Raw genomic sequence first — 144,179 nt, forward strand, 5'->3', positions numbered from 1 at the left:
ATGAATAAACATTGGACATGGGGATTTCTACTTTGAAACCAGATCAAGTTGGTCACCTAACCCATTCTGGCATCAAAGCCTAAGATCCACTTTTTCATCAAGCCCAAAATTGTAGAGAAACTTCCACTAAGAAAGAGGTTCTAGCCAGGCGCAGTTCTAGCTGCTCAGGGGGCTGAGGCAGGAGGATCATGCCTAGCCTCAGCAAAAGCGAAATGCTAAGCAACTCAATGAGACCCTGTCTCTAAATAAAATATAAAATAGGGCTGGGGATGTGGCTCAGTGGTTGAGTGCCCCTGAGTTCAATCCCCAGTACAGAAAGAAAGAAAGAAAGAAAGAAAGAAAGAAAGAAAGAAAGAAAGAAAGAGGTTCTAACCAGGCACAAAAGTGGTGCATACCTATAATCTCAGCATCTTGGGAGGCTGAGGTAAGAGGATCCCAAGTTCAAAGCCAGCCTCAGCAACTAAGTAAGTAAGGCTCTAAGCAACTTAGCAAGACCCTGTTTCTAAATAAAACATTTTTTAAAGGGCTAGGGATACGGCTCAGTGATTAAGCACCCCTGAGTTCAATGCCTGGCACCAAAAAACAAGAAAAGAAAAGAAAAAAGGAAAGAGGGTTTAGAGACAAACATACATACTTCGGGCTGGATTCTGGTGTGTGTGTGTGTGTGTGTGTGTGTGTGTGTGTATAAAATGCTTATATAATATGCCTATATATGTCTATATATCTGCATATATAGGCATATATATTATTGCCTATATATTTTATATGCCTATATATGCCCTCTAAAGTTCATGTAACAGCAATTAATACTCACTATGTCCTTATCTGGAACCAGGCTCTCAGATAAACACCTTGATTATATTATCTTTTTTATTCCACTTTATACCTGTATAGGAGATAGCAGAATTTTTCTTCATTTGAAAGCAGTTCAGAGAGTAACTTGACTAAAGTCCCTCAGAAAGTCAGTAATAGATCAGTCAATATTGTACACACCCAGGACTTTGAAGTCCAACTTGTCAATTCCATCTTCAAAGAAATTATTTCAGATTCTGACACTTAGTAAGCCCTCAGAATGTAGTTCTAATTATTACCAGCTTCTATTTGCTCAGTTAACAGAGGAGGTGAAATACCTCTGAGTATTTTAAGCACGGCCAACTTTAAAGAATAATCATGAATCAGAAATTTCCCTGTAATGTATATGAAGAACAAACTACATTTAAAGTCACACCTTATTTTAGTGACATCTGCAAGATGGCATATTAGGGAGTGCCAGACTTTGTTCCCCGACAGAGATACTGACTTAACAACAATATATAGGCAGAAACATCTTTATGAGCAATCCAGGAACCAAATAAGAATCACAGTACCCCAGCAAACTCAAACTACAGAAAAGTACAATCAAAATGGGTAAGGAAAGCCTTTCCCCCATTTTAGCACTTCTTAGCACAATTGGTAGAGAAAGCCCAGTTTATGGCTTTTCCCTTGATGGGCATCCAACATTCTGGCTTTTTAAGGATGCATTTTAAAAACTGGTTTCTGGCTCACCGCATTCAATGCTAGTGGGGAACTAGTGTACTTGGGTGACAGGGGACCACTGAGAACAAAGCAGGGTCCAGTGGCTTGTTGCAGCATCAGAGAACCTTCAGTATCACAGACCTTATAAGCATCTCAAATAGAAACCCATGAGATTCTATTCACCTGCACAGAGAAGATGCATATCAAAAGAGGTTGTGAGGCCACTGGGCTGATGAGTGAAGGTCTCTCCCTCTACAAAGCCAGTCCACAAAAATGTGGAGAGATGACTTTTCTCAAGTGCACAAATCACAGTGAAAAATAACAAGGCACATGAAGAAACAGGGAAACAAGGCTTAATCAAAAGAAGTTGACCCTAAATAATTACCTGATAATTAATTCAAAATAAACATCTTAAAAAGCTTCAAGAGAACACAGACAACAAAGCAAAATCAGAACAACGAACTCTGAACAAAATGAGAGTATAAGCGAGGAGAGAGAACCAACGGAAATTCTGGAGTTGAGCCAGACAATAACAGAATCGAAAAATTCCACAAGTGTGGTTTGATGGCACACTTGGTCAAGCAAAGAAAGAATCGGCTAATTCAACCAGCTCACTTGAAATTATAGAGTGAGAATAACAACAATAAAAAAAAAGAAGAAGAAAAATGTTACTTACGGATGGATCTTCATCCCATGGACCAATTATAGGCATTACAGAAGTCTCAGAAGAATAGAGTTTATCTGAAGAAATAGTAGCCAAAAGCTTCCCGAATCTGAAAAAAGAAATTAAAAACTCAAATTCAAAAAGTTCAAAGGAATCCAACTAGGATGAACCCAATGAGGCCTAACACCTACCAGGAGATATGTTATGACCATACTGTCAAACGTTAAAGACAAAGAAAGAATCTCTAAAATGCAAGAGAAAAGCAACTCAGCAAATACCCTGGAGCTCCCCAAAGATTACGAGTGGATTTCTCAGAAGAAATCTTGCAAAACAGGAGAGAGAGAGAGAGAGAGAGAGAGAGAGAGAGAGAGAGAGAGAGAGATGATGATGATGATGATGACGATCTTTCCAAAGTGCTGAAATTGGGAAATATATCAATACTTTTAACCAAGAACACAATACCCACTAAACTGTCCTTCAAAAGTTGTGGGGTGGGGATACAAGATATTCCCAGATAAAAGCTGATGAAATTCATGACCACTAGACCTACCTTAAAAGGTTTGCTAAAGGAAGTCCTTCAACCTGGTATGAAAAAATGCTAAACAGCAACACAAAACATATGAAAATATAAAACTCACTGGTACAGGTAAATATATAGACAATTACATACTCCTGAAATACTATAATGGTATCATGTAAATCACTTCTAATTCTGGTATTGAATTTAAAAGATAAAAGCATAAAATAATTACAACTAGGAGGGTGCTAGGGAATAAGATTGACCAAAATATGTTACATACATATACAAATATGTCATAATGAATCCCGTTATCATGTAAAACTATAATGCATCAATAAAAAATAACTAACTCTAGAACTATATTAATATACACAAAATACAAAAAGGATGTAATTGGTACATCAGTGACATAAATTGGGTGTGGGGGGAGATATAGAGTTTGTATATGTAATTGAATTTGAATTGCTGTAAGTTTAAAATAGATAGTTAAAACTATAAGATGTTTTATGTAATTCCCATGGAAACCACAAAGAAAATAACTATCAAAGATAGACAAAATAAACCGAGAAAAGAATCAAAGTATATCACTAGAAAAAGAATTTAAAATACACAAAGGAAAGGAACAAGAGAGGGAAAGAGGAACAAAATAACAAGACACACAAAAAAACAATTTAAAGCACAGCAGTAATAAGTCCTAACCTATCAGAATTTTTTGTTAGTTTTGTTTTATTTTTTGTGGGCCTTATTCATACTAGGCAAGTGCTCTACCCTCATCCCAGTAACTTCTTTAAGTGCAAATAATTTGAGCTCCCGAATCAAAAAGACGTCAAATGGCCAAATAGATTCAAAAAAATTTTTAAAAATATTTAAGATCCAAGTGTATCATCTGTGAGACACTCACTCTAGATATGAGAACATACCAGGCTGAGAGGGAAACGATGGGGGGAAAGGTACTCCATTCAAATGCAAACCCAGAGCAAGAGCCGCCACACTTCCACAAGACAATGTGGACTTTAAGTCAGAAACTGACCTAAAGACAAGAACTTTCCATAAGGGTTAATTTACCAGGAAGAGGTAATAATTACAAGAACATGTGCACCTAACAGCAGAGCCTCCAGATATATGAAGAAGATGTGGACAGAATGGAAGGGAGAAATACAGAGCGACACAACTATCCCAATACCTCGCTTTCACCAACACAGAGATCAACAGACAGAAGATCAACAACTTGAACAACCTCCCAGACCCACCAGACCTCACAGAGGGGTAAAAAGACTTCACCTAACAGCAGCACACATTCCTCTCAAGCACAGTAGATCCATGTGAGACCACAAAACAGTCCTAACAGGTTCAAGAAGAATGAAGTCACAAGTATGCGTCCAACCACGATGAAGGAAACTAGAAATCAATAGCAAACGGAAAACTGGAAAATGAACAATATGTGGAAATTAAACAGTGTACCCTTTAATGGATGGGTTAAAGAAGAAATACAAGGGGAAATTTTTAAAATCTTGATGCAAATGAATCAGAACAACAAACCCAAACTTATCAACTGCCGCAAAAGCCATACCAACAGGAAGCTGGGGGGCGGGGGGGGGGGCACCTACATCTAAAATCAGGAAGATTTCAAATCAACAGACTAATTTCACACCTGGGGAAGGAGGAGGGAAAACAAACTGTACCCAAAGTTAGCAGTAGGAAGGAAATAAGGAGGATTCGAGTAGAAATAAACAAAATAAAGGATAAGAACAAGATCAATGAAAATAGGAGTTGATTTTTCTTAAAAAAGCCTAACAAAATCAACAAACCATTAGTCTATGAAAAAAGGGAGGAGATTTAAATAACCAAAATCAGAAAGAGGAGACATTACAACTGAGGCCACAGGAATGAAAAAGGATCCTAAGACATTACTGGGAACAATGACATACCAAGAAGTTGGATGACCTAGACAAAACTGAGAAATTACTGGAAACGTACAACTTACTCATTCTGTCTTCCATTTCCTGAGTGTGACACAAATGAAGGGTGCACTGGAGTCAACAAAGGAGTTCATTGAAAATGCACAATCTGGGGGTCTCCCTCTCACACTTTCCACACAACATTTAGGGTTCTCTAGAGGAAGGGAACAAATAGAATATGTAAGTGTATATAGTTGTGACAGGTAGACATATGCTTATGTATATCCACCTAGTGTAACGTGGATGTGTTTAAATATAAAGGAGAATTTATTAGGTTGGCTTACGTGATCAGAGGTGGCATGGTCCCACAATGGCGGTCTACCAACTATAGAGCCTGGGAAACCAGTGGCTGCTCAATCCAAGACGTTGGAGCCTCAGAACAAAAGAGACCAACGATGTAGCCCCAGCCACGACAGAAAACCTGGGAGCTCCTGGTGTGAGCCCGCACTGAAGGTGTCTCAAGTCCATGGGCAAAGGCCTTAGCGAGACACACCCACTCAAGGAGCATCCAGTTTGCTCTGGAGCTGGCTAGATTCCACCGTTTTCTGCTTTGTTCCACAGGGGTCCCCAGACTATGGGACAGTGACACCCGCACTCAGGGCAAGTTACCCCCTCAGTTTGGAGTCCCATGTGGTGCTCGTCTCTGGAGATACCCTCACCAGAAGTGTGCTTTTCGAATTGCCTAGACATCTCTCAGTCCAATCAGGTGGACAATCAAGATTAACCATCACAAATATTCCGTGACCCCAACTCTGCATTTTCACCAAGTGGCACCACCTGAGCTGATGTTGGGCAGGCAGTGTGCCGCCACACAGAGGTGGCCTATGTGTTCAAGCACAGTCCCCTGAAGTCCTTCTGTGGGGGTCAAGGGGACCAACACAGAACCTAAGTCCGGCCATTCTACAGGGGAGAAACTTGCCAGGGAAACACAGAACTTGAACACGTCCTAGGGAATGAAGAGTTCACAAAGAGCGGTCAGCAGCTAGAGGTGTTTTATTTGTCCAAAGACTCCATTATTTCACCTCAGTTATTTCAATGGACGAGAGATTTTTAATCTATAAATCACTGGTTCTCAACCAGGGGTAATTTTGCCCCACGGGAGACATTTGACAATGTCCAAAGATATTTTTGGTTGACCCCAGTGTGGGGCCAGGCGTTCCTCCTGGTATCCATTGGTAGAGACCAGAGATGTAACCAAACATCCCACAATGTGCTGAATAGCCTCCAGGACAAAAAGCTACCCAGCCCCAAGTGTCATGGTGCCCAGATGGAGAAACCAAGAGTTTCCTAAGGCTGCTGTGACCAAGTCCCCTCTCTGGGAAGCTCTAAACAACAGAAGTGAGTCCAGGGTCACAGTGCCTGCAGGGTTGTGCTCCCTCTGAAGGCTGGACAGGTTAGTCTGTGCCCTTTTTCTTAGCTCCTGCTGTAGTTGACGCCTTTGACTGGCTCACAGTGACATCACCCAGATTTTTGCTTCTCCTTACAACTTTCTCCTTGTGTGTCTGTCTCTTTTCTCCTTCTTGCAAGGACACAAATCATACTGGATTAAGGGTCCACCCTCCCCCAGTATGACCTCAAGGTAACTTACATCTCTATTACATGTTGAAAAGCCCTATTTTCAAATAAGATCACATTCATAGCTATGAAATTTTGGAAATGCAACATATCATTTTTGCAGGTGGGGCAGAGGGTGGTAAGTGCACAATTCAACCCACAGCAGAAACTATACCCTAAACTAAGTTATTTGTGTGTCTTGCATTTCCTAGGTAGTGGACAAGAAGAAGGGGGGGGGGGGTGAAGAATAAATACATGGAACTTAGACCAGCCATGACATGTCGTGAGACCTAACTGGGATCTTCTACTCCTCAACTGCTTTCTTTTTTCCCTTTCCATTCCAGACCTGATCAAGCACCCCATAGACTAAATCCATCTTTTTTTAAAAGAAATACTTGAGCCAAATATACTAGGACACAAGACTAAAGAATAATGGCACCTTGGAGTGGTGCTAGATTTGTTTTCTGGGGGGAGAAAAGTTGCATATCTTTGAACCAAAACAAAAGTGAACAGCGAAATTGCTGGAAAAATCAAAAGGAGACTCGGTCGTGAGGTTTCAACCAGGGAATTCATCTTTGCAGCCCAGGGAGGGAGACTGGAGTCAGTTGCTGTCCTGCAGGACTTTGTTCCACCTTTGACACCGGCTGGACGTGGCTCATTAACATGGACTTTCTCTGTGGCTGCAGGAGCCTGCACAGCCGTTGATGTCTTATCGTCAGACATAAATGCTGACCCAACAAGATTGTTGTTTCTCACACTCTGAGTGGATTTCTGTTACATTAACAGGAGTTTGGGGACTTGAATACATTTCAAAAACCATATAAGTGATCCCGATACAATAAAAGCTTACTTTAATTCAGGCCATGGGCTTCACCCTGAGTTATTTATTAAGTTAGTGAGTTACTCAAGCCCTTCTCCACATGAGCCATTTTATTTCTCTTTGTGTCCCAAAGCAGAGGGAGGGATATTACTTTCCTCTGGCTGTTGCAACAAATTACCACAAACTTAGTGACTTGAAGCAACACAAATTTATTATCATACAGTCCTGGAGTCAAAAGTCCTAAATCAGTCTCAAAGTGTGAGCAGGGCTGGTTCCCCGTGGAGATGTTAGGACCAGCCCAGAGGAGAATCTAAAGAACAGAAACATTCATCCATCAGGAATATTGAAGCAAATGCACAAATAGGTGTGCATGTCTACCTTGCAGCTGCTGTAACAAATTATTACAAACCCAGTGGTTTAAGTCTCTGAGAGGTTAATTATCTTCCAATGATGGAGATCATGAGTTCTAAAACCAAGCCTGGGCAGGGCAGCATCTTTCTTTCCTGGGGCTCCAGAGGAAATCTGTCTTTGCCTTTGCAACTTCTAGAGACTGCCTGGCTTCCTTGGTTCTCGGTCCCTTTCTCTACCTTTACATGCAGAAAGGCAGCCTCTCCGAATCTCTGTCTGCCTTCCCCCTCCCTCCTTGTCCTCGGCTTCAGGCTTGTCATCACTCTGTGACTCTGACTCTCCTGTCTCCCTCTTTTACTTACAAGGACACTCTTGATGACATTGGGTCCTCCTGGATAATCCAAGATGACCTCCCCATCCCAAGGTCCTGAGCTTAACCACATCTGCTTGGGCCATTTGCATAGAAGATAACATATTCCTTGGATCCGGGAATTAGGGCCTGGACATCTTTGAGAGGCAGGGCATTTTTCCAACAATCACAAGAGAGAAGATGGGAAAGGGGAAACCAACATGCCTCTAACAAGCGTCAGATGGGAGGTGAGTGTAGATCTCCACGGACACGCTTCCTCCCTGTCGGACCCCACCGCTCACCTTCACAGAGACAGCTCTGGGGGTTCCATTGATACAGCTTCCCCCGGGGGAACTCTTTTTAATTATTTCAACTGTTTTCTTAGTTTCTTTTAACTTTATTTTTCAATTTAAAATACAAATAACTTGCCCCCTTTGTCTCTGGGCACACAGTGCTATGAGTTTCCATGCACCCAGAGATGTGGGCCACCACCATCACGATCAGGACACACAAAACAGTTCATCATCCCAGGAAGCTCTCACAGGCCACCCTCCCTCACCCTGCATTGGAGCCACCTTCCATCTGTTCTCGGTCGCTGTGGTCTAGTCATTTTGAGAATGTCAATATAAAACCTCTGGAAGTCAGACATGGAAGACACGCGTCATAGGCTAGGTTTCCTACAGGTAGGGCCTGAAGTGGGAGTGACTTGCTGAGGGAGAGCTGCCAATGGGGGTGGGGCTGGGGGGGAGGGGGACCAGATGGCACAGCAGTGAAAGGCTGGGTGATGCTGTGGCCTTGGCCAGACTCTGGCTGCAGCTGATGCCCAGGAGCGGCAGAACACAAATTGGCCAGTCATTCCTGAACCCAGGGAGTCCTGCACCTGTGTAGCACAGGCTTTGACTGCTGCTACGTGGCTGGAAAGGACTGTGGCAGGGTCCCTTCCATATGACAGGATACAGCGGGGGGAAGAAGCTTTAGTCTGTCTGGGGTTTGGGGAGGCACCAACAGGCAGCAGCAGTGCAGCTCGGACTCCAGCCAGCGTGAGTCCCTGGAAGCTCTCAAACTCACCCTGCTGTGTGCTTCAGCGGATGGGAAGTGAAGGTGTCTATTCTTTGGATTCTCTTTTGCTCTGGTCCTAACACCTGACTAGTTCTTATTACTGAGTTCAATAGAGTCTTTAATGTATGGTCGATTTTTTATCTGAAGGTAATGATTTTACCTTTTCTTTTTTTCTTTTTAATTTTCTTTGACACTGGAAAGCAGAGTAACAAGTGATAAATGAAGCAGCAGACCCAACCGAGATGAATCCTAAGCTGCCAAAAAGGAGTCCATGCTTCCTGCAGAACCTTGGAAATATCTGGAATGACTGTCCCCAGAGAACTCTCAAATAAAGGTAAAAGTGAGGCAAGAAATGGAGGGTTTAAAAATCTGAAGAGTTAGATGCCAGATTCCCTCCCTCCTCTGCCTTTTAGACACCCAACTCTGACCTGCCCAATGACCGCACTTTATTCTTTGGTTTCTAGACAGTGTGTCAGGTTGAGGGTCTCAGCAGAGAGATGGGGAAAGTTACATTCCAAGCCTAAAACCCCTATACTTTCTCCCCTACTGTTATGTTTTGGATGTGAGGTGTCCTCCAAAAGCTCGTGTGTGAGATAATACAAGAAGTTCAGAGGAGAAATGATTGGGTCGTGAGAGTTCTACCCAATCAGTGACAGTGAATCAGTCCCCTGATAGGGATTAATGGGTGGTCACTGAAGGCTGGAGGAGGGGGGTTCCTGGAGAAGTGGCTTTGAGGCATGGACTTTCTCTCTCTCTCTCTCTCTCTCTGCCCCCCTCTCCCTCTCTCTCTCTTTCTCCTTCCTGATCATTATGTGAGCTGCTTCCCTCCACTAAACCCTTCCACCATGATAGTCTGCCTCTGCTCAAGCCCCAAGGAATGGAGCCAGCTGTCTGTGGATCCAGACCTCTGAAACCATGAGCCCCCAAATAAACTTTTCCTCCTCTGATTGTTCTGCTCAGATCTTTTAGTCACAGCAGTGAAACAGCTGACTGAAACACCTTCTCTGTTCCAAGGGAACCTGCAGGAAAGACAGTACCCTCCACGCAGGTAAGTGGACAAGTGTTCTCTGGGAAGTTTGCCCAGTGTAGGAAAAGGAAATATACCCATGTCTGGGGGTGGTCAGGACACAGCCAGGTAGGTCAGTCTCCACTGAGGCCCAGGTTTGCTCTATGTTCTCAGAGCTGTCCATCAGCCCTTTAATACCTCTTCCTAAAGACTGGGCAGCCAACAGGCACAAGACCATTAAGAAAATCTAAAAGGCAAAGGCCAAAACAACCCGACAGACACAAGGCAGGTCACAGGGTGGGAACTAAAACCCAGCAGGAGGAAGAAACTCCTTCCTCCAAAACATTAACAACCTCAGACAGATAAAATGCTGTCCCCCCTCCCCACAAAACAGGAACAAGACACTGATTTCTAAAACTGCAAATAGTAGAATGAGTTCTGGGGAATTAAACATATGAGAGCTGAAATGTAAAACTGCAACTCTTGAAAGATCCAGTTGAGGAAGCTTTCCATAAATAGCAAGAAAGAAAGAAAAAAAAACATGAAAATTAAAGAGAAATAAACGATCCATTGAAAAAATGAGGAGACCACCGGGGGAGATTCTAAACACCAGGAGATTCAGAAAGAGCACAGATAAGCCAGAGGTGGAGAAAAAATCCAGCAAATTCCTCAAAATCTGAGAACCCGAGGTGGCAGGCTCCTCTGAGCACCCCATGCAACAAGGGAGTAGATCCAACAAAAATCATCATTAAACTTCAGATTCCTAAGGGACAAGGAAACGCAGCTAAAAGCTGGCAAAGGACAAAGTGACCAGAAGGACACTGCGCTAACACCAGCAACACAAGGGACTCAGTGGTAGCAGAGCAACATCTCAGGGAAAGTCTCAGTCGGTTCTCATTATTCACTGGATTCGGTATTTGTGAATTTGCCTATCCACTAAAATTTATTGGCAACCCCAAAAATAATACTCTTGACCTTTTTGTGGACAAGTGTGAGCAGCAAACGTTTTGAATTTCCCAAAGCGCATATAACCAGGTCAGGCCGATCCTCCGGCCTCTTGTTCAGGCTCACTCTGGAAGCAAGGGTCCTCTTTGGGGTCTGTTTAGTGCCTTTTTTTTTTTTTTTTTTTTGCATTTCTGTGTTTTTCTATGCTTTCGTTGGTGAGCTCACTGTTTAAAAGGACTCCCAAGCTTAACCTGAAGTGGCATCTGGTGTTCCTAAGTGCAAGGATCCTGCCATGTGCTGAGGAAGAAACTGGTCTTGGGGTTAGCCTGGTTCAGGTGTGAGTTAGTGTGGCTAAGCATGAGTCTCATGTTAAAGGATAATCAATACACATTACACACGACGTCTTTAAACAGAAGCACACATAAAGCAAGGTTCTATAATGATTGTTTGTTGAAAATGTTTTGGCCAGGATGCATAGGACCCTAATTCTATATTTTCCTAAGGGAACTCTGGTCCAATATTTGTTAATTCAGTGTTATGGTGACTTTTGGAACTTGAGAATCAACTGTGAGTCTACCCTAGATGTTTTTGGTTATGTTAATAGTCTGTAATATAAGAAGCTTTTTCTTTCAAGGTGCAGTCCTGTGAATTTTAACACAGGCACAGATTGCATAACCACCCCTGCAATCAGCAGAGAGAACATTCATCACTCCCAAAAGCCCCTCCAGCCGTCCCTTTACAGTCAAGCCCCCCCTTCACCTTGAACCCTGGCAACCACTGACCTGTTCTCCGTCACTGTCATTCCGGTCTTTAGAGAATGTCATATAAATGCATAGAGTACGCAACCTTTGGAAACTGGCTCTTTTTATCAACATAATGTCTTTGAGATTCATCCAAGTTTGGACATGTGTCAATAGTCCATGGCTCTCAACAGCCTAGAATTTTAAATGCAGATTATCAACAAAGTATGAGGCTATACATGTGAAATCTTAAAACGTGCTTCACTTGTACTTTATCACAAGAATCAACTACATCAGGAAAGGAATAGCCCAAGAAAGTGAAAACACAGGGACTATAAAACCAGGAATCCGACATGAGGGAGAAACTAAGAAGTCCCAGAATGACATTCCAGAACAATCGCTGCTCAGCTGCCCCAGTCCAGACTGAAGGATCTTCTTTGGTTGATAGAAAATCAGCTGAGATGGCTGTCTCTGAATACATTGAGAGAGGATTTACACAACCAGTGGTGAATAATTCAGATTTGTTCATATATAGAAAAGTAAGCAAGCAAACAAAAGGAAATGTTTTTAACGCTAATGAAAACAAAAAGTTGTGCAGAAAAGCAAAAGTAATCGGAATACACTATGGCTCAGCTGTGGATAGTGTTTACATAATGTAAACACGGAGTATTTGCTCAAACATCATTACCCTGTGATTCGTTTTGTAGTGGGAGAAAGAGGGAAGGAGACCTCTGCTTTTCATAACAAGCCTTGTAGATTAATTCTCTGAACTGTGTGCCTTTAATATGTAGGTAAAAATCGAAACTAAATTTGAAATTTTAACAGGATGAACTATTTTTTTTCCTAAATCAGAGCTAAGAAAGACATAAAAAGCCATTTCTGATGGTATCCTGCTTAAAGTCATCTCTGAGATGAGAACCATATATTCCCTTCTTGATAAGAAGCCAGTTTGAATTTGGGATCCTCTCCTTAGCAACCAAAAGAATCGTGACAAATACAGTAACTATGGACCCTCCATAACAAAAACTAGTATCAGTCCTCACTCAGGTCCTCCACTGAACAACGCTGATCTCCATTGCTGCATCCACTGCTCTGTTGAACAGTATCGAACTTCACGTGTTGAGTGTCAAAGTGCTCCTCTGGCTGCCTGTGCATCTCAGCAGGGCTCGCTGCTAGGTGCAGGGGCCAAGGGGCAGTAGGGCCGCTGGAGGGTTTATGCTCCAGTTGCCCAGGGAACATGGCCCCATACCAACGTGGCCTGGATTGGGGGTCTGGACAGAATTCCTGATAATTGTCCCAGTTTGCAGACGTTTCTGTGCTTTCTCATGGAAGCCCTTTTAGTGGCTTTAAGCTTCAGGGAATTGACCTAACCATGCCTGTGTGTCCTACCAGTGAGAGTTTCATCATTATGGTGAAATATGTGATATTCCATCAGTAAGTCAGATTGGTCTTGCGAGCCATCCACATTATCATAAGAGATTTCAATATTTGTCAATGAAAGACAAGAAGATGCTTGCTCAGAGAGCTCTAATATAAAATGATAGTGTTGAAATTTTCTGAAAAGTTGTCTTCATAATTAGTTTAATATTTTTATAGAGCCTCCTTGTACTGATATGCCTTTCATGAATAGTGCTTATCAAATATGTGACAAGAACATCAGTTTTAAAAAAGCCTAAACAGGAAGTACGTGTAGCTACTTTAATCATATAATCTGACACAAGAAATTTGCATCCATGGAAGCCAGTTCAAGTTTCTCATGTAAAAGTCTTTGGCAATTTGTAACTGTATTGTCAATTGCCATATGTGCTGTATGATCATTATCATTTTATTATTTGCCCAATTGTGAAAACTGTTGGGGAGAACCAGCTTAAATCATAAGGACATTTCTTTAATGCTATTTAATGAAATCCAGGAGTCAGACAGGACCAATTTGGCTCAATGGCTCAGCAAGAACCAGGTTCTCTGCGTCCTTGCTCTCTACCCCAAGCTTGCCACAGGAGGTCCCTAAGATGGCAGCAGCAGCCCTGAAACTAGGTCCACTCCTGGAAAAGGCCAGAGCAGAGAGAATGGAAGTAGGAAAGAAAGTAGAACAGGGCTTTCTTCTCACCACGTGCCTCTTTCTTCTCAGGAAGGAATTTTTTTTTTTTCCTCAGAAGCCTCCAAGAGATTTCCTCTGTCTCATTAAACAGAACTTGGTCACGTGACTGTCCACTGGTAGAACAATCCCTGACAACAGAAAATGAGATTTTCCTATAAAGACCAAGACTGGGCACAGCCTCAGACAAAAAAATTAGTCTTGACCAATGTAACCAGTCGAGGGTCCCCAGTAACCAGGCCTGTCCAGCTACCAGAAGGACAGATGGCATTGGTGCCTGCAAGCATCCCTGAGAAAAGCTCTCGTGTATCCAAAGGTGTCTTCGCTGAGTCAGGCTGACAAGTCAACTGTGAAGATACACTGTGGAAAGCCCTAGAATATGGCCATACCTGGGCATGGGAGCGGGGATCCTAGAGCAACCTAGGAGTGCCTGAAAGAGGTCTTCATCAGGGAGTTCTGGAGCACAAAAGGAAAAAGCAGACATGGTCCTGGGTCATCAGGTAGGAAACTGAATTTTAGTTGGGAAACAAGGACGGAATACACATGGTACAGAAGCTGAGAGGAGGAGTTCCGTACGGTAGGAGATGTCTGCTATGACTGGATCACATCACCACCTTTGAGACCACTGGGGTGGAGTCTTTGATTAACATGATGTGGAATATGGGGGAACCATATTCCCCACAGGAAGTCCTGGGGAAGAAAGTTGCCCTGTCCACTAAGGTTAGCTGAGGAAAAGCTTAGATTCACAGATCTCCTTATGATATATCATCTGCGGTAGAGAGCCCTTTCCATGACAGAGACAACCATCAGAACCACCTGTCCATCAAAATGTCCCCCACCCCACTATAGAGTTGTTTCCCAGCCTCACCCCCTTGCATTCAGCAGGACCTCCTGACTGGACTCTGCCAGGCGCTGGAAGTCAATGCAGAAGCCCAGCCTAGGGGAAAGGCAGAGGCACACGCAAAGGGGGTCCAGGCCCTTGAGGGAGACCCACCTGCTGACAGAAACACAGATCTCAGACTACTGAGAATAAGATAAAAGATTCTAGACTTTCAGCCCCCCTATTTGGATACTTTTGATTTTAGTAGCCAGCTTGGCCCTGACTAAAATACTTCCCAGGACATTTTAATGAAAATCAGGATTATCAAAACAATTGCAATAGGGATACTTTTGGAATGGACTGGGAATTTGGATGAATAAAGAGCCTCTAAGAATAAATCACCAAGATTTGACCAGCCATCCTTCTTTAGGAAATTAGTATGCAGATATACTCTCATGTACAGATTTGATTTAGATATAAATCTAGATATTAATTGCACCTGGATTTGTAGTAATAAAAAACTAGAAACTGAGTGTTCCCTCGTGAGGGTTGCCTAAGTAAACATTGATGTATGTTTTATATATAGCAGAAAGCTAGACCCTTCCTAAATCCAGGAGGCAAATCTAGATGGTCTTGTAAGGAGTATTTTCCTAAATACATTCGTATGCAAGAAAGCAAGGTGTGGAAGGCTGATTGCATCCTAGGGAAGTGTTTAAGAAGAAGGGAAGAATATGCATCTGCCATTTTTATATGGGTAAGAATTTTTTTTTAGAGAACACCCAGTAAACTGGTTGTAGTGGTTGTTTTCTGAAAGGGAAAGGTTGGGGAGGCACCCACTCTTCACTGAACACCCTTTATATCACTTGGGTGTTTCCATGCTTATTCATTAATTATATAAAAGAAAAAAATCAGGCCTGTGCATGCTGGTTCATATGAAGTTAAATGAGCGAGTATAATATTAAATCACAGGTGTGCCACCTCAGTGAGGAGCCAGGCCAGATTCCAAGTCAACTCTCATTCAAATAATTAGTTGTGTACCCTCCATTTATTGCCCAACAGGTTCAGTCTTGATCATATCCCATTACAGAGGGTTTGGTGTTTATTTTTAGTGTTTCTTTATGGACATTTATTAAAGGATTACGGGCAGTTGCTAAACATTGTTAGTGAATCCATTTTGCAAAAGAAATTCCCCCTGGTCCCCTTCCAAGACTTCAGATCAGGATTCAATAAAGTCAGGAGCCCGTAGAGTCACCTGAGGTGTGTCTCCACCCTGCAGGCCTGGACCACAGTATATCTGGGTGTTCCAGCACATCTGAGTGGTGCCCCAGCACGTGGGCTTCAACAAATTCCCTCAGAGCGTCTGAAGCGCTCTCTAGGTTAGAGCACCTACAGAGAGGTCAAAAAAGCAAGAACAAAATTACATACTCCATACAGCTTAATCCAACTGTGTCAGTCAGGGTCTGAACAGAGCAAAAGAAGCAACTTTGGGGATTTCAGCAAATGTAACACAGGGAACTTGATACCAGGTGGTAAAAGCTGAGAAGCCAAGTGGGATGATTAGAACACCTGGAAGCCACTGTCTTCCCTCACCCTGGGGTAGGATACGGAGAACAAAGGGAAGGGTGATGTTCTCAGACATAGATATCAGGGGCCAGTCACTGGCAGAAGTTGAGGCCATTAGGTCCCTTCTATGGGATCTGGAGCTAGGGAAGAGATAGAGCCACTGCCACTAAAATACGGAGGGGACAGTGGGAAATATTTGGCTTCTTACTTCTATCCATTAACCAGAACTAAAAGGAAGCTAGACGTCCCAGAAGCCTGGAAAAGAAACAAGGTTAGTCTTCCTCAGTATGTCGAGCTGAGCAGAGGGCCAACAAACCTGGGACCTGTCAGCCTTGATTATCATTTCCCATAATATGTTTTGAGTAGAGAGGCTGTTGACACCTGTACTTTTGCAAATGTAAAGCCCTGAGTTAGTCATCATTGCTAATCTTTGTCTAGAAAAATAAGGGAAGTTTAAAAATAACAGTTTCATCAAAGTTAAATGGAATCTATAATTTTTCTATATTCTGACATCATATCACATTTTCGTCTGTGTTTTTACTGAAAAGGGAAACACTTTCCTGAACAAAGATTTGCATTTTTAGTATCTTCCAAAGCAACCTCAGTTTTCCATCTTCCATTCACCCATCCCTGCCTTCCTACACACCAGGCAAGGTTGTAGATGCTGTACCCAAGCAAGAAAATAAGCAAGATTTCTTGCCGTGAGAACTTTTTTAGTGAACAATGAATGATTGCTGCGGGAAAGTGCATTTGTTAACATGTTTATCATGGAAAAAAACATTGGTCCCTTGATAGACTATTTTATTAAGGATATCTTTGCTCATAAAACTTATGATAGTTAACTCAGTCAATATGTCCTCATTATTTTTGTTACTATAGACATTGCTAGGGGAAAAAATGCTGTATTCTCTTCATAATTTAAGAAAACATCTGGAAGTCTCCTGCCAGACATTATTTAAGCAAGGAAATAATTTAATAGATTGGCCATCTTAGTTAGATACTGTAAGAAAGGCTCCACAGAGCCTTCAGAGAGTCCCTCTCCACAGAGAGTCCCAGGAAAGAACATCTTCAGATAAGGGAAAGAACTCTTCAAGATGGCGGGCCAGATCAGGGAAAGCAACATTGCCTTTGACTCTGCCCCTTGCTGTGGCCTAGTTTAGGAAGACCTGGGCTTACCCAAGCAATAGCAAGGAGGCCGAGCTGCCTGAGCAATGCAGGGCGGGGCAGAGGTAAGTTTCACCCCATAGGCACCGAGTTACATCCGGTTCTTGCCAGCCTCAGGGACTCACCCCCACAGTTCCTGGGGCTAGAATTGCCTCACCCATCCTCACTTGCTGCCTCCTTCCCAGCTCTTTATGCAAACAGGTCCTGCTGTGGGAGGCCGTCCTCACCGGGCTTCAGTTATATGATCTTTGGAGATCTTATCACAATCAAGAAATGGCACTGCTGACTGGATAACAATCACGTGTTACTTAAGAACAGGGATGTGTCCTGAAAAGGATTTGATTAGACAATTTTGTCATCGCTTGACTGTCATAGAGTATTCTCACACACACTTAGGTGGTGGAAGTCAACCACGGGATGCAGCCCTACCAGGACAGTGAGGCTGCACACACACGGCGGACTGTCTTGCAGTAAACTTTATTTAAGAAGTAGAAAGAGTACACTCTAAAATGACAGTAAAAAGAATAATACACAAACCGTTAACATAACTTTTCTTATTTTTATCAAGTATTAGATACTGTATATAATTGTATGTGTGAGGCTGGAGTGTAGCTCAGTGATAGACTGTTTGCCTGGCATGTGCAAGACTCTGGTTTGATCCCGGCACTGAAAAAAAAAAAAACCTGTTTAATTTCCACAATTGTATGTGTAATATTTTGATACAACTGTCAGCCAGTAGGTTTATTTACACAGGACACATGAGGATGAGCAGTTTTGAAGTCCCTGGGCAGTAGGAATTTTTCTGTCAATGACCAAAATGCTACAGGAGTGGACTTCAGTAGACTGCCACCCTGACCTTCAGACAGGCAGTACATCTGTCTGGAGAGCTGATGTACCTCCAGGCCTAGCACAGGGCCTGGCACACTGTGAGCACAAGAATAAGTCATTGCTGAAGGGATAAGCACACTCTTAGAGGAGCAGCAGGGGAAGTTCCAGTGGTGACACAAGACATATCTATTGAAGGCCAACTATGTATCAAGCACTAGGCCAAGTCAGTCATTGGGGGGTACCTCAAACAAAGAGATTTTTTTAAATCCTTAGTTCCATGGGGACTTATTAAAAGTAAGGGGGTGGAGGAAAGATATCTATTTGAATGTCTTTCTGAACACATAGGAAGACAGAGATACTAAGACACAGACACACAATACGTGACAAGTGGCAAGTTCTAAGAGGAAAGATAAAGTACACAGGGGCGAGGGGGGTGAGACGGGGAGCACCGGCGCGAGGAGGAGGGGGCTTGCTGTACTAGCAAGGGCCAGACAAGGCAGAGTCCCTAAGGCTGCGGATTGGAATCAAGACCCGCAGGGGTCAGGGCGGTGGCAGGTGGGTGCAGAACGAAGAGAAAGCACCAGCGCTCCGGGCTGGAGGGAATGGGCTGCAGGAGGAGAAAGTAGGAAAAGAGGAGGCCGGGCGGGTGAGGACACATCAGGGAGCGCAGTGTCCTCAGAGTGTGGACACCACCCACATCGGGGACCTCACCTGGGAACTTAGAAATGCTCGTTCTCGGGCCTAACCTCAGACCTACTGAATCAGAAACGCTTTGGAAGGACAAGCCTCCTAGCGACTGTGGAGCGCGATAAAGTTGGAGGGCCCTGGACTAGGATCTTCCGCGTTACGACCCGAGTTACCATTCCTCTCATCATCCACCTGGCCACGGTCCTCTTGATTGTACCAGCCGGGCAGGGGCCCCACCCAGCGCTCTGAGGATTTGCCCAGCGCCACGTCCCGCCAGGTCCTCCAAGGCCCGCCACCCCGCGCCCCCACCCCATCTGCAGCCTGCAGCGGTCTCCCGCAAGCCACCCGGGCGTCCCGGGACAGTGCCACCGCACCGCAGCCTAGGGGCCAGACGCCCGGGGCGGCAGGTGCAAAGGCGGAGGGTGGCGGCGTCCGGCGAGAACCGCAGGGGTGCGACCTGTCCTCCTGGGGCCGCCTGCCCACACCGGACGCGCTCGGCCACCCAGAACCCGGGGGGTTTCCGCGGCCTGGGATCGGGATGGGCCGCCGCTTCCCCGGGGAGCGCTGATGCAGAGCCAGGTTGGGGCGGCCGGCCCGGCCAGCGCCCTCTAGGCAGCGGAAGTGGAGCTTGCTTTACATCCGTCCTCCCCGCCTCGCAGAGTTGGGAGAAGGAAGGTTGGGGGGTGTGGAAAAAAATAAAAGGAAAAGTCCTTGCACCATGTAGAGCAGCGCCCCCCGCCCTGGCACCGCAGCCGGCCGGGGACCTCCCAGTCTGCGGCCATGAACGCGAGCGGCGAAGGCGAGAGCTTCCCCGGCTCGGTGCAAAGTAAGTGCTTTTCCGGGCGCAGTGCGCGCTCCAGGGCCCAGTGCGCGCTCCGGGGCCCGGGCCCAAGCACGTCTGCGACGCAGCCACCAGGCCCGGGGCCCCGAAATCGGGGTGACGGCGGCGAGCCGCGTCTCGGGGAGCCGGCGGGCGCGGTGCAGGGGGCGCCCGAGTGGGCTTGGGGTGGGGGCGCGCCCGAGCTGGAGCCAGACTGGGGGAGCCCTCCAGCGCTGCGAGACCCCCGGGAAGGGAGCGTGGGGGAGGGCGTGCGGTCAGACAATCGCACCTCTCGGTGCATTCCCGCCCCGCCAGGCAGAGTTTGGGACTCGGGGAAGGAAGAGGGGAACCCGGGTAACCAGGGCAACCCTGATGGGGAAACTTCTGCCTCGGTGGCTCAAATTTGGATTCTAGGAATTGGAGAGTCTCACGAGGTCTTGACGGCGCATTGCAAAGCCTTTTCCACATTAAAGGTGGGGATTTGAATGGGAAACGGGCTGGGGTCGCTGTTTTTGAGTTTGGGGTTCCTTTTTATTATCCTGTTGAGGACGTCAACCTTTTTAAGTCCCCAGTATCGCCCGATGCTTTGTTTCCCAAAGTGTGGTTCGGGGGCTGAACTCAAACCAACCACCTGGGAGCGAGAGTGCGTATTTAAAAGGAGCTTTCTGCGCCCCACCCAGCTGATCTCGGGGTGGGGCCAGTGATCTGTACCAGCTGTCTGGGTGATTCTGAAGCACAGGAAGTTTTGAGAACCCTGGCCTGGCGCAAGGGTTTGCAGACACCTGGCACATAGTAAGTGCTCAACTTGTTAGCCGTTACAGTTTGGGAGACATTGACTCTCAAACTTGGCTGGGTATTTCTGCATAATTTATGAAAAGAACAGATTTTCCTAAACCCCAGCCCCTCACTCCCAGACCATTATAACTCAGTATCTCCTAAGTGGGGTTCAGTTATGTCCTTGTTTGAAGAGTAATGACCCCACCAGGTCACAGGCTTGGGGAGAAGGGGTGCTGGCCTTTTACCAGCACCATCTCATTTAATCTTCCCAACAACCCTAGTAAGTGGAAAGATCTCCTCTCTCCATTTTGTAGAAAAGCCAAGTCCAAAGTCACTTTGGTAAGTGAGAGTGTCAAGATTCTAATGCGGTCTAGTTTGTTCCTTGTGCGCTTCCACATGCCAGCAACATTGTTTGGTATTCAAACTCCTTTATCTTGGGGATCAGCCCTGCTCCATCATTAAGGAATCCTCAGCAGTGCAGGTCACTGTATTTCCCAGTCCTTGTTCACCTGTTAGTCCCATGCAGGTGATTCAGTAGCTGCAGGGAGACTGTTTCCTTCCTTCCAGCCACGAATTTCAAAGGACTTCAGTGCATAGGGCCCTCTGCAAGATGACTGATGTCACCGTGCTCAGCAGTCTCTCTCCTGAGCAAGTCAGCCAAATTGTGTTTCTGCACAGAGACTTGTTGTCTTAGACATGGAGAAAATTAGACATCATGTAAATATCTTATTTTCAGAAAATTATAGTGCATGGATACCAATCATCTATGCACAAAGGTAGTCTTGTACTCTTTAACTTGGGGAAAGTGAAAATAATGTAAATACCTTATTTTTGCAGAGATTATATACTGCACAGGCACCGTGGAATAATGTGTTGCCATTAAGTAATTATACCTATAAAGAGATTATTATGGTATAGCACCATGTTAATGTAATATCATGTAGGAAGTTCTGTAAACATTAGTTCTATAATATATCATGATCATGTGCAATTTTTAATTGTAAAGAAAATATATTTGTAATGTTCATGGGAGATACAGATGGAAAAAATATACTTCTTTATGTTTCTTCCAAATCTTCTTTTATAAACATGAGTTTTCTCATAATAATGCAAAGAAAATTTTTAAACAAAAATTGAGATTCTCATATTAGGGACATTAATTATATACCTTATTTAACAAATATTTAGATAGTACTTTCTAATATAGGGCCATATAATACTGTATTAATATTTGCTAAATGCTTTGCAAATATTAACACAGTATTAACTCTTGGTTTTTACTATGGTAAAGAAGCAATGCCCCTGTCATTTAGGAATGAATTTTGGCTACAAGTAACAGAAACTTGAAGTACCCTGGCCTAACAAGAAGTCTGGGATTAGTTGATTCTAGAACCAAATTAGGGGATCAGTGAAGTAAGAGCCAAAATCAATAAGAATCTTAGCATTGTCCTCATATTTACAAGATGGCTGCAGAAGCCCCAACTGCACATCTTCATTGAAAGCCAAAAGAAGGGGCTGGGGATGTGGCTCAAGCGGTAGCGCGCTTGCCTGGCATGCGTGCGGCCCGGGTTCGATCCTCAGCACCACATACAAACAAAGATGTTGTGTCTGCCGATAAGTAAAAAATAAATATTAAAATTCTCTCTCTATCTCTATCTCTCTCCCTCTCTCACTCTCTCTTTAAAAAAAAAAAAAAGAAAGAAAGCCAAAAGAAGAGGGAACAGTGCCAATTTTTTCTGCACCCTTTTTATCATGAATGCTAACTGTTCCCCAGAAACTCTTCCAGCTGTGTGCTGGAAGGGCTCAACAAATATGTAGGGGACCAAGATTATTTTGGCTAATGGTTCTTATGGTGGTGGTTGTTTGGGTATGTGGGGGGACTGGTTTTCATAATAACCATTTAGTTGGGATAGGAGGTGGCTGCTGCTTCCTGCAAAGTGACAGAAAGCCCTGCACATCAAAGAACTTCCTTGTAGAAAGGCACCCGGGGCAACAGGTCATCCTGAGCCATCCCTTGGATCTGGGTAACTGTGGCTAGGACAGCTGGGATTCTATCTGCAAGAAAGAAGAAGGGTTTGAGGGTTTTGGCCTGGCAAGTGGCCAGGTCTGCCACGCTGCCCCTTTTCCTACCAGGAATCAGGTTTGCAATGTAATTTAAAGCTGTTTGGAATTAATCGGTGACTCTCCCTTTGTCCCATGGAGTTCCCGGCAGCACAACCGTGCTGGTTGAACTGACCCCGGACATCCACATCTGCGGCATCTGCAAGCAGCAGTTTAACAACCTAGATGCCTTTGTAGCTCACAAGCAGAGCGGCTGCCAGCTGACCAGCACGACGGGAACGGCCCCCGGCACAGTCCAGTTTGTATCGGAGGAAACGGTGCCTGCCACCCAGACTCAGACCACCACCAGAACCATCACTTCAGAGACCCAGACGATCACAGGTACAGCTGGGGGTCTCTGGGCTAGGGGTGGCCTGGCTACCTCCCAAACACCTTCCTGGAACTTGTTAAAAATACCTTGCTGGGGCCCAACCCCTGGGGTTGTAGATTCATTATTTTTAACAAGCTCCACTGGGAAGCCAGCTGCCCAGCCAGGTTTGGGAGCTGCTAGGTTAAAGCAGTAAGTGTTAGCAGTTAGAAATGTTGTCACATGTTAAGCAAGACAGACAAAAAACAGGTTTCAAAACCAAAACTAAATATACTAAGAAAAAGGTACTTGCAGAAAATATGTCACAGCGAAATAAGTGGTTTTCTTTGACCGTGGGTGTACATGTATGAGCCGTGAGCTTGCATTACTCGAGTGAAGGAAGGAAAAACATATTGTTTTTGTTTTTTTGCATTTTAATATACAAACCGGCATCAGTGTTTCCCTTTCTTGTGCTACAGACTAAGAAAACAGAAAAGCCCATCCCTGCCCTCCATTGCGTCCACTCTGCCAAAACAAACTACAGACAGGTCAAAAATTTAAATGTACAAAGTGAAGCCGGGCACAGTGGCACGTGCCTGTAATCCCAGTGGCCCAGGAGGCTGAGGCAGGAAGATCCCAAGTTCAAAGCCAGCCTCAGCAACTTAGCAAGGCCCTAAGCAACTCAGCAAGACCCTATCTCAAAATAAAATATAAAAAGGGCTGGGATATGACTCTGTGGTTATATGTCTCTGGGTTCAATACCTGGTACCAAAATAAACAAACAAACAACCAACATGAAACTACTAAAATAAATATAATACACACAGAGATGCACGTACACACCCGCACATGGACCTATAATCCCGTACTTAGATTTATTATCTATCTAATCTGTCTTAAGGAACCAGACAGAAAGAGTTTAAAGCAAGCCATTAATGAGAAACTTACAAACAACTCTAGGTCCTATAGGGAAATGGAGAAGGCATGAGTTAAAGGCATTCAAATACAAATTGAAAAAATATATTAATGGGCTTAACCAAGAAGGCAGGTTGTGGACCACCCCCCCCCATGAAGAAAGAGTCATAAATGTGATTAGAAATGAGGTCACAGCTTTCCCAAAGTAAAAAACAAGTCTAAAGATGAACAAACAACCTGGAAAAAAAAAAATTTATAGCATGTGTGACTAAGACCCAGCATCCTTTCTAGACAAAGAGCCCCGGAGACGCGGTCACCTCAGAGTCAAAGGACAAATAGATGAGGGAGGGAGGGGCAGCAGTGTGTGCTCTGGGGAGGTAAATTCATAAAACCTGGGCAGTTTTGATATCCTTGGGATTTTCAACCTTAAATCTCTCAGTTTGATGATCTACCTAAACGCATTGACTCGTGAGCCTAGGACAGGTATTGGTCCTGTAAGAGGGTGCCCGGGTACAATAGGTTCCACTGAGAAAGGGTGGAGCTTTGGCGCGGATGTGAGAGTCAGAGTAGAGGTCGCAGTGCAGTGTGACTTAGCCTGGGAAAGGGGAGCCAGGCCTGTGTGCAGACGTAAAAAGATTCTTGAGGTTAGTGCAAAAAAAAAAACAACTCTGCATTTGTGTCGGGTCGCACTGTACTCAAGGGAAGCTTCTGGAATGGGGATGAGACAGGTGCCGTAAATGAGATCGCAAGGCTGCGTGGGAGGCACTGGAATGTCGCGGGGACTGTAGTCTCGGGGACTGTGGTCATGGGGGAAGGAGATCACACAGGGCTCCTCCCCAAGTGCAGCAGCTCTTTGAATCCAGGTGGTTAAATATCTAGATTTTTCAGAAAAATCGAAAAGTGTGAAATTTCTCAATTTTAAAACTCTGTTGGCCAAACAGATTACATCAACAAGGCTAAGTCAGCCCACAGGCTATTCTAGCTTTTTCTAAATGTTTACCAAAGAGATCACCTGGAGTCAAGGGGGGGGAGCATTTGAAAGTAGGGGAACCAACTTTCACTGATGAGCTGTATGATGTGTGATGTTCAAAGCTTTTGGCAATCAGCAATATTTTGTGAATCCAAAATAATGTTTCTTGGTTTGGGGCTTTTTTTTTTTTGAAACTAGGGATTGAACCCAGGAGTGCTTGACCACTGAGCAACATCCCACCCTTTTTTTATATTTTACTTAGAGATGGTCTCACTGAGTTGCTTAGGGCCTCACTAACTTGGTAAGGCTGGCTTTGAACTTGGAGTCCTCCTGCCTCGGCCTCCCAAGCCTCTGGGATTACAGGCCTGCACTAACACACCAGGCCCAAAATAATGCTTCTACTGAGTTTTTAAGACATCAAAATAATCACTTCACAAACCTTCATTAAAGAAACTTGAGGTCACCCCACTCTCTCCAGAGTTTCTTAATTCTCATTCTCAAGGAAGTGACCAAGAAAATGTGAAAGCTAGAGTATGGTGTGGTGGTGTACACCTGTCATCCCAGCAGCTTGGGAGGCTGAGGCAGGAGAATCATGAGTTCAAAGCCAGCCTCAGCAAAGATGAGGCCCTAAGCAACTCAGTGAGACCCTTTCTCTAAATAAAATACACAATAGGGCTGGGGATGTGGCTCAGTGGTCAGGTGCCCTGAGTTCAATCTCCAGTATCAAAACAAAAAAAGAAAATGTGAAAGCTAGAAATCACCTTGGGGATGAGCCAGGTGCTTCTTATTTTTACAGCGGGGGGAGGGAAATCAAGCAACTGTGCGTGTGGGGGAAGAGGCAGGGCCACTGTCCCCCACTGTCTCAGTCCTGGGATGTGAGTGTGTTCCCCTTCCTCTAGTGTTCTACTTCTTGAAGAGTCAGTGCTTTTCCTATCCTCAAAAGCTCAGTCCCAGTAACGCACATGCTGTGAACCCAGTCAGCCACTCGATGGCCCTTACCTGTGGGCCGGTCACTTCCTGTCTCGCTCACTGCCATCTGTCAGAAGAGGGGCAAGACCTGATGGGCCACTGTGAGGCTTCTGTAATGGTTCACATAAGGGCCAGGACCAAGTCCGTGGGTTCAGTGACCACTCTGTCACTCCTGCAGGCATCAGTGAAGGGACAGTGCCACCCACCCTGCGTCTCTTCTCCACCTGGCTCAGCGGCTCCTCCCATTGTGTCTGCTCCAGGGCCCGCTACTCAAGCAGCATGCTGCTGTCTTTTCCCTAGAAGGTTTTCTGGGTTCCACTCCCTCAAGTTTGGGCTTCAGGGTTCTATTATCTAGCAGTTCCCAGCCCCTACCTGTGGACCAGGATCCCCCAGGGAGCTTGTTAGAGGTGCCAGTGCCTGGGCGTCACTCCTGAATGAGACACTCAGGCATCTGTATTCTTAACAAGCTCCCCGAGCCAGGTCTCAGCCAGGTTGCAGGGTTACTCACTGCCCAAGGCCACAGTCTGACCCCTGCACAGCCATTGCTGGTAATCCTCATCTGCTCCCAGACTGCTCTGTCCTTGATTGAGCCAAACTCCTCCTCCCTTGGCTCCCACTTCTCCCTGTGTAATAGTTGAATATGAAGTAAAATTGATTCTCTGCCTTCTAGCTTCGAAAGCTGTCTGTTGTTTCACATATGATTTAATAACTTTCACCTAGGAGAAATAAAAATATATGTTGATGCCGGTGAACAAAAAACTACCAACCCACTTGCATTTTCTAAGTTCACTGCTTAAAATCGTGGGGCTCTGTAATCAGATCCCTGAGTGTTGGGGGTTTTGTTTTGGAGGGAGGGGGTTGTTTTTTGTGTCTTTTTTGCAGAGTTGGGGGTGGAACCCAGGGCCTTGCACATGCTAGGCAAGTGCTCTCCCACTGAGCCAGGCTTCCAGCCCAGGTTCCTGAGTTTGGATCTTGACTGCCTAGATCCTTAGGAGCCTTCTAACCAGGGCAAATCCCAAGAGTCCTCAGTGTCTCATTTTAAATGTCCATAATAAATGGAAAGACAACAGGGTTTGTTAGTTTAAGAGTCTGGAGTTCTGAGACAGACTGCCTCAGCACAAATCCTGGCTGTACCACTTGCCAACCATGTCACCTTGGGCAGGGACTTTACAGGACTATGCCTCCATTTCCCCCCCTCTCAGGCTGCAGGGGTCCTACGTGGAAGACACTTCTAGCTGTCAGTGCCTCTTTTACTCACCAATCAGGGGGCTAGGAGATTTAACTGAAAAATGTTAGCACAGACAGAGGAACGGTCTTTCCCTCTTCTTCTGCCTAATTTCTTCTCTTCAGGTCCAAGTTTAAAAATTTCCTCCATATAGAAGCCAGCCCTGGTTTCCCGTCTTCGTACACCTGAGGTTAGGTTTCTCACCTGTTTTCTCGCTGTGCATTCATCACAGGTGTGATTAATTAGTTACTTGATGACAAGTAGTCTTTAATTAGCCAGAGAGGTGAAATAAAAGCTGAAGGGGTCAGGCAATGGCAAGGTGTGCAGCAGCCCAGCAGCTGATCAAGAGGGAAGAGCAGCCGGCACCAGCCAGCAGCCAGTCCCTGCAAGGTCCAGGTGTGGCCAGGAGCTGGCCTGGTTCTCACTGGTCCACCATGTCCTTTTCCTGTTGAACATAAACAGTTTCACAGAACATCAGCATCAGACCAGGACATGTTGTGACTATTTTGGAGCAGGACCAGAACAAGACCACTCTGCCACCGTGGCTGAGTTCAGAAAAAAAAAAAACAGGGACATTGTCTGAGCCTCCCTTCTTTACCTATTACGAGTTTTAGCTGTAGTCTAGTCGTTTCTCCCTCTCAATCCTGTTCATTAAGATGCACATCACAGAGTCACCCTTGCTTCCTCACAGCTTCCAGTGCAGGCTTTCCCCATACATACATCTAACATGGTGGAGGTTTCCTCGATGCAACCAGGGGTGTGTCCCTTGTGATCTTTAGCCAGAGGATATCAACATAAGGAAGGCCCAGCCACATAATTGATTTTGAAAGCCTTAGGACAAAATCTGAAGGCCCAACTTGGCTTGTGAGCCCCAAATTAGTGGTTCTAGGCTTAAATCTCCCTGCAAGCAGCGACCTAGTCAGTCTTGTTTTCCTGTCCCCAGCAGCAGGCCTGGCATCTTCGGCACTTAATAGAATAGCCCTTGCATAAGGGCAGGAGGGGGCAGAGGGAAGGATCCAAGCCTGTTAATGTGCATGAAGCACAGGACATAGCCTGGGCCCATCAGGAGGGTTCCAGGAGGGGAGCTTCAGCACGGTCTTGTGCCAGGTGCTTCCGCTGAGATCCTAGGGTGCACCTTGCCCCTGGAGAGGCCAAGCCCCTTGGAGAAGGGAGGAAGACTTAGTCATAGGACATACAACCCCAGTAAGTGCTGCCTTAAAGGTGCAAAGAAATAATAGTACATCAGTCCCAAGCAGGAAGTGAGGGGGTGGAGGGGGGTGTGAATAAGATCAAATGGGTAACAGACCTTTGGGAGGAAGGTGATGAGAAGGTAACACTTCTTCATGGTCTGCTGGTGGAGAAACTTGGAGTAAGATCTGGGAGCAGGAGCAAGAGAGAAATAACTCAGGGCATAGGTATGTAGCAAAAGCCATGCTTTCACTCTGGCCTTATTTCTGAAAGTTGCTGAGCATATGAGTAATTTAATAAGACAAACTATGCAGGGATTGCCTGGAGGACCTGGCAATAATAATAATTCTTATGCAGTGCTAGTTTGTGTGCCATGTACTTTTCTAAGTACTTCAAATGAAGTAATTTTTCACAACCATAAATTAGGTACTACTAATGATTACCACCCATTAATGAACCTGAGGCACAGGGCATTATATAACTTATCCAAGAAGGGTGTGGTGGTGCATGCCTCTAATCCCAGCAACATAGGAGACTGAAGCAGGAGGATTGAAAGTTTGAGGCCAGCCTGGGCAATTTAGCAAAACTCTCTCATTTTTTTTTTTTAAGGGCTGGGTTGTAGCTCAGTGGTGGCATGCCTCCTGGGTTCAGTCCCCAATACTGTAAGTAAATAAGTAAATCACTTGTCCAAAATGACGGGGACAGAAAATGATAGGACTGGGTCTCAGACCCATGGTATCTGGCTGTCTAACCTGTGCTTTCAACCTAGACTCAGGTTAAGGGAAGCCCTCACTGCAGTGTTGCTCAGACTAATTTGTTACAGCGACCACTGGAGGTTTTGATGAAATGCAGATTCCCGATCCTCAGTGGGTTTAGGGGATTCTTGAGATGCTGAACCAGCTCAGGAGTTCACATGCTTTCTGTTGCTCTTCAACCCACCAAACTAAAAGCAGGATGAACAGTGGAGACGTTTCCCACATCCAGAAGAACAGGAAAGGCCTATCCAAGGTGGGCCCTGGGGCTCATTGGTGGCACGTTCTTTTCATTTTCTTGTCCTTGGCAATGGGCTTTATCCTGTCCTTGCCCCTTGTGGCCACAAGATGGCTGTTCCTGCTTTAGACTTCCTATCTCCTCCCAGCCACTTCCACTGACAAGAGAGAAGCAGCTTACCTTTATCAGGGAGGAAACTCCTCATACCACCCACCAACATTGGGACATGTGGAAATGCCCAGTCACACTGTAATGGAGGTAGCAAGGGGCAAAGAAGAGGGGCCCAGCAAGGAATTCCAAACCCAGGGCCCCTCGGCAGAGCCTCACTCCCACCGCAGCCCCGTTAAATAGGTTAGAGCAGGAGTTCTGAAAGAGCAGTGTGCCAGAGAATTACCTGGAAAACTTGTGAAAAATACATCGATAGGTATCTCTCCCTACAGACTTCACCCTAGGTCTCTGCATGGGCATCTCTGGTGTGTGATCAGGTTGAGAACCACTGGACCAGGAGAGGGGGGAGTAGGGAGGGATACCCACCGGCGGCAGCAGCCAGCACCTCCAAGTGCCCCACAGATCTGAGGAATAAAGAAATGGAACACAAGGAGGAAAAGGAAGAATGGGGGATGGAAGGAATCATTATTAGCATTTTTTGTTTGTTTTTGATTTGTGTTTTTCCTGTTTGGTGAGTTCCTATCCTAGTGCAGGTTAATTTTCTGTACCTGGAACTCTTTGCCCAGCACAGCCCCCTGCCTTGGTACAATGTAAGCCAAAGGGGAAACCATATAGAAGGTTGGGAAATGATGGAGAATTGAGAGCAGAGATGCAGCTGGGTCTCAAAAATGAGATTGAACTAGAAGCTAGACGTGTGTTAGGGCTTCCTAGACCCTCACAGTTTAGAGGCTGGATCTCAGGGCCCGTCCAGAACTACTGAATCTGACTTTGCTGTAGTGAGATCCCCAGATGGTATGTGCGCACATGGCCTCTGGCGGGTGCCCTGTGTCAGTTCCCGAGCTTTACGCCTTCAAGCCGGGTGCTGGATTCCAGGGCAGCAAGTCTGATTGGCCCAGCTGCCATCAGGTGTCTGCAGCTGAGCCAATCAGCAATGGCCAGGGGGTGTGGTCAGGGGCCCCACCCAGAGGCAGAGGCTCACTCCTGGGATCCACACAGACCCAGAGACGCCCAGCTGCGCCAGGACTTGGAAATGCTTTGGAAGAGAAAGAAGCACATTTTCTCTTGGAGTTCACCACCTGGTGATCCTCCTGCCGAGTTCACCACCACACCACCCCATCTCATCAGATTTCCTCTCGGAAAGGGAATTCTGCGTTGGCAGTTGGGATGCCAACCCCGAGGTGAATCCTATCCAGGATGCACTTGGGAAGAAACAACTGGAGAGAGGATCAAGAGATTAGAATAGATGACAATGAAGTAAGGATCCACAAAGAACTTTTGCAAATCAATGAGAAGAAAAGTAGAAATTCTAATAGAAATAACAGGCAGAGCAGTTCACCAAAGAAAGTATGTGACTGGCTGAAGATGTTGAAAGGGTCACTAGTTATCAAAGAAATTCAAATTTAGCAAAAATGGCCCCACTTCAGTCCTGTCAAATAATGTCATTGATAACCAAGGAAAAAGAGAACACAAATAACTTCAGTTTTCTGAAAGGATCTTATAATTATGCAATAAACATTCATACTATTTTGACCCAGTTCTTCAACTTAAAGGGATATATCCAAAGAAGCTAGGGTTACCTTAAAAATCCTAGAGAAGTGCTATTTATAAAAATAGATAACTAGATGCCCAGCATTTTGGTACATTCCTGTAATCCCAGGCTGAGGCAGGAGGATCGCAAGTTCAAAGCCAGCCTCAGCAATTTAGTGAGGCCCTAAGCAACTTATCGAGGCCCTGTCTTAAAATAAAAATACTTTTTAAAAGGGCTGGGGATGTGGCCCGGTGGTTAAGTGCCCCCATACACTATTTCAATCCCTAATGCCAAATAAATAGATAAATACCTAGAAGCCTCTTCAGTGTCCAAGAAAGAAAAATCAATCTATACAACAACCAAAATAATGGAATATTATGTTGCCATGAGAAATTGTATGTTGGATAAATGATAACATGGCAAATGCTTTGGTGACAAACTTGTATAATTGTTTAGCAAAAAAAAAAAAAGACGAAGAAGAATATAAAGTAATTTAAGCCATGATTCCAGTTTTATACTTCTAAAATCTGCATGCAAAGAATACGGTAGCCATTTAGTTGATCCTTAATTCAACAAAGGTTCTTTGAGACCCTGCCTTTCACCAAGTTCTGTGTAAGTCAGGGAGAGGGAGGGGGCAAGGTTGTGTGTCTCATCCTGCCAAATGGAGGGAAGGATGGTCATTAAATAGTTTCTCTGATTTTTTTTTTTTGAAGGGTTACTGAGGCACTTAAACACTGAGCCACATTCCCAGCCTTTTCTTTGTGTGTATGTGGGGGGGGGGGGGTGGGGGGGGTGGGGGGGGTTGTAACCAGGGATTCAACTCAAAGCCTTACTGAACCACATCCCCAGCCCTGTTTTGTATTTTATTTAAAGACAGGATCTCACTGAGTTGCTTAGCACCTCACTTTTGCTGAAGCTGGCTTTGAACTCTCGATCCTCCTGTCTCAGCCTCCCAAACAGCTGGGATTACAGGCATATGCCACTGCACCCAGTTTAGATAATAATTGAATTGCAGTAGAGCTAAGTGGTTTGGAGAGGCCACACAATCCGCAGTGAACACACAGAATGTGTGTCACATGTGATGACAACAATCAGGCAATTTTTACTTACTTCTCTACATTTTCCTGTACTTTCCAGATTTGCTAACAATTAGTGTTCATTTATATTTTGCAAAAATAATAAGACTTATAATTTTTAAAAAGAGAAAAGGATTTTGAATGGAGTTTTCTTTTTTAAATATTTTTAGTTGTAGATGGACACAATACATTTATTTATTGACCTTTATGTGGTGCTGAGGATCAAACCTAGGGCCTCATATATGCTAGGTGAGCCACAACTCCAGCCCCTTTAATGGAGTTTTTTAATTGAAGAAGCGGGTTGACTTGGGAGATGTGAGAGCGATCTTCAGACAGTTGAAGGGTGACGTGTAGAAAAGGAGGTGGGCACATGAGCCCATCCACTGAGGGCACTAGTGAGAAGGAGCTAAGGATTTCGGTTCCCTGTGGAATCCACGGGGCAGGCTTACATTTTAAGCAAATGTATGACCAAATAACTAAAGGCCCAGGACTTCCCTGCTACAAACCAGGACTAAATGTGACAGTCTCTCAGACTCACCTGACCACACAGGAAAGCCAGGGACATCCCAGGAGGCAACAATCAAACCAAAAGCCACTGCAGGTGTGTGAGACGGAGCTGCTGGGCCAGGGGATCTTCTCTCACTAAGCAGGGACTTGATTTTAAGGGCCATGCTAGAGTGGGGGGTGAGTCCTAGTGGTCCTTGCTATTCCGCCTTGGCAGATCTGGGACTGTCCCTGCTGCCTTCACTGCTGCTTGGTGCCCTGAGATTCCCTGAGGCTAATGCCACTCAGTCTATAAAACCTAAATGCAGACCAATGAATGATGATCTGTTATTGCATCAAATTCCAGCAATATCAGCTGATAACTGAGTGTTCCCACTCAGTACTTCTTAACCTCCTTGAGACTTTACTAGAACAGTAAGCTCTCAGCTCTGTGGTCTCCACTAACTTTACAATTTGACTGACCAAAAGTAACCCTGACGAGCAGAGAAGTGACTTGGTCAAGGCCCCAGAACTGGTGAATGTGGAGAAGTTGGTTCCAGGTCAGTCTTACTTCTGACCACCCACCACCCACACACACACACACTCACACCTCGGAATGGGTGGTGACTCCAGCATCAGATCACATGTAAACACCCAAAGGGACCAAGGGAGGCAGTTGGTCACCAGCAGTCCCTTGGTGTTCAAGGCCACAGGAAGGGTTTCCTGGGGTACTTCGGCAACATGCGCTGTCCCCAGAGGACCCTAGAGAGAAGCCAGGTTTGGAGGCACGACCCTGAGGATGAAGCCAGTTAGGCAAGCTGCCTATCTGTGTGACACTTACTGTCACCCACTGCCTCTGGGTTGCTGTTAAATTCCAGATGCCTTCAACAGAAGACCATTTTATTTATTTTTTATGTGGTGCTAAGAATTGAACCCAGTACCTCACCCATGCTAGGCAAGCACTCTGCCACTGAGCCACAACCCCAGCCCCCAGAAAACTATTACCACAGTAATCATATGCTTCCCTGTTTTGTGTACAAATGGCCCCCAATGAGGCCTTCCTGGACCTCCCTGCCTAACATTGCATGTCCCCGCACCCCTGAGAGCGCCCTGCTTTGCATTTCTCCATGGCATTTAGCACCTGACATGCTGTGTATTTCAGTTAGTTATGGCCTGCACCAGTCCCAACTAGAATGTCACCTCCGTGAAGGCAGGCTTGTGTCCCTTTAGATCACTATTGTTTCTAGTACCTAGGACACTGCGTGGTGCACAGGAGGTACTTTATGAAACTGAGATGAATAAATGAATGACTAGTAACGAGATCCCAGCAGCTGCGGATGCCAACCCTGACCCTCACAGCAGCCCTAGGAGGGCTGGCCCCATCCTCCAGGTGAAGACACTAAGGGAAGGTGAAACTCGGCAGCCCCTGCTCCTGAGCAAAGACTTTCTGGTCTAGTGACTGTCTTCTTAGGGTGACACATGTTACACCTGACTGGCCACACACCCAAAATGATCCCTGCAGGTGGGTGCTGATGCCCTTTGCTCTGTTACCTTCCCACGCATGATGCCTCCTGTGGCCCCGCGACAACAGAAGCGGAAACAGACAAATGAGACCACATGGAAATGTCAAGCTCCCGAGCAGCACGGGGAACAACAGAGTGACACGGCAGCCTGGGGAAAACCTATGCCTGGGAGGGACTTCAGATCCTCGGGAGCCCCTGCTGCCCCTGCTGGGACTTGTCCAGAGAGCGAAGCTGAGGCTGGTGGCAGGGCAGCTCGGAGAGAGCGCCACCTGTTTCCAGAAACAGAAAGGGGCAGGCTGGGCAGGTGTAGAGCCAGCACCTGTCCTCCAGGAGGGTTTTGAGGCCCCTGTGAGGTAGCCTGCCAGGAGGGCCTGCCCCACTCTGGGTGCCTCCCGCCTGGGAGCCACCTGTTCAGAAAGTCCAGAGGTCACATCAGCACAACACGCCAGCCTGGTTGCAGCACCAGAGGTCCAGTACCTTTGGAAACACCTCAGTCCAAGTTTGGGACAGTGGGCCACCTAGGTCATGACCACTCGAGGGGAGAGTTTGGTGCACTGGGCCCAAGTCTAGATCTGTTCAACTAGAGTAGCTGGTGCTTGTTGTAATTTAGCCGTGGCCACATCCTGTTATCAAATTCTCTCATTAAGCTTTACATCCACCTCCTCAGGGGGAAATGGGGATTATCCCTATTTATAGGTGAGGAAACTGAGGCTCAAAGGGAATTCATAACTGGCCTGAGGTCACACAGCAGCAGGTTGCTGTACAGGACCTGTATCAATTCGAGGCACCTTGGCACCCACCTGAGGCAGTGGCGGCCAGTAGTCATTGGCCAGAAAGTATCCTTCTGTGCATGGGAACAAACTTGATCACAGTTGATCCCATTCTTGTCACCTCAGGCTTTTGCAACTGCTTATCTTCAGTTTATCCACTGCATAAAATCTCTCCATGATGATTCGGTTGTGGTGAGAAGCGCTGTACCCATCTGTGAACCCAGAAATGCCTGGAGACAGTAACAGGGTTGATTTGATAGTAATGAAGCAAATGCTCCTGGGAAGAATGACTGATGTTCCAGTTCTCCCAAAGCAGCATCCAGGGGAGGCAGACTCCCTTTGTGTGTGTGTGTGAGGGGTGGGGGGGGGGCATATTGGGGGTTGAACCCCAGGACGCTTAGCCACTGAGCCATGTGCACATCCCTTTTTATTTTTTATTTTGAGACAGGGTCTCACTAAGTTGTTGAGGCTGGCTTTGAACCCGCGATCCTCTTGCCTCAGCCTTCCGAGCTGCTGGGATTACAGGTGTGCACCACTGTACCCAGCAATATTCCCTCTAGACAAGGCCAGGTTAGAGTTTACTCTGAGATACTGGAATAGGATGGTCTGTGCGGTGGCTTTCAATCTCAGGCATGTGACCAGAATCAACCAGACAGCTGGTTAGAACACTAGGCACCTGTCACCCCCAGAGGGTCTGATTCAATGCCTCTGAGATGCAGGCTGAGAATTTACCTTTGAAGCAAGTTCCCAGATAGCTCCAGTGCTGCTAGCTTGGGACCACACTTTGAGAACCAAGCAGGGCACTTGAAAGCAGGCATGACGGACAATAAATCCCATGCTGTAAGTGAAAACCTCTCAGCCAGAGGCGGGTGCTGGCACGTGCCTCAGAGAGACTCAGCGTGGACACGGGGATGGCAGCTTGTCAGGCTCTGTGGGCTGACTTTAACCCCCCACGACATATTCCCAGAGAAGAATGGGAACCCTGGGTTTGCTCAGAGAGCAGGTGCTGTCAGAACCCAGGTGTTATTTGACAGGAACCAGCCTGTCAAATGGAGGAGTCAGGAACCGGGGTTTCCTGTCAGATGTCAGAAGACTAAAGAATGCATTTAATATGAAATAAAATTCCTAAGGAATGAGAAAGCATTGGGTCATAATGCATTTTATTGGCAGCATTTTCATTGTTTATAAAATAAGAACATCAGGGCCAGGGCTGGGCCTCAGTGGTAGAGCGCTTGCCTAGCATGAATGAGGCACTGGGTTCCATCCCCAGCACCACATTAAAAAAGAAAAAAATTAAATAAAATAAGAATATCATCTAATCGAACATCTTAGATTCAAAGAAATACCGTGTTTGTGTAAAGAGAAAATGCAGTTAGCACCTTCAGCCTGTATCAGGGAAGTTACTGCTTTGGGCAAGGCTAAAATCAATAGTGACGTTGGATCTACATGGAATTAAATAAGTATATTCTGTACATAAAACTGCAAAATTTTGAAGATGGTTCCTGGGTGCCTGGGGTTTGGAAAACCGTATGACAGTAGCTCTTAGAATCACCATTAGGGCTTCTCAGCTTGATAATGTCCACCCACTGAGAAAACCACTATTATTCCTCTTTGAGGCCATATCTTCATGTGACAGATTATAGTCTAATAAAGAAAAAATATATATATATTATGACATTGCCTATTTGTGCTCACTCTCTTGCTCTCCCTCCTTTTGCCTAAAAACTTCAGCAAGAGTACAGGAATACTGTATGTGGAAAACGTATGCTAAGAAGAATGTTATCAGAATAGTCTTACCCAGAAGTCTTTCCATCAGTACTTCTCTGGTAGTTTGTTAGGATTTTGTGATAAAGCTTACCAGAGTGCCTAGGGCATCTGCTGCATTTAACATGAAACCTTCCTGGTGTAAATTGTAGGAACACTTTTCCTTCACTCGAGGGGTCTGGATCTGTTGATTCAGAGCTCTCTCCCAGCGTCTGATTCACTTACTTTCTCCTTCTGGTTACTGAATGGCTGCCACCTATCCAGGCATCCATCAGAAGCCCTGCAACAAATGTCCTCTAGTGTCTCATCCATCGGCTTGAACTGGGTCCTGGAATCACTCTTAAACATCAAGGGAGACTGGGATGTTCGTTCTCTACAAAGGAAAGGGTCAGCAGAGAGAATGGCTGGCGGATATTTATATTATGAAAATTAGTAACTACCATGTCTTTTAGTTTCAGCTCCAGAATTTGTGTTTGAACATGGCTATCAAACTTATCTGCCCACGGAAAGCAACGAAAACCAAACGGCCACTGTCATCTCTCTCCCCACCAAGTCATCACGCACCAAAAAGCCTTCGGCCCCACCTGCTCAGAAAAGGCTTAACTGTTGCTATCCAGGTATGGCCCCCATATGTTCTGCATGTGTAGAGGATGCGACATTCATTCGGGGTCCAGGGCTCTTGACAGCTGGGTATGGACATGACACATACTGTCTGGCCTGAAAATCAGAGCCTCACAGCATGGACGTCACCACAGGTCCCTTCTCTCTCTGTCACTGGTATTGTGCCCAGGGGCACTAAGGCTTATAGCCACAGGCCTTTCGAAGGGAACTTGTGAGACTATACGATACTATGAATATTTCTTCCTGTACTAATGCTTAAGAAAACATCCAGGAAAAAAAAAATGTTCTTTCTTTACTTTTGCTTAATTTTTTATTTGGGAATAATTTCAGACTTACAGAAAAGTTACAAAAATAGTACAAAAATGTCCCTGTGTATACCTTTTATCTAGATTCCCCAGGATGCTAACATCTTCCACATTCATTTTGCCATTCTTTCTAGATCTGTATCTATATATTTTTCCCCAAAGTCTCTTGAGAGTAAATTGTGACCTGATGGTCCCTTTCCCTGAATACCTCTGTGTTTTCTAGAAGTAGGGCCTCCTTATATATAACCACAAGACAATCATCAAAAGCAGGAAACTAATATATATATATATACACACACACACACACACACACAGAGAGAGAGAGAGAGAGAGAATAATCAAATTTTCTGAACTTATTCAGATTTCACTGTCCCACACATGTCCTCCTTCAAAAGAAAAACACTTCCCCTGCCTGGTCCGGTGTCTAACCCATGACCACACGTTACATTTGGTTCTTATGTGTCTTTAATTTCCTCTAATCAGGAACAGTCAAACTTTTGTCTCTGAGGGGCTTGATATTTTTTGAACAGTACAGGCCTGTCAGTTTGCAAAATGTGCCTGGACTTAGGTTTGTGTGGTGTCTCCTCAGGATTAGACTTAAGGCTCCACGGTTTGGGCAGGGGCCCCGGAAGTGATGCCGTGCCCCTGGTGCGTCACCTAAGGGGCGAATGACATCCCTTTGTGCCTTTACTGTGGCTGCTAACTCATGTGGCTTGCAGTAGGAAGTTTCTGCCAGTGTTCTCCACTCGAAAGTAACTGTGTTTTCCTTTGTAATTAATATTTCCTTGTTTGTTTGTTTGTTTTTAGGTTGCCAATTCAAGACTGCCTATGGTATGAAGGATATGGAGCGGCATTTAAAAATTCACACAGGTAAGTAACACGTCTTTGGCGTCTGTGTCCTAAACCCCTTTTTCTAGAGAGGAGAAAAAGGTGAACGTATAGAAAGAGAAAAATGAGCCGGATGAAGTGGTGCACACCTATAATCCCGGCTGCTTAGGAGGCACAGGCAGGAGATCTCAAGTTCAAGGCCTTGGCAACTTAGCGAAATCCTGCTACAAAATTTTAAAAAGTTTTTTAAAGGGGCTGGTGGTGTAGCTCAGTGATAGAGTGACCCTGGGTCACACAAAAAGAAAGAGAGAAAGCAGGCCGGCAAGCAGGGAAGAGTAAAGTGGCTATTTCTGATCATTTTAATGTTCTTTAATACAGTTTGTCCTTCAGGATCTTCAGGGGAGCTTACCAGAATTTGAGAAGGTTCAAGTCCTTTATAAAAATGAAACTTGTTAAAATAGTAGTTTTATAGATGCCACAGGTGTGTCTTTTCTTTTTTTCTTTTTGGTACTGGGGATTGAACTCAGGGGCACTCGACCACTGAGCCACATCCCCAGCTCTATTTTGTATTTTATTTAGAGACAGGGTCTCACTGAATTGCTTAGCATTTCACTTTTGCTGAGGCTGGCTTTGAACTCGAGATCCTCCTGTCTCGGCCTCCCAAACCGCTGGAATTACAGGCATGTGCCACTGTGCCTGGCCACACGGGCACATCTTACATATACTTTGGATCACTATAGATGACTCTCAACACTCAGTGCAATGTAAGTCCTATATAAATAGTTGTTTGCTGTATTTTTATTTGTACTTGTTTGTTGTTATGGTTTATTTTTCGAATATTTTGGATTGACAGTTGCTTGAATCCACAGATGCATCACCAGTAGAGACAGAAGCCAACTGTGTGTTATTTTTGTGTTTCCCAGATGTTTTGCATGGAGAAAGAATGGCTTCTAGGCAATTTTAAACGAAGTGTTAGATGTTCATGTTCAAATGATGGTATTATACAGATTCAAAGAGTGTCAGTGTATCTAGGTGAGGGATGCAGTGAATTTGACTTTATTTCCACTAATTGTCCAAAGTCTGCAGTCGAGCCCAGCCTTTGGAAGATGAAGCATCCAACAGTTATTTTTTATATTCCTTGGCCGGGACGACTGAGGGCCTTATTGCACTGGGGTCACCATCCTATCCCATCTGCCTCCCTGTGTCATGTCATTTAGATTTATTCTAATTATCCAGACCTTAATTTCATGTATTGGCAAGCATTTTCATGTGAGAAGCAATAAATCTTTCCATGTGGCCTTCAGAGGGTGAAGCTTCTGTCATCAAGCACAGCATATTTATCCTTGAAAGAGTTAAGGACCGTGATTCCTGGTGGCGACTGGGAGACCATTGTAAAAACAAACGAGAATGACTTAATTTCTGCAGATCTGCAGAGAACACCCACATGCAGCCAGCCACAACTGTGTTTGTAGGGTGGTTCCTGATTAACTGAACCCCTCCATCATCATCTTTAGCTCCAAGAATTGACTAGACAGCGACCTTGCTAGTTTCCTCAGAGACAAGGGTGTGCTTAATAACCCCTGGGGACTGGTGGACAGCAACAGTCACAGGGCTCTTGCCCATAAAGCTGACCAGAAGCCACCCAGATGCACCAACAAGTATCTCCACCTGTTGCACACAGACAGAGCAGTAGCCACAGGAACTGCTGAGCAGCTGATATTGCTGAGCAATTACTATTCCTGGATTTTTAAATTTGACTGCTAAGGTTTTTAATAACAAAAATGATAATCTATAAGAAAATTTTAGGTGTATTTTTAAATCCCAAACGTTTTTTCTAAGATGATAGTGATCAGCTTTGGCTAACAATGTAGTTCAGCACTTGGCTGTGTGTGACTTGGCAAAGTATATATTTGATACATATAGTAAAAAGTTTGAAAAATCCCAACTCTCATACTCTTCTAATCTTTTGACTCAACTGAACGAAATGGTTTACTATACCATTCTAAAGAATTGGCATGCCTAGCTGGGCGCGGTGACACATGCCTGTAATCTCAGCAGCTCAGGAGGCTGAGACAGGAAGATCACAAATTCAAAGCCAGTGTCAGCAAAAGCAAGGTGCTGAGCAACTCAGTGAGACCCTGTCTCTCAATAAAATACGAAATAGGGCTGGGGATGTGGCTCAGTGGCCAAGTGCTCCTGGGTTCAGTCCCTGGTACCCCCCCAAAAAAAAGATTTGGCATGCTTATGTGAAACTAAAAACATTCATAATTTAAGTAGCACTCTACAACTTGCTTCTTCGTTTGCTACTGGACCTCTTCCTACATCAGCGTGTGAACATCTACTTCATTCTCTTCAGTGGCAACGTAGGGAGTTGATTTCAGTCACTGATGGCACATGTATAAAATACATATTTCTGGGCTGAGGTTGTGGCTCAGAGGTAGAGTGCTCGCCTAGATTGTGTAAGGCAGTGGGTTCAATCCTCAGCACCACATAAAAATAAAATAAAGGTATTGTGTCTGCCTATAACTAAAAAATAAATGTTAAAAAAATAAAATAAATATTTCAGGTTCAAAATCATGTTGTGAATATTTAATGAGGTGAAAAAAAGATGACTAAAATTACTTTAGGTACAAGAAAGTAGGCAACTGGGCATCACTGTAGCATGAGGCTAAATAAACAAGATGGTCCTGGGTTCTAGTTCCAATTGTTAAGAGGATTAAATAAAATAATTCAGAGCTACAATGCTGTTCAACAGTTTAAGCATTTAAATTAACGTCAGCCAAGAGAATTTTTTGTGCCAAAAAAAGCACACATGCACCAACCAACAATAATGATTAATCATCATAAAAAAATACACATCAAAAATGAGCAGTTGTTCACGACTGACATGTGTCAGGTTCAGATTAAGCTGCTGTGACAGAGAAACCCAAACACCAGCTCAAGCAGGACAGGGGTTTGTGTGTCTGTCACATAACCACCCACAGATAAGCGGGTAGGGTGGCCTCTCTGTCCCAGAAGGTCATGCAGGAACGAAGTCCTTCTGTCCTTAGCTGCATTCTCCCACCATCTATAGGGGCCCTGCCCGCATCTGCCTGAACCTGCTGACTCTGCAGGTGTCCCAGTTACAGTCGGTGATAAGGAGGAAAGTGCTTCCTTTCACAAAAGGGACACACAACTTTCCCAACATTGCCTTCACAGAAACTTAGACACAGAGCTGGGAAATCTCCCTGGCTCGCCAGCCATGACCTCTGCTAAACCTTGGGGGTTTCAAATTTTAGGGTTTGTCTAGTGTGAAAAGAGACAAGAGAATAAATACAGGGAACCGTCAGCTGTCCTTGGTTCCACACAGCTGGACTTGAATTTTTATTTTGTTTGCCTCCTGTTATTAATTAATTGGGAATTCTCACTCATCATAGGAAGAAGTTTCCAATAAGCAAATAGAAGAAGAAACTGCCCCTCCCCGCCACGGCAGCTCTTTGGGCACCCTCTAAGTGGCTTTGGGGTTTTCCAGATTTCCTTTGGGGGTTGCATAATTCCTCTTTTCTAAGGTGGCAGGAAATAAGCTGTTTCTTCTTTAATCTTCTTTCCTGCTGCCCTTGGCGTGTGTGTGAAGGAGACAAACCCCACAAGTGTGAAACGTGTGGCAAGTGCTTCAGCCGGAAGGACAAGCTGAAGACGCACACGCGGTGCCACACGGGCGTGAAGCCCTACAAGTGCAAGACGTGTGACTACGCGGCAGCCGACAGCAGCAGCCTCAACAAGCACTTGCGCATCCACTCCGACGAGCGGCCCTTCAAATGCCAGATCTGCCCCTACGCCAGCCGCAACTCGAGCCAGCTCACCGTCCACCTGCGCTCCCACACCGGTAAGTCCCGCCGCCACCACGCTGCGCCTCGCCTCCCTGGCTGGCAGCGTTGGGCACTACAGAGCCTTTGGTCACAGAGGAGAGGGGAGGTGTCCGATCACTTCCACTGTTGCAATTTTGCTTTTCTTCTGCCTAGAAGGGCCTTTCACAGTTAAATCAGGGAAATCGTCAAGTTTGCAACTTTACAAATATTTTTCTATAACATGACGTATTTGCAAGTAAAATATAATAATGAGGAGGTATGCTAAATGAAATAGAAATATAAGCAATGGATATCTATAAACTTCTGGTTTATGGCCAGACATTTTGATAATGTTTAAATTTTCCTCTGAATAGTTCAGCACAAGGCAGCTGGATCAGCAAGCACACAGGGGTGGGGTGTAGCTCAGTGCAATGTGAGAGGCCCTGGGTTCCATCCCCAGCACTGCAAACACTCGCGCGCACATACACATACACACACACACACACACACACACACAAACACCAGCACAGAAAAGTCAACAGTAGATGACTCAACAAATTATTTTTCTTTCAGGGTGTGTATAAGCTAGCTGTTGATATACAATGATGCTGCATAACACCACCCGATCTCAGTGGCTTCATATAGCAAATACTCATTACTCAGGTCCTTCAGGTCAGCAGGGGGCTGCCGTGGATGTTGGCTCAGCTTAAACATGTATATAGAGAAGGCTGTGTCCACAGACCTTGGCTGGGATCTGCTGGCTGCAGGCTACTGGCTGTCCTCTGGCCTTGGCTGGAGTGACCTGACTCTGCTCCATGCATCTCTGATCCTCCTCCTGGGACAGTGGCTGACCTAGGCTTGTCCTCACAGTGATGGTAGAGGGACTAGCAAGCAATCCTTGCTGGGTGAGGCTTTTTCAGGCCTCTGATTACACAAGTCTACTTACGTCACATTGGCTACAGGAAGCAAGCTACATGGTTGGTTCTGGTGTCTGATGAGCTCACCCACAGTGAGAGGTCACCATAAGGTCACATGGCAAAGGTCAGGGATGTGAGGAGGGTGAGGACTTGGGACCCTTGTGCAAACACATTCCACTTCATCCCCATCATCATTCACATCTCTCTCACAGGTAAAATGCATCCATACCCACCCCCAAAGACCCCACAAGTCTCATCCTGTCTTAGGGTCAGACTTGAAGGCCAGGGTTGTGTGGTCTCCAGCAGATCAGGATATGGCTCCACTTCATCTGGAAAGAGCCAGAATAAAGAGACTCCAGGTCCAGTACCACACACCCAGCATTCAGGGGTCAGACAGCCAGGACAGCCACAGTCATCCTGCTGTTTGGGAGAGGGTAAATGGAGACCCCCCCCCATCCACTTGGTCCAGAGCACTTCTGAAACCCTCTGGGCAGAGGCTCCCAGGTTCCCCCATTCAGGAGACAGGACAAGTTTCAAGATTAGGCCTTGGGTTAGCTGCCTGGTTCTTCCCTCTGCCTACTGAATCATCCTTCCCACTTTGATAAGGGTTGGAAAATATCCTCCGAGGAGCTTCTCAGCCCGCTTCCTGCCCACCAGAATTGGGGGGTCTTTTTTGCATATTATGCTGGCCTAGGCTGGTGACGGTTTTGCTGGTAGAGCCATCTTAAAAACGTGGTGGATTTCCTGTGTGCCTGTATGCCCGAAGCCACACACCTTTTCTGGAGTCTTGCCTCTTCACGTGCCTCAGAGACTTCCTTCTTTAATGTTCCCAGGTGCCGGAAAGCCTTCCGTCCATCTAAGGGAACCACTTGGAGAATTTAACAGAATCCTGCATCCAGACCCTTCGTTTCTCATTTGTCTTTTCTCTAAGATCAGTTCCCCAAACAGGATCTTCATCTTACTTTGAAAATCTGGTTGGAGATGAAAAACCATATCCAGCAAATCTTTAACTTATTCTATATTTCCTCTAAATTCTGCTTTAGACAGTGCTCAGCTCTTTTTCAAGCTTTTCCTCCTCACAATACTTAATCATAGGCAGCTTCTGAAACACTCTATTCTGTCTAGAATTTCTCTCTCTCAGAAAGCTCAAACTCACGTGCCTTCTGCCTTCTAAGTTATCTCAGGTGGCAGTTTCACCAAATATTTTTCATGAAATGCTTGCCATTTAATGGGAATTGTCATCTTTCCAGCCTCCACCTGCAAATCAGTCCCCAAACCAGTGCTACATGTTTTGGTCCTCTGCTTTGGCAGTACCTCATTTCTAGATACTAAGATCTACATCGTGTTTGTCACAATGACGCAACATAATAATAAAAAAAAAAGAAACAAAGAAAAAACCTCCACCAAACCTATGTAGATACAACAATATGCCTTTTCTGTTGACATCTTTGGGATCAGCTGGGGACCACCAGGTAACTACTGGGCTCACAAGTCTGAGAATCTGCTGGCCATCGGCTGGTTGGCCACGACCCTTGGTTGGGGTAATTCATCTCTGTACTACTTGTCTGTTGTCGTCTTGGGATGAGAGGGCTAGGCCAGGACTGACCACCTCGTGGTAAAGACTGAGATACAAGCAAGCAAGCCCCATAAGGCCATGTCAAGCCACTCCTTCTATCAAGTGTACTTAGGATACCATTGGCCGAATGCAGTGACATGGTTGAGCCCACTACTGTGGGTGATGGCAAGCCACCCTGCCCCCAGTGGGAAAGTGCACAGAATCACATACACAGCAGAGGCCATGGCCACAGGGGTGGGGGCTGGGGGGGGGAGACTTAGGGACACTTGTGTAAGCTATTAAGCAAGCTATGACATTAGCATAACTGATGCCCAACTGATTCTTCAGTATTCTCCCTCAGACTAAGCTAGAGAAACTCAAGGATTTGTTTATGAAAGTGATTCCCTGCAACCTATAAAGATGAATTTACCACTCAGAGCAGTATGTTTTCTAAAAATTTAGGTGTATGCCATTTCTGCATTGTCTCCATGGAATGTTAATTTTTCTATTGTATAAATTGGTGACACTCATAAAATTGTAAATTAATAGGATTCTATTTTTACCTTTGAGTCAATTCAGTATACTAAATCGTCAGTCATTTCAGTACCAACTTAAACTCAAGAAAGATTTTTCAGCTTGAACGTATCAGTGCCTTCTTCATTCAGCAACATTCCTTAAGCCCACTGGATGCCAGAGCCCGAGGGGATTCCGGTAGTAGGTAGGAACAGTCAGTGGCTTTGAAGAACAGTTCAGTGGGCCTGTCTGATCAGTACACTTCATTTAAGAAATAAGTTTGTTCTTCTAGAACAAGATACAATAACAGAAGAGTTTAGACCCTTTGCTTTTCAGGTCAGAAAGTGCTATTACACTCTGCAACTTAGCTCTGAGATTTGCTCATCTGGTTTTTCTGGGTTTCGGTTCTTTTGATTGTTCAAGAAATGAAATGACTATCACAGTAATATGAGCAGGGAGGTATCTAGAAAACCCTTGTAGAACATCCTGAGCAGGCGTTATTCCTCATGATTCTTTGTAGGAACCCATGAATAGAATTTAGGAAGTAGGCCCTTGAACTTGAATGTGAAAAACTTACTACTTCATTTTCGGAACATTTACTGGAAATAACTGTGTCCTTCAGTTATGAAAACAGGCAACCAGTCTGGTAACACAGCACATGAACTTGTTGCCAGCAAAAATCACAGATGCTTTCATCACACTCGTGCATCTAGATGGAAATATCTTTAGCACACTTTTCTATTTAGAAGTTACTGTTGTTACAAGACCCGCCGCTAGATCTTGTTATTTAATACACTGATAAAGCGTACACATTGCCACATCACAGAATTTTTTCTTTTTTCTTTTAACATTTTCAGTAACTATTTCAGTCTAGTTGGCCTCTTTTGTCTTCTTGTTGTTTTTTAGTCTATTTTGTGCATGTAAAACATATTGTTAGAGGGGTTGTAAAGGGAGTGATGACATAAAAAAAGTTAAGAACAACACTCTAAGGCAGAAAAAAGGAAATTTTTTCAGAAAGGGTAAATACCTTAGGCTTTGAAGGCCTTACGGGCTCTGTCACAGCTGTTTCCCTCTGCCATGAGACTGTGAAAACAACTGTGGGATAACAAATGGCTGTTTCCAATAAAACTTTATTTACAAAAACAGGCTGTGGGCAGCATTTGGCCCACCGGCTGTGGCTGGTCATTTTTGTTCTAAGGTCAGTATGCATGATCTTGCTGGTATTTGGTCATGCAGTATATTGTGAAGACTTAGGCTTCCCAATTTTCAAGAAGCATGTTAAATTGCTCCCTGTCACCTCTAATTGAATTCATCAAGCAGCTCATGGTTATGTTGTAGGTTTTATACCAAAAAAAAAAAAAAAAAAAAAACTGGAACATAATCCCAATCTTTTGAGTATATGGCCTTAGAAAGCAAACATTCATTAAATAAACAATTACTTATTTGGCTCCAGAATCAGTCTGGGTTGGAATCCAAGCCCTGCCACAGACCACTGGGTGACCATGAACAAATTATGTAGTCTCTCTGGGTCTCAGCCCTTCTGTACAATAGTATTAGGACTGATATTAATAATACTGTCCAAAAGAATAAAATAAAATATAATAAATACTAGCCCTCATGCCATGGGATATTGCCATTGAAAGGAGACCACCTCGGTGGAGAGCTCAGCACAGTGTCCCCAAAAGCAATGGAAGACTGTTAGCTGCTGCTATTTCCTTTGGTTAAGCAATATTGAAATGAAGGGTCACCAATTTGCTTGAATTATCAGTGCCTTAGATAATTTGGACTTGGCATTCATTGAGTAAATAAATTTTACAAATCGTGTCCATCCAGATGTTTGCAATTTCACTTTCCCTGCTCATCTTTCAGCAAATATGATTTTTTTTGAAAAATCAAGCAGCTGGATTCTATAACTTCACAAGTAAAGAACGCAGCTGGCCATGTGGGATAAATAAACTTTGTGCAATAAACTTGTCTCTATTAATAAAAATCTGCATGAAATATAAGCTGGTGTTTCTGTCACTGTAAAAAGAGTCCTCGGATGAATGCAGCGTGGAGCTAACCCATTTGGAAATGTGTTGTTGACTCAATTACAACATGTAACTCAATCAAAATCGACGGATTATACAAAGTTATGCAACTGTGAGCCATTAACTAGCAAAGTGGGTGCATTAACTGTATGAAGATAGTTTGATTGTGTTAAATATAAACGAGTATGTTTGCAGAACTTTTTTGGGACTATTATATAGCTCTTTTCCAACTCCCATTTTTCTTCTGGGCTTCCTAAGGGCGGTAGTGTGCAAAAGCACGTGGTGGTGGTTCAGGTGTTGGGGAAGAAGAGAAGTCCTTCCCTCCTCCCTCCTCCCAGGGCCTGCTGGGAGCTGCAGTTAGAAGGTCGCCTCCCGCTCGCCTTGGTATAAGCAGTTTTCTGGTGTGTGCTGCGGGGGGATCCTCTGTGGTTGTTGCTGCCTGTTCTTATGGAAACTCACCTTGTGTTGACAGGGGACGCCCCCTTCCAGTGCTGGCTCTGTAGCGCCAAGTTCAAAATCAGCTCGGACTTGAAAAGGCACATGCGCGTGCACTCGGGGGAGAAGCCTTTCAAGTGCGAGTTCTGCAATGTCCGCTGCACCATGAAGGGGAACCTCAAGTCGCACATCCGCATCAAACACAGCGGGAATAACTTCAAGTGTCCACATTGCGACTTCCTGGGTGACAGCAAAGCCACCCTCCGGAAGCACAGCCGTGTGCACCAATCGGAGCACCCGGAGAAGTGCTCAGAGTGCAGCTACTCGTGCTCCAGCAAGGCGGCCCTGCGCGTCCACGAGCGCATCCACTGCACGGAGCGCCCCTTCAAGTGCAGCTACTGCAGCTTCGACACCAAGCAGCCCAGCAACTTGAGCAAGCACATGAAGAAGTTCCACGGGGACATGGTCAAGACCGAGGCCTTGGAGAGGAAGGAAACCGGCAGGCAGAGCAGCCGGCAGGTGGCCAAGCTGGACGCCAAGAAGACTTTTCACTGTGACATATGCGACGCCTCATTCATGCGGGAGGATTCGCTCCGGAGCCACAAGAGGCAGCACAGTGAGTACAACGAGAATAAGAACTCCGACGTGACCGTGCTCCAGTTTCAGATCGACCCCAGCAAGCAGCCCGCCACGCCCCTCACGGTCGGCCACCTGCAGGTGCCCCTCCAGCCCAGCCAGGTGCCCCAGTTCAGCGAGGGAAGGGTCAAAATCATCGTGGGGCATCAGGTGCCCCAGACAAACACCATCGTCCAGGCCACTGCTGCCGCAGTCAACATCGTCCCACCTGCCCTGGTGGCCCAGAGCCCAGAGGAGCTCCCGGGGAACAGCCGGCTGCAGATCCTGCGCCAGGTCAGTCTGATCGCCCCTCCTCAGACCTCGGGATGTCCGAGCGAGGCAGGCGCCATGAGCCAGCCGACTGTCCTGCTGACCACCCATGACCAGACCGACGGGGCCACGCTGCACCAGACTCTCATCCCCACGGCCGCCGCCGGGCCCCAGGAAGCGTCCGGCAACCAGACGTTCATCGCCAGCTCGGGTATCACGTGCACTGACTTTGAAGGCCTTAATGCTTTGATTCAGGAGGGGACAGCTGAAGTGACAGTGGTGAGCGATGGGGGGCAGAGCATCGCGGTGGCCACCACGGCTCCACCTATATTCTCCTCCTCTTCACAGCAAGAACTGCCCAAGCAGACGTACTCCATCATCCAAGGGGCGGCGCACCCCGCTCTGCTGTGTCCCGCCGATTCCATACCAGATTAGTACTGAGAAAAGGGGGACAAGAAATGAGGAGTAGTGTTCTGTAAAAGGTTTGCTCTTGATGTTTTTAAGGATTGCCGTGCCCCCCCCCCCCCCCCCCGTAATAAATCATGTTTTGTACTTCTTACTGTAATTTTTTTTAACACTGTAACTACTTTGAGACCACCTCTGAATCACCGCGTTCTATGGTAGAATCTTAAATGTTACCAAGATGATTCCAATTAGGAGTTGGGATTAAATAGGTTAAGTAGTGAATACATTTGTTTGTTTCCAGTTTGATTTTTCAACTGTAATAAAGGTTCTTTTCCATCCCATTCAATTTGTGTAGTAGATGGTACTTCCTAGCCTCTCTTAAGCCCCATTCTGAAATACCTCCCAGAATTTGGGGTATTACTGTATTGCGTAGATACAGATCTATTGGCTTGGAGAACCATTTTCTACATAATGTGACATGAATACTTGAAAAAAAAAATGTTTAATGATAATGAACAAACAGTTCCCTAATAAATTGATACCTGGTTAAAAGATCCCAAATGTTAATGCTTCTTGAGATATGGTTTGGGTCTGAGGGAGTGTAAATCATTGTATAATTAAACGGAACAGAAAGTAACAGAGGCTTTTAGTTCTCTCATGAATATTGCACAAACACTTTACCACCTTCACACTTATATGGAAAAAGTGCAGTACCTAAAGTGACCCCCACTCTTTTTTTTTTAAACTTCAGACTGAAGATCCTGACATTTCTATTTAAACACAAATATGATGCAAGTTTCTACTAAAATTTGAGAGGACTTTTCTAGGACTTTTTTGGTTGTTGATATCTGTGCAGATCCAGGATCCAGATGAATGGTTTTGGAAAAGCACCTAGCACAGGTTATATTGAGAGGGAAATTCAAATTGTATTCTGTTTTGAATTGAAATGCTATTTGATCGGTAGGTGGCGCCAGAGAGAAACTGGAATTACTCCTATTTATACCTATAAATATCCTCCAGGGGTTTAATATCTCTGATTTTCCATGTAGACAAGGATTGATAAAGAGGGGTGGTCACTATTCTGAAAGAAGCATGATTAGATTGTTATGAGCATACTTAGATGCATTTTTGCCTAAGTTGTCACTTTTACTTTTTCATAATATATGAACTTATATATATGCAGCTCGGTGGCAGGGTCCATGCATGAGGCCCTGGGTTCTATCCCTAGGAATAGGAAAAAAAAATTTTGTTATGTAGATCATCTCACCTTCATATGAAGATGTTATTTGTGCTTTGGGTAAAAACAAGCTAGGGAAATAAAAAACGATGATGTTAGAAATCTTGAGGGTTTGCCTATTAGACATGCAGATCCAGTACCAAAAGAAAGAGCCAAAGAGTTAGAGCTGGATTTTGTCTCCCTTCTTTCTTGGATTCTTAGTATTTGGATATAGTTCTGAAGCCTTATTGCATAGCTTTGCCAGACTTTCTCTATTTTCATGTCAGTATTGGTAGTAGTGAATTATTAACTGGTTTTGGTTTGAAACAGGAATTCCTGCAGTGCACAATGCTAGAAATTTTTAGTAATTTTATCATATTGGAATTACAGTGCCTCCCGATCTACAGTTTTTCTTTCTTGCTTTCAGTTACCTATAGTCAAACTGTAGTGAGAAAATATTAAATGGAAAATTCCAGAAATAAGTTCATAAGTTTTAAATGCCTTTAATATAGTATGTTGTTGTAATTGTTCTTTTTGTTGGTTATTGTTAATCTCTTCCTGTGCCTAATTTATAAATTAAACTTTGTTGTAGGTTTATGTGTATAGAAAAGAACATAGTGTATATAGGGTTTGCAACCATCGGCAATTCAGGCATTCAAGAAATGTCTTGGAATATGGACCCAGAGAGTGGGGGACACTACTGTATTACTTGAAGCTCTTTAGAAAATTACTCAGCCACCTTTTAACTATGAAACCTCCATTACAAAACTGTTTTCTACATTGTTCTTCTGTCCCCAAGAGTGTCCCTTTTTTCATCTTTTAAAAGAGTTTTTTCCTGATTGTAAATATGATGTGTATTCAAGATAGGACACATCACAAATGGAATAGTATGGGGAAAATGAAGCTACTGATAACCTTCCAGGCCACGTGTAAACATCGTCACCAGCTTGGTGGACATCTTCCGGTCTTATTTCTCTATGCTTCCACATGTATGTTTCCTAATCCAGTGATGAAGCTGGGCTTGAGTTTACTCTTTTCTTCTTGCATTCTGTATTTCTTTCCATATTCTCATATGTTCACCTGGCAGCCACCACATGTACAGACACACAGGCATACCTATACATACACAGCATACTCTGATATTATAAATGACAACAGGAAAATTTGTTCCCTGCAATAAACTGTGCACAAAATTGTACAAAAACCAAGCTAACAACCCCAAACCTAACCCTCCCAACCCAAGGTTGACGTTCTCTGTGTTCATGTGTGCATGCATGGACTCAGATGAAGGTAACATAGAAAAGGGTTTTCCTGTTTCTAGAGTAATTGGATCATGCAATGATTATTCCATTTATTGACAGTCCTGTGGGTCAACACAGCTAACCCTAGTTTATTTGGTTTTTGGCTTCTTTCAGCCAAGGGTAGTAGTGTGAATGTCCGGTGCTCTCGCCAGCCATCCCCTATGCGTGGATATTTCGGTTATTTAGGGATTTTCCATCACAAACTGCCACAGTCAACATCCTACATAATTCTTCAGATTCAGTGCCTTTTTTTTTCTTTCTCCGAAGACTAGAAAGTGTGTTTAAAACTGTGTTTCAATGAGTTTCTGTGGCTTATATTTGCATAGATCCCAATTGACTTTCAGAATGGTAGTCTCCTACAGAGTGGCCCAGCCACCTGCAGTCCTGCCAGTTAACAGTCTCTTGAAGTGGCCTGGTGAGTGAACCAGTTATCTGCTCTTTGTGCTTCCCAGCTGGTGTCTGCATCTGCACGTCCTGTGACATCTCCAGGCCTGCTGACCACCTGGCCTTGGAACTTACACTTGCCCTCCCTCATTTGTCTCAGCTTATTGGGGAATTGGGGATCTAAACCCCACATCTGTGGCCCAGTGCTCAGTTTTCTCTCCTTCTATCACTTGTCCTTTGACCTTGCTTGTGGCACTGTGGCCAAATAGAAGTGACTGCTTTTATGTAGTCTGCATTCCATTCTTCATTTGTGGCTCTTATATTTCTTTAAAGCCCCCCTCCCCCTGAGATGAAGAGGTTCTTTTTCTTTAATATTTTTTTATTTGCTTCTGTGGTTTTAGTCAGCACCCTATGGCAGCCAAAATTCATATTTATATTTTTTGGTATATGGGTTTGGCTATCCACTGTGCCACAACCACAAGTTAAATAAAATAAGATTTTCCTTAGAACTGAAATCCTGATTTTTGCCTTTGGTGTAGATCGAGTTCCCAAATATACTTGAATCTCTATTCTGTCCCATCGATCTTTACATCTTCTCTGGCTTGCCAACATCAACTATTTGATTGTTAGTGTTAAGGAATACCTTAATCCTATAGACTTACAAAGTCTTCCTGTTGCTGTCTAGTCCCAAAATATTCTTAGCGATTCTTAGATATTCTTCCAAATGAAGCCATTTTATCCAATAACTACCCCCTGACACACAAACACGCCAAAAAACAAAACAAAAAATCTTTGGGGGACTTGGATTATGTGTAAAAGGAATGACTTATGAGGCTGCAGTTATATCTCAGTGATAGAGCGCTTGTCTTGCACGGGTGAGGCACTGGGATCAATCCTCAGACCACATATACATACATAAATAAATAAGTAAACAAACAAACAATAAATAGAAGTATTGTGTCCATCTACAACTCTCCTACCCAAAAAATTTTGATTCCTGTTGTAAACATTATGTAATAAAATGATATCTAATTTTCTTCATTCACAGTCTATTACCATATAAGACTTTAGTTTCTCTATGATTATTGTAATTATGAATGGAAATATTTTCTATTTCAAAATAATTGCTGTAAGCATAAAGAAAAGCTATTTTTATATATTTGTCAAACACCATTAGGAAAAGTTCACATTCATCAACATGAAGTAATGGAAACCCCTAATCTCTGATAAATATGATTTATGATGATTATAAAATAGTCATCTCATTTCAAATTGTGTTTTCTCTTTCTGCCCCATGTATTTACTGTTTATTTTGTTTCCTTGTCCCATTGCCTTGGGACTGTTGATATCCCTGTTGTGTTCTTAATTTTAACATGATTGGCATTAACATTTCCCAATTTGATGGGCGGGGGTGGTGGCTCAGTGGTAGAGCACTTGCCCAGCATGTGCAAAGCACTGGGTTTGGTTCTCAGCACCACATATAAAGAAATGAAATAAAGGTCCATTGACAACTAAAAAAAAAAAAAATTTCCCGCGCTGGGGATGTGGCTCAAGCGGTAGCACGCTCACCTGGCATGCGTGGGGCCTGGGTTCGATCCTCAGCACCACATACAAACAAAGATGTTGTGTCCGCCAAAATCTAAAAAATAAATCTTAAAAAATTCTCTCTCTCTCCCTCCCTCCCCACCCCTCTCTCTTTAAAAAAAATTTTCCAATTTGATATAATGTATATTCCTACGAGTAATGGTTTTTTATAGTTCTCAAGTCATTTTCTTCAAGTAAACATTTCACGTAAGAATTTTTATCAGGGTAGGTTGCTGAATTTTATCAATATCTTTTCAATTTTTTACCATATGGGTTTGCACTTGAGTATGTTGATAGAGTGAATTAGTATACCACACGTCCTGTATTATTGAGTCATCTTCCATTCCTGGGGCAAACCCTCTTGGCCATGTTGGATTATTCTTCTGATACCTTGCTGGATTCCATTTCCTAATTTTTTTTTAATTTTTACAACCATATGCATAAGTGTCATTGATCTCAGTTTTCTTTTGGTCCTATCTCTATCTGGCTTTTGCTTGTTTTTGTTTTAGGTCGTGCTACTCTGAAGATAAATTGGAGTCTTTTCCTTCTTGTTCAATGACTTGCAATAGTTTGACTATCTCAGAAATTCTCTGCTCTGTTCTCTGGGCTGATTCTCTATTTCATGTTCATTTTTGACAAAGTTTCCCATTTTTTTCTGTGATTACTGGTCTGTTCATGTTGTTTACCTCATCTGAATCAATTTCATAATTGATATTTTGCAAAAGGAAAAAAATCATTGATTTGTTCTAAGTTTTCATGTCTGTTATCTTATACTTCCATTTAATATTCTCTTAAAAACATATATGTATATATGTATATATGTATATATATCTCATATAGTGTATATAGTATGTATATTATATATATATAAGTATTAAGTATTATTTATATATATTATATGTATAATATATATACTCATATATAGTATTTTCATCTCAATTTGCAAAGGATTTATTATGCATTTGTATTAAAATGAAAGTAGAGTTTTTACTTTTGTTCTTTCTCTGCCCCTCCTCCATTTAATTTCAGATTTCAACTTCAACAGAGATTGTCCCCAAATCTTTAATAATGTTTTCATCTGCTTTTATTTCAATTTATTTTGTTATTCTCACTTCCTATCTTAAATTCACTTATTCCTCCTTGAATAACAAAAACATTTAAAGCTGTACCTTTTTCCATTATGATCCACTTATGTTAAAAAAGTAATTTTTTTAAAGTTAAAATCACGGCTTATACAAATAGAGAAAGAACATCTGTCAAAGATTTTATTTCAGTCATTAATTCAAAGGGAGTCAGTAAGATATCACATCAGGTTCAAAGAAGAATTCGACAAATGCACTTAGACAATCAGGAATGCTGGAATAAATTTACAAAGGGGGCAGACTGGATCAGTATCTCCAGGTGACAATCAGCTGACTCCACCAGATTAAATCTGTTTAATGTTTACTTTTTACAAATTACATGCATTATTATATATTTCAATAACTGACAAAGTTGTAAAAAACTCAAAACCACAGGGCTGGAGATGAAGCTCAGTAAGTAGAGTGCTTGCCTAGCACCCTGAGGCCCTAGGTTCACTCTCCAACACCGCAGAACAACAAAAATAAAATAAAAGGCACCAACCCCTACAGAATAGATCACCAGGGTTGGGGACTGGCGATGCCCTCAATCATCTTCATTGTCTACTTCAAACTCTTTCAGAATTTTCCCTTACATCTGTATGCCTATAAATTTTATAAGGAATGTCCTTTCTTTTCCTGAATTTCAAGATATTTTTTTATTTCAGTTGTAAGGTTGATTGGGAGGTGCAGAATCCAAGAGATGGGTAAAGACATGTTTCCTATTTTTTAAATAGTTACAATCTATTTTGATTTTTTTTTTGTTTGTTTGTTTCTGATGTTATTAAGTTTGGTCTCATAATGTGACCTTTAAAATACATGCTTTTTGTAATTTTTCAATTTCTGTGTGCTGTTTATGGGACAAATTTCTGTAAGTATTTGGCGGTTATCAGAGAAGAATGTATATGTAGTCTCTGTAAAGTTCACATTTTTATGAATCAAATCATCTTTGTTATTCAAATCTTCAAACCCTCTCTGGTAAACTGAGAGAAGGATTCCAAAACCTTGTTGGAATCGCCTTGTGTGGGCATGCTGGGATGGAGCGCAGGGCCGCACTGGGGCCAGGCCAGCGCAGCCCTGGACTTAGCTTTTGACCAAGCTTCTCTTGCATTACGGGGGATTTCATTCCATTGTGTTTTTTCGTTCGTTCGTGGTACCTGTGGGACCACGGCTGTTGCGTGTTCTTTGTCATCTTCATCTTAGATAATGATCCTTCCATTTAATAGCTTCAGCCTTAACTCATGCTTTATCTCATGGTGATATTCTAAGTCTTAGCTTATACCTTACTACCTTTGCCTGATTTATCTTCACCCATCCCACTGATTAAAAACCATCACCTTCTCCTTGCCTATGACAGGGAAATTCAGATATTTTATCTTTATCATCCTATTAGTCACTTCCATCTTATGTAATTTCACTATTTATAAACTTTGTGGTTTTCTCCTTTTCTCTAAGTTTCCCTGTTCCTACAGATGGTGTTTGGTCACATCTCTCTTCTGCTAATGGCTATTTTCCAATCTTCAACAATCATTTGTAAACTTATATTTTTTCCATTGCTGTATAAAAAGCAAAGTTAACCGTGACTCTTTCTTCCATCCTGAAGTCCTCTTCCCAGTGAGAGGAGGCTTTGGGGCCTCATTTTTTCCTAGAATGCCCTGTCCCCAAATCTTTAGTGTTGCCGAGATAGCTTTCAAGTTTATTTCCAGGCTTTGCTTAAGTCCTGCCTTCTAGAGTGTCTCTTATATTAAAATACTGTCTGCACTTAGATTCAACCAAAATCTGCAACACACGGGGCTCAACACAGTTCTTGGACTCTTCTTCCCCATTCCACGCCTTTGGTTTCATTTTGCTTGGTTTGAGTAATTCCTGGAGTATATGCTTCAGAAAGGACACAGGGGGTTCTTCTTTTGACCCGTTTGAACATAGGATCTTCTCTGCAGTCACCCTTAAACTCTGTTCTGGTCGGGATGGGGAGTTCATCCTGCTCTGATCCAAGTCACGACAAAATGCTGTGTTGCCAGGAGAGAAGTGGGCAGTGCCCCACCTTAGCAAATCAGGTTGAAAGAGCCAGCCCGGGAAGTTTCTAGAATCTTGAGAGTGGCTTGACATCAAGACACAGTGTTGATCTTATCAGCCATGAAATTGTAATTATATAAATTGAAGATCATATTTTTCAAATTTCTCATGCCCACGGGGCTCCAAGCTTTAAACATTTCATCTACATAAAATTATCCTTAGAAAAAAATTGATCAAAACAATATAAAATTATGATACATTATGGTAATTATTAAATATAAACAAAATATTTACTGAGACTATGAGTCTTAATGAGGCAGTCAGCCTTGGTTTGGCATCAGCTTATGTATCTTTACTAAATATTAATTTTTTTAAAAAACTGGATTTTTTTAAAAGTTGCCACCATGAGATATAATTCATTTTCATTTATATTCCAAATATTCTTTTTTATTGATGTAAACTTTCATTCAAACAAATAAGCATATAAAAAAATTGTATTGTGATAGCAATGCCTCTCGATTATTTTAACTCCTTTTAAATTATATATTCCCCCCCCAAAAAAAACAATCACATGTTGGTCAATCATAATTAACTGGGTCAATATTATCAAAAGCAAAGAACTGAATGCTGACTGGGGTTTCTTTTCCAATCCTGGAGTCACTAGATTTTGTAACATCGACATCTTGATGTTCCAGAGTTTTCTCAGCTCTGTGCATTGATTACATCTGGATTTTTCTCAACTACCCACTTTTCACAGCTGGGTGTGTTCTCACCTTCTCGACTTTAAGAAAAAGTACCCATGGGAGTTGAGATTTGACAAGTGATTTCCTTTCTCGGGCCTGTGTACCTCTTGAAATATCTTGGTATATTCCCAAGCTCTAGAACCCGGTTGGAAGACCTTTGTCCTAGATTCAGCAAAAGCCAGGTGACAAGGATGTCCAGTATTATGGACTATGCAACTCTCAACTCTGCCATGGTAGTATGAAAATATCTGTAAATAACTGGAAAGAAGCCGGTATGGCTGATTTCCAATCAAACTTTGTTTATAGACATTGACGTTTGAATTTCATATAATCATCATGTTGCAAAATATTATTTATTGTTTGACCTTATTCTCAACCATTTAAAAATGTGAACACATTCTTGGCATCAAGACCATACAAAAACAGGTGGTGGTCACAGCTTGCCAACCCCTCACTGGGCACCGCCTCTACCTGAGATTAGAGTTAACATGAAAAGTTAAATGAGTCTCAAGAAAGTGAGGCACACAGGAGTCTTTTAGATTTAAATTACATATTATGGCATATTTTTTACTGAATGTAGAATTCTGCTTAAGTAATTTGACCACCTTTTAAGGCTTTTTATAATTGTTATTGTTATTTTCAGCACCAGGTTTAACAAACATATGAATCTACTTCCTGAAATAGTAAAATCACCCTGCATTCTGTTGTGGGATTAGTCTATAAACTCCTAAAAAGCCACAGGGCTATTTGTGATCCTTGATGCCACCCTTCCTGAAAGTGTCACAGAGAAGCACCTTTAGACTAAAAAGTTGTAAATGCCTAACCGGTCCTGGCTTGTGTCATGATGACACTTGGTTAAATAAAATCACAGACTCCTCACCACCAAACTGAAGCCTCTTAACCTCCCTTTATAAGTGAGAGACTTCACCATAAAACTGAGCCTCAAATCTGAATTCAACTTTTGAGTGGTTCCTGCAGAAGATTTGGCTTCCAGAAAGGGAAAAGGCAGTTTCTCTGCTAGATAAGGAAGTTAGCAAGGAGGCAGCCTGGACAAAATCTGACTCTATCCAGCAATCACAGTGCCTGAAGTTTATACAAATTAGGGGACCCTCTCTAAGAAAAAGAACGTGCCGGGCTGGGGGTGCAGCTCAGCTCAGCTCAGCGGCTTAGCATGTGTGAGTCCCTGGGTTTCAGCCTCAGCACTACAAAGAGAAAAAAGAAAAACTGCAAAATCATGAATACAAAATGGCAAATAAAGATTCTTTCAAAGGGCTGAAAGAGGTAAGGAATTTTAATTTCAGCATCTTCACAGTAAATCTGCCTCAGCATTTAGTTCTCAGCAGGAAGGAAGAGGGATTTCCTGCAATCAGGAAAATTCCTGTCTGAAGAAGAGAGAAACCCCTGTTTTTTCATTTAAGGTTAGCTGGACCCTAGACCGTGGGGAGGTGGCCACCTGAGGAGTCCTTCAGACAGCCAAGTCTCACTTCTCTTATGGAGAGAATGTTGTCCCAGAAAAAATAGACTGTCCCTACCCTTGGTAGGGCAGCAACACAGTTTTTATGACAAAGACCAAGCCCTCAGGTATCGCCTTAAAAATTGTCATTGGAAGTTAAAAGAAAATGACTTCACCCCTCCATTCCCCATCATTTTAGAGCGTACTTTTTTCTCTAACTGCATTTTTGTCAATAGAATTGAATCTTTTCTACTTGTAAGTCAAACAAGTCCATTAAACGGTCGATTGTGCCCGGGGTCTGCTCTGTGTTGGCTGCTAAGTTAGGTCGTCTGTGGTTCTCGATTCACGTTTTCCAAATGTCCAACCAGTCTTCTTTACAATTCCCCTGTCTCTGGTCCGTTTTTCACAGTAAAGCCCAACTTCAGTTCACCCTGGTGACTACACTTGGGTTGATCCTATAGCTGGAGTTGCTTTGTGGCTGGGCAGGTGTTTTACATAATGAAAATCTAAACTTGAATTTGAAGTGGAGCTAAGTCTCCTTAGAATCGAGTGCCAGTGATTTCATTAACTCCTTTCAGGGGATTTTGTTCTTTACAATCGCTCTGAAACTCGGAATCGTCACGTAAAATGAAGTTGTTTTTGAGCCCAGTTTCTCAAATACACTCCTGAGGAGGAGGGGTGGGGGAGCAGTCTTTGGGTGTGATCTTAGGAGGGGTGCTAAAAGCTTATTTTCTTTTACTTTGGAGCTTTCATTTTAACCAGAATGCTTTTTAAAAATTAGCACGAAAGCACACCTGTCATCCCAGCAGCTCAGGAGGCCGAGGCAGAAGGATTGTGAGTTCAAAGCCAGCCTCAACAACTTTTCAAGGCCATGAGCATCTCAGTGATACCCTGATTCTAAATAAAATACAAAGTAGGGATGGGGGTGTGGCTCAGTAGCTAAATGCCCCTGGGTTCAATCTCCAGGACCCAAAAAAAAAAAAATTAGCACAAGTGTCCTGATTCATCGAAATAACTGACTTACAACAAAACCACCAAATACTCTTGGAGGGATTGCAATAAATAATTGGCTTGAAAATCAAGCAGAAGCATCCTTACAAAGAAAGTTTAGAGATAGAATGTTGCCACTCATGGAAAAATAAGCAGTCTTGTGTTTGAAATGTGTCTGGCCTCTCAGAGACAAACCAATGAAGCACATAATTTAGATTGGCCCAGACAGTCAGCAGCGCAGCTGAGGTTGAGAAGCCCTGAGTCAGCTCCGTGTCTAGCAGGGAGACCGATATTAAATAAAAGAAATAAGCCTCCATCCAATTCTCAAATGCACCTGTAGCTCCTTTCTGTATTGTCTCTATTGATCTAGAACTTTCTTTCCTCTCCTCCATGGCAGCCCCTAATCCAGCTGATTCTAAGAGCAAGACAGCGCCCCCTGCTGGAGCAGTGATTAAGCCCATGCTTCCCTAGGACCCTGGATTGATTGGCAGTGTCCACATTGTACCAAAGTCTTACTGTGCACCGATTGCTTATCACACAGGCTCCCAGGAGCCAAGCATGCTCCATGAGGGCAGGAACAATGCTTCTAGCCCACCATTACCCCCTGATTTGTGGCATAGAACCTGGCAGGTAGTAGGTGCATAATATTTATTAAATAACAGTGATTGTGATTTTTCAGTGATAAAAGCTAAGATTTATTGTGTCATGTTTGTGCTAAACTCATCAAATCATACTGTAGTCCCCGAGGGAGATACTGTTAAGACATTGTGCAGGAAAAAGAGGTGGAGCCCAACAGCCTGGTGTAAGAATCACCTGGAAAACTGGTTTTGAATAGCTACCTTCAGCCCCAGGGCAGCTCAGTAAGTTCTAATAAAGCAGATGGGGGGGGGGGGGCGGGGGCGTTGCTGGGAACGTGCGTTTAAAATCCAGCCTCTGTGGAGATTGTGGTGATCCAGGCATCCTGGGAAATACTAGGATAAAGAAGCACAGTCTTAGAGACTAAGTAAGAGACGTGCGGATGTTGCAGAGCTATTAGCCCAAGAGGTCCAAACCTGGAGCCCGCCCACCCCTCAGCAAGTTCCCACTGGCTACCACCTTCTTCCAGCTTCCTCAGTCAGGGAACCTTTTGTTCACAGGAATCTGCTTTCCCTCTACTTCCCCGTTCATGGGTCTCTCTCTTGCCAATTTGGCAGGAGGGAATAAGAAGCAGACCTGGGAGGCCTTTGGTGTGTGGTCACTGCACCTGTCCCCCAGTCATGAGCATCTGATTCACAGCTGTGATTTGGGAAATTGAAGTGTCTTTGCTGGGAGCCTCTTACACCACCGATGTTTCAGCATTGTGTAAACAAACATCCTTCTGTGCTCCATCCAGTGAGCTGTCTAAGCCTCTGGCATCTGGCTTTACATGAGTTTTCTCAGAGTTTCCAGAATTCAAAGGTTGTCCTGGAACACCCTTGCTATAGGGATCCTAGCTGCTTAGTGTCCTGAGGGAATGTGTGTCATTCGCTCTTTGTATTCTGCTTTTCTTTGTGTTGGCATCAGAAGAATTCTCCTTGGAGTAAAAAACAAGGCTTGCAACTGAAATTCCCCTTGAAGTCATTAGCCAGAGTTGAATCTTCTGGGAAGATTTCAACTGAGGAATACGGGAACGCAGGCGGTGATCGCTTCCTCCCCAGCAGTCCTGCTGCTCTTGCTGCAGGTCCAGGGTTTCTGAGGTCCCTGCTCTCAGGCGTGTCCTGCAAGCTGCATGAACACAGCCTGAAAGAAGGCAGACACGTGCTTGAGCCAACCCTGACTCTCAGGTGCCCTCGCTGACCTGTCTGTCCTCCCAGTGAGATGGGGAAACAGAGCCACAGAAACAGAGGTCGTGTGGCTTGCCCAGAATTGCTCTGCTGGTCACTGGTCTCACTGCACTGGAGCCCAGGTCCATTCCTAGTGCAGATGCCTCGTGACCCCCTGCACACCTCCTGCCCTAGGGTCTGGCTCGAGCAACAGCCAGAGGCAAGAGGGTGTGTTCATGTTGTTTGGTTTCATTTTCCAGTTTTCTTGCTGCTTTAAATGCCATCCTGGTGTGGTGGAAGCAAAGAGGGGTCCCCACAAGATCCCAAACCTGAGGACATTGATATTGGGAGTTGTCAGGGCCACGTTATGATTGTCCAGTGCCCTGAGTCCTTTTGCCTGTGTAGGTCCCTTCCTAAACACACACATGCATGCACATATACACACATGTGCATACACACATGCACAGACACATACACACATGAGTGTGCACATACACACAAGTGTGCATGCACACGTACATGAGCATGCATGCACATGTGTGCATACATGAATCACAAATATGCACTGCATACAAGCATGCACATGCACATATACACAGGCAAACTCATGCATACACACATGTGCATAGATGCAAGCATACAAACATACATGTTCAGACACAAACAGGCACATTCATGCACATGCATAAAGATACACATGCATATACATGCCTTAATATACTCACACATGCACACACAAATACACATGCATGCATATGCACGTACACGTCTGCATAAACTTTCACATATACCTACACACATGCATACATGCACAAATTTACATGCAAGCATACATACGGGTATATTTGCATACACATACATGTCTCACATGCATGCACATGTACACACATTCATGTACACACACATAAGTGTGTGTGCATACACAGGTGCACAAGTGTTCCCAAACGTGCAAGTATACATGTGCATATAAACCCACATATGCATGCACACTCATTCATGGACATATGCTATGTGTGCACACATGTGCAAGCATGCATTCAACACTCTCATACACACACATACATGAACATATGCAGACATGCAAGCACACACATACACTCACACATGCCCCATACATGTGTATGCACATACACACACATCTCTATATATTGAGAGATTTTAAATTATATTTCACACTACATGGCTATAGAGATGTATAAATCCAGGCTGCATTACATTAAATTATTTTCCTCTGATTTTAGAAGAATTTAAAGCATTTGTAGGCCCTGAGGCCCATGGGCACTGTGCAGAATGGAGAAGTCAGCCCGGGAGGGTGGAGATCATCACCAAGACATGAAAAATGTAGGAGAATTTTACAGTCTACAGAGAGAAGAAATGGGTTGAGCGGAAGGATAATTACTTATCTTTGTTTTGGCCAGTTTTTCCTATAACAGCTTTACAGAGATAAATTCACAGGCCATAAAATTCACTCTTAAAGTGTACAATTCACTGGTTTTCACTGTCTTCAGATTTATACAACCATTAACAGCATCTAGTTGCAGAACATTTCCATCACTCCAAAAGGACACCCTGCACCCCTCAGCAGCCACTCCTCAGCCCGCACCCTGACTCCCAGGAACCACCCATCCTGTGCTCTGGGTGTGCCCCTTCTGGGCATCTACATAAACAGACTCAGCTACAGCTGGGCCTTTGTGAGGCTTGCTTCACTCACCACGGTGTTTTCGAGGTTTGTCCTCGTTGTGGCTGTATCAGCACTTCATTCTGTTTACAGCCAAATAATATTCCATCATATGATCAACATTTTACCAGTGGAAGGGAAATATGGGCTGTTTCTTTTGTTTGCCTGTTTTTTTTTAAATGTTGATCTATTCAAGTTTGTGAATTTATATCATTGTACCTTCTACCTACTGAGCCTTTGCTGTGTATGTCACATTAAATCAGAGGCCACTGCTCTTAAAGAGCCATACTGAACAAACCTGCCATTTGCATCTGCACTTTAGAGAATACAACAGAAAGGTTGGGCAGCTGGCTCTGGGCCACACAGCCATTTTACTTGGGATTTAGGATTTCACTTGTCTTGAGTCATCTAGTGACTAAGATCTTGTTCTGGAGCTAGAATCATGCATTATGAATCTAGTAAAGGGCACAGTGCACTCACCCAGAGTTGAGTAAAGCATGGTGTAATTAAGGCCAGCCTAGTGGTCACTCTGAAAAGAGCAGGATGTCAGCAGTGAGTGACATGCTTCCCTCTCAGCTGAGGGGGAAAGGCAGGCAGTCGGGAGCAAGGGACTGTTCCCACCCCTGACTGCACGAACATTAATGAACACTTGCTGTATGCTCGGAACATACAGCATTTTATGCCTCTCACAACCGACTCTCAAAACATGGAAGGTGACCAGAGGAAAGCCGGTCTATGCTCAAATCAGTCACCTGTGCATTCCCCACAAGGGTACACGTATTTGTATTGCTGTAACATCTCGACAGGTTGGTTAGTCAAGATTTTGTGAACATAAAAATTATAAGCAAAACAGTCCTTTGCAATATTCTATGATCCAACTATCTTTTTCTTTTATTTTTTTTAATTTTGTTAACTATAATTTTTAAAAGAAACTATTTAGAAAGCAGTTCAGGGTTTAACGCTGAATTGGAAGTTCTTGAGCAATAATGATAGTCGTTTATTCTGGACCACGTTTTTCCAGTATTATCTTGTCATCAGGGTTACTTCACTGAATTTTGAAGGTCAATTTTAGTTATTAGGAAAAAGAAGTCTATGAGCAAGAGCTACTCAGGTTTCTTCGATTCACAGGTGGGTTCATTCTGGGCCACACCTATGGGACTCTTCCCAGGGCCCAAGAGGACCACAGGCTTGTTGATTGAGAGGCACGAGCTCACCACGGCTTACTGTCTATTTTCTCTTCCAAAGGCCTGAGTCTTGGGAGCTGAGACTGACCTGTCCACTCTAATCCTGGGCAGCTCGGTAAATGCTTCCTGAACTCATTTGTTCCTTCAATAAACGTTCCCTGAGCACTTACTATGTCCCAGATGCTGCTGTGAAAACTGATGAAGATCTCGCCCTGGTGATGTCTGCCTTCTAGTGAGAGAAGCAGAGGAGAAATACTAGACAGAGTTCATGAGTACTTGCCAGGGGCTCAGAAACCCCGGGAGCCAGGAGAGGATTGGAGACAAGTCGGGTGCTGGGGCCGGGTGCAGTTTGACATAGGATGGTCAGCAAAGGCCTCCCAAGAAGTTACCACTGAAGTAAAGACTAGAAAGAGGGACGGTGGGAGCGCCGTCAAGAGGAAGAGCAGTCCACGTGGAGGAAACAGCCAATGGGAAACTCAGACAGGAACAGGGTGGGGCGTGAGGGGCTGAGGCAGTGGGGAGACCGCGAAGGGACGCGGGCAGGTAGGAAGTGGGGCCGGGGAGAGACTCGCTGCCTGGGTTTTTACAGCATGTTGGGCATTTTATGATAATGATGATCTAAACAGAACAAGTGCGTGTATTTAGCAAAAGCTTATAGGCAAAGTGGCCTGCGATTATGGTGACACGGGGCAGGCAGGACCCTGGCCCTCTGGGAGCTCACGGTCTAGCAAGACAGACCAGCAGCCTGCTCTGGCTCATGGGAGCATGGAGTCCTTTGACCCAGACTTGAAAGGCCCAGGGGCAGTGGCTGGGGCTGGACCACACGGGAGCTAGTCACAACCAGGAAGAGAAGTTCCACCCTTGAAAGCCGGGGCAGAGAAGTGGGACGAGTGTCCCAAAGTGAACTGGGCCTCGTGGGAGAGGTCATTGCTCATCGGAGTGCTTTGCTAGAAGGGAAATGGCCAATAGAAAAGGATGGCCTCCTTTGGGGAGAGGTGGTGCAAGCCTGTTGTCTCAGCAGCTTCGGAGGCTGAGACAGGAGGATCACAAGTTCAAAGCCAGCCTCAGCAAGAGCAAGGCACTAAGCAGCGCAGTGAAACCGTGTCTCTAAATAAGATATAAAATAGGGCTGGGGAGGTGGCTCAGCGGTCGAGTGCCCCTAAGTTCAATTCCCAGTCCTACCACCCCAAGGTAAAGACTGGCACTCCTTATGCTGTGTAAGTTCCTGGGAAAACCGTTCATTTCAGAATAAGAAGAAAAATATATACATTTATACCATATATATAAGACTCCCCATCACCCAAACTGGGACATTTTTTTTTTTATATTGGGGATTGAACCCAGAGGCATTTAACCACTGAGCTACATCCTCAGCCCTTTTTATTTCTTATTTTGAGACAGGGTCTCACTAAGTTACTTAGGATCTCACTAAATTGCTGAGGCAGGCCCCGACTTGCGTGAAGTGGCACTTTGGATAAGGATCCTGTGAGGACAGGTGTGATCAGCCCTTGTTACTGAGGAAGGTCAAGATCAGATGTAAAACAGTGCTGAATGCTACCCCCCTGTGGTGGCGTGCAGCAACACACCCAAGGCAAAGCTCAGAACTGCCCTCCGCTGGTCAGTTTTCCAGGAAAAAATAACAAGTCATATGCCCTCAGGCAGATAAAAGTCTGAATGCTCCACCCAGTACTTTAGGTATGAATTTATGATGACTATAAATGTACGGCTCCGTCTTAATCGTTCTGATGTTATTGCTGTTTTTACTGTTGGTAGCTGGAGTAGATTGGTTTACTGTTTGGGATCCTTACTCTCTCCCTATACTCTCCCTATCTGCCCTTTTGAGCAACCAAAGCTTGCCCACAGGCCAGTAGGCCAGATGCCAGACCAGACGTTTTAGTTCCGGATTTCTTGGGTGTTCCCTCTGCTGTGATTGAGATGGACATCCCACATTTGTCTCACGAAGACCTTGTCCACTGGCATCTTGGTATGGGGTGGGCCTCCCTGCCCCACTGGTTTGGCGAACTGTGGGATTTGCTTGGGCCAGTGGAGAGCCAGTGGGCTGCTGGGAAGAGGGCTGAAGTGGCTGTGAACTTCCCACATCTTGCCCTTGTGCTCTGCCCAGGAAGACCATGCCCTGTGCAGCCTATAGCCCAAGGAGAAATGAGCCGCACATAGATAGAGTTCCATCCCACCCCCAGCCTACAGCCAAGCCCAGGAGAGCCAGGGAAATCAACATTTGTGTGGAAAGCCACTGATATTTTGAGGTTTCCTGGTGACACAGTAAACAGAGACTAATAAATAACTGTTGGTGAATGTCCTCCACTAGGACAGTATGCACAGTGCTCAGCCCTGGGTGGAGCGGAACCACATTCTCCCTGTGCCACCTCTTGCAAATCACTTTCAGCACAGGATGGTGAAAAAGGCAAGAAAAGTCCTTATGAAAACTCTTTCCATCTTGGCTTCTCGACTTGCTTCTTTTCCTCCCCCACCCCTCCTTTTTTTTTTCTCCCTGAACAATTCTCTTTTCTCTGCCCATAGCAGGGCTCCCCACCCAACCTGCCAGCACCTACCAGCCTCCCTAACTTTCAGAAGAGGCGGGTTTTCCCCTGTGGAGACCCAGCCCCAACCAACAGAAGGGCCTGTAAGGGCCAGGGACTAGAAAGGCCCTGGCTTTGGGAGACACTGTAGCTGCCTAAAGAGGAATCGTCTAATTTGGGGCTAAATCTAAGCTACCCTGCACCTCCAGGGGAGCCTGGCTTCAGATTAATTGGAAAGATCAGTGTTTTGAATCCTCTGTGAGAACCTAAAGTTTTCTGTTTTAAAATGTCTTGCAATTGAACAAGCTGCAGTCATCATTTTTTTCTTAATTTGAGACAGGGTCTCCTTATGTTGCTTGGGGTTTCACTAAGTGGCCCAGGCTGGGCTCAAACCTGTGACCCTCCTTTCTCAGCCTTTCCAAGCCATTGGAACTACAGGCCTGCACCACCAGGCTGGGTCCCTGCAGTCACTTGATAGAACATCTTTCCACCTAATCCAGGTAAATGGCATAGGCACGCCCACATTACCCTTAGGCAGGTGAGTGCCATCACTCCTAGTTCTTTTCAGCCAGGCTGGAGGTTGAAACAGGTCCATGGAGAACTGGGGCAATGGGCAAGGAGTGCGTTGGTTAAGTACAAGGGCTGTTAGGTCAGAAAGAACTGGATTCAAATCCCAGCTCCACGTCTTCCCAGACATCGGACCCAGATGAATGATCTAACCTCTGAATCTCAGCTTCTCCTTCAATACATGAGTATAATAACAAGTGCCAAGAAACCCTTTAGTTTATTATTTATTTATTTATTTTGAGACAGGGTTTAAGTTGCTAAGACTGGCCTCAAACTTGCAATCCTCCTGCCTCAGCCTCCTGAGTGGATGGGATTACGAGCGTGCACCACCAGGCCCAGCTTCTTTTCAGAAATTCCTATGTTCACTCCTGCCTACGTGTATATATTTTTATTGTTTTACTTTTTCTTGATTCTTTTTCACGGTCTCTTCCTCTGAATATTGTTCTGTAGCTTGCCTTTCTTTCTCTGTTTATTTAATAATATATCTTTTATTCAGGATTCATGCCCTAAACGTTTATAAAGTTCCTACTGTGTGCCGGGCACTTCTATGTACCAGGTACACCTAGAGGGTGGACTCAGTCCGTGACTCGGATTCCAAAGTCATTTCACATCAACTCATGTAAAACCAGTTCATTCTTCCAGGGACGCTTAGACCGGGCTCACATGCGTGCAAGGCCCTAATAACTAGAAAAATACCTGAAGGTATCTGCCGTGCGGAGCAACCAAAGCTTGCCCACAGGCCAGCAGGCCAGATGCCAGATGTTTTAGTTCCGGATTTCTTGGGTGTTCCCTCTGCCGTGATTGAGATGGATGTCCCACATTTGTCTGTCTGTCTGTCTGGGGTTTGCTGTTCTGCTTTGCTCACCGCTCTCCACCTCCTTCCTCTTTGCATTATCTTGTGGCTTCCGCTTACCGAGGGTTTTGAAGTCGGTCTAGACGCACTAAGGCAACAGGGTGAGGGGACACGAGCAGGACACCAACAGCAGGTGCTGCACGGCACAGCCTTCCAGTGTCCTCCCGGTCACATCAGCAGATATGAGTACCTCCTTCCCTTCCCTCTGCGAAAAGGAGTAGCATGCTCTGTGCAAAACTCTATTCCTTGCTTTTTTATTATTTAATATATTCAGAAGACCCTAACATATTTACACAAAAGAGCACCCTCCAGCTCAGCTGTAGAGCATTCCCCCTGTGGCTCTGCCGTGGCTCACCTCGAGTGACCTGCAGACACACAGGGCTGTTGGCGGGTTTCTGCCATCACAGAGCTCTGTGACGAATAATCACGTGTTACCCTGGGTGTGTGTGAGGGGAGGTAGAGGGTAGATGTCCAGAGTCCCCCTGAGTTTGAGCAAAGCACACGGCCACCGCATCAGATCCCCATTCCCAGACTCCCGTGCAGCTTGTGTGACCATGTGACTAGACTCTGCCCAGTGGGACCCCACCATGGCAGTGTCCACCCTTTCCATCCACATAGGCCTGACCACCTCCCCCAGTTATCACCCTTCCTTGCCTCTCAGGATAAGACAGGATAATACCTGCCCAAAGCCCACCTGAGCTCTGCCCCCGACACTCCAGGAAGGGAGAAGGTGTCTTAATTGCTGTAAATCCCTGCCTCGACTAGTCCGAGTTCAAGGCCCCAGAGCAGTGTCTGGGGAAGGCTGCTTCCTCCCAATGGCACCTCCTAGCTTCACACTTGTCTGATGGGGGGAGGCAGTGTGGAGGGAATGGCCTCTCTCATGAGGGCTCTCCTCCTTCAGGAAGTCTCCACCCTCAGGCCCTAATCACCTCCAGCAGCCCCAACTCTTAACACCATCACCATGGGGCGGTGGGGGAGTTCAACATGAATTTGGGGGGCACACAGGCATCAGACCATAGAGGTAAGAAAGGAGCCGGCAATTGTTTGATTCTCTCCCTCTGCCACCCAGAGCCTTGGGTGTTCGCCTCCCCCCACCTCCTTCCCCCAGCCTCCTGCACCCCGGCTTGCCCACTGGGGCATCTCAGCAGTGCCCTCTCTTCACCTCCTGGGCTTTGTACAGGCGCCCCCTTCACCCCCTTCTCTACCCGCCTCCTCTGCGTGACCCTCAGCACCCTCAATCATCGCTGTTTACCAGCTGTCCTCTTGATGGTCCTGTGACTTCCTTGAAGACTTCCTGTAGCACTCCTGGAGATGAACATGTCCTCTGCCCCCAGTGGGGACCAGTTAGTCTTTGAGAAACAAAGGCAAGCCCAGGGAGGGTCCTAGTAGATAGGGAGAATGTGTGGCACTAACAACCCCCAAGATGACAGTTGCTTTGTGTGATGTCACTTTGCCACAAAGGGTGGGAAACATTTTTGGCCCGGGGCAGGTGAAGGAACTGCCCACCCCAGGCCTTCCACACGCTAGAAGCTGAGAGCCCTGTTCTTGGAGAACGCACTCTGCAGCTCAGGAACACCAAGCCCGCAGCAGCCAGCAGCTGAATAAGAGGCTGTTTTCTCTTTTAAAAGAAAGTGGACAATGTATAGTATGTCCCCAGTTCTTTCCCTTTCCAAAACTGTGCCTTAGTGACTTGTAAACCAGTTTCTAAAGTGGCTTTGTCAATTCACATTCCCATCAGCATATATTGCTTTTTAAATTCTCAGGAAAGCTGGCTCTGAACACAGGCCCTAATGCAGCCATTCCGCACCTACACCTTCCTGTGCATAAGAATCACCTGGAGTTCTTGTTAAAATGCAGATTCTGTTTCCAGAGTGTCTCCAAGTTAAACTTGTACACAGAGCACCTGGGGACCTCGTTAAAAAACAGAGCCTGATTCTAATGCTTCTCAAACTTTAATGTGCAGAAAAATCAGCTGGGGGATTTGTTAAATGCAGATTCTGGGTAGAGAGAAACACACACATGAATCAGGAGACCTGGGTAAGACTGTTCCTGGCTACACTGCTCCTAATTACCAAACTAAAGAGCGCCCTTGGCAGGGAAGGTGTACCTGTGGTGCAGCTGAGCCTCTGATTGCCTGAGAGTGAAAATAAACAGGCTCCGGGCCGGCGGCCACGTGCTGAATCTCAAAGACTTAAAGATGCAAAACTAAAAAAAAAAAAGAGGGGGGTGGGCAAAACTAGGCAGCACACTATTAGGTGACAGCATTTTTTAAATAATGATCATGCAAAATCACACAAGTGGAAGAGGGGGGCAGAAGGAAGGAGAAGCCTCCACATGTGCAGAGTTTCTTTGGCCTAAAGAAGGTTCCATAGCTTTAGCCGGTGCTGGCCACAGGGTGTTCATTTTATCCCTTAAATTACACAATTACATTTTGCACATTCTTGTTTGTAGGCTGAATTTTGTGACTTAAAATTTAAAAGCTTGCTGAAAGGTATGGCGCCCACTACCAGTCACTTCAGCCTCACTGCAGACACTTCTGTCCTTCTCCCCAGGGACGGTTCCTGTTACCAGATCCCTGGTCTCCTGGGCATTCACAAGCGCATGTCTATGCATCCAGTCTGTGAAGGAGAGGAAGATAAATATATATATATATATATATATATATATATATATATATAGAGAGAGAGAGAGAGAGAGAGAAATGCTATCATATATGTGTCTGTCTACACGAAACAGTGTAATTTGTATACTTCTGGCCTTTGGATGTTTTACTTCATGTATCTTGAAGGATTTTCCATAGCAGTGCACAGAGAAATACTTTATTCTTTTAGTTAGTTACATAGAATGTATTCCATTGTATAAAGTTACCATAATTTCATTATTGATTTTAATTATTTCTTTTAATTGTAAGTAGTATGTGAATACATTCTCTTAAAAAATATCACTAAGGATAGATGTAGCCAATATACATTCTTCCTATATTTTTCCTCTGGACTTACAGATATTTCACCATGGAAAACATTATGGGCTTTTTAAACTTTATTTTGGTGCTGGGGATTGAACCCAGGAATTTTTTTTTTAAGTTATACGCGAACGTAATATCTTTATTTTATTTTTATGTGGTGCTGAGGATCGAACCCACACTAGGCGAGCACTCTACCTCTGAGCCACAACCCCAGCCCCTGAACCCAGAACTTTGTGCCTGCCAAGCATGCCCTTTACCCTTGAGCTACACTGCCAGTTGCTAGCATAAATGTATTTGAATATGTGTTTAATTCTAGGTATCTATGTAGATCTTGCCTTTTTCCTTAATGCATTATACCTTGGAGCTTTAGCCATCATATGTTCATAAATTTGGCTGATTATTTTTGTCCATTGCCTGGCATTTCATGGCAGAGCTAAACCCCAGTCTGATCTGGCCATTCCCCTGTTGTTGGACATGTAGGTTATTTCTCAGTTCTATTGCAGTGGTGTTGCAACAAGCGTCCTTGGCCATTCCCCCTTGTGTGCATGTGCAAATGTTTCCTTGCAAGAGAAAAGAGGGAAAGCAGAATTTATAGATCACTGGCAGGGTGCATTTAAAAATCTATTGCCAAACTGCCCTCCAAAGTGGCTGTAAGCATTGATGTTCCCACTTGCAATACATTAGAAGACCAATCCCCCTGACATAGATGTTATCAGCACTCTTGATTTTTATTGATATGATAGGTGAGAAGAAAAAGGGAATTCATGATTGCCTTAATTTTTATTCTCTTATAATTAGTGAGGCTGAACAACTCATATGATTATTGCCCTGAATCTGCATTTAACAAGTTCCCTGGCTTCTGCACATTAAAGTTTGAAAAGCATTAAAATCAGGCTTTGCCTTTTAATGAGGTCCCCAGGTGATCTTCATACACTTTTAACTTTGAGATACTCTGGAACCAGAATCTGCATTTTAGCAAGAACTCCAGATGATTCTTATGTACTGAAATTTTGAAAAATATGTAGTTTGAAAAGTCTGTAATCTGAAAAGTGCCGTGTACATGGGGAATAGCTGGGAAATGCTCAGCATGTGTGTTTAATCTTTCAGACAGGTGGAAACAGTATTTCAATTTAACTTAACATTCACTAATCTTAAGTGAGCTTGAGTTTGTTGTCATTTGTTTGTTGTGGGTACCAGAGATCGAACCCAGGGTCACTCAATCACTGAGCCACATCCCAGCCCTTTTTATATTTTATTTAGAGACAGGGTGTCACTGAGTTGCTTAGCACCTTGCTTTTGCTGAGGCCGGCTTTGAACTCCTGATCCTCCTACCTCAGCCTCTGGAGCCCCTGGGATTACAGGCATGTGCCACCATTCCCAGCTTTAATTTTTTGTTTTTTAATGTACCATATTTCCGTTCTCTGGGAACTCTCTGAATCTCCTTGCTTTGCTTCAAAGATGATAGTGTGATTTTCCTGTAGCATCTTTGCTGTTACCATCCCCTGGCCCAGGACTGCTGTCTCCCTGGTTCTTCCCATGGCTGGCTATCACATTCAGGTTGTAGCTCAAAAGCCACTGATAGCCAAATTCACGTCCCTCTCTACCACCCTCTCACTCTCAATCACATCCCTCCCTACTGTTCTGATCCCAGCACTGACCACTATCTGAAGTGACCTTGTACATTCATTGGTGTGTTACTCCTGACTGCCATGCTGGGCCCTGTCTTGAATGCCACCTTGTCCCCAGCACCTACGACCATGCTAGGCAACAGTGTGGGCTCAAAATGGGTTGTCAGATGGACAAATAAATTCCTGATGGAGTATGATGAAGCAATAAGACCTGCTCCTGTCTATCTTTACAGCCCTTCGGGAAGTCATTTGTACCTGGATAAATATTGGTTTGATCACGCTGTAGTCAATGGAGAGCAGTGGTAGTAACAATAGAAGACCAGAGAGGTGGCTCAGGAGACAGGACCCAGGCCGGACGCTCACACCTGGGAGGCCTCGGTATCATGTGCTTTTATCTACGTCTGTCTCTTTAAGAAAGAAGAAAGCTTCACTCACTTAATGTGTGGACTTTAGCTGGTAGGAAACCAGGAGAACTCTGTGACTCAGAAGAGTTGAGGGCTGTCACCACATGCTTGTTTGCCTCAAATTTATTTCCATGTAAAATGGAATATCTGTGCCTAGTTAAGGGGAACAACCAATTATACATGAGTGTTAGGTGTTATTATGGATGACTATAACCCTTACCCTATTATTATAAAGAATTATTAACAGAGTAGCGCCTAACAGACAGTATTCTGTGCACCCTACATGTATAAACCCATTCATCATAATCCCCTAGTGTAGTGACATTGCCATTTCACCAGTGAAAAAAATGGGACACAGAGCAGCTTTTCTAGAGGATCACACAGCAGGGAAGTAACAGGATTCTTTTTTGTGTGCTGGGGATCAAACCCAAGACCAAGACCTTGAGCTTGCTCTTCCACTGAGCATACATACCCCCACCCCTAAAGAGCCAGGTTCAAAGTCAGGCAGGTTCCTGTCTGTACTTAGTTCCTACATTGTGCCGAGACACACCCTCAGCCCTGTTTTGTATTTTATTTAGGGACAGGGTCTCTTAGCACCTCACCATTGTTGAGGCTGGCTTTGAACTCACAATCCTCCTGCCTCAGCCTCCCTGAGCTGTTGGGGTTACAGGCATATGCCACCACGCCCAGCCTGCCTCTGGGATCTTCCTGATGCTTTGGAAAGAGATGCCGAGTGACCAGGAAACTCTTGTGTAATTCAGAGGTGTATCATTTATTTATCTCTTGGCAAAATACCTAAGAGTTATGAAAGTTACAGATTTTCTCCATTATTCTTTTACAAAGTGATAAAAGTGGAGAATTTATTAACTTTCTCTGTGAAGAAAGCAGGCTACCCGGCATTCATTTATAAAATCAGGATGAAGGCAACCTATCAAGAATGAGGAAGGAGCTTGCTTTCCACAGAATGGTCCTGTGGAGAAAGAATTTTGAAGGGCAGGTGGGACGATTCCCTTGCTATGTGACATTGTTGCTGAAACAAGGAAAGTTGTCACCTATAAAAGCTGCTTAAACTTGGCAACAGCATTTCCTAGTCTTTCAACTGTCTTCCCAAAAATAAAAGAAAGTTTACGTGGGTTTGAAGGCCACTTGATAAAAATATAGTGACTAACACACCCTCTTCAGTTCAATTTGCCTTCTCAGGACAGATGAAAATTTATCAGCCAGATTCCAAACTGGCATAATTGCCAAATATGATTGAAAAGGGGAGAGTCATGACTACTTAAGCATAATATATTTGGCTTTCATTTAGATCTGTATTTCCTGTAACTCACATATTTTTTTCACAGTTTTCCAATTATGATACTTAAAATCAAGCCGTTAAAACTAAACATGTTAATAAACTTAAGACCGGAACTTTGAAGGGATGTTTTGCAAAATATCAAAACAATCCTTACAAAAATAAAACCAATCAGTTCTTGCCATTATATTGGTGGGGAATATTCATACTTTCACTAGTTTTTTGATGAAATAATACATTCAGCTGGGCATGGTGGAGCATGCCTGTAATCCCAGCATCTTGGGAGGCTGAGGCAGGAGGATTGTGAGTTCACATCCAGCCTCAGCAACTTCATGAGGCACTTTGTAACTCAGCAAGACCCTGTCTCTAAATAAAATGTAAAAAGAGGCTGGGGATGTAGCTCAGTGGTTAAGCACCCTTGGGTTCAACCCTCAGTGCCAATAAAGAAAAAAGAATACATTCAGGGAAAATATAAACTGAGGTGGTAGTAAGATACCATTTTTTTATCAATATAGTTGGCAAAAATGAAGACTTTACAATGAGTTTTCCTTTATGGGGAAGAGTGTGGCTGCATTCTCTCTTAGCCCTTGCTGGGGACACATAATTTGGTGCAATCAACTTAGTGTTATCTCTTATACTACTCCAAAGTACACATTCACTCAAGAGAAAGCGTGACAGTTTCACAAAGCTCATGGGTCATAGCAGTGTGCACAGTGGCCAAGACCTGGCATGGACTCAAGTGTCCAGCAACAGGACAATCAACCATTTTTTTTCACACAATGAAATATTACATATAAGTCAAAATGGGTGAACAATAACAGCAATTTGGATGCTCTTAGCAATAATATAAGGTGTGGGGAAAAAGTAATTCCTGGAATATTATGTACCCTTTTATGAAGTCCTTTAAAATTAAAATTATACACATTTTTATTTTTTTAAATACTCCCAGAGCCAGGAAACTCCAGTAAACATTCTTTATAACTTTGTTTTATTTTTGCATGTGGTGCTGACGATCAAACCCAGTAACTCACGGGTGCTAGGCAAGCACTCTACCACTGAGCCCCAGCCCCAGTCCCCAAATGGTGTATGTTTTTAGAAATACATATTGGTGTAATGAAACTTGCTTAAGAGAAAAGGCAAAGGAATGAAGTTGATAAGTTCCTTTTATTGGTTATCAAATGGGGAAAGGAGTGGAGGGAACATAGAGATGTAGCTTGAGGTTAGAGTACTAGATTTTAGGTGGGAAGAATTTCTCTCCTACTTATTGTATCACAATAAGCCAAAAGGCACCCAAGCAACCCCACAGATGCAAATCAGCAACAGCACAGTAATGATTATGTGTCATGGACCAGGGGTTGATTGTGTGCACAGGAGGTGAAGTAATGCCCACCTGGAGTAAATGCACTGGTGTGTACACACACCTGGCAGTATAAAGGAGGGTTCCTATCTCCTCCCCTCCTCTGCCCTGGGTGCACCCCCCCAGAGGCAGTCACTGTTCCCAGTTTATCCTGACTCCGCAGGCATTTTCAGGAGCCACCATGAACAGCAGTACATGTATGTCTCCAAATGCCTACAGACATGGGTAGCTACGCACACAGCCCAAAGAAACTAAAAGTTGCTTTTGTAAGTCTTGGGGATTTAACCTTGAATGACTTCACCCAGCTTTACACAAACATTCCTAAGTTGATTCACAACTTGAAAATCAAGGGGAACTTTGAGGAAAACAACTCAGCTTTTGAGAAATGTAAAAATGCACTTCTCACAGGCCCTGCCACGGGGTTGCCAACATACCCTCTGTAACAGAAGGCCTATCACAAAGGCTGTTGAAGCCCACAGGACTCTCCACACCATAAAACTCACCTGCAGTGATTGTAAAATACAGATTAGGGGGCCCTAACCCACGAATTCAGAGCTGAACCTGGCTGGGTCTTTAACAACAGGGTCCCCCCACGTGATTCTCAGGTTCAGGCAAGCTTGGGGCGCAGCCCGGCCTTAAGTAACTCCCCAATTTAAAGAAAGTAAACACCTGTGGGATGTAGGTGGCTTTCTCGCTCCTTGTTGGATGTCGTTCATGTGGTGCAAGGAGGGTTCCCCCTCGGGTCTCATCAAGGTCCCAGCTAGTCTGAGCATGAACGCCAATTAGCCTAAACCCCTGAGGACCGCGCCTCAGTCACCTGCGAGGCGGGGCCGGCGCCCTCGGCCTCAGAGGCTCCTCCTGTGTGGTCCTCGACCCGGGGCGCCACAGTCCTAGGACAGGAGCTTGGCCCGGGAGCAGGGAGCAGCATGCGGGGAGGGAGGGATAACAACACAGATTCCTGCCCTCAGCCGCCGAACCCAGAACTTGCGGAATCTGCATTTTAACCGACTTTTCCAGGAACAGTTCACCCCGCATTTGGAGACACTCTGGTCCCCTCTAAATGTTATATTCGACTCCGCAGCCAAGGTTGAGAACCAAGAGTGGAGGTCGTTCTTCTCAACCTTGGCGGCGCATCGGAACAACCCAGGGAGCTTTTTAAAAAATATACCGACGCCCAGGTCCCAGCCCAGACCAATTAAGAGCGAGTGTAAAAGCGCGGCCTGAGCTGCAGCGGCGGCCGCGACATCACCTGGGAGCTCGTTAGAAATACAGAAGCTCGGGCCCCACCCTAGACCCACACAGTCAGAATCTGCATTTTAACGAGATCCCCAGTGACTCGTGCGCACATTAAAGTTGGAGGAGAGCTGTGCTTCTGAAATTTTAATGGGCAAAGGAATCACCTGGGATCTCGTTAAAATGCAGACATGGTTTCTCCAACTTTAATGTGCATGCGAATCACCTGGGGATCTTGTTAAAATGCAGATTCTGCTTTAGCGGGTCTGGGGTGGAGCCCGAGAGTCTGCATTTCTAACGAGCTCTCGGGTGGTGCGGGCTGCCCCGGCGTGGACCACTAGTGCGCAGGACCCCTGAGGTCTTGGCTCCAGGCCAATCAGCCGTCAGGACTCGGGATAAATCTCCCCGCTCCGCTGATGAGCTGAGTCGCCGGGACGTGCGCCTTCCGGCTGAGCGGGGGGCAATTTCCGAACTCGGGGAATTCGCTGGGTGAAGTAGGCCACTCGTACGGACCCGCCGGGTGCCTCGCCCTCGCGCCATGTCGCGTCGCAAGCAGGCCAAGCCCCAGCATCTCAACTCCGAGGAGTTCGCCGAGGTGGCCCCGCAGGTGGCGGAGGAGCTGGGTGAGTAGGGACGCCCTGCTTGGGAGTTGGGGACAGTTGCTCCGCCGTCCTTGGAACCGAGTGGGGACGAGCTCTGGGCAGGGGGCGTGGAATGGAGAAGTAAGCTTCCAAGTGGTGTCCTGGGCCTCGGACCTGGGCGCGCCCTCCCGGGCCTTTGTGAATGACTTGTCCCCCTTGTAAACTACACCCTCGGAAGGTGACTGTGCCCCTCCCTCTGCCGATTCCCCCGGCCACTCCCGCACTCGCTGACAAACACTGGTTCGCCTCCCAAACACGCTGGAAGGACACCTCGGAGGCTGTCTTTGGGGTGTGCGGGCTCCCGAATCACCCACTTCCTTGACACTGCCCTGGGCAGCGCGCTCGGAAGGTGGACATTCTGGGACCTGCGTTTGTCCCAGGGATGGGGTGGTATTCCTATCGGGAGCCAGACCTGGGGCTCGAGACTGCAGAAAAACAAAGCAATGAACGAGGAGGACAAAATTCGGTGTTCCTTAGCTTGTGGTCCAGTGGGGACGAGAGTGGGCGCGTGAGATTAACCGGTCAAACGTAGGACGCGTTAAGAGATCAGTGCTGGAAAAATCATGCCAAAGCCAAAGAAGGGGACTTGTGAGGTGTGGTGGCGGCAATGGGGGGCATTTCAAATGCATTGTCCAAGGAAGGTCTCACGGAGGGGGCACCTTCGTGGAACCTAAGGCTGGGAGCAAGCGGTGGAGACAGCGGGGCGGGGTGGTCCGGGCGAGGGAAACGCGGGCGCAAAGGCCGAGCATCTGCGAGGCTGGAGCCTGGAGGTCCGTGGAGGTCCGAGACCTGGTGTCGGCGCCGCCTAGGTTGTGACTGAGGCGGGAGTCACTGGGGGCGGGGATTCAGGACAGTGATAGGGTCATCCCAGGTGCCACGTGGACTCCTCGCGGAGACGGCTGCGACACGGACTGGCTACCCTAACTCCGCGGGGTAGCGTGTCTCCCTACCCCCAACCCCGGAGATCACAGGATCCTCTTCCTGAGAAGAGCCTGCGGGAGGGAAGCTTTTCTAAGTCGCAGAATTCCTTGTCACCCTCAGGCACACCCCGTCCCCATCGGAATCTCTGCGGGAGGGTGGGGATCTGCACTTCTAAGGCGCTTCTCCTTCTGAGTATCTGGCGCTCAAGCCAAGACCAAGTGGGTTCCTATTTTTCTCTCTGCCTTCCCCTTTTTCCTAAGTAAGGGGGTGGGGAGAGGAGTTTGTCCTGGACTTTCTCGTCTTCTCCCCTGTATTTTCCCTGCCCAGAAAGCGGCCGGGGCGGGGCATCTGATCCTCTCTCTTCGGAGAGCTGTCACACCTCCATCAGTGCTGGCGCCCCATTATCTTCAGCACCACCCTGCATGACCATGGGCCAGATGGGCTTTGACTACACCTTCAGGAGGAAGTGGTGGAGGGAGGTACTTCAATGAAAGTCTTCTAAAGTAATAGTCTGCATTTGGGGAAAAAATTAAAAAATGAGACTTACCTTAAGCAAAGTACATGAGGACCCATGTGCCTGAGACCTAGGTAGGCTGGAACTGTAGGGTCCCCCTGGAGTGGGAGGCAGGGTTCCTGCTGATCCTCTGCATAAAGGGAGAGTTGGAAGGGTCTGGGGATATTGACTCTTTGAGGGAAGTGATCATGGAAGAGAATTGCTGAATAACCGGGCCTGGAGCTCAAAGTCGGTGCACTGAGCTACTTTTTATTTCTGTGAACAGTCCTGGTTCTCGGGGAGTAGGGAATGTGTGGTGTGTTCTGGTCAACTCTAGGCGCCTTCCAGCAGGAGCAGGGCTTGTTAGTGTGCCTGGGCCCAGCCAGGGCTGGAGGAAGGGGGTCACGGAACTACTGCGCTGTATCTGCACAGCTTGGGTCTCTGACACTGAACAAGGGGCGGGGCCTTTTCATTAGGGTGAAGCTATTCTTGAGTTGCAAGGCGACTTGCAAACTAAGGAGCTTTTGGAGGGGAATGTAGTGGGAAAGGCCAAATTGTTAGACCTCCCATCGCCACCAGTGAAGATGGAATAATGGTCAGCAACAACCAGACGGGGAAAACCAGCAACTTCTCCACTTTTCTGGGAGTGGAACCCGGGGACCTGGTTCAGGTCAGGCAAGTACTCTGCCAAGGAGCGACGTTGCCAGCGCCACCAGTGACTTCTCAAAGGGCAACAGTGCTCACTGTGCTAACCTGGTGTCTGTCAAGCCTGAACACCCCCAGTTTCAAGCTCAAGGGGTCTCTCCCCCAGCTGTGCCTTCCTTAGGAGAGTGGGCTTCTACCTGCTTTGGACTCCTAGATGCGCCAAGGTGGAGGCTCCTCTCACCTCCCCATCAGAGGCTCTCCTGGATGTGGTTAGTGTTGGATGCAGTCCCGTGGGCTCTACAGACCCATCTTTTTTTTTTTTTTGCCTTTTTTGCCTTTTTTGCCTTTTTTCAAGTTTTCATTAGAAACGTGCATGTTCCTCCCCCTGACAGTCCAGGAGCTCTTAAGTGTACCTCAGTGAATGAAACGAATATTTATACTGTGCGGACTTTGGCGCCATGTACATAATACTAACCACGAATCTTCATCCATGACTATGAGACAGGCACCATAATCTCCATTACAGATGTGGAACCCAGGAACAGGGAGGTTCAGTAACTCACCCAGGGCCACACAACAAGTAAATGGTGGAACTGAAGTTCGTAACTGCCGAGCTGGCTTTCCAAACAGTTCCCTAAACCCCTGTTTAACAGCACCTCATTTAGATTTCAGTTTTCAGTCTAACTTGACCGCTGTGGAATAAGAAGCCCTGGAGATTTTAATGGTTTTCTTTAAAATGTGAATTGTTAATTAGTACAAGATTTTGTTTGTGCCCTCCCTTGAAGGGCATAGGTGGGGCACTGTGGGTTTCAGTCGACTGGAATCTTCCATCCCTGTAACCCTGAAGGTCTCTGGGCTTCTTCCCTTTTCATGGAGCAGAATTTCTCAGTGTGATTCCCAGACTACCAGTATCAGCATCAACTGGGGACTTGTTAGAAATAAAAAAAAAAAAAAAAACTACCAGTTCTACCCTAGACCTACTGAGTCAGGAGCTCTAGAGATGGGGCCCAAGCCATCTGTGACTTAACAAGCTCTCTAGGTGATTCTGATGCACACTTATGTTTGGGAACCACTGGATGAGAGTTATTCCACACATGGGCTGTGGTGGGGGGGTGCACGCGAGCACATGTGTGCAGATTGCAGAAATTTACTAAAATGGAAAAGATGTTTCATCCCGTAAGCATCCATACAGCTGCCTTTCAAAGGGTCCCAGCTGCATGCTCACTACAGTCACCGCAGTCCTGGAAATCTCTGGGATAACAGCTGGTCAGCCATAGAATCCTTAATCCTTTGCTAAAAACTTGCTCTGTGCGGGGCATGCTGGCATTTTATACCTTTATTTAAGAAGTCTCCAAAGTCTAAACCAAGGAAGCCACCATGCATAAAATTGTGTCATCAGTAGCTAGAACAGAACATAGGAAACTGCATTATAATGCTAAATGTCATTAAAGTCTTGGTTGACACAGGGTTCCTCAGTGCTTCTCGGACCTCGAATGCATGAGTCTCCTAGGGATGCTGCAAGGGTCCAGGCTGATGGTGTGGATCTGAGGTGGGGCCTGAGGTTCTGCCTTTTTTTTTAAGATACACATGACATAGAGTGTGAGGTTTTGCATTCTTTACTAGCTCCAGGTGGTGCTGATGCTTTGTCCACTGCCCTTTGGGAAGCACAGGTTTAAAGTACTCTGACAGAACCTCACAAGGAGTACCTTAAAAATTCAGATTCCTGGGATCTACCCCGACTCTCTCCAGCTCCACCTCCTAGTCTTTGTGTCTGAGATGAGCTCTCCGATTGAGGTGATTCTGACACAGGGGAAGTCGGATCCCACTGGGATCACTAACATGAGACTAGTTGGCACTGTTGACATTTAGGCCACTTCTTTTGGGAAGGGGGTGTCCTACACATTGTTGTATGTCCAGCCGCATCCCTGCCTTCACCCCCTGTCAAACATGCATGTACACAGATTGTGACAATCAACCATGTCCCCAGACATTGCCAAATGGTCCTCATTTGAGAGCTGATGGGCTCTATCACTTGTTCAGACCCTTGTTACGGGGCTTCAGGTACCCAACTGCTTGGATGTGACAGTCATAGCTCTACTCGCTTTGGCATCAGAAGCCAGGTATCTGCGAGCATTTTCTCAACATGTTATCCTGAGAGCTGACAGTTTTTCATCTCCTTTAACTGTACAACTCTCGGGCATGCAAATTGTCACTTGCTACAGATGAGTGAACTGAGGCTCAGAAAGGTTAAGTAACTTGCCAGTAGTCACGCAGCTAGCACGTAGCTGAACAAACTATCTTCCTAGGACTGAAGTCCACACCAGTGTGCTTTTGGTTGCTAATGGTAAAGCTCTCATTAAAGATAGAATCCACCTTTTATTATAATCTGCAGCCAAAAGTTCTCAGACCTTGACCTGTAATTCATAAACTAGTCCACATCTCTTTGTTTTTGTTTTTCAAAATCTCACATTGACAGCACTCCTGCTTGGATTTCAGTCTATTTGGAGATAAATCACCTTTGAGTTATTTAGGAACTTAAGTAACTTATTCTTAAATAACTTATTTAAAAGCTTATTAAAGTTATTTAGTCTTTGTTATAGAAATTCTTAACTTCATGTGGGTCAATCTCACCCGTAGGCTTATCTAACCATTTTGCAGGTAAGAATGTCGATTTCATATGGTTCAGTCATTCTGCAAATAGAATAATGGCACAAACTGACACACCCATTACTCAACTTCTACAGTTAACGATTCATGGGGCTGGAGATGGTGGCTCAGTGGTAGAGTGCTCACCTAGCATGTCCAAGGTCCTGGGTTCAATCCCCAGCACCACAAAAAAAAAAAAAAAAAAAAAAAAAGACAATCACAGCTTAACATATATAACAGCAGCAATTAACTCCACATGGCCAATCACATTCCTCCTGCATACCACTATTCTACCCTGAATATTTCATACCACTTGGAAACATGTCAAAATCGTCCCCAAACCATGAGAATGTGCTGAATTCATTTCATCTTCACACCCCTAAAATCTACAACTCTGCCAAGCTCTCAGGGAGTCGGCACACTCTCTCTGTCTTAAGTGGATCTTACAGTGTGTGACCCAGTAAGGCTCTAATATTTTAGATCCTCATTTCAAGTCCTTGCGTCTGTGGTTTTACCTCTTCAATCTTCACATTGTTTGTTGGTGTAACTGGTTTTTGCTGGAGAGCAAATGATACTCAAAGCAAGGTCTGGGCCTGTTGAACTGAAACAAAACCTGTCATCCCAGCTACTGGGTGGGGGTGCTCAGGCAGGAGGATCCCAAGTGCCAGGCCAGCTCAGCAGCAGAGCCAGGCCCTTTCTCAGAATATAAAAGGGCTGGGAATGTGGCTCAGAGGTAGGGCGCCCTGAGTTTAATCCCCAGGGCTGGGGGAATAGTATCAAATCAAGTGGAAGCATTTAAAACCTGCACTTGACATTGCCAAGGCCTCTAGCTTCCAGACATATCTAATCATAACAATGTTTGGACCTTTATATCATTTTCCTTGTAATTCATATTATGTTTGACAAAAGTATCAGCCTGTGATAAATTGGAAATTGTTTTTAAAGACTAGGACTTCACGTCATATGCAGTGTGCTTAAGTGGCTTTGAGTTGGAATTGTGCCACAGGTGTTAATCCCTCTGTCACCTGTGTTTCTAGGAAATTGGTGGTTACAAGAAGAATAATTTTGCAAGACAAACTGTAATGTCCATGGCTTCCATTTTTTAAAATGTTTTTGGAAGCCAGGTACAGGGGTGCACACCTGTAATCCCAGTGACTCGGGAGGCTGAGGCAGAAGGATTACAAATTCAAGGCCAGCCTTAGCAATTTAGTGAGTCCCTAAGCAACTTAGTGACACCCTGTCTCCAATTTTTAAAAAGGGCTGGAGATGTGGCTCAGTGGTGAAGCACCCATGGGTTCAGTCTCTAATTTAAAAAAAAAAAAATGGGAGAAAACCAGGTAAAGGAAAGTGTGATAAGCTAAACCTACATCTCAGACTCGCCTTGGTAGTTGTGGTCAAGAAATTCAGTGACTCTTCATATCTCAATTTCAGCTTCAGAACTAGACAGTCACATTCCAAAGCCTGCTGAAGGCAGTGACACCCAAAAGGCTCCTGCCATCGCACCCCCATCAGAGTCAAGGGAACAAACGGCCACCACCCTTGGAGAGAGGACATTCAACTGCTGCTATCCAGGTATAGTACACCTGGCACCGGGAGCCCCTTCCCTGTGCCAGGCATGGGCATGGTCACAACCTGTGAAAATCCATATCCACACATAGTCTTGGTGCGGGGGGGTGCTCCAGAAGTCATGGAGCATCCAGAGCTCCTTGTCACGCCCAACAGAACATCAGATTCATAGTAGCTTCTATTCTGAAATCCCAGGTGCCCCTTAACTTGGGAGGGGTCACTTCTAGATGAATTCATTGAACTATCCTAAGTCGAAAATACACCTAAATTACCAACTGTCGTCTCAGAACACTTACCTTAGCCTACAGCTGGGCACAGTCGGCTAACAGAAGCCTATTTTATAGTCGAGAGCTGTCTTGGGTGGGTAACTTATTGAATACCAGATGGAAAGTGAAAACCGATGATGGAGAGAGTACACTCTCACTCCGCCATGAAGTTGAAAATCACGAGTCAAACCCTGGTAGATGGTTGGGACTGTGTGTATTTTAAGAACTGTGCTGTCTTCCCTTCCAGGGTGCCACTTCAAAACTGTTCACGGCATGAAAGACTTGGACCGCCATCTAAGAATCCACACAGGTGGGTGCCCATGCACATGTTCAGCAGTTTAGTAAGGAAGGCAGGCCTTGGATGTGAGGGAGGGGAGGGTACCAGGACCCAGCAAATGGTAGCTTCTTAGAAATAATCACTGTGTGGACCTGCAACCCCATCAAGGACTTTTGCAAACTGCTGAATTCTAATCTATTGGTCTATTTTGCACTTTGAATCTTATCCATGCTTTATTTTGTCATTTGGAAAAGGCTGGTTTATCGGTTTACATAATTTTTCCAAACATGGACCCATTTCATTATGCCATGGGGGGAAATTCACTTGTTAATGTCTTCTCAGAAGATCTAAGTGCAGGTTGAATATCCTTTATCCAAAATGCTTGGGACAGAAATATTTCAGATTTTGGAGTTTTTTGTTTTGTTTTGTTTTTCTAATTTTCAGTTATTTGCAGAGACTTTACCAGTTGAGCATTCCTAATTGGAAAAATTCAAAATTCTCTGAGATGTGAAACTTTTGGAGCCTTGTGGTGAATTAGGCATGTTCCATAGGTTGAAAAAAGCTGTGAAACCAAGAATCAGACCAGACTTCCAGAATCCTACAGCTAGAGAGCCCAAGAGTCCTCATGGTACTCTGGGTCATTTTCCTTGATAACAGGCTCACTTAGTTCAAGGTGGGGGAGGGTACTCGGGGGCACTCAACCACTGAGTCACATCCCCAGCCTCTTTTTTTTTGTAATTTATTTAGAGATGGGGCCTCTCTGAGTTGCTTAGCACCTTGCCATTGCTGCTGAGGCTGGTGTTGGACTCGCGATCCTCCTGCCTCAGCCTCCGGAGCCCCTGGAATTAGACGAGCACCACCACGCCTGGCCCCACTTAGTTCATTTTTAAGAATGTCTGCCAAACACTGAGTATGAAAAACACTGAATAAAAATCACGGCTTGTCAGTTGTTCGTTCATCAAAATGGTGTGATGTGGGGAAAGCACTAGCTCAGCTTCAGTGTGACTGTCACACAAGCATGTTCCCTAGACAACAGAGGAACTTCAGGTTGCCGCAGCACCTCTTGCTTGCTTCCCACTTCATCACGCAGAACTTACTGGGGGCGACTGAGTCTGTTTTTACTGCTTCCTCGCTGCGCTCTGAGTGGACCTGACTCTCTTCCTGGGGGCACGTGGCCGTGGCCTGCAGAGCTGGTGCTACCGCCTGATCCAGGTGAAGACGCCAGCAGGTCTGCCCCACCCTGCTCTATGTCAGCACGTATGTCAACAGTGACAAAGATAAGCCGTGTTTAGTAGAATGGAAATACACTGGACCCCAGACTCGCGAGGAAGTCTCCGACCCCCGCACCACTGACTCTCCTGGAGAGCAGGCAGCTAGTTTGGCTGGCAGGTGTAAAGAGGGTGTAGGGCGCGTATGGGCAGCTAGACCGTGTGCCCGGTGCCCAGGGCGCAGCCCTGCAGGAGACCTGTCCCCCAGGAGGGCGGAGGAATATACTGGCTGTGGTCACGTTGGGGAGGTCCTGGAAAGCCGGGCCTTGAGCCTACATGGGTTCACCTTTTCATTGACCTTCATTCTGAGGTTACGTTAGTATTTTAATACCTTAAATGCCAGTTCATTCCAGAGGAAGAAAAATGAAATAATTTTGAAATACATAATAGAAATGGGATGCCCTGTAGAGAGGGAGAAAAGCAGAATAAAAATATGCTCTGGGGCCGAGGTTGTGGCCCAGGGGTGGAGCGCTTGCCGCGCATGCGTGAGGCACCAGGTTCCATCCCGGCACCACATAAAAATAATAAAGGTATTGTGTCCATCCACAACTAAAAAATATTTTTTAAAAATATGTTTATTCCTACTGTGTCCCAAGCAAAAGCTTGAGAATAAAAGCATCATGTTAACAGGAATTATTTCTGAATGGAGAATTTTAAAACGTCTTATTCTCTCACACAGTGAGTGTATCAGCAAATACGCCTCTGTGTGTGTATATTTACGCACATGGCTTTCATTTTCCAGTTTTTTAAACACTCCATTGAAAAGTGAATAAAGCCTTGTTTGAACGTACAGTGCCAGAATGAATTCCCTTTGCCACCTCTGCTTCGGTACCAGCACCCCCTGCCTTCCCTGCAACAGAATCCATCTGGAAGGGAGAAGACACAAAAGCTGCTACATTCTTAGACAACAGCCCCACGTGTACTTTCTACGAAACTGAAATGCCCCAGAGCTGAAATTCAAGTGCTGTGATAAATGGGGGGGGGGGGGGGGGGGGTTGTGTGGAGTGCTGGGATGTAGCTCAGTGGGGGAGCACTTGCCTCACAAGCGCAAGGGCCTGGGTTCAATTCCCAGCACCACAAAAAAAGAAGGCTGGAAACGGGTGGGGGAGGAGCACCTGAGCAAGGGGCGTGTCAGATCGTTGGGAGGATAGATATGACCCAGTCAGCAGTCAATCAGGATGATGTCACCTCTCCATTCCAAGTGGAGTATGTGCAACCTTAAGCCAGTAACTAGGAGGACAAGGCTGTCTTTCATGCAAATAAGCTGGAGGAGAAAATCAATTAAAACTTATAACAGGACAGAATGTCCAGACTACATGGTTGTCATGTGTCAAAGGCCGTAAGCAATGATGTTCAAGTTTGATGAGGATACTATATTTTATTCATCAGGCTGGCCGAAGTTAGTGAATTACAGAACACCATATACCTCAGTTCATTTAACCATTACTCCACCCTCCTTCCCTAGCTGCCAGTTCAGATGAGACTATGGTTGTATTAGGGTGAAGACTGGGGTTGGGAGAGAGCCAGCAAGAAAGACATAAACACTGTCATGCAAAGATATTTTAAAATGGTCTGTGTGTAGCTGGGCACAGTGATGCACGCCTATAATCCCAGTGTCTCGGGAAGCTGAGGCAGGAGGATCACGAGTTCAAGGCCAGCCTCAGCAACCATGAGATGCTAAGCAACTCAGTGAGACCCTGTCTCCAAATATAATACAAAATAGGGCTGGGATGTGGCTCAGTGGTCGAGTGCCCCTGGGTCCAATCCCCGGTAACGGTAACAACAACAAAAAAGGAATGGTGTGTGGGTAGGCTGCAGCTCCTTGCTGTCGGCCCCTCTACTCTAATGTTCCTGGTGGTTCTTGGGGACGTCCTGGGTGGACCACCGTGTGCACATAAGGGTTTTCTCCTGCCATCATTACCAGTGACTCTGAGTGCCTCTCTGCTAGTCAGCCTACTTATAAGTCTTATTTTGCCTCCCCTGGTTATTTCCATCATTTCAGAACTCCTGTTTGCTTTAACAACTGCAAGCTCTGAGTAGGGCATGTCTTGGATCTCATGTTTATTGGATCAGCCAAGGGTACTTGCAGGGGTGGAACTCTGTACTGGCTGGAGAGGTCCTGGACATGGGGTTCTCTGCTAACCAGGGCCTCTCCAGCTGCCAAGGCCTTGCACTCTTTCTCAGGCCTCAGTACCCTCACTTACTGCCAGCCTGGGTGACAGTCACGGTATACTGGAGGGCATCAGCAAAGGAAGAAGTCCACCTGAGCATTCTCAACTAGTAGCCAGAAAGCTGCCAGAGCCCCCCCCCCCCCCAATACCTGCTGCCCTGGTCCTGGCTACTTCTGTAACCACTCCCTTTTTCCGAAGAGAGTCTAGCCTATGATTTGCTTCCATCTGAGTTTTGTCTCCTTTCCCTGAGGGTTCCTCAGTTTCTCAGCCATCAATGAATGGCATGCTTCTTTTTCCCAATGTGCTGATTTAGCCTTCAGTCAGGATCTCCCTGTCTCCAGGCCTTGGGAAAGGAGGTGGAGGCCATTTGCCTCAATCTGTGTCGTCCTCCTGGTTAGTAGACACTTAAAACCTTGAATCCTTATGTGTTTGAAGGAGACAAACCACACAAGTGTGAGTTCTGTGACAAGTGCTTCAGCCGGAAAGACAACCTGACCATGCACATGCGGTGTCACACCAGCGTGAAACCGCACAAGTGTCACCTGTGTGACTATGCTGCTGTGGACAGCAGCAGCCTCAAGAAGCACCTGCGGATCCATTCAGATGAGCGACCCTACAAATGCCAGCTCTGCCCCTATGCCAGCCGCAACTCCAGCCAGCTCACCGTCCACCTGCGCTCCCACACAGGTAAGTCTGGCCCAGAGACCTCAGGACCTGGCTTTTCTCTAATTTCTTAACCTCCTTTTACTTAAAACACCAGCAATTTTAAATGACATGGTGGTAGAAGCAAAGGAATTTGGAGTTTGTGGTTATGTGACTTGTCAAGGTTTTCTTTGCCACAACAACAGCTTTCAGTAAAACAGTCTGACGGCTGAGTTTTATAACTTACCTGCGGAAATACAGGTTGGGATGGGCACTCAATACGACAGCCAAGCAACAAAGGATGTATCTCAAATAAACATCGGCTCTGGAAACTGGGCGTTTCAGTATTTGACTTTGTGTGGTTTAACCGGGGGATGTGGCAAAGTCAGTTGAATGTAATTGCAAACAAATCACAGGCTTCTTGAAACTTTTCCTTCCCTGCTGTGGACCCCACTAAAATTCTAGAAAAATAGGACCAACCCATTGTGGCACAGAAAATTGGGGGGATGAAACATTCTTAATGAGGCTCATGATGAGCATTTCTAAAGAGTTTATGGATGGCATCAAGCAGATAGGAAAATACAAACATTTAAAATTGACTAAAGAGAGCTGTATCCAAGTTGCAGGCAGCCATGAAGGTGAGAGCCACAATGTCTGAATGCCCTTCGAGCTCTGGACATGGAGTTAGCCAAGTGGACAAGGAGATAGCCAAGGCCCCAAAGCTCAGGGGAGAAGCCAACACCCATACAAAAACCAGTCAATCTGCTCAGAAGCAGGCATCAAGTTCTCATCCTTAAACCAGTCTATCTTTCTAAATATGGTCAGCCAAGGATTGTGAGCCATTTGAAAGAAATATATGACATGAAATGTGCCAACTGTAACCAATAACGAATCCCAAAAGTAAGAGGCTCCTTAGGCAATAGACAAAAAAAAAAAAATGTTTGCTTTCTGTTTGCTGTCAACAACTAGCAAAAATGTTCCATCTAGAACATTAGAGCTCTATGAAAAGATAGAACAAAGACATGAATTAAACCCAGAGCTATTAGCGATAAGGTTAACGAAATTTCCCAGTGATGAGTGGAGGAAATTGGGCTAGAGAACTGAGAATAAAAACTGTAATGTGGGGTTCTGATGAGGTCTAGGAAGAAAAGAAATAGAAGTGAGAAAATCAAATGAGCAACTAAAAGAATCCCACAATTATAAGGGGCCAGGAGAATGACAGGGCTCACAAGATGCCAACCAGGCGGAAGGGAGTTGGAATGGAAGAGCCATACCTAGAAAGACTTCTCAGCAGGATTGCCTCCTAGAAATGGTGAAACTCACCCTCAAAGTTGAGAAATGATTTTGACCTTAGAATTCTGTACCCAGCTAAACTGTCTTGTGTATGAGTGTGAAATAGAAGTAAATGTAAGGATTCAAGACTGTTCTCCCAGCCACCAAAGTGGAAGTTACTAGAAGATACTCTTGTAGCAAAAAAAGGGAGGAAACACAGTGTCATGAAATATATTGTGTGTGACCGAGTATGGCTACCTGGGATTGCAGCAAGGAGAGGTATCAGGATGATACATGAACAGAACATTGAGGGGTAGGGAAAATTCACAAAAGCATTTTTTTTTCATCACATGAAAAGTATATAATTAAGAGACTGGATGACTTTCGATATTATGTGAGGGGTTTTTTTTGTTTTTTGTTTTTTTCTTACCCCAAAACCACCCCAATCAAGAACCAAGCTAAGTAGTGACCAAAAATGAGCATGTAAAGGAAAGAACAGCTTAACCTTGATGATCATTGACACTAGCCACTGGTCTGGGTGTGACGATGGCCCTATAAGAAGATAGTTGTTATTCTGGTGCCATCTTTGACTCTGACAAATTTCACATACTCTGTCCTCATTTAAATTATTTGTAGTTTGGTTCCAGAGTTGAAATCTGAATGTGACTAACGTATGGAAATTCACAGGATAAAATGGAAACGTTTTTGAACTTAAATGTACAAATAAAGCTGCTTCTACAAAGTGAGGAGTTAATGGGGAGGGGAGAGGGATCCTCACCGAAACTCACTCGGATGGACTAAACCCTGTTACCTTTAGGAGGTAGCTTGAGAGGGCAGGAGCCATCGCCTACAGCTTGCAGGAGGTGGCTGGCTGGCTGGGATGGTTGACATTCTTATCCTTGCTCAGAGGGACTAGAGAAGAGGCTATGGCTTTTCGTCATGTGTCCCTGCCCCTACTACTGCAGTAATCTGTGAATTTATACATAAAACTAAATCTGTAATTAAAAAAACTTTTAAAGCTTTCAACTAGTAATACAAACCAAATAACTGATTGTAATATAAACACTATGGTCAGCCTGTTCCTAAATCTTACCTTTATTTGGAAAATGCATGTGACCTACACCTCACCTCTTCTTCCATTTTCAATTCCAAGATGTCAGTTAAAGAGTTTCGATAAAACTCAACTGTCATCCAGAGTAGATTTGGAGGCCATGAGGTCCACAATCAAATCCCTGCTACTTGACCCCCAAGCCTCAGTTGTCCCACGTGTAAGATGGGTGTAATGGTCCTCTAGGCTCTTTGTGAGGGCTTGGTCAGTTGGTACCCAGGGTAAGCATGTTCTCAGAAGTTGCCAATAGTTGGAGTTAAGAAGACCGGGTCTTCTGGCCGCGGCCAGGTGTGCCGATGCATGTTTGGGGGAGTTCTGTTTGCTGCCTGCTCTAATGGAAACGCACCTTCCGTTGCTAGGGGACACCCCCTTCCAGTGCTGGCTCTGTAGCGCCAAGTTCAAAATCAGCTCGGACTTGAAAAGGCACATGATCGTGCACTCGGGGGAGAAGCCTTTCAAGTGTGAGTTCTGCGACGTGCGCTGCACCATGAAGGCGAACCTCAAGTCGCACATCCGCATCAAGCACACCTTCAAGTGTCTGCACTGCGCCTTCCAGGGCCGGGACCGGGCCGACCTCCTGGAGCACAGCCGGCTGCACCAGGCCGACCACCCCGAGAAGTGCCCCGAGTGCAGCTATTCCTGCTCCAGCGCCGCGGCCCTGCGCGTGCACAGCAGGGTCCACTGCAAAGACCGTCCCTTCAAATGTGACTTCTGCAGCTTCGACACCAAGCGGCCCAGCAGCCTGGCCAAGCACATCGACAAGCTGCACAGGGATGAGGCCAAGACCGAGAACAGGGCCCCGCAAGGCAGGGAAGGGCTCAGGGAGAGCGGTGCCCACCAGATGGCCAAGATCGTGACCCAGAGGGCCTTCCGCTGCGAGACCTGCGGTGCCTCCTTCGTCAGGGACGACTCCCTGAGATGCCATAAAAAGCAGCACAGCGACCAGAGTGAAAACAAGAACTCGGACTTGGTCACCTTCCCGCCTGAAAGCAGCGCCTCGGGACAGCTCGGCCCCCTGGTCTCTGTGGGACAGCTGGAGGCCCCCCTGGAGCCCAGCCATGACCTCTAGTGCAGCCAGGGTGGGCTGTCCATCCATTGGGGAGCTGGCTGTCCCAGCCTCCCGGGGCCTCCAGCAGCCGAGGTTGAAGCAACTTTAACATGGGAACATGCGTTGCCCGAGCCACACCACGGAGACTGCCCTTGACACTGCCTGAGCAGTTTGCCTGGGCTGTTCAAAGGTGGGGACCACGGAGTCTGCTCCATCCAGCAGACAGACTTGTCCATGATGGACTCCGACTTTAAAACTGACCCATCCCTGATGGACTTGTTCAGCTAGTTAGAGGACATAGAAAACTAAAACCGAACTAATCTGTAGAGTGGGGAGGGTTAAGTGGAGGATAGGATATGTGGAGGGTATGGGGGGACTGGGAAAGTTATATTTCTTAACCTGGGTAGTGATCGTAAGAGCATCTGCCTTATACATTTGTGTGGTTTCTTTTATCTATTTTACAATAAAAAGGCAGGCTCATCTGTAGAGTGACAGAAGAGAAACACAATTTTTCTTTACATTCCTCCATACTCGGTTTATGGTAGAGGAAAGGCTTCCGGAGCCCCATCCATTCAGTGACTTAATGATAAATCCCATGCACTTGGGATTTAGCCTTGCAGTGATGCAAAATGCAGTTTGACCTGGAGGTGGCGCCAAAGATCAAGCTAATGGTAGCACAGCCTGTGCGGTGGGCGGTAGAATTTGAACAACAGAAGAGTTGTGTCAGAAAGAAAAGTGGCAGGGTGGTAAGCCCTGGACCTGGTTCTGGGATGTGAGATGTTTGGAACAGCCTAAGCTGAGGTTTTTCGCAGCACAAAATGCACTTGGTGTTTGCTAAATGATACAGGTGAAAATCTAACCCTTATAAGCAGATCTTGTCCTGGGGTTGACACTCAGTAGGCTAGAGGATCCCTGTGGATATATCATTTATCCAGAGCTCATTGTTTGTCTACTTCAGTGTCTTTCCTTTCAATACAAACTTTGTTTAATATAAAGTCTTGGGTGCCCTCATTCAGCCAAACAGGTATGTTTTTTGTTTGGGGGGATTTGTTGTTGTTGTTGTTGTTGTTTGTTAGTTTTAAATATTTTTAATTGTAGATGGACACAATGCTTTATTTATTTATTTATTTATTTATTTATTTTTAATGTGGTGCTGGGGATCGAACCCAGGGCCTCACACATGCTAGGTAAGTGCTCTACCACTGAGCTACAACCTCAGCCCCAAACAGGTATGTTTTTGAAGTGGACTAATCTACTGTTGATAAACTAGAAAAAAAGGATGTGATGGCAAATTTTCATAATTTCACTCATAAGATAGCAAAAGGTATATGGGTTATTTTATGACAGCAGTTTGAATAACCCTGACTCTATTTAAGTTCTACAGCAGGTAGTGTCTGAAAAGATTAAAATGATAGCAACTCCCCATGATAGAATTCATCATTGCTTTGCTCTGGAACAATTGTTTGGGGTTGGAAGAATGTTGGGCAGCTGAATGCTGGTGCTGTTGTGCAGATTGGACAACTATTACTTCCCTGCATTCGTCATGTGTCTTATCTGCATTTCTGGAAATAGAAGGTGGTTGACCTCTTGAGTGGGAACTCGGATCAAAATCACAAACGCCTCTTGTACTTCGAAGTTATACCTCTTCAGATAAACAGGAAAGATGACTGTCCTTTTATCGACAGCTTTTTGTTAACAGCTTTGTGGACTTCAAGGGCATTTGATCCAATCTGGTATCACTTAGCAAATTTGGAATCTCAGAGCCACAGGTGAGCAGAAGTTTAGGGCTGGGTATTAAATATTTCGGGCTTCATGGAACTATAAAGTCTTTTTTTTTTTTTTTTTTTTTTTTGCATTTTGTAGCCAAGGGTTTTAGCACAAAAATAACCAAAAACAATGAGAAAAGAGCAAATGTATTTGTTTTCCAATAAAACTTCACAATGGGGGGGGGGGTTGGGTGGACCAAGGTCCTGATAGGCTAGACCTTCCTGGCAACTTCTGGAGCACACTAAAACAGGCGGAGCTTTCTGGCAGAGCCACAGATAAGGATTTGCATAAAGCTGAGAATGTAGCTGAAGAGAATAAGGCTGAGTTAGAGAAGACTGTTTAAAACTGTAATAAATTTTAGAAAATTTTGAGACAGGTGAGGATTCAGAGACAAGTGAGCTAAGAGGGACACATAGGACAGGAACCTTCCAGGAGCAGGGATGGTTTTGCCCCTGCTTTATTGGCAAGGAAATTAGAAGGTGGCAGTTGGTAAGGTTAAATAAAAGTCACCCAGAGTGAACTGGCTATGCACCGGCTGGATGAGACCATTGCTAATCTTGGAGTAGAACTGAGAAGGCGCTTCAGTAGTGAGGGCTACAGATGCGACGGAGATGCCATTTCCCCACCAGCCCTAGTTTGTAGAGTCACTCTGGAAGAGGAAGTCGATGAGTTTGTTTGCCTTTGACTTCACTTGGACCAGGCGTTGCAAACTTTTTCAGGAAAGGATCAGGTAGTAAATGTTCGGGGCTTTGTCGGCACCATTCCCTGCGAACACTGCCCAGTCTGCTCCCTTCTGCTGCAGTGGCACGATCACCCCACTCTGCCGCCATTGTAACCAAAGCCTCTGCAGAGAATGGGCACAGAATGGGCTGCGCAGCAGTAAACTTGTGTCTGCATTAACAGAGCATGGTTTGGATGGAGGCCATAGTTTGCTGAGCCTCAAGTACAAGCAACATGGCAGCGGGGTACATGTTAAGAACTGCGTACTTCTGTGGCCACTTTAAAGAAGGCTTTGCTTAGTGCCACAGACAGGTGAGTGTCGGGTGAGGTACTAGGAAGGACTGGATCCTTCTTGACTTTTTTTTGGCTCAGCTGTGAAATCTCCAGTGAAGAGTCTTGCTTCTTTGCTGGTGGTTTCTTGCTGCCTTCTAGATACTATGGAACAGGAATTTTTATTTGTCCTTGAATTCATTTCTTTAGAAAAAAGCACCAACCTCAATCCCTGTTGCCACTGGGATCAGCTGGAGTCCTAAGTGAACCAGATTGAACCCAGGGCTCTTTGCCACCGAGCTAAATCCTCAGCCCTTTTTATTTGGAAACATTGAGTTCCAAGCTGGCCTGGAACCTGTGATCCTCTCCTCGCTCCGCCTCCCACGTCACTGGGACCACAGGTGTGTGCCGTCTTGCCCAGCTTGGGCCAGATCTTTACCTGGACTTCATTGTGTCAGGCTGCCCCAGGGCTGGAACTGGGATGAGACGTGAGAGACACTCCCCTCGGGTCCAGATTCAAGGGGACAGGAGAGACTCGGTCACCAAGACTCAGTATTTTAATGCAATATATATTTTTTAAATCAGAAAACAATAAATAGCCCCACCTGTCACCACTTTGTTCTCCTTAACAGGTCATCGCAGGTTGTCCTGTGAGGTGGGACTCGGCGTGGAGGAGAGGGAGGCTACCTTTATTTAAAATTCACAGGTTGGTTTGTGGACCGCTTTGCATTTTGGTTTTTGAAGCAATGACCTTTCAGTGTTCCCTTGGTCACTGAGATCTGGCGCCTCCTTCACTGCTGGTCTGAGGCCATCTTGCCCACTGCAGTCCCTACCCTGTCCCTTGTCCAGGTGTGGCACCTGAAAGGATGACCTTGACCACAGTCCAGTGCTGTTAGGGAGGCAGCATGGCGGCGAGGTGACATGACAGTTCTAAAGAAGCCGCCTCCTAAAAACACTTGACAAGTAGTGCATGTATTCCGCGTGCACAGGGAGAATAGACGAGGGCATCTGTGATGCTCACCGTGAATGACCACCGCCATCGGCACCGAGCTGCCCTCCAGCCCAGAGCTTTTCAGCTCCTAACAAAGTGTGCACCCTTTGAGCGCCGCCTCCTGGCTTCCCCCGCGCCTGGTAGCCTCCTGGAAGCTGCCCTCCATGATGGCTGGAGGGGCTGGAGGAGGAGGCCGAGTTTGCGGCTGGCAGCACTCTCCGGCTGACGTCCAGCCGCGGATCTTACCTCTGATTCTCCCTTGGCCATCTGTAAAATGGGCTGTCGGGCTTCTGGCCTAATGATGAAACCTACTGGCCTAAAACAAAAACGGAAGTTGGTCCCCTGTGTGCCCTCCCCCCACCCCTCTTTCTTTTGTGGGGGGTGGGGAGGAAAGAATAGCTGAGAACTAGTACCGCAGCTTGGGATGGTTAGGGGATCGTGGTTTGTCTACCTCTCCCCGCACCCTGCCTCCTCATCATGGGGTCCAGGGTGGCAGCCTGAGGTCCCCCCAGGAGCAGGGTGAGCTCCCTCCTGTTGACACTACTGGCACCCATCAGCATCTGCCCCCGCCCCACCTGACTGCAGAGCAGTGGCAAAGGCAGGCAGCGCCCTCTGGAGTGAGCGGCTATGCCGGGGACGACCCGGAAGGGGATACTGGAGCCACCAGTGCTGTCTGTCGCCTGGGTGGTAATGCAGGCTCAGGTTGGCGGCAGCTTTTTCTACATGGAAACCTGGTGCACAAGTCCTGAGCGCACCCCCTACACACACACATGCACAAGCTGTCCATAGACCAGCATTTGGGTCTTCTCAGGGATTTTTTGAGGGCACCTCTGCCCCTTGGGCATGGTGGCCCATGGCAGCCCCCAAGGCCAGTGAATGCCAGCTGTGCCCATCTGCTGCAATCCCCTGGGAAGCTCTTTGGTTGTGGAATCTCCGAGAGGGGGCTGGGCATCTGTGTTAGTCAGTGTTCCTCACTGTGACAGAACACCTGAGATAATTAAAAAGAGGAAAGGTTTATTTGGGCTCACAGTTTTCAAGGTTTCTGCCATGGTTGCTTGGCCCTATTGCTAGGGCGGGAACACATTGCAGAACACCTCAGGGTGCAATGATGCCAAGGTGATGACCTAATCTAACCCATGGACCTTTGGAGGACATTCCAGATCCAAATTAGAGCAGCATCTGCAGAGCTATGATTCTATGTGCAGCCTGCAGGACAAGCTGTTCCCAGGGAGGACCCAGGCTGTCCTCCTGGGTGTGTGACGATGTTGCCACCGTTGGCCCCAAGTTCTGTTGCATGCTCCACTATTGCCATCTGGGTCCAGTGTTTTGTTGTTGTTGTTTGTTTGTTTGTTTTGCATCAGGCCCTACAAATTACATAGCCAGTTTTCCAAAGGAAAGAAAAAGACACACCCAAGAAGGAGCCCTGTTTGTATCACTGGAAAGTGGCAGGGCCCTCAACCCTGGGAATCAAGACTCTGGCTGGGCTGACCTACGAGGGTCCTGGACGGGAGGAATACTCAGACTGAGCTAGTAGCCATCACAGGTATCCCTACGTGACTCTGGTCAAACTTCGTGATGAAAGGCTTTTGTATCCCTTTGCAAAGAAAAACTGATTTCAGAGATGTGGACTTGCTGGTGACTGACTTGCTGCTAGTCCAGGGAGCCAGGCCCATGTGTGCTGGGCTCCAGGGCCCCAGGTCTGAGCCTCCACCAGCTTTCTAAGACTAGGGTGTATATCAGTCAGCTTTTCCTCACTGTGACAAAATGCATGAGAAAATCAACTTGAAAGGTTTATTTTGGCTCATAGTTTCAGAGGATTTAGTCCATGGTTGGCTGGCTCCTTTGCTATTGGCCTGTGGTGGGGCAGAACACCATGGCCGGATGGGTACAGCAGAACAGCTCCCCTCCTGGCAGCCAGGAAGCAAACCAGCTGTCCTTCATCAGCACAGTGGAGAAAAACACACAGTACCCTGCCAGGCCACTCACACCCTCCTGCTTATTGGCCCTCGATGGGTTATTAGCCACTGTGGGGTGATGCTGCAAACCACCCCCTCCAAAGCCTCGGCTCCTCACAAGGGCTAATTTTTCTCACTTACGGATGGTGAGGGTGGCTCAGGTACAGGCCTTTGGTTGATGGGACTTGGCTTCATGTTTTAGATCTAGTTCAGGTCTCTCCCTTGGGTCGCTATACTTTCTCTTGGGTCAGCAAGTCCCAGGACTTTCTCCTACATATCAAGGGAGTGCAAGAGGGTGGACGAAATACAAAACCGAAGCCTCTGGTCACCTCACGTGCATCAGCCCTGTGTTGGCTGTAGCCAGCCCACGGTCACAGGGATGGGGTGACAATGTGCCTATGGTGGGAAGGCCCTGCAGAGTTATATAGCACAGGGTACAGTACCAACCAACTGCAGGGGGGTGACAACTCGGGACCTGTAGTCTAACCCAGGGGTCAGCAAGCTGCCCTGCTGCCCGCCATGAATAGCTTTGTTGGAATTTCAGTCTACAGTCGAGATCACTATAGATTCCCATGCAGTTAGGAAATAATAGAGAGGGATCCCTTCTGTCCTTCACCCAGTTTCCCCCCATGGATAACACACCAGTTTAGGGGGAGGTGGAGTAGACAGATAACCAACTTTCTCTCTCTCTCTCTCTCTCTCTCTCTCTCTCTCTCTCTCGTTCTCTCTCTCTCTTTTCTGCCATGCCTGGTATAGAGGCTCAAACCCAGGGCTTCACTCTGCCACTGAGCGGCATCCCCAGAGCTTGCTTTTTTTTGGTTTTGGTTTTGGTTTGGTTGGTTGGTTGGTTTTTGTACCAGGGATTGAACTTAGGGACACTCAATCACTGAGCCACATCCCAGCCATATTTTGTTGCTTAGTGCTTTGCATTTAATAAGGCTGGCTTTGAACTTGAGATCCTCCTGTCTCAGCCTCCCAAGCCACTGGGATTACAGGCATGTGCCACTGCACCTGGCTTTTTGGTAATTTTTTGAGGGGATAGGTACTGGGGATGTAGCTTTACCACACAGCTACATCCTCAGTCCTTTTATTTTTGTTTTAAGACAGGATCTTGCTAAGTTGCTGTCTGGCCTTGTACTTGAGATCCTCCTGCCTCAACCTCCCGAGTCTCTGGGATTACAGGTGCATACTACCATGCCTGGCCAAAAAATGTCCTTAACCATTGGACATTTGGATTTCTTCAATTTTTTTATAATTAAAAATAATGCTGTGTTTATCATCCTCACATATAAAGCTCTTTTTCTGCGTATTGGATTATTTTCTTCTGATGGTTCCCAGAAATTGAATTACTGGGTCAAAGGTTCTGAACATTTTTAAGGCCCTTGCTAAATGCTGCCAAATTGCTTTCCACAGAGCTTGTACCACTAGGGCTGAGAGCCCGTTTACTGTGCCCTTTTCCAAATCAAGTATATTTTATTAAGCACTGAACTAATTCAGATAAGCTGAGTAGCATTAGTTGTTCTTTCTGACATTAGTTTTTAAAAATGCATTTGAGATCATATTTACATTGAGTGATATATTAAATATTAATATTTATACAATAATATGATGAATATATGATTAGTATAGTTAATATATAATATAGTAAAATATCACTTATTAAATTTAATTAATTTATTAATCTACTTATCACTAATATTAGATAATATATAATATGTACTAAATAAAAATATCTGGCTACCCCTTAATCTGACAGTGTAGTAGACTTCATAAACATAAAATCATTTGAGATTTCACCACTTTAACTATTGTCTGATCTAGCAAAAAGGGAAGCAATTAAAAATCTGGACTTTTTGCCCCAAGAATGTTGGGCATTTATCCCATGAGCCTTGATTTGCTTGAACACTGTGAAATACAACTTGTCTCCAAATCCCAGGACTCAGCAAACCCTGGATCCTTTAATGGGACAATGATGCTCAGGAGAACCCAAAGCTGCCAGCACAATTGGTTTTTGGTGATGACTATGCTTGAAATTGGCCAGCAGGGAACCATTTCCAATTGATTACCTTTCATTGCTAATAGCCTCCAAGATGCTCGACTCCTGTATTTAAATGTAAATCTTGATAGTGAAACAAAGCTGTGATCCAGGAAGGGTGACAAGGGGTGGGGCCACAATAAAATAAGTGGACAGCTTTGCAGGACTTCCAGTAACTCTGAGGGCCCCCAAAGTATTGGAAGTGTGCGGCGAAGCACGGAGCCCCTGACGTCAGAAAATTGAAAGGGCACCTTGAGGGTGGGTGGGGAGATGGCGGAATCCACCCCAGCAATCCCTAAAAGCTGGACGCATACAAAGCAAGGAAAGAGGCATCTATTCAGAGCTGCTAATTGTGCTCTCATTTCCAGAGTCTCGGTGCATTATTTGGGAAAAGATTCAGGATTACTGCAAAGTAGCTTAGTTTAAGAACAGCTGAAAATGTATGATATGAATAATCCAATCATGTGCAAAAGAGGACAGAGGATTACATATGAACTTGTCCAGTTTGCTTTTCAGATCGGGAATCTTAGAACCCAACATGATTGTTTCTGCATTCATAGGTTGGGATTCTGTGTAGTCTATTGGAAAAATCAGCAACACGAGAAGAAAACCACTGGTATTATGACCTTACCCAAGATGCCGGTGCTGATGCCGTAGCTAGCGTGAACCTCTAATACTGTTAAAAAGAAACAAAGTCAATGCCTTCTACTCAGAAACATTTATTTAGTGCCTACTGTGTACCTGGCATTGTGTGGAACAACCCAGAGACACAGGAAAGATGACAGTTTCTTTTAACAAATCCTATTAATTGAGGCTGTGGCAGGAGGATCGCGAGTTCAAAGCCAGCCTCAGCAAAAGCAGGGTGCTAAGAAACTCAGACTCTCTAAATAAAATACAAAATAGGGCTGGGGATGTGGCTCAGTGGCTGAGTGCCTTTTGGTTCAATCCCTGGTACACACCCACCCACCCACCCCAAAAAAAAAAAATTCTATTTATTATTATAGAAATAATGCATGGTGGGTCTGGGGCTGTAGCTCGGTGGTAAAGCGCTTGCCTTGCATATGTGAGGCACTGGGTTCCACTCTTTATTTGTAGCACCACATAAAGATAAATAAAGATACTGTGTGTTTATCTACAACTAAATATGTAAAAAAAGAAATAATACATGATAATTTTAAATGATTCAAAACTTAATGTATTTTAAAATGTGGAATATGGAGACAGTTCAACAGAAAAGGATCAGGAAATTGGTTATTGATTGGAAAAAAGTAAAATTAGATTACGTTTTAGTTCCTTATAGTTACAAAAATAGATTCTTATTGACTAAATAACCTAACCTAAAAAGCAAAACTATAGAAGTCGTGGAACAAAATGTAGAAGCATAGGTGTATGACTTCATTCATTTTATCAGTCAGTGGTGCTAGGGAGAGCGCCAGGGCCTCACTCGTGCTAAGCAGGTGGTGACTCCCTGAGCTATGTCCCCGGCCCCATGACTTTTTACTTAGAAAGCACGTAACCTATCAAGTAAAGAGAGTCATCACCTCCACATTATAAACACTGGCCCTAGGGCTGGGGACATAGCTCAGTTGGTAGAGTGCCTGCCTTGCATGCACAAGGCCCTGGGTTCAATCCCCAGCACCACAAAAAACAAAAACACTGGCCATAGGAATGATAAGACACTATTAGGAAAGTAAACAGACAAGCAGAGCAGGAGGCTTCCACTCAGAAACATTTATTTAGTGCCTACTGTGTACCTGGCATTGTGTGGAACAACAGGGGGCATATCTGCCACCTGTAGGAGGCCAATGATTGACATCCAGGACACACAGAGATCTCCTTCAAGTCAATAAGAAGACACCACTCACTTGGTGTGGTGGCACATGCAGGCTGAGTCAGGAAGATTGCAAGTTCAAGGCCAGCCTGAACAACTTAGCATGACCCCATCTCAAAATAATAAAATAAAAATGGCTGGGGATGTGGCTCAGTGGCAGAGCACCCCTGGGTTCAATCCCTGGTACCAAAGAAGAAAGCAGCACCCTGTGGGGGAAACGTGGGGACAGACAGTGACAGAAGAAGGCACACATGGGTCAGCACCACACAAGGCCAGACCTGACCCGACTCAGGTGGTGAACTTGAAAATGACAGGTGAGGCTGCTGCTTTCTAACCATGATATTGGCAGTCCTTTTGCAGGAGGTGATGGCAGGAATTGGCAGAGTGTCTAAAATACGAGCCTGGGGTTTGAGGGTCGTCCCCATGGTACACGAGCTTGTCTCTTTCCTGTGTCCAGCCAACACACTGGCGTGGACAGCATTGTGAAGTTTCCCTGAGTTGTCCTGCCCTCGGCTGTCTGAGGAGGGAGTGGGAGACAGAACAGGGGTCCTGCAGCTTGGCTGGAAGGGTAGACACGCATCTCAGACCAGCTCTGCTGCTTCCTGGCTGAGATGCCGGGGCAGGTTGCCCCCAAAGCATCCACCACCACCCGTCACTGTAAGATCTTGTGCTTCAATGCCTCCAGACCTTAGCCTCCTCCTCTAAATGGGAAGAGTAAGTAAAAGAAGGTATCCTTGATAGCAAGTCCAAATCCTAACTCATAGAAGGTGCTCAATTAATGGTGGCTATTAGAAGGATCATTGCCTTGATTCTCCATGACAATAGGCCCTGGACAACCACAGAATGAATACATGCTGGCTAATTCCAGTATCTGGCCTCAAATGTTCAAAAAAGATTCTAATTTCAGATAATAATGAAACCAAGTTACACACTAGTAAAGTTGGTGGCCTCCCCACCCTATACATTTCTTTAAGAATTTTAGGAATGAGGAAGCTGACACTCCCATGCCTCAGGCAGGTCATAAATTTTACATGTTCTTTTCCCTGTAAAAATAAATTTAGGAATGAGATGATGGCCAGGAGTGTCCTCCTGATCTGACATATTCACCTCAATGAGTGAAGGGACAGACAGATACACACAGATTATATGATTCATCGGAAGCATTAGGGCATTTTTATATGCATCTATTTCTCCTTATCCTGCTTGATGACACTGCAGCCAAGCATACTATAACTTTTTCCCTATCGCCCCAAACACCTATTGACCAACAATTTCAATTGATCATGTATCCAAATTATGTTTCCAAGCCAGATCTTTTTTTTTTTCCTTTGAGCATTTAACTTTCTACTTTGAAATAATTTTAGATTTAGAAAACAGTTGTGACAATAATACCAAGTTCCCAGGAGAACCTCTCCCCAGTTCCTCTACGGTTAGCATCTCACACGACCACGGTCCAGCCATCAAAATGAGGAGAGTCGCCTGCTGCAGTCCTGTTAGCTCATCCAGAGGCTCATTCAGATTTTGTCCGTCCTCCCATAAAAGTTCCTTTTCTGCCCCAAGATCTAATTCAGAATCCCGGACACTCCGTCTTCCTTTGCCTTCCATGAACTTGAAAGAATTAGAGAGGACTGACCAATTATTTTAGAATCATCCCCACCCTGGGGTTCTCTGGGGTTTTCTCACAAGGAGAATGAGAGGACGCCCCTTCTTTAGGGTGTGCCGTGGCTTTCGGGCCGGAATCAACACATCTCATTACTGGTGATGTTAACTCTGGTCCCTGGGCAGTGGCTGTCTTTACCATTGTCCTTCATAGGTGTCCTTGAAACGTATCCTGAGCATGTGCCTGTCCATTTCTCATGTTCTTTTCTTGCCCAGGAATCGTCCATCAGTGACCTCCCCTGCAGGGTGATTCCTGTGATCGCCACGGGGTCACTTTCAAGTTCCATCCCTCGTTTGGTACTTTTTAACTGGAATTCTTCCACAAGGAAGTACCGTCCTTTCTCGTATTTATTGATTCACCTATAACTTGGGTGGCACGTTATTCTCGTTACTTATTGGGTTGCTCAGATTATTCCAGCTCTGCCCCCATCACTCCTGGGTCTTTCCCACACACCCCCCTCATTTGTAAAGCCCTTCCTTACTTCCTGGCGTCACAGGGTGCTCCACGCTCATCTTACATATTTCCTGCCTGAGTCCTGAAATCAGCCATTTCCTGAAGGGACCCTGTTCCTTTTATCAGAGAATAGTGTTTAGAGTCAGGATCTGGGCTCGGCTGTGCCCAGTGCTGCAGGTGTCTGTGGGCTCAATGTAGCACTTTCCCCTCTCTCCACCCCCACGGCCACCCCCTGCAGACCATCTTCATGTTCCACTTGGATAATTGCTTCTCTTTTGTCCCCACCCTTCCAGTCTTGCCTTCTTCCAATTCATCCCTCAGCAGAAAAATTATCTATAAAACATGCTCTTGACAGTATCATTCCCTTGCATAGAACTTTCGATGCCTGCCATGTTCTAACACAGGGTCGGCAAGGATTTTTTTCAAGGGCCAGATAGGGAATGCAGGCTCTGCAGGCCACTTGGTTCTTCTTTAACACTTTAAAAAAGCTCTTTCCTGCTGTAGCCAGAACCTTAATCATCGAGGCCAGGCCACATAGATCCTATCCATCATGACCACCCGCTGTGGCAGGCCCAGCACTGTCCAGGGGGGCTCTGGGAGGGTCCCTGGGGGTGTCCCGTGATGTTTCTGCTCTCAAGGAGTAGATGGTGGGCCAGGGGAGCATGCAGGCAATGTGTTTTCTGGGCTGGATCCTGTAGAAGGAAGAAGGACCTCTGTGGGAAAACTGGTGAAAACCGCAGGAAACTCCTGGTTGGGTTGATGGCGTTGGACCAATGTTCACGTCTTAGTTTTAGCAAGGTAACTGTGGTTGTGGGAGATGCCTACGTCAGGAGAAGCTGGGCAAAGCACACAGGAGGGTTCTCTGCACTGTCTTTGCAATATTGATCTAAAATCTAAAAGTAATCCAAAATGAAAAGCTTTAAAATTCACAAGATGGCGTTGGCTTAAATGGTGTAGATACATATCATAGGCCCCGGGGGAGTGCATCCATCCCTAAAATCAACAGACCTGGAATGATCCCACAACAAGCGCCTCGAGGGACTGCTGTGAGTTCCCATGAGATAGCAGTCAGTGCCCGGATGCTCAGGGGAAAGTCTCAGTCCTGCCAGTTCTTCCCATCTTGTTTTTTTTTTTCCCTCAGAAAAATGTATAATTAGCTGGGTTCAAAATTTGGAAAATAAACAGGGAGAGGTGAGCTTTGCGCTAAGTCATTGGAGTGGCCAGGGTTCCAGTGAGGCAGCAGGGACCTGGAGGGTGCAGCCTGAAAGGAGCCCAGGGGTCACTGCGGTCAGTGTTCAGTTCTATCAAAGTCATTTTTTCAGCTACTGAAAGGAGCCATTTTTATGTTAACGCTGGTCTTAAAAACTTGCATTTTTTTTTTCTAACAAAACTCAAAGATGAGCAAACACTGTGAGGGCTTTTCACGGTGGCCCTTATTGTAAAGGCAACAGACTGGAAACCACTTCCGTGCCACCAAGTAAGGAGGCGTATGGCTACATCCAGTCCCCGGACTTCTCTGAAGACATTTGGAAACACTAAACATGCAGACATAGATATGGTCACCTGTGAAGACGCCTAGGAAAACGACAACCTCAGAAAAGATTATACAAGGATGTACATAGTGTGCTACCACTTGCACATCAGAAAGAATGTAGAGGCCAGGTGCGGTGGCACAGGCCTGTTAATCCCTGTGGCTTGGGAGGCTGAGGCAGGAGGATCAAGAGTTCAGCCAGCCTCAGCAATGGTGAGGTGCTAAGCAACTCAGTGAGACCCTGTCTCTAAATAAAATACAAAATAGGGCTGGGGATGTGGCTCAGTGGTTTAGTGCACCTGAGTTCAATGCCCGGTATCCACCTCCCCCCTCCCCAAAATAAAGAGTATAGTGGACTGGGATATGGCTCAGTAGGAGCATGCTTGACTGGCATTGCCCTGGGTTCAGTTCCCTGGTACCAAGTGTGCGTGTGTGTGTGTGTATATATACATATATATATATTCTTATATTTACTCAGTATCTCTAGGAAGAGACACAGAACCTGCTAACCAAGGCTTCTACTTGCTGAGCACCAGAAGAAGACATTCATCCCATCCATCTAGTTAAAATTGTATTTGCCATAAATTTTTACACTTCTTTTTTTTTAGGAATTTTTAACAAGAATTCATGGTATATTTGCTGTGTGTGTGTGTGTGTGTGTGTGAAGCTGGGTCTCAAGCCAACCTCCTGCTGCAGCCTCACCAGTAGCTGGAACTACAGATACATGCCCCTGTACCTGGTTTACTCCTTAAGCATGTTCTTAAACTTTTCATTATGGAAAATGTCAAACACACACAATGGAGTGAGAATTATAATAACCCTCCCTGCACCCAGGAGCCAGCTTCCACCATTGCCAAATTCTGTCCTCCTGATTGTGGAGGACATTCACATTGTTTCCATCAATTGAAAATAGTGGTAATGAGGGGTGGGAGTACAGCTCAGGGTGGAGCTCAGGGTGGAGCCTAGCCTGGAGGAGGCCCTGGGTCTGTCCATAGCACCTAATCACCATAGCAATGACAATAAAAATAATTGTAAGAGGAATTGAACTCTGATCAAAGGAATTTGATGTTTTGATTTATATGTAAATTTCCTTGCCATAAAGTGAATAGTAAACAGCTTTGGAGCTCCCCCCCAAATTATTATGTTAATATAAAATTCTATGCAGGAAGTGGAATTGAAGTACCAGTTTAAGAAGAAATATTTACATTATAAAAATTCAGTTATTAAAAAATAGCTTTTTTATGTTTAAATGGATGATGATGGAGACCTAGGATACATGATATTTAGATTTGAATGCATTTTAACATAATGATATGTCAGGCATGGTGGCTCATAACTATAATCCCAGCAACTTGAGAAGCTCAGTTCTGATCATTGTCTTTTTCCCACTATCTCTCTGACCAACTTGGATTATCCAGAATGCAAGGTTGGTTTAATACCTGGAAGTCAGACAACTTAATTCTCCCATTCACACCCAGGGTCACAGACATTTTACTGCCCTGGACCATTGTATACACACAGGAAAAATGACAGCTCCTTTCCTTACTCCCCAGAAACCTGTTTAAAACAACCTGTTTTCTCTTGTTGAATTTGTACTTTCTTCAATGAATTGGTAGAGGAAAATAAGACATACGTACCTAAACACCTTCCTTTTAAAAAATGGCAAACACTCTCCCCTGCCTCATAGAATGCTTGATCTCAACAGAATCTTCTCTAAGTGTGGTTTGTTGCTTTGTGTGCAATTAGAATCCTTGCAGATTCCGGCCCCCCCCCCCCACATGAAAGAGGCTGAGGGGATGGGTGAGGAAGGAAGAAAAAAGAGGGAGAGAGAGAAAGTCAAGGGCAAATATGCCCCTTGGAGCCTGGTCCTTGGGGATGACACTAAACATTCACCATAGTGACTAATACTGCTCAGGCCCCAGGGAGAACTCCTCTGCTCTCTCATCCTACAACTGCCAAACAAAAGTCACTTCTTCTCATCTTGAAGTTGTCATTGTGCTGCTGCCAACTTCAAACAGCACTGCTGCATTGGGGAGAGGGATTCGAGCAGGAAAACATCTTGAAAGAGGAAGACACAGCTGAATTCCTGGTCCATGTCCTCTTTCCTAGAGAATAGGCACATGAGAAATGTATGGCCAGGTATCCCTAGCAACATCTGAGCATCTCCTGTCTTGCTCCTCATTGTCTGAATTCATTATTCCAATGGTGCTTAAAGAACACAGTATTGTACAGTTGCATATGGCAGTTGAAATTTGGAACAATTCATATTATGTGTAAATGTGCTTATATAGCTGGGTGTGACAGTGCATGCCTGTAATCCCAGCAACTTAAAAGCTCAAGCTAGAGGATTTCAAGTTCAAAGCCAGCCTCAGAGACTTAGCAAGACCCTGTCTCAAAATAAAAAATAAAGGGCTGGGGATGTAGCTCAGTGGTAAAGCACCCTGGATGCAATCCCCTTTTCCAAAAACAAAAATAAATATGTATATAATGGATATGTAAAAACTTTTTAAAATTAATTATATTTTGGTTTTCTTTAAATAATTTCAGTGTAAAATCTTAATATTAATTTGTTACCATTTACCTTTCCATCCTAAATAATTTTCAAAGTTCAAAAATATATATATTAGAATACTTATGGGATATTTTTAACATTTAATTTTTTTTCTTTTTTGGTACCAGGAATTGAACCCAGGGGTGCTTAACCACTGAGCCACATCCTCAGCCCTTTTTGTATTTTACTTAGTAAACAGAGTCTCACTGAGTTGCTTAGTGCCTCGCTTTTTGCTGAGGCTGGCTTTAAACTTGCAATCCTCCTTTCTCAGCCTCCTGACCTACTGGGATTATAGGCGTGTGCCACCGTGCCTAGCAACATTTAACTTTTAATGAATGTATATTTAAGTTTTTTATGCTTTGAATATAATTGCATTTGATTTTTCTTTTTTCATTTTTTAAATGGCAGTTGTAAATAGGCAAGCTCAGCCAGTGGCAACCTGAGAGATATATTAGATCCGTGAGAATGGCTGTTGCAGGCCCATCAGCAGAATGCCCAGGCCTGTGCAGTACTGCACTCCCCCATCTCTGATGGTTTTTCTGACTTTCAATCATACATGAACCGTAGCTTTACACATACATTTGGCTTTTGTTATTATCAGTGTATACCTGTCAAGTAGTTGGATTGGATGTTTGGTTTGATTGGAGATTTTGCACATGCTAGCCTGCAGAACACAGCCCAGAACCCACAACCATGCTAGCAGATCTGCCAGTCTGTTCTGCTCTGCCCGGTGGGTATACCCGAGTTCCAATCCTTGCATTACCCTAAAAATTTTGAGGACCCCAAAAGTCCAGCTCACTGTGGCTCTCACCCTCTGCGGTGCTCGGTGGAGTTGTCACAGTTTTGCTGCTACCTGGAGTTGGGTTCAGATGGTCCTAAGTTCAGAATCTCGACATTCTGAACTAGAGAAGTTCCTGTGCTTTCAGTGAATACTGTGGATACATGATAATTCATGAACACATAAAGCAACAAAGGTGTTTTATTAGGCAACATTTTTTATCCCAGAACATAGAATCATTCTGGTCAGATCCTATTTTTCTTTAGTAATTGCAGTCACAGGTCACAAGTGCTTCCCGCCACTGTTTCCATTCACTGGTTCTCAGGCCTCTGACCTGTTTGTTGATCCTATTTCCACACCAGGAAAGGGACGTGTCTTCCAATTACTTGTAGAAGATGTAACAAGAAGAGCCAGGCACAGTGGCGTAATTGCAGCAACTCGGGAGGCTGAGGCAGGAGGATCACGAGTTCAAAGCCAGCCTCAGCAACATTAAGGTGCTAAACAACTCAGTCCCTGTCTCTAAATAAAACACAAAATAGGGCTGGGGAGATGGCCCCATGACAGAGTGCCCCTGAGTTCAATCCCCGGTACCAAAAAAGTAAATAAAAGATGTAACCGGAAGGCAGAGTGCAGAGAGGCCATTGATATTCCCACAGAAAATCTCAATCCCCTTTGCAACTGGAGGCGAAAGAGAGGAAAAGGGGCAGGAGGAAGAAGGTGAAGGAGAACTAGAACAGGAAAGGAGGAAGGAAAAGGAGATGAGCAGAATTAGGTGGGAGAGAGGAGGAGGAAGAGGAGTGTTGGGGAGGGGGTGCAGGGGGAGGGGGAGCAGGGGGACTTCCCTCAGGGCTCCGACCAGCTTCCGCCCACCCTCCTTCCTCCTGCCAGGCTTTTCCCAGTTACATGACAGTCTTTCACAGAGGAAGGAGAGACCAAGGTTGCTGCCACCACTTCCTAAGAGTGAGCCTTGGTGCACTGGAAACTTTTGGCTCCTTCTCCTGAAGCACAGCTGGCCAGAGGACACCACATTTAGGAAATCTTCTAGTACGCTCTCTGCACTGTTAACATGGCTTAAGTTTCCCCAGTGCTTAATGTATATGTATATTCAATGACATTTAAAATTCACTAGCATTTGACCACGTGGAACTGGGAGCCCAAAGATCTGAGTATCTCTTGTTTTGCTTTTGCAAAACCATAAGAAGGGCCGGGGCCCTTTTTTCCAGAAAAAGTTTACTTAGTAAAACTCAGGCGCATATCCTGACATGCCAGGACAATGAAGCTCTTGTGTGCCTGTAAATTAACTTCCCCTTCCATCATGGATATGTGCTGATGTCTATAAACCCAAAGAAGGAGCAAGAGGGTCTCGTGTAAGCAAACAAACCAGACTATGAAGTCCTTCAGGAGCCCTGGGTACAGGATTCCTCTTCAGCACCCCTTAGAGACAGGCCCTTGACAATTTAAATCTTCTTTGTTTGGGTCTTGGAATGCCATTGATACCTTCTTTGTGTTTATAATTGTTTTAATTAGCCACCCAGCAGGGGCACATCTCCCAGCTCTGATTATGGGATGGACGGTAGAACTCTGTTAAAATAAGGCACAGACCTATGCCTATGGATGGCTTGCTTAATTTCCCCCCCACCGCCCCCCCCCACTTCTCCATCTCTCCCTTTCTCCCTCTCTCCCTCCTTTTAATTTCTTTTCATTTTCATCTTCTTTTGTCCTCCCCACTTTTTGGGGGGTAGGGGTGACTAAATGTTTTGATGCCCCCAATAGTTTTGCTTTTTAAGAATCAACATATGGAAAAAACTCAGCCATGTGAACCACATCTCATGGAGAAAAAAACAGTGCAGATACGCCTGTCCGCTGTGCCTGCTAACATGGTAAAAACCTGATCATATCCCCTACAAGTCCTCAGACCCTGATGTCAGTTGGAGGGAGGGGAAAGTTTGCAAAAAGGAAAAAAAAAAATGCTGGTCCCTGTGGTTCCCTGTGTTTTGTTCTTATGGACCACAGCCTTCTTTTGTGGATGGAAATCTGGAGAATCAATTATGATGCAGATCTCATGGCCAGGGACATTTGGACTTTTGAAAATTCTTGCATTGTTAAAATTGACTACCACCCTCCAACCCTGAGTGCATGTGCACAGCGCACGTGCACGCGCGAGCGCACACACACACACACACACACACACTTCGAACTCTGTGCCATTGCTGGTGTGACCACAAAAATATTGCCTGACCCAGAACATTTCCTAAGAATATATAGAAACACAGGCTTGTTTGCGGCTTGGAACAATGGCCGGGGTCTCCCTCTGTTTGTGAATCTATAAAACTACTGTCTGGAAGTCAGAACAAGCAGGTCTGTGTGCACACAGCAGTCCTGCACTATCATGCAAATAGTCTCATTTTATTTATTTATTTGCTTATTTATTTATTGTGTGTGTGTGTGTACTAAAGTACCAAATAACCTGTCTGCATTTTAAAAGAAATGATAGTTTAGAAAAGGTCTTGTTTGTTTTTCCCAATTTAGTGCATTTAAAGGTTATTAGATGTTGTTGAGCCACTTTTATTCTGGAAATTTTCAATAGTCAGTTTCGAATCTATTTCCTACCAAACAGTCTGACAAAGGAGGAAAGGGAATTATTTTGAGTTTGTATACGAATATATAGCGTCAGGGACCTTTCAAACCAAATATAGTTATAATTAAATTTTTCTCTGTCTGGATTATTTTGGGCTCAGTAGCCATCAGAGACCCAGACATTCACTTGCTTTATAAACCAGCCACATATCAAGGACAGTGAATAAAGCCCCATAGCAATTTGTTGGGTGTGTTATTAAGCTTTGAAATTCAAGGACAAGATTTGGAAGAAAAGGACCTGCTATGACCATTGGCCCAGGAATGGGAGGTTCCTGCAGGGGCCTAGTGGCTTTGGGGGCACTAAATGACTAGAGGCTAAAATAGTGAGGCCTGTCTTGCTAGCAGTCTTCATGTGTGATGTAAATATGTCCCTGAAGATAGTTTGGTGTCTGCAGAACATTGCATGTTAAATGTCTCTTTTTTTAGTGCTGGGGATTGAACCCAGGGGTGCTTAGCCACTGAGCCACATCCCCAGCCCTTTTTCACATATTATTTTGAGACAGGGTCTCCCTAAATTGCTAAGGCCCTTGCCCAGGCTACCCCCCAAACTTGCAATCCTCCTATCTCAGCCTCCAGAGCCACTGAGATTACAGGCATGAGCCACCGCACCCAGTCAACAGTGTTAATTGTATACTTTAAATGGTTAATTATATGCTATGTGAGTTTCACCCCATTAAAAAAAATAAGACAATCTTTTAAAAAGATCACATAGTAATTAAGATTTGGAAAGAACTTGATGATGTACATATTTTTAAAAATGAGCGGGCCCTCCTCAGAGGATGGAGGGATCCATATTCAGAACATGCATCTCATTTTGTAGCTGAGGAGCAGGAACCTGACTAGAGACCTTTGCCCTCCAGGGAGGTGCTGCACACTCTTGGGGACTTTGCGCTCTGTCCAGTGGCACTTGCTCCATCAATATGGCAGCTAACCAACCACAGTCAGGTTCCCGTGTGTGGGTTTACAGAAACTGTGAATATTTTTTGTTGGTTAAAAAGTTTTTTTTGTTGTTGTTTTCTTGTTTGTTTGTTTTTTTAGATTGTAGTTCTTTTATTTTATTTTTTTTAAAGAGAGAGTGGGAGAGAGAGAGAGAGAGAATTTTTTTAATATTTATTTTTTAGTTCTCGGCAGACACAACATCTTTGTTTGTATATGGTGCTGAGGATCAAACCCAGGCCGCACGCATACCAGGCGAGCGCGCTACTGCTTGAGCCACATCCCCAGCCCAGTTAAAAAGTTTGATGGTGGGAAATGCTATGCTCAGGAGCCGGGCAGAACCACCCAGTGGCTTGCCCTGAACTCCCTGGCCCCACCTCTACCTGGAGGACCAAGCACTGCCCCAACCTCCCAGGGCAGGTCAGGATTTCTAGAGGCAGCCTGATATTGGGCTGCCTACTGTCTCTCATTTAGCCATACCTTAGTAACAGATCATCTCTGTTTCTGTGGTGTGACACCAACCCAGGCTCAAAGACAGAGAGGTCTTGGACGTCAAACCCAGGGCCTCGGACTTGACAGGCAAGTGCTCACCCAGTACAAGCACACTCAACCTGAGATCTACCCTCTTAAGAAATCGGGAGTTGGACACTAGGGTTGAACCAGAACCCACGGGTGCTTTACCACTTTACTGCAGAGGTATATCCAACACACACACACTTTTTTTGTACTAGCAATTGAGCCCAGGAGCACTTTAACACTGCGTTATATCCCCAGTCCTTTTAACTTTTTAAATTTTGAGACAAAGCCTCGCTAAATTGCTGAGGTTAACCTCAAACTTGTGATCCTCCTGTCTCCACCACTACTCCTCCTCCTCCTCCTCCTCCTCCTCCTCCTCCTCCTCCTCCTCCTCCTCTTCCTCCTCTTCCTCCTCCTCCTCTTCTTCTTCTGGTTTAGGCTGATTTTTTAAAAATTTTTTAATTTGTTCATTAGTTATACATGACAGTAGACGGCATTTTGACACATTGTACACAAATGGAGCACATTCCTGTGGCTGTGCATGTTGCAGAATCACTCCAGTAATGTGATTATACATGTATATAGGGTCACAATGTGTCTCATTCTACCATCTCCCCACCCCATAGCCCACCCCGCTCCTCCCTCCCCTCTGCACAATCCAAGTTCCTTCATTCTTCCCTACCCGCCCCCGCACTATGGATCAGCATGCACTGATCAGAGAAAACTTTTGGCCTTTGGTTTTTGGGGGATTGGCTTATTTCATTTAGCATGGTATTCTCTACTTCCACCCATCTACCTGCAAATGCTATAATTTCATTCTTCTTTAAGGCTGAATAAATATTTAATTGTGTATGTATACCACATTCTCTTTATCCATTCATCTGTTGAAGGGCATCTAGGTTGGTTCCATAGTCTAGCTATTGTGAATTGAGCTGCTATAAACATTAATGTGGCTGCGTCACTGTAATATGCTGAATTTTTTTTTTAAGTCCTTTGGGTATAAACCAAGGAGTAGGATAGTTGGGTCAAATGGTGGTTCCATTCCAAGTTTTCTAAGAAATTTCCATACTGCTTTCCATGGTGGTTGCACCAATTTGCAGTCCCACCAGCAATATATGAGTGTATGTTTTCCCCCACATCCCCGTCAACACATATTATTGCTTGCCATTCTGGCTGGAGTAGTTTTGATCTGCATTTCTTTAATTACTAGAGATGATGAACATTTTTTCATATGCTAGTTGATGGATTGTATTTCTTCTTCTGTGAAGTGTCTGTTCAGTTCCTTAGCCCATTTATTGATTGGGTTATTGGGGGGAGGTATTAAGTTTTTTGAGTTCTTTATATATCTGGAGATTATTGGCCTGAGGTGTGTGGGGTAAAGATTTTTTCCTATTCTGTGGGCTATCTCTTCACATTGTTGATTGTTTTCTTTGCTGAGAAGCAGCTTTTCAATTTGAATCCATCCCATTTATTGATTCTTGATTTTACTTTTTGTGCTTCAGGAGTCTTGTTAAGGAAGTCAGGTCCTAAGCTAACATGATGAAGATTTGGGCCTACTTTTTCTTCTGTTAGGCGCAGGGTCTCTGTCCTAGCATCTAAGACTTTAATCCACTTTGAGTTGAGTTTTGTGTATGCTGAGAGATAGAGGTTTAATTTCATTTTTCTACATATGGATTTCCAGTCTTCCCAGCACTGTTTGTTGAAGAGGCTATCTTTTCTCCAATGAATATTTTTGGTACCTTTGGCTGGTATGAGATAACCATATTTATGAGTGTTTGTCTCTGTGTCTTGTATTTTGTACCATTGGTCTATTTTGGTATCAGTACCATGCCATTTTTGCTACTATTGCTCTGTGGTATAGTTTAAGATCTGGTATTGTGGTGTCTCCTGCTTCCCTTTTCTTTCTAAGGATTGCTTTGGCTATTCTGGGCCTCTTATTTTTTCAAATGAATGCATGATTGCTTTTTCTAGTTCTATGAAGAATGTCATTGGGATTTTAATAGGAATTGCATTAAATCTGTATATTTGGTAGTATGGCCATTTTGACTATATTAATTCTGTCTATCCAAGAGCATGGGAGATCTTCCCATTTTCAAAGATCTTCAATTTCTTTCTTTAGTGTTCTGTAGTTTTCATTGTTGAAGTCTTTCACCTCTTTTGTTAGATTGATTCCCAAGTATTTTTTTTAAGCTATTGTGAATGGGGTGGTTTACCTAATTTCTCTTGCAGTAGATTCATCACTTATGTATAGAAATGTGTTTGATTTGGGGGTATTGATTTTATACCCTGCTACTTTGCTAAATTCATTTATTAGTTCTAGAAGTTTTCTGATGGAATTTTTTGGATCTTCTAAATATAGAATCATGCTGTAGGCAAATAGTGATAGTTTCAGTTCTTCTTTACCTATTTGTATCCCTTTAATTTCTTTCATCTGTCTGATTGCTGTGGCTAGAGTTTCAAGGATTATGATGAATAGAAGTGGTGAAAGAGGGCATCCCTGTCTTGATCCAGTTTTTACAGGGATTGCTTTCAATTTTTCTCCATTTAGAATGATGTTGGCCTGGGGTTTAGCATAGACAGCTTTTACAATGCTATTGTTTTTCATATGTTGAACCCACCTTGCATCCTTGGGATAAACCCCACTTGATCGTGGTGCCCTATCTTTTTAATATGTTTTTGTATGTGATTTGCCAGAATCTTATTGAAAATTCTTGCATCTATGTTCGTCGGGGGTATTGGTCTGAAGTTTTTTTTTTTTTTTTTTCTAATTGGAAGTTTTATTTTATTTTTTTTTTAATTATTGGTTGTTCAAAACATTACAAAGCTCTTGACATATCATATTTCATACATTTGATTCAAGTGGGTTATGAACTCCCATTTTTACCCCATATACAGATTGCAGAATCACATCGGTTACACATCCAAGTTTTTACATATTGCCATACTATTGACTGTTGTATTCTGCTACCTTTCCTATCCTCTACTATCTACCCTCCCCTCCCCTCCCATCTTCTCTCTCTACCCCATTTATTGGTCTCTAATTTTATAATAAAATTGCAATTTGGTCTGAAGTTTTCTTTCCTTGATGTGTCTTTGTCTGGTTTTGATATCAGGGTGATACTAGCTTCACAGAATGAGTTTGGATGGGTTCCCTTTTCCTGTTTCATGGAATAATTTGAGGAGTATTGGTGTTAATTCTTTGAAGGTCTTATAGAACTTGGCTGAGAATCCATCTAGTCCTGGGCTTTTCTTGGTTGATAGGCTTTTGATGGCATCTTCTATTTCATTGCTTGAAATTGATTTGTTTAAATTATATATGTCCTCCTAATTCAGTTTGGGTAGATCATATGTCTCTAGAAATTTGTGGATGTCTTCAAGATTTTCTGTTTTATTGGAGTATACATTTTCAAAATAGTTTCTAATTATCCTCTGTATTTTAATAGTATCCCTTGTGATATTTCCTTTTTCATCATGAATTTTAGTAATTTGAGTTTTCTCTCTCCTTCTCTTTGTTAGGGCGGCTAAGGGTTTATCAATTTATTTTTTCAAAGAACCAACTTTTTGTTTTGGCAATTTTTTCAATTGTTTCTTTTGTTTCAATTTCAGCTCTGATTTTAATTATTTTTCTGTTCTCTACTATTTTGAGTATTGATTTGTTCTTCTTTCTCTAGGGCTTTGAGATGTAATGTTAGGCCATTTATTTGTTGACTTGTTATTCTTTTAATGAATGAGCTCAATGCAATGAAGTTTCCTCTTAGCACTGCCTTCATATGGCCCAGAGATTTTGATATGTTGTATCAGTGTTCTCATTTAACTCTAAAATTTCTTTGATCTTCTCCCTGATGTCTTCTGCTATCCATTGTTCATTCAATAGCCTATTATTTAGTTTCCAGGTGTTGGAGTAGCTTCTATTTTTTATTTTATCATTGATTTTTAATTTCATTCCATTCTGATCTGATACAATGCAGTGTAGTATCTCTATTTTTTTTTTTTTTTTTTTTTTGTATTTGCTGAGAGTTACTTTGTGGCATAATATATGGTCTATTTTAGAGAAGGATCCATGGGCTGCTGAGAAAATACTCTATATGTGTCCATTACGTCTAAATCATTGCTTGAATTATTTAGTTCTGTAGTTTGTTTGTTTAGTTTTTGTTTGGAGATTGTTTGGAGAGGGAATCCATCCAAACTCATTCTGTGAGACCAGTATCACCCTGATACCAAAACCAAACAAAGACACATCAAGGAAAGAAAACTTCAGACCAATATCCCTGATGAACAGTGGTGAGAGAGGTGTGTTAAAGTCACCCAGTATTATTGTGTTGTGGTCTATTTGATTCTTGAAATTGAGAAGGGTTTGTTTGATGTGCATAAATGCTCCATTGTTGGGGGCAAAAATATTTATGATTGTTATGTCTTGTTGATGTGTGATTCTGTTAAGCAGAATGAAACGTTCTTCTTTATTCCTTCTGACTACCTTGGGCTTGACGTCCACTTTATCCGATGTGAGGATAGAAACCCCTGCTTGTTAGTGCAAAATCCATGTGAGTGATGTTTTTTTCCCAACTTTTCACCCTCAGTCTATGGATGTCTTTTCCGAGGAGATAATTCTGTTGGAGACAGCATATTTTGGGGTCTTTTTTTTTAAATCCAATCTGTCAGTCTATGTCTTTTGATGGATGATTTTAGACCATTAACATTCAGGGTTATTATTGAGATATGATTTGTATTCCCAGACATTTTAGTTTATTTTTGGTTTTTAACTTGACTTAGTTTCTCCTTTGATTGACCTTGCCTTTAGTGTAGCTTCTCCCTTTGCTGGATTTCATTTTTTGTTTGTTTGTTTATTTGTTTTTCATTTCCTCCTCATGGAATACTTTGCTGAGAATGTTCTGTAGTGCAACCTTTCTAGTTTTGAATTCTTTTAACTTTTGTTTATCCTGGAAGGTTTTTATTTCATCTTCCAATCTGACACTTAATTTTGCTGGATATAAAATTCTTGGGTGGCATTCATTTTTTTTTTTTTTTTTAGAGCTTGATTTATGTTATTCTAGCACCTCCCATCATGGAGGGTCTGGGTTTAGAAATCAGCTGAAATCTGAATTGGTTTCCCCCATATGTAGTTTGATTTTTTTTTTAATCTCTCATCCTTTAAAATTCTATCCTTATTCTGTATATTTGTCATTCTCATTATAATGTGCCTTGGTGTGGGTCTGCTGTAATTTTGCACATTTGGAGTCCTGTAAGCCTCTTGTAGTTGATTTTCCATTTCATCCTTTAGATTGGGGAAATTTTCTGATATTGTGTCATTGAAAATATTTTGCTGGGGCTGGGGATGTGGCTCAAGTGGTAGCGCACTCGCCTGGTATGCGTGCGGCCCAGGTTAGATCCTCAGCACCACATACAAAGATGTTGTGTCCACCAAAAACTAAAAAATAAATATTAAAATTCTCTCTCTCTCTTTAAAAAAAAAAAAAGAAAATATTGTGTATTCCTTTGGTTTGTATTTCCATGTTTGTCTATTTCATTAAGTCTTAAATTTGATCTTTTCATGTTATCCCATATTTCTTGGAAGCTATGTTCATGGTTTCTTGCCATCTTCTCTGTGCGGTCAACTTAATTTTCAAGAGTATATATTTTGTCTTCATTTCCTGAGGTTCTGTCTTCTGAGTGGTCTAGTCTGTTGGTGATACTTTCCATTGAAATTTTAGTTTGGTTTATTGTTTCATTCATTTTGAGGATTTCTGCTTGATTCCTTTTTACAATCTCTGCCTCTTTATTGATCTTTTTTTTAAAAAACATATTTATTTATTTAGCTATTGGCAGACACAACATCTTTGTTGGTATGTGGTGCTGAGGATCAAACCCGGGCCAAACGCATGCCAGACGAGCGTGCTACTGCTTGAGCCACATCCCCAGCCCTCTTTATTGATCTTTTACTTCCTGTATTTTCTCTCCAATACCATCCTTTATTTTATAAAGATCAGCCTATGTACCTTCTAAACTCCTTCTCTGACATTTCTTCTACTGTGTAGTTTATGGATTCTGTTGTTGGAACATCTCGGTTTGTTTGAGGTACTTTGTTCCCTCGTTTTTTCATGGTGTGTGTGTGTGTCTGTCTTTCTATCTAGCGGTATGGATCTGGGGCAGTATAGTTTCTACCGTGTAGTCTTACAGTGTCCCTGAAGGCTTCCAGTACCTCACCTGTAAGGGGGAGACCAATATTAACAGCACCCAATGCAAACAATATACCCCTTTAAACCAAATACCTCCTAATAAGACGTCTACAGTTTTGTCGCTGTAAACAGAAATAATGTGTCCAATTATTGTCTATAATATAAACAGTAAGTTTGCTAAACTGGCTTACCATTTCAAATGATGGACATGAGGGAACAGAAGTAGTGTAAGATGTGATGTTTATGAGTAAGAAGGAGAGAAGATAGAAGTAAAAATTTATAGTAAGGATCTGGACAGGGTGGCGTGCACCTTCCTCAGCTCGGAAGGCTGAGGCAGGACGATCACCAGTTCAAAGCCAGCCTCAGCAAAAGTGAGAGGCTAAGCAACTCAGTGTGACCCTGTATCTAAATAAAAAATACAAAATAGGTCTGGGAATGTCAAGTGCCCCTGAGTTCAATCCCCAGTACCCCCAAAAAAGAAATTATAGTAAGAGTGAGTGAGGAATTAATAGAGGTTGTCAGCCTCCTGAGTCTCTGGGATTACAGGTGTGAGCTGCCGTGCTCAGCCCCATCTCTCTCTCTCTCTCTTTCTTTCTCTCTTTCTTTCTTTCTTTCAATTTTGAGACATGGTCTCGATAAGTTTTTGAGGCTGTCTTGAACTCAGAACCCTCCTGTTTCAGCCTCCCAAGTCACTGGAATTATAAGCATGCACCAGTATGTCCCCCTTAGGAAAATTTTAAAGGTACAACAGAGTACTTTTGACTCTAGATACGGTGTTACATGGCAGATCTCTAGAACTTATTCATCTTGCTTAACTAAAACTTTATTGATTATTAATTCCCTGCCCAACCTCTTCCAGTCCTTGGCAATCACCATTGCGTACTTGGATTCTAGGACTTTGGCTGCTTGGCTGCCATAGCCTGGCTGGCTGGGCAAAATAACCGGGGGGTGACGAGCAACTTGTGTACGTTGATACAGCAGGAGTGGGAGCCGTTTATTGCAGGACAGGAGCAGTATTTATACATTCCACACAGCTTATCTAATTAGCATAAACTAGATACATCAGTCAACCAATAAGGAATCTCCACACTTAATGGCTCGCTGGTGTTACTTCACAAACCACTCCCTCTGGCATTTTGCCAGGCGCCATCCAGACTTGTTTACAGACTCTAACATTCCCCTGGCAAAATGCCAGGCACCATCCTGACTTGTTTACAGACTCTCAACACTTGGCTAGGTCACGGAGGGAGAACCCTGTAGCATTTGTCTTTCTGTAACTAGTTTATTTTATTTTAATGTCCTCAAGCTTCAGCTTCATCATCACAGATTACGATATTTTCTTCTTTCTACGGCTGCATAATATTCCATCATATGCACAGACCATATTTTCTTTTTTTTTAATATTTATTTTTTAGTCATAGTTGGACCCAGTATCTTTATTTTACTTATTTACTTTTCTGTGATGCTGAGGATCGAACCCAGGGCCTCGCCCATGCTAGGGAAGCGCTCTACCTCTGAGCCACAACCCCAGCCCCAAGACCATATTTTCTTTATCTGCTCATCTGTTCATTAAAGCAGAACATCCCTTTAAGCGTTGTGGGGAGTTCAAAATTTCAGCAATTTTAAGATTTAAGACAGGAATATTTTTTGTCATTTATTTGACAGATTCTTATTCCCCTCACAGATGTTCTTGAGCATCTACATCCATAGGTGGGTTTATGTGTGAATATACACACACCCCGGACCCCCACCCCTGCACTTATGAAGCAATCTGCTCATATAAGCATCACCCTTGCCACTGGCTGGTGGGGACTCTCCCTCCTCCCTCTCTCTGTAGCATGTCTTGCTACCTTGATTGATTTCTTCTGCAGTCCTTCTCTAGATCTTGAAGCAGGCCAGGCAACAAGGGGGCCCCTCCAGAGACATGTGTCGGGTTGTTTAAATAATAAACTTGTGATCAGAAAAGTAATGAAGGAAATTTTTATTTGCTTGCAGACACAAAGGACACTTCCTTCAGGGGCTGCAGCACACCAGGCAGATTTCCAACGCAGCACCCAGCGCTTGACTTATTTATTTATTTTCTTTTAAACTCTCTTCTCTCTTAAGCTCAAACTAAAATACCGAGAGGCCCGTGTTCTTCAGAGCGTGTTCGAGGCCACTGAGTTCTGGAAGGAACAGGCTGTGCAGCTCTGGTGTGGGCTCAGTTATATCAGCAGAGGGACATCCTGGCTTCAGGTTGCCCGGCCAGCTTCAGATGATTTGGGCCATGCTCAAGAGGTCCCCCTTAGTGACATCACTCGCATCTGTGACGACTTAAGCCTCCTGTTTCTTTGAAAATGGAATTTGAGAATATGAAGGGTTCTGACTCTCTAAATTAATTATCCAGTAACCTGAGGAGGCCAGAGCAGCCTCATGACGCTCCATTTACCTGGGAGTCCCCCCACCCCCAGCCCAGCCATCCCCAGCCACGCCCACCCATGCGGGGAAGGGGCCTCCACTTTTTAAACACAGAGACCAACAAAGTGTGTTTTTAAAAATATGATGTGACCTGGCAAGCCTCTAGTATTAGAGAAAGGGACTTTAAAAGAAAAAGCTATACAGAAGAAATCTAATCATATGCAGCAATTAATCAGATCAACTTTCCCCCCCACCCCGGAGGCAGTACTGGGGATTGAACCCAGGGGAGTTTGACCACTGAGCCCCATCCCCAACCCTTTTCTATATTTTATTTAGAGACAGGGTCTCATTGAGTTGCTTAGGCCCTTTGCTAAGTCGCTGAGGCTGAGTTTGAACTCACGATCCTCCTGCCTCAGCCTCCCAAGCCACTGATATTACAGGCATGCACCATCACCCCCAGCAGATCAACATTTTAAAAGAGGAGATGGTGAGCAGACTTTTCTTATTCAGCTGTAATATAGAAAATATGTATTTACAGTATGAATATATGTGATGTTCCACATATTATATTTATAATATAAATATATGCTCTGTTCCATTTTCATGTGGAACAACCCAGAAAGTATATTAGGTGAAAAAAGCAAAGATGGAATAGTATATAAAGCATGTATGTAGGCAGCAGATATATATAAATATTTACTTGCATTTACCTAGAATTTTTTTTGTGGGGGGGATAATCAGGGATTAAACTCAGGGACATTTGACCCCTGAGCCACATCCCCAGCCCTATTTTGTATTTTATTTAGAGACAGGATCTCACTGAGTTGCTTAGTGCCTCGCTTTTGCTGAGACTGGCTTTGAACTCTCTATCCTCCTGCCTCAGCCTCCTGAGCCGCTGGGATTACAGACATGCACTACTGAGCCCAGCTAGAATGTTTTATTTTATTTACTTATTTTGTGTGTGTGTGGTGTGGGATCAGATGTAGGGCCTCGTACATGCTAAACACATGTCCTCTGTACCACTGAGCTAGCATTAGTCCCCCCATACTGTTTGATTTTAATTTACCCCTTGCAGGTATGGCGTGTTCAAACAGAAAAAAAGATATAAAAGCATTATGAGTCAGAGTCGTAACTGGAACCCTTTGCATTCAGGGCTCTTAGTCGTTTTAGGGGGGTGAGGGGGTATAGATTCCACTGAGAATCTGGTGCAAGCCACAGCCATTGGCATGTGCAAACTATATCTGCATTCAATTTCAGGGGGCTTCACAAACCCCCTTGAGTGCCATCCGAGGCTTTTACAGAGTGCTACTCTAGCAGAGAGATGACCACCACGAATGGCGTACTCCTTCTGCTTATGTTCTGATTTAAACCCACACTTTTCCTACCACAAGAACTAAACATCTTACTTTTTTTTTTCAATGTTTTTTTAAAAGCATTTCTTAAGTGGCAGGATGTGTGTTGTCATTGTGGGGACAAATGGTATGTTCCTTGTTCCCCAAATGATCTCAACTGTTTCTGAGGTTATTGGCAAGTCCTCCTGGGACCTGCATAATTCCCCAAATGAAACGATGTGTCACAGGTGAGGTCCCTTCCTAAAAAGGAATCAATGCTTTTTATTGATGTAAAACTTTGTTGCATCAAATTACAAGAGACGAGTACCTTCAACCCATCATCCATCAAAGCTCTAGGTCAGGGTTTCTGAATCTCAGCACTGTGGACATTTTGAGCCACGTAAGTCTCTGTGGTGGGCTCTTCCATGCACTGCGGATGGTTAGCAGCCTCCTTGGTCTCCATCCCTTAGATACCAGTTGAAGCCACTGTTGTGAAAACCAAAAACACCTCCAGATACTGCCTTATAGGGACAACATCTCTCCCACTTAAGAATCACTAAGGAGTAGGGTACCAAGGCACACATCCGTACTCCCAGCTACTCTGGAGGCTGAGGCAGGAGGATTACAAGTTCAAGGCCAGCCTCAGCAACATAGTGAGAGCCTGTCTCAAAATAAAAAATAAAAAGGGCTAAGGATGTAAGTCAGTGGTAGAGCACAGCTGAGTTCAATCCCCAGTACAAGAAAAAAAAAAAAGAGAGAGGGAAGGGAAGGTTTTGATCCTCCTGCTGGGTCCTTCTCATGGATAACTGTGGACACTTAGGAATTCACAAACCTGGAGGAATCCTTGCAGACCACTATCCTCCTGAACCATCCCCGCGTGCCTACACCATCTCCGGAAGTTTAAACACATCTTTGTTACAACTGACTGGCTAAAGCCATCTGGTTTTTATGACCCCCAGCCTGACTTCTGAGCCCAGCCCCAGAATGCAGTACTTTGAGCCGCCGAGTGTAACTAAAATCCCAACCATCTATGCGACAATGCCGTTGCCAGAAGACATTCACTGTCTCTTACAGCTTGAAAGTATCCCCCTATTAGGGCTTAATGGAGTGTACCCACCAAGTGGCAGGCATGGTCATTGTCCCCTCTGGAAATAGGACCCTGTGGGGTGGATCACTCACTGGTGCTGTCCTGTGGTTCCTGGAGGGGAAGGATGTAATCTTCCTGCTGGAACTTAAGATTTCTAAGGGGGAAGACATTTTACAATTTCAACAGCCAGGCAGAATTCTTTTATTCTTTCTTTTCTTTTTTATAGTTAAAGACATTTTCTGTGTGTTTTCTTAGAATAACCATGGATCATTATATTAATTTTATTTATTTATTTATTTATTTATTATTTTTAGAGAGAGAGAGAGAGAATTTTTAATATTTATTTTTTAGTTCTCGGCGGACACAACATCTTTGTTTGTATGTGGTGCTGAGGATCGAACCCGGGCCGCACGCATGCCAGGCGAGCGCGCTACCGCCTGAGCTACATCCCCAGCCCCCATAATATTAATTTTAAATAACAATTTCCCCCACTCTTGGTTACTAAATAAACAAATACACAGAAAACACAAGAAAAAAAATCTTTAAAAATATGAAATAGGTCCAAAGGAAGAAGACAGATCATTGTGAAAGTCAACATGGAGGAAAACCCACGGAAACACTGGTCTGTTCATCTCTGGCACACCGTGGTGACCAGGGAAACTGAGCACAGCAACTCAGAGTGGAGCCTGGGACATGGGGCCAAATCCAAGTCCATCCAAGACATAGATTCCTTAAGCGAATTCCATTACGAAAGTCTAATGTTCTAACATGACTCGAACTCTGAGCAAAATTCTAAGCAAATAATTCTTTTTTTTTTTTTTTTTTTTTTATGTTTTATTTTGGTACTGGTGATTGAACTCAGAGGTGCATAACCAGTGAGCTACATCCCCAGCCCTTTTCATTCATTGTTTGAGACTAGCCATCACTAAATTGCTTAGGGTCTCCCTAAGTTGCTAAGGCTGGCCTTGAACTTGCGATCCTCCTGCCTCGGCCTCCCAAGTTGCTGGAATCACAGGTGTGTGCCACCTCGCCCAGCTTCTAAATTAATCATTCTTAATTTTGTTAGGCCAGGATGCCTTTAAGAATTCTATGATGGGGCTGGGGATGTGGCTCAAGCAGTAGCGCGCTCGCCTGGCATGTGTGCGGCCCGGGTTCGATCCTCAGCACCACATACAAACAAAGATGTTGTGTCCGCCGAGAACTAAAATAAATAAATATTTAAAAAAAAAAAAAAAGAATTCTATGATAATTTGGAATTTTCATTTGTTGACTTTTTCTGCTGCTTGTGCTTGTGATCTCTTTATTTAACAGGGGTGATCCATTCACATGACTCATTATTCAAGAGGCACAAAGGCCTATGCAATAGAAATGTTTTCCTTCCTTGTATCCCAACCTGCAGTTCCCACCCAGAGGCAGCCATCACTATGAGTTTCTGGACCTTCCTGTAGATTTGTATACATTCATAAGCAAACATTTTTACAGTGTCTTCATTTGTTGTTATAAATGAGGCATTTTAAACACCCTGATAGAGATTGGCTTTTTTACCTCCATGTGCAGTTCGGAGGTTGATCTGTATCCGAAGAAAGGGAGCTGCCTGCCACATTTATTTTACTAGCCTAAAAGCTTCAGAATAGGACGCGGCACAGGGTTCTAACCACTGGCCTGCAGACTGCTATTCACAGCGCTGCAATGATTCTTTAAATGCAGAGAAGTATATTGTAGCAACAACCTGAAAACCACCCAAACCACTTGAGCTCAGAAAGATTCCTTTGCAAAGCATCCCAGATTAAGAAAGTTGTTCTGGAATTTTAAGAAATTTTAAACTAAACTACATCCATATATAGATATATATACTGTGTATATTTCACACACACACACACACACACACATATAAATATTCATAGTATTTAAGTCAATGTTACTTGTACCTAAAGTGCACCTCTGAGTTCAATCACCAGTCCCTGCGAGCTGTGCTTTCTTACTCTGGTTCGTGGATGAAAACGCCGAATCTCCGAGAGATTGAGATATGCAGGGTCAAGTCTCAGATCTGGACCCTCGTCCTCCATCGGTCCATCTCTTCCCCTCCTGCCTCAAGGAACACACAGTTGGTCTCTCTGCTGGGCTTACGGCTTCCCAGGGCTTCAGATGTGTTGAGTCTTCTGAGTTTTTAAACAGCTGAATATTTCCCCTGTTTCCCATTTTTCACTGGTTTATACCAACATGCATGAGCATCCTGTGGTTAAAACTTAGTGCGTGTCCTTCATTATTCCTTTACAGAAAAATATCTGTGGTGATTTCTTATTTATTTTGGGGGCATCAGCTTCTCTCCATAGCCTGGCTTTTTCTCTGTGGTGGACAATGATTTCTTCTTTGTTTTTCTCACACCAAGGGTGTCACACAAGTTGTACAAATAGCACTTAAGCAATCATTATTGAAAGAATAAATATATAAATGAATGAAAAGTAGACTCCATTCTCCTGATACCAGCTGATATAAAGTATACTGTTACATCAGGGTCTTATAAATGGTACATGTTAAGTACCTGGGATAGCAATTGCTCTTACCCCAAGTCACCTTTCTCTTCTTCCATATAAACAGAAATCCGGATGTTAGTAGGATACACTGTTCTCTGGGATAAAGACTACATTTCCCAGCATACCCTGCAGCTATTAAAATCATGTGACTACTTTCTGGCCAATGAGATGTAAATGAAAGTTTCACTTGCACCTTCCCAGTAACAGCCTTAGAGAAGGAGTAGATGTCTCTCCTGGCCACCTTTTTGCTATTAGGCAGGCATTGAGAGGCTTTTGGAGCTCATGCTTCCATATTGCAGTGGGAATTACCACTGGAGAATAGTGGAACAGACAGACAGAATGAGCCTCCGTTCTCATGATCATGGAATCCCATTGGTACTGACCTACCTATGTGTCCACAAAGACATAAACTTGTTTGTGTAAACCACTATTAACTTTGCATTTTCTCTCCTGCAGAGCCAGACTTAATCCTAACTCATTCAAGGCTCAAAAAATACTCGTTGACTGATGGATAAATAACTTATATGAACATTTTCTCAACAGTAACTTGCGCAATGTGATAATAGTCAAAACCTACTTTCCCAACCCTGTACTTTCCAAAACCTACCACTACTAGGTATTTTCTACCAGGTGCTGTCTCATGTACACTGCATTTGTTTTCAAAGGTCATATGGTGTGAATCCCTCCACGACCCCAGTGCAGCTGTGCTGGTGATGGGACTCAGTCAGGGCCTCCTGGCTTCTAGGCAAGTGCCTTACCCCTGAACTACATCCCCAGCCCTTTATAATTTAATTTTGAGGTAGGGTCAAGCTAAGTTGCCTCCTAACTCGGCCTCCTGAGTAGCTGGGATTACAGGCACAAGCCACTGTGCCTGGTGTCCTTACATACTTTTTAAATGAGATCAGTAAACGATATTAACAAATATGATTTTTAAAATCTTTGATAATGGAATGTGTCTGTGTTTTAAAAATCTGTATAAGTCAGTTCAACAATATTTTCCAGATGACCAAGAGAGGTTGTTTCAAACTCGAGGGCCAGGCAGAGCTACAGAGTCTTACTTTCATTTTTCTTTCTTTTTGCTGTGCTGGAGGTCAGCCCCGAGCCCCGTGCATGCTGGGCACGGACCACACCCCTAAGCCACACACCAGCCCCCGAGTGGTAGATTTTAGTGCAACAGACATCACCAACAGTTCAGAGACTATTAAAATGAACCTTTTAAGAAACCCACTCACTGGGAGCTGGCGGCGTGTATCTCGGTGGTAAAGCACTTGCCTGGCATGTGTGAGGCCCTGGACTTGATGCCCAATACTGCCAAAAAAAAAAAAAGAGTGGTCAGAAACTGCAGTTTGCCAAGTCATGGTGACATATCAAGATAGAATCACTATGGGCTGGGGCTGTGGCTCAAGTGGTAGCGCGCTCGCCTGTCATGCGTGCGGCCCGGGTTCAGTCCTCAGCACCACATACAAACAAAGATGTTGTGTCCGCCGAGAACTAAAAAAATAAATAAATACTAAAAAAAAAAAAGATAGAATCACTAAAGCTATCTGGAAAGACCATTAAAATATTCCTCTCCACAAGTTGGAGGCCAATCTGGGCAACTTAATGAGACCCCATCTCAAAATCTAAAAAGGAGACACAGCTCAGTAGTACAGCACTTGTCCCCAGTACAGCAAACACAATCAAAATACAGAGACCCTGGGCTGGGATTGTAGCTCAGTGGTAGCGCACTTGCCTAGCATGTGTGAGGCACTAGGTATGATTTTCAGCACTGCATATAAATGGGTAAAATAAAGGTCCATCAACAACTAAAAAATTTTATATATGTAGAAATAAAAGATTAAAAAATAAAGAGAGAGACCCAAACAACTTTGCAGTCTCTCCTAAAGGAACACAAGGCCCTGTGAATGCTCAGCCGTCCTAGCCTTAGTGAATCCCCTCCTGCTGGACACAGGGGTCCTGGTAGACTCACCTCCTCTGGGATGGTCTCAGGCATCTGCCTGTACCACCCCTATTCCTCCTGGCCTGGCAGCTGGAAAAATTACAAACCAACCAAAAGACGTCCCATGGAAAAAGTGCTACACAACTATCACAGGTGCCTCATCTTTTGCCAGATGAAACAGTCCCCTCCCTACAGCATGGCGACCATCACCTGCCAAAGCCACAGGGAAGGATGTTCATAAATGAGGCTTAATCCTCCCTAATTTCAAGTGACAAGATGCCTTTCTGGCACCTTTTAGAAATTCAAGGAGGACAGGAAGCTACTCAGAGACCCTCCACTTACTCACTGTACTGTGTCACCAAGGACCCCCTCAAGTGATTTCCTCTAAAGAAAATGGCACTGAATCACCTCAAATTCCCTTCTCTCTGGGGTCCCCTCTGAGAAATAAAGGTATAAACTGTTCAGTTCTATTGCCATTCTCCCCGGAAATGGCAGAGCTTCCTACTGGATAACCAAACAGGCAAGAAGAGGAGCAGAGGGTCCCCCCTGGAGGCCCCGGGGGAGGCGGAGGGTCCCCCTTTTACCTCCCGAGAGTGGGGGAACACCTCCTCACACCCTCGCCAAAGCCAGAGGCTCCTGAATGAAGACAGAGCTGCAGCAGGGCCAGGGCCAGCGCCACCCTGGGGGAAAGGCCTGGCGCGGGCTGCCCACGGGCGGGCAGTGGGAACAGGAGGCCCTGCGAGGCCTCGGGAGCAGAGCCTGGCCTCCCTCCTCCCAGGCTCGAGGTTGGAAATATCAACAACATTCCTGCCCACTGTAATCAAACGCGACGCGGAGAGCCATGGAATGCGCAATCATTTGTCAGGCGCCCTTTCAGCCGAGTCCACTCGGCAAACTCTGGCGGGGCCCCTTGACCCTGGGGAGGGCGCCCTTTGACCTTATTTGGGCCTCTCTCGGGCAGGCGTGGCTCTGACCAGATGGCTAAACTATCAGAGGGTTTTACGAGGGAGCCCTGCTTTCCCGACTCGCAGGCCGTGTCTTTCTCCCCAGGCTAACGGGAGGAGCCACCGGAGGCCCGCCCTGGAGGACACCCGAGGAGGCCGCCCTCCCCCGCACCGCGTGTGAGCACGGGCCACGGTGTTTGCAGAGAAAACAGCTGATGCCCAGATGAGGACGATTTCAGCTAAATATTTAAAATAGCCATCAAGAAAGGGATGATGGATTGGTTCTTTTGGTTCCGGCCTGATCTTTTATCAAGCTGCCAGCAAACGCGGCTCCTTCACACCGCCTCCTTCCCCCGCAGCCCCCTTCCTGGGCCTCCACCTTTCAGGGAGGCTGGCTGCCAAATTAAAAAATATCAGATGTAATTGCATTTGGAATTAAAAAGGATGTCATTTTTTTTTTTTTGGTACAGGGATGGAATTTGGGGCTCTCAACCACTGAGCCGCATCCCCAGGCCTATTTTGTATTTTATTTAGAGACAGAGTCTCACTGAGATGCTTAGCACCTCGCTGTTACTGAGGCTGGCTTTGAATTCGAGATCCTCCTGTCTCAGCCTCCTGAGCTGCTGGGATTATAGGTGTGCGCCACAGCGCCTGGCAAAAATGATGTCATTTAGGGCTGCGGTGTGGCTCAGTGGTAGAGCATTGCCTAGCATGTGTGAGGCCCTGGGTTCCATCCCCAGCACCACATATAAGTAAATAAATAAAGTTAAAGATCCATTTTTTTAAAAAAATGATGTCATTTCTCTGTTAGATTTCAAGTTCAATGATCCGAGCCCCTGTGTGCAGCAGGGTTTGCACTTGCAGTTTGTGCTGTGTAATCCCTGGAAATTTGCACACGAAATGATCGGCATTGCCAGTGAAGGGGTGCACACCTGTAACCCCAGCTATTTGGGAGTCTGAGGCAGCAGGATCTTGAGTTCAAGGCCAACCTGAGCCACTTAGCAAGAACTTGTCTCAGAAAATAAAAGGGGCTGGGGATGTTGCTCACTGGAAGGGCATCGGCCTAGCCTGTGTGAGGCCCTGGCTTCAATCCCCAGTACAAAAAAACAAAATGAAATATATAATAGGGGCTGGGGTTGGGGCTCAGTAGGAGAGCACTTGCCTAGCATGTGCGGGGCCCTGGGTTCCATCCTCAGCACCACATAAAAATCAATAAAATAAAGGTATTATTGTGTCCAACCCCAGCTAAAAAATAAACATATTAAAAAAGAAAAAGAGACATACGATAAAATAAACACTTGAAAAGGAATTGGAATAGAACTCAGTGGTAGAGCACTTGCATGGGGCCTGGGTTCAAATCTCTCTACTGCCCCCCACCCCCCAAAAAAGAGAGACGATTGACATGAGTTGACTCAACAGGTATTTAGGAGTGTAGCCAGAGGCTGACTACAGCCCGAACAGGCTTCAGTAGAGGAGAAGGAAGGCTCCCCATGAGGTGGTGCCCATGACAGAGAAAGACACAGCAACCCCAAGTGGCAGGTGGCAGTAAGTGCTGGTGAGAACAGGATGGAGCAAGTGAGGAGACCACTGCACAGTGGGCATGATGGAGACGGGCCACACTGGGGAGGTGATAGGAAAGCCAAGAGGTGCACCAGCTCAGGAAGACACAGCCAGCCCCGTCCGGTAGGATAGAACGCAGGCCCCATTCATCCAGCTCGATTTTCCAGTTGCCACATTAAAAATAGACCAAAAAAGTGGGTAGAAATAATGTTCATATATCTTATACTTATTTTCATAGTATATTTAATTTGCAATACAATTTTTATTTTTAATTGTTAATTTATCTTTATGACCTATGTTATTTTAAATTTATTTAATAACATATTTGTTATATTTAACTTCATTTGTAATATTTTATTTTCTAGTAGCCATATCAGTAAAAAAAAATGGGTGGAAGTAATTTTAATACTTTTTTTATTATTTTGAGTTTGTTGTTGTTGTTGTTGTTGTTGTTGTTGTTGTTTGCGGTACTGGAGATTGAACCCAGGGCCTTGTGCATGCAAGGCAAGCACTCTACCAAATGAGCTATATCCCCAATCCATTTTTATTATTATTTTAAAATATTTTTTTAATTGGGCCTGGGATTGTGGCTCAGCAGTAGAGCGCTCACCTAGCACGGGTGGGGCCCAGGTTTGATCCTCAGCACCACATAAAAATAAAGGCATTGTGTTTTAAAAAATATTTATTTATTTATTTGTTTGTTTGTTTGTTTATTTATTTATTTATACTCGGTGCTGAGGATCAAACCCAGTGCCTCTACACATACCAGGCAAGCTCTCTACCACTGAACCACAAACCAGCCCCAATATTTTTTACTTTAATAATTGATTTTATTTGCATCATAATTTTTATTTACTCTAGAAGTTTTTTTATTCATTTTATTTGATATTGACTTTTCTGTTTTTGTTTTGGTTTTTGGTACTGGGGATTAAACCCAAGGGTACTTAACAACTGAGACACATCTCCAGACGTTTTTTATTTTTTATTTCCAGACAGGGTCTCACCAAGTACCTTAGGGTCTTGCTAAGTTGCTGAGGCTGGCCTTGAACTTGAGATCCTCCTGTCTCAGCCTCCTGAGTCACTGGGATTATAGGCATACGCCACCATGCCTAGGGACTATATATTTTTTTTAATTTTCCTTTTCATGAATGTGGTTTATTTTGCTTAAAATAAAACTTTTCAACTACTATGCCTTTTCAGGGGCTATATTTCTTTTTAAAATTTATTTAAGGGGCTGGGGATGTGGCTCAAGCAGTAGCGCACTTGCCTGGCATGCGTGCGGCCCGGGTTCGATCCTCAGCACCACATACAAACGAAGATATTGTGTCCGCCGATAACTAAAAAATAAATATTAAAAAATTCTCTCTCAAAAAAATTAAATAAAATTTATTTATCAATATCTTTTATTATATTAAGCCTACATGTTAAATGTTAAATTCCCTAATAGCTAGACTTACAAAGGTAAAAAGATACAGGTAAAACTAAGTTTAATGATACCTTCTACTTTTATTTAACTTAAACCAATTTCTTTTCTTTCTTTCTTTTTATTTATTTCTTTATTTTATTTTATTTTGTTGATACTGTGTGGGAGGCCATCCTCACATGTGATTTGAGTTACCTCCCTGGCTGGGTGAGAGGCGCTTAGACTCAGCTGTGTCAGAGCTTTCTCCAGGTCTGAGGGCTTGTCCGTACCACTGCCCCGAAGACCCAATCGTGGCCCCTGACCTTGGGACACTGCCTGCCTTAATCTTCATTGGATGGGATTTCCCCCAGAATTTTTTGTTCCCCAATAAAAGTCCCCTCCCTGGCGTGTTCTGTCTCTCTCGCTGGCCTCTTCAGTAAACCTCGCTACCACATGAGGTGGCTGGAGGCAAGAGCTGGTTTTAAAGGTAATTAGAGTCTTGTCTCTTTAATTTAAAACTCCCTAGGGGTTTCTCACCATTCGAACCTTCTTGAACCTTCTTTCATGAAGCCAGCGCGGAGTCCTGGGCTAAAATACTGGGAATTGAACCTTGAACCCAGTGGTGATCTATCCCTGAGCTGCATCCTCATCCCCAGCCCCTTTTTTTCTTGGTGCCAGGGCCTTGTGCATGCCAGGCAAGCCCCTTACCAACTGAGTTATATATCCCCAGCCCCACATCCCAAGCCCTTTTTATTTTTCCTTTTGAAACTGGGTCTCACTAAGGTGACCAACAGGTGGATAGCATATACAGTGGGGATACACTGCATAAAAGGTCTGATGCCTCTCCAGGTGCATGCAGCAGGATGAGAACAGGTTTCTTCACATTCAGGAGGGGTGTATAATCTAAAACTTATAAATTGTTGATTTCTGGAATTCTCCATTTAACATTAGTTGATCCTGGTAATTAAAACTGCAGGAAGCAAAACCACTGATAAGGGGACTACAATAAATTAAAATTAAGTACAGTTGAGAATCCAGTAGCCCTCGCCACATGTCAAGGTGAGACGGTCATCTGCAGCACATGTCACCCTCTTGGACACCGCGGGTCTGGGGAAGAGCGCCTGAGGCACAAGGAACATCAAGAGCATGCTCGGGAAGCTGGGAAGAGCCTGGCATACTCCAGGAGCAGCCTGGACTGGGAGCTCCAGGGTGCCAAGGCAGGGAAGGGTCAGGATAGGCTTCGGTCACCTTGGACTCCTTGGGCCTCATAGGCTGGGTCAAGTGCTTACATTTACTATAAATAAATATGCTTAGGCCCCTGAAAGGGAAAGGGGATAATTTCAAGAGCAGTGTAACATCTTCATACCCTAGAACCTACGAGCACACCCTCGAGAATGTTCTGAGGTCCTAGGAGGCCAGATCAACCTGAAGCGCAAGCGCAGGAACAGACGTAAAAGCCTCTTGGATGTGATCCATACCTGCTGTTTTTCCTGTGTCCTTATCTCTTTGTCAACTGTCATATCAACATGAGTGACAATGTGGAGGGTGGCTAAGATCTTAGACTTTGTGGTCAGGTAAGCAGGATGCTGCTGACTTAGCCTTTTGAAAATTCATTAAACAATTTTTTACAGAAAAAAAAATGTTTTTCTGAGCCAAGCACAGAGGTACACGCCTGTAATCCTAGCAACTAGGGAGGCCAAGGCAGGAGGATCACAAGTTGGAGGATAGCCTCAGCAACTTAGTGAGATTTTTGTCTCAAAAATATCTTAAAAAGGATGGAGATGTGGCTCCGTGGTAAAGTTCCCCTGGATTCAATCCCCAGTACCAAAAAATAAATAAAATAAAATAAAATAAAAGTCAGTCTAAGCTATCAATGTAGACCACCGTACATCTTTAGACAGACGCTTTGACCTGCAATTTGAGGCTTCTCATTAGTTATCCATGCTCACCCTTGGGCCTTCCTTATCCGAGTTTTATCAATGGCAAATGTTGCCAGCTTCGTCGAGTTATGACGATAAACTGAGGAATATGAGAACCAGGAGGCTACTTTACCACAGCTGTAATTTATCCAGGGTTTGTCCTGGCCTTTGATTCGGGGGCCGTCTGGCGTTCCCACTGATTGCATTAGGAGCAGCCATAGGGGACAGATGGAATGGCAAGGTCCTGGAATCAGTTAGAGTGGAGGCTGCACCCGTGTGAAGGGGCAGGGAGGAGGGAGCATCAGATCATCCTCCAAGACCCGAGCAGCAGCTCTCTGCTGGTGACCTGGGGAGAGGACAGGGCATGCGTCAGGACACGGAACCTGTGCAGCCACACGGGGCTCTGAATTCAAAAGAGTCCCATGCTGGTTTAAATTCTTAATAATATTTCAACGGGAGGCCCTACATTTGCATTTTTCACTGGTCTCTACAAATTCTATAGCTGGTCCTGGATCTTAAAGAAGCTCACCCCCAGGTACAACTGTGACCATTACAATGGGTGACAAATCTATTGTACACCCAGGAAACAAGTCTGATCACAGATGACATAAATGACCCAAGCAGCCTACACAACTATCTCGTTTAATCCTCCCATCAACCCATTTTAGAGATGATACCACTGAGCCTTGAAAATAGTAATAGTTTGTTTATCAAGCACTTACTATATGCCAATCATCTTGACAAGCACCTTTTTTTTTCTTTTGCAACATCCCACTGACCTTTCACCGTAATCCTGTGAGAATGTTATTACTGACTGGCCTCATTTTAATTCTTCTTATAAATCCAGGCTATTAGGTATTAGGTAAGAAAAGGAATAGAATGGTCCAAACCAAACAGGAGCAAGAGGGTCAAGAAAGTCATTTTTAAAATCAGAAAAGATTTGACAGAGAAAAACTCTGTCAAACCAAGCCAACTCTTGTTCTTTGAAAAGACTCTAATCAAAGCAAGTCTAATTAGACTCACGAAAGCAAATAAAAAGGAACACAGAAATACAAATATTAGGGATAAAAAGATGGTTTAACTGCAGATCCAGGACAGATGGACAATTGAACTTTAATACCATAACAAAATTTCATGCCAAAGAAGATAAACGTTGAAAAGTTAGCAACTCCCTACAGAATTATCATTTATCAAAACCAAACCAAGAAAATCCAGAAACCTCAAATGTGCACACATTGTTGAGGACGTTGACTTAATAGCTAAACTGTGTGTGTGTGTGTGTGTGTACATATGTACTTACATGTGCACACACGCTCACACACCAGGCCAGACCAGGTTTACAGTCTCGCAGACATTCAGAAAACAGGAAATGAGTGACCATTTACCACTGCCTATTTCTGATCACTAGCACTTATTGAGCACTTGCTGTGTACCAAGCACTATGCTAAAAGCTGTGTATGCATGATTTCATTTAAGTGAGCTACTATTACCCTCATTTCATTGAGGAAACTGAGGTCCAAAAATCGCCCAGGGTAACGCAAATGTCAATGGCAAGGTTGAGATTTGAACCAGGTCAGTTCCACAACTAGCAATTCTTACCTCTTTGTGCAACTGAGGCCCAGAACTGGGTGAGAGAGGCCTCGTGTCTGGGCCTAAGGAAGGAAGAGAACAAGACTTTGAAGTCTCTTGTTTGACTCAGCATCGTTTTAGTGGCTGGGTATTCAGCAGTCACCTAACTCAGCTCCACGGGACTCACAGTAGAGTTTCAGATTACATGTCTGTTATTATCCTCCTGAGAGAAAATTGCCATTGTTACACGAGGAGCATTGTCCTCTGGGATCTGAAGGTAACTGGGACTGGAGATGACCTGGCAGCTATGTCAGCCCATGATTAAGAACAAGAATAGCTGCAGAAGAATAGGAATTGTGTGGTGTCTGTTTCTGTTTACCTGTGGAATCCCATTATGACAAAGGCCACTTCCAATCTTTAAAAAGTAATCAAAACGTTGCCAGGCAAGCTGGGATCCCAGTGACTAGGGAGGCTGAAGCAGGAGGATCACAAGTGCTGAGGCCAACCTCAACAACTTAAGGAGACCCTGTCTCAAAATAAAAAAATAAAATAGAATTGAAAAAGTCTGAGGATGTAGCTCGGTGGTAAAGCACCCCTGGTTCCAATCATCAGTACCAAAAAGAAAAAAAAAAAAAAAAAGAAAGAGACTCTTGAAACTGAAGCTCTGTAAGCCAAACAAATCCATGTGAGCCTCTAGTTAAGCCGTAATTTCTGATTTGCGTTTTGGGGATAATCAGAAACAGGGCTGACAAGGGTGGAAAGCCCGGCATTGTTGACTCGGTGTCCTCGGTAGGTCAGGCCTCTGCACGGACGGACGTCTATGAAGTTATGGGTGATGATTTTGTCCATCCTGTGGATGAGGGAACTAAGACTCACAGAACTGAAGTGATTTGCTCAAGGTCACAGAGGGGACAAATGTGGGATTGAGATTCAGACTAGTTTTGATATCTGGACCTCGTGCTGCCTCTTTGTGGCAGCCAGGAGAATCATTCCAAACTGGGACTTTAGTGCTCTCACCCTGATACCCACCACGGCTCACTAGTATTAGTTTACATCACTCTGCTGGGGCAGCCAGTGATTTGGAAAAATAACATTTCCCAAAATACACATCTTAAAAAAGCAACTTGGAATATTATTTATTTTGCAAATAGACATCTTATGGCCTTGATGCATGAAGATCTGAAGGTATGTTTGAGGATTTTCCTAATCTCAGTAAATATTTGGCACTGCCAGTGATGAATGGGGGCTGAGATGGTGTAGAGCCAAAGGGGCACTTCTTTTTTGGGGAGTGGAGGTGGGTACCAGGGATTGAACTCGGGGGCACTCGACCACTGAGCCACATTCCCAGCCCTGTTTTATATTTTATTTAGAGACAGGTCTCACTGAGTTGCTTAGCACCTCACCGTTGCTGAGGCTGGCTTTGAACTCGCAACCAGGCTCCTGCCTCAGCCTCCCAAGCCACTGGGATTATAGGCATATGCCACCATGCCCAGCTCAGACATCACATTCTTGCAGAGTTTTAAACTGTACAAGAAATTCATTTCTAACATTAAGGTTTATAGCAGCTCAGTTCACAATAGCTAAGCCATGGAACCAACCCAGGTGCCTTTCAACCAATAAAATGGGCAAAGAAAATGTCATATATATATATATATATATATATATATATATATATATATATATATATACACACACACAATGGAATATTACTCAGCCATAAAGAAGAATGAAATTATGGCATTTGCTGGTAAATGGATAGAACTGAAGACTATCATACTAAGCTAAATAGGCCAAAGGATGAATGTTCTCTCTGATGTGCTGATGCTAACATACAATAAGGGGGCTGGGAGGGAAGAATAGAAGTACTTTGGATTAGACAAGGGGAATGAGGGAAGGGATGGGGAGGGGAAAGATAATGGAATGGATCGGACATAACTTTCCTAGTTCACATGTGAATACACGACCAGGGTCACTCCACCTCGTGTTCAACCACAGGAATGGGAAGGTCTGCTCCATGTATGTATGATATGTCAAATACACTCTACTGTTGAGTGTCACTAAAAAGAACAAATATTTTAAAAATGGATGGAGAAGCCAATTCAGGCTCAGTCATCACTATGTCCCTCCCTCTACAAACCCCTCCACGCTGCCAATGGAATCTTCTAACTTCTAACTATTTCAGTCTCAGACAGAGCCTGGGTGCCTGTACTTGAGGGCAAAGGGCCTTCACTTCACAACCTGGTGGCTGCAGCCATCGATGTCCTCTGTGCACATTAAAAAATGCAAAGAAGACAAGCTTTGCCATCCCCAGGGACGTTCCTAAGTGTGTGCTGAAGCGCATATTATTAGAAGACGATCTGCTGGATACAGCCCTCCTGTGGGTGGTGCCCCCCGGCTGCCAGGTTCCACCTGCAGGTCTTCTACTTTAACTTAGTGGAATCTTTAAAGATTTAAAGCCAGAGAGCTGACCTTTAGTCTGGTCAAAGGATCCGCCCACTGTTTCCTGCTTCCGGCACTAGAATAAAAAATTCAGTTCAGCTCAGGCTGGGCGTGGAGGCGCACACCTGTCATCCCAGCGATTTGGGAGACTGACAGGAGGCTCACATGTTCAAGGCCGGCCTAGGAATTTAGCAAGACCCTGTCCTAAAAATAAAAGGGGCTGAGGGTGCAGCTTGGTGGTAGAGGGATGCCAGCTAGGTTCCATCCCCAGGACCCCAAAAAGAAATTCAAAAGTTCAGCCCAGAAAGACCCAGAAGCCTCTGTGTCTGAATCCTGAAGGGTCATTCCCTTCTCAGTTCAGTGTCACTTGAGAGCGGCTATCCCTAGGGGCTGATGCTGTTGGCTAGCCCACCGCCACCTGCACTTGGCACTGATACAGCCCCGTGGGTTGAAATGGGTGCAGAACATGATTTGAAAACAGAGCCGGCAGTGCCAAGGTGGCAGAAGGAAGCCAGAGATGGGCAAAGGAGTCCTCGTCCAGCTGCACCCTGGGTGGCTGAGAATCTGGCCACAGGGGTGGCCTGGGGGCTTCATAGGTGCTGGGTGGCTACCCACACCTGGGTGGCATGGATGGGCAGGTTTCCCTGGGCCCTGGGTGTGGATCCTGGGCTCCCCACTCGGCTTCCAGAGAGAATCTTCCCCAGTCACAGTTGGATCATCTCACACGGGAGAGAAATCAACAGATGGTCGAAGCCATGACTTTCCTGTACTTCACCTTAAACTGGGTTCTGTGACATGCCCGAGCTTGCATATTCTTTAAATTTCTGTAATCAGCCTCGCAGGTGACTTAGCTGCTTCTGCACCTTCACCAGAACCTACTTATCTAATTCCCTCAGAATCAGGATTCTTCAGTCAACAAGCAGCTACGGTGCTACTCACTCACATCTAACTGCCAAAGCATGTTATTCTTTTCCTGGCCCAGTGGTGGCCCACTGTTCCCAATAGGGCCTATGAGTGTGTGTGTGTGTGTGTGTGTGTGTGTGTAGTATGGGCGTGTGAGGTTTTGGGTTAAAGACACAAAGGGTGGGCCAGCAATCTAAATCTAAATTAACTTTTTGGACTGAGCAAACATTCAGGGCTTATTACTTCATTTTCTTTCTGAGTTGTGTGTGTGTGTGTTTTTAACTAACTGATTAAAAGTATCAGTCACAGCACGTCAGAAAGGCGGAGTGAGGGGGCTCCTTAATATTTTTCACCTTGCCCCACATGCCTTTGGAAAACAGTGCAGAACACAGCTCTGCGCTTATCAGCCAGCAGGGCACCTGGATCCCCAGAGTGAATCACTTCAAGGAAGGGAGGCCCGTGAGTGAGGACGTCCCGTAATTCTCTCTAAGCATCCACACCCACGCCCACCCACGAACGTCGCGGCTTAGACTGGGGCGTCATCAGCTTCTGCCATCCATCCCACTTGCAGCTAAAATGTCTTCCCTTTACAAAAGAATTCAGCAAAGGCTTTGCACTCAGGGCATTCAAGGGAGTTACCGTAATGAAAAGCAGTCTCTACACCTGAAAAGAAAAATGTAACCAGCTTAAGAGAAATTCAACACAATTACAAGTTCAGCCCATCCAAAGGATAATAAGTATGGGAAATTTACTTATTTATGTAACTTTTTTTTTTTTGAGCAGAGTGATAGCTATTAGGCAGAAAACAAAAACAAAAAACCCTGATAAAAGTCACAAAAGGTAGACTGTGAAAAGTCCTCTCTCCATCCCCAGGTTCCTGGGTCCCCTCAGAAAGGACCAATGGGAGCAGCCTTGACTTGGTGGGTTGGATCAGAGGAGATCCTGGATCCTATCTGAACGCTGCCAAAGGCTCTGGTTATGTGTAGTCTAGGTTTTTTCTCCTGTATGTTTCTTGATTTCTAACATTTAAGATGGTCGTTTCAGCAGGACCTTTATTAGTTACCTACAGTGGTGACCTTGGGCCAAGGAAAGGGGACATCTAGATGCTGAAAATGTCATGCATTACTAGTGCATCCAGCTGCCTGCAGGGTTTGAACTCACATCACTGCCCGCCTGAGAGTCGGAGGCCCGCCTGAGAGTCGGAGGCCCGCCTGAGAGTCGGCTGGCATCCAGCAGGAGATCACGCCAGGCCATTCTGCTTGACACCCTGGAGTCTAGGCTCTGGTGCCAAATTCCTCACCACTGGGGCATTTCACAGGAACGCCAGACAGCAGCGTGCCCCACCATGGTTTTAGCTCCTTGAATTGCCTCCCTCCCAGCCTCTACAGCTGGCCTCCACAACGTCCCTGAAGGTCCAAGCTGGTTCCTGCACCAGGGGCACTTCCCCCACCGTTTTTTGCATGATCTCACTGTTCAGGTTTCAGCTCAGAATCCACCACCTCAATTTCCTCATCTACAGAAAGGCACGATGATTACCGGCCAGGTTTTTCCAAAGATGAAAGTTGGGGCTAGGAGTGTAGCTCCGTGGTTGGGCGCCAGGCCCCAGCTCAATACCCAAGACCTCAAAAGAGAAACAAGACACAGGAGTTCCCACTAGGCCTGCCTGGCACTAAGGCTCTCTGAAAGGACCTGGAATCTTCATTTGTATTAATTGGTCCATATTCGCCCCTACCCTGTCAGCTTCCACGAGGGGAAGGTTTGATCTTGTGGCCCCACAGATTTAGCGTTTCTTTAGCAACCCTCGCCAAAGGCTGTTTTGAAAAGAAATGAGATAATGCATGTAAAGTGTTGGGAATGGTGTCTGAAATAGATGAAGCATTTATTACCTATTAGTGACCATTATTATTTTTACTATTTTAATGTGAACTCAGGTTTCTGATGCTTTTGTTTATTTCAGGAGGGCCGAAAAGCATCTTTGTTTGACTATTTTTATATCCCAATTCCTGTTCATGGCTAGGAAGTAGAGTACAGGAATTTAGATAGCAGCCATCACTGAAAAGCAACAAAATTATATAAAACCAGGGGGGGAATTAGCTTGAGGAAATTTCAGAGAGTGCATCAGCAAAAATCATATACTAAATGATTCTGCTTCACCCTGGAGAGTCCTAGCCTGTTCAGAACTCCAAGACACCAGTGTGACTCTCTCTTCAACTGGATTAGAAAAGGTGGGGAGGGTACCCGCAGAAGAGTACAAAGGGTTTACTCTCAGGAGAGAACAGAAGAGAGGGGGGTGGGGCTCTCTGCTTTAGGAAAATTGACTTTCATTCAACTTTTGAGAGTTGATTTTGGAAATCTGAGATTTCAAGCTGGAAGTGAAAGAGAGCTATCACTTTTAACTTTGTCCTGTGACATGTTGCTGTTCAGTACCATACTGAAATTACGTCTGAAAAAGAAAGGAAAGTAATTCTTTTGGAGAATCTCAACCAGAAAAATGGTGGCTAAGTTTTATGTAGCAAGCATCAATAAATTGGTATTTTTTTTTAGAGAGAGGAGAGAGAGAGAATTTTAATATTTATTTTTTAGTTATCGGTGGATACAACACCTTTGTTTTGTATGTGGTGCTGAGGATTGAAACCCGGCCGCAGGCTTGCCAGGCGAGCGTGCTATCGCTTGAGCCACATCCCCCGCCCAATAAATTGGTATATTAACACTTCCTGGTAATAGCTTTTAAAACCCATTATCTTTAGCAAGCAGCAATTATTAAGAACCCAGATGCAACTCCTGGAAAATTTTCAAAATTAAACCTCCAGTATATTTATTAATTGGCCTGTGTACAAATAAAAGCCTGTAATTTATATACAGCAATAGCTACCTCCAGCTAACTTTTTTTTTTTCAGTGCCAGGGATTAAACCCAGAGCCTTGCACGTGCTAGGCAAGTGAGTGCTCCATTGCTGAGCTATATTCCCAGCCCCTCACTACCTCTTCAGGAGATGGGAACTGAGGTTAGGGATGGTAGTCAAGAAAGACATTTTATTTCTGATGTATAAATGTTTCTACAAGGACAAACTGGGTTGGTTTATGAATAATTAAATTTTGCTTTGAAGCTGGCTGTGGTGGCTCAGGCCTTTAATCCCAACACTTGGCAGGCTGAGGCAAGAGGATTGCAAGGTGGAGGCCAGCTTTGGCAATTTAGCAAGTCCCTGACTCAAAAAAAAACAAAAAAAGCCTGAGGATGTAGCTCGGTGGCCACAATATCAGTTCCAAAAATATCTCCAGTATCAAAAAAACAAACAAACAAACAAAAAAAAAACCATAAAATAAAAGGAAATGTGGTTTTATAATTGTAGGACAATCATGTTAAAGTATAAGAAATAAAAGCATCAATATCCACTGAAAAACATTTATTGAACCTGAGCTGGAGTTGTAGCTCAGTGGCAGAGCACCACAAAAAAAAAAAAAAAAAAAAAATTGAACCAAGCACCTTGATTTAATATTACCGCATTTATATTTATTGTACAACACAACAGCATAACCTCGATGTCTTTTTCCTTATGTGAGTAGTGATAGCTGAGCACTGAAATCTGGGTTTATGATCAGTTGAGCCTCCACATGCTTGGGAAGCTCCTCCTGACCCGTCCCCCCGCCCCCTCTCAAAATAAATAAACCTGAGGACGTGCACCGTCCACCCCTGGAGCAGAGAGAGGCAGCATCTTCCCAGTCAAAATGAAGAAGCAAAGCTGCTTAGCCCCTGGGACGGCCAGGGCACCCCTGATTCCCGAAAGTTCCAGTGTGACACTTGATTTCCTAACAAACAGATAAACAATGATTTCTGCGCAAAAAGAGAAAATCCCTGCCTCCCCACCAAAGAGGGGTGTCAGTGGCGGTGCGTGGATTGTAAAGCTCTGAGCCGTGACCAGCGGAGTCATGGTGCGTCCGAAGGGATAAGGGCAGATGAAGTGTATCAAAGGGGTCCTTGACACATGGATGCTACGCAGGCCTGTCTCCCCCAGAGCATCTCTGCGCTGACTGACAGGGGATTAGGCCGCGGGAGGGCCCTGAACAATAGCGGGCTGGAGGCCCAACACCTGGCTGCAGTGGCCGGTCCCGGAGGCTGCGCTGCCGCAGCTGGGAGAGGGCAGGCTCTCCCCACCGCCCCCCCCAAGCGCCCCTTCCGCAAAGCCATGCAGGGCCCCTGGCTGGCCGCCCCTTCTCCTGGATAAACATGTTTGGAAAATCGGTTGGGACTGTGATTGTTTGTGTTCTGTGCTTGGGGCCCGGCAAGCCGAAGATGCTAGAAATTCAACAGTCGCCTGCTGTGCGTTCTTACAGACAAGGGTCTCAGATGACCAGCAAATGTGGTGGGTGGACCCTGTTTGGATCCTGATTCCATTGCACCCAGGGTAAAGCAGAGGTTTTTGACGTGCTGGAGCTTTGGGAAGATGGGCTGGGGGTCAGGGAAGACGGGGGCACCCTTACTTTGTGAAAGTGATAATGCCCTTGCATATGGCCTTTATTTTTTTCTAAATAAACTGGATTTTTTTAATAAGAAATATTAAAGTGCATAGGATAAAATGTCATGAAATCTATGATAGGTTTTAACATACTTAAGGAAAAAAAGATGGAAGGAAAAGTAGAGCAAAATCTTACTAATTACTGAAGCTGGATAATGACCCAGGAGGGTCCCAGAGGGATCATGGCACTCACTACTCACTATAATTTGGACTGTGCTGAATTGTTTATTTATTTGTTTGCCTGTTTATCCAGCACTGGGGGCTGAACCCAAGGTCCTGGCATGCTAAATAAGTGCTCTACCACTGAAGTACATCCCCAGCCCTAAGTTTAAATATTCTTAGCAAAAGAATTGTTACAGGCCTAGCATGTGCACACCCCTGGGTTGCATCCCTACCCTTAAAATGAAAACATAAAAAGAAATCATGATAATAATGGTAATAATAAGATTTTCTCAAAGTGTTCCAAAGCGTGTCAGTGGTGTCTGAGAGCTTACAGGATTGGCTCCAATATGTGTGTGATCTCCTTGAATCTTCTGGTGGCATCTGTTTCAGTGGCCCTCCTGGCTTTACAGATGAGATGTGGATTTCTTTTAGACATTGAACTCTACAGATGTCACCTCATTTAGACCTTATCAACTCAGGTAAACGTCAGTACCATTTCACAAATGAGACACAAAACGGGAGTAATTTGCCCAAGTCTCATGGGTGGAAAGTGGCAGAGCAAAGTATTGCATTAAAATATTATTTATCCTAATTATATGTTAATTAAAAATAATAACAAATATAATTTACCACGATTATTGAGTTTTAGACACCCCCTTATATTTAGCCCCAGCCCTGCTCAGTTGGTGGGTAATGAGATGTTTTAAAGGTCTTTTTTTTTTTTTTTTTTTTTTTTAGAGAGAGAGAGAGAGAGAGAGAGAGAGAGAGAGAGAATTTCAGAGGACACAACATCTTTGTTTGTATGTGGTGCTGAGGATCGAACCCGAGCCGCACGCATGCGTGCCAGGCGAGCGCGGCTACGGCTTGAGCCACATCCCCAGCCCCGTTTTAAAGG

The 144,179-nt window shown here is 44.6% G+C and overlaps 1 protein-coding gene across 3 annotated transcripts; it reads left to right on the forward strand.

Moving 5' to 3' along the window:
* The first annotated feature begins 19,253 nt into the window (after positions 1–19,253).
* Zfp64 (ZFP64 zinc finger protein) lies at positions 19,254–92,793 on the forward strand. 3 transcript variants are annotated; one of them, XM_046433452.2, is made up of 9 exons: positions 19,254–19,461; positions 22,435–22,674; positions 36,661–36,825; positions 37,942–38,004; positions 41,576–41,827; positions 83,596–83,736; positions 84,244–84,306; positions 88,148–88,399; positions 91,094–92,793. In XM_046433452.2, the coding sequence occupies exons 1-9, from the start codon at positions 19,416–19,418 to the stop codon at positions 91,801–91,803; spliced, it is 1,932 nt and encodes a 643-aa protein (XP_046289408.1). In that variant the 5' UTR covers positions 19,254–19,415; the 3' UTR covers positions 91,804–92,793. The 3 variants fall into 3 exon arrangements, with proteins under 3 accessions (XP_046289408.1, XP_046289407.1, XP_058431392.1); XM_046433451.2 differs by lacking the exons at positions 83,596–83,736; positions 84,244–84,306; positions 88,148–88,399; positions 91,094–92,793 and adding an exon at positions 47,277–49,084 and having other exon boundaries at positions 19,256–19,461; XM_058575409.1 differs by lacking the exons at positions 19,254–19,461; positions 22,435–22,674; positions 36,661–36,825; positions 37,942–38,004; positions 41,576–41,827 and adding an exon at positions 76,997–77,441.
* The last annotated feature ends 51,386 nt before the right edge of the window (positions 92,794–144,179 follow it).

The sequence above is a fragment of the Marmota monax genome, unplaced genomic scaffold (genome assembly GCF_021218885.2).
Source record: "Marmota monax isolate L192 unplaced genomic scaffold, Marmota_monax_Labrador192_F-V1.1 WCK01_AAM20220418_F8-fsc00014, whole genome shotgun sequence".
NCBI classification, from domain to species: domain Eukaryota; kingdom Metazoa; phylum Chordata; class Mammalia; order Rodentia; family Sciuridae; genus Marmota; species Marmota monax.

Bases quoted from the DNA above. Each gene is read 5' to 3' on its own strand.
- Zfp64 (XM_046433451.2), top strand. From the start codon at position 19,416: ATGAACGCGAGCGGCGAAGGCGAGAGCTTCCCCGGCTCGGTGCAAA. The intron at 38,005-41,575 runs GTAAGTAACACG...GTGTGTGTGAAG, and splicing joins GCATTTAAAAATTCACACAG to GAGACAAACCCCACAAGTGT. The intron at 41,828-47,276 runs GTAAGTCCCGCC...TTGTGTTGACAG, and splicing joins CCACCTGCGCTCCCACACCG to GGGACGCCCCCTTCCAGTGC.